Below are 136,722 nucleotides of genomic sequence, written 5' to 3'. Positions count from 1 at the left end.
GAGCCATGGAAGATCCCTCTGGTAGAAAACTCACTTTACATGGCAACCCACTTCACATACCCAGCAAGTTTTGTGTGATAATGTGCTCTGATATTTTCTATTAAGTTCATTTCTGTTTGTTTGTTTGTTTGTTTGTTTATTTATAGAGACAGGGTCTCACTTTCTCACCCAGGCTGGAGTGCAGTGGTGCAATTGTAGTTCACTCTAACCTTGAACTCCTGGGCTCAAGCAATCCTCTTGCCTCAGCCTTCTGAGTAGCTAGGACTACAGGCAGGTACCAGCATGCCTGGCTAATTAAAAAGCTCATTCTGGAAATGAGTTCTCGCCATGTTGCCCAGGCTGGTCTTGAACTCCTGGCCTCAAGCAGTCCTCTCACTTTGGCCTCCCTAAGTGCTGGGATTATGGGCTTGAGCCAAGTCACTCAGCCCATTTCTGTTTCTTTAGAAAGAAAAACACTGAATTGATTGCATTATGGAGAAATAGGTCTCCATCACAATTTGTCTGTGAGTCACTCTGGGACAGGGAGAGTGCCTGCCACATCTCTGGGTCTACATGGCATGGCTGGGCCAATGCTTTGGATGCCAGCAGTGAGCGGGGAGGCTGCTGGGGAGACTTGGGGTCCCACATAATCATCTTTCCACTTATCAGTGCCGGACAGTTGAGGACAACTGACTTCATCCTTCTGAATCAGGTTCCTCATCTGCAAGCAGGTTGAGAAGGACCTGCAGGATTGGTTGAGGATTGAATAAGATAACATGTGCAGTTTGGTAAGCTCTTAATAAATGGTAGCCAGTTACTGTGAATTCTTGAGAATGATTATTGGTGTCTGATGAAGGTCATCCTGATCTGAGAGAGTGAAGGACAGAGCCAGGCCTCAGTATGGTGTTAACCTGCGGTGGTGGAAGTGGTTCAATCTCTTCTCAAATCCTAAGACTGTGATGTGTTGCTACCAGCCCTTTGAGCATATCCGTGCTTTACAGTTTGCAGAGCGCTTTCCAGTCAGAGCTTATGCAGTCCACCATTTGAATCGGCGCAATTCATCCCATTTCACAAACGAAGCAACAAACTCTAGGAACTTACCAAGATTTTCTAGCTTCCAATCTAATGTTTTCCCTCAACTCCCCCCCTCAAGGTTGTTGCAGTTATTTTCATTTGCTTTCTTTTTATATATATATATATTTTTTTTTATTATACTTTAAGTTCTAGGGTACATGTGCACAACGTGCAGGTTTGTTACGTATGTATACATGTGCCATGTTGGTGTGCTGCACCCATTAACTTGTCATTTACATTAGGTATATCTCCTAATGCTATCCCTCCCCCCTCCCCCCACCCCACAACAGGCCTTGGTGTGTGATGTTCCCCTTCTTGTGTCCAAGTGTTCTCATTGTTCGATTCCCACCTATGAGTGAGAACATGCGGTGTTTGGTTTTTTTGTCCTTGTGATAGTTTGCTGAGAATGATGGTTTCCAGCTTCATCCATGTTGCTTTCTAATTCGGTCATTCGTGCATTTACCCATTTTAGCCCTACAGTGCCCTGCTAACTCTTTAGAGGCAGGCACATAACGGAGTTGATTCTTTTCTGAGGCCCCTGCAGGGTTTTGCAAATAGTGAGTGTTCAAGAAATGTTTTGGAGTTACGCAGCAAGTCAGAAAGGTGGAGCTTATCCTGCTTGAGTCCTAATGTGCTCATTCACTTGGGCAGGGGGCGTGGGGACACAGAAGGGTGGAGACCTGGGTCCTGCTATGTGGCTGTGGGCAAGCCTGTGTCTTGAATAACGCCCGGGTACTGAGCATTGCTGAACTCATGCCTGAACTCCCACGGCACTTTCCCCGGGCATCCTATGTTAGGCTCTGTAGTCTGGTCTCTGGTCTGAGGCAGTCACCTTGGTGGGAAGATGGAAGCGTGGAGGTGGCAGTCAGAGTGCGCTGAGCAAGGGCTCTGTTTGGCCCTGGGAAAAGCAGAGCTAAAATTAGGTCTTCCAGCTGTGTGCAGGTGTGAAGCCCCACCCCCTTACCTACCCCCAACCAGGATCTCAGAATTATTCCCGTCGTCTCCCTCCTCCAGCCCCAGTTACTCCACAGGCACAGGATGAAATGTCCTACCTCTGGTGATGCCCGGATAGAAAGATCTACCCAAATGTCTTTCAAGGCTGCAGGGGTGGGGGCAGTGACAGGCAGTGACCTTAAGTTTGCTGAGCCTCCCTAGCACCTTTGAGGTCTCGGAGCCCAACTGGCTCCTTCTTATACCACCAGACAGGATGATGTTTTGGTTCCCTCCCTGCATCCATGAAGGGACCCTGGCTTCTCCCACTAGCCTCTTGGTTGATGTTCTCTGTGCCCCTACTCTGCCCACCACTTCAGAGAGAGCCTTTGACCCCTCGCCACCCATCACCATTCAGACACAGATGGAAGAGAGCTAGTCTGGGGGCAGAGATGGAAGAGCCCTGCCCTGGGGGGTCTTATCCAAGGCAGGTGGAGACCAGGATGATATAATTTGATTGTGCTCTCTCTCCCTGCATGAGGCTAAAATATGAACAGACTGGCCCTCCTTAGGGATAAATGTGCCCCTCACTCCTCCTTCACTATGGCCCTTGGAACCCTGCTCTCAGGGGTTCCCCAGCTGAGGCTCAGACTCTTTCATGTTCTGGTCTGGGGTGAGAACCTGCCTTCTACTTCTGGCTCCTCGGTGTACTTGCGATAGGATCTTAGTTAAGTAGCCGCTCCTCACTCTTCAGTTCCTTTATCTGTAAAGTGAGGGGTTGGGGCTAGACAGTGTCCGGCATCCCTCCTCCTTGGTGTCTCTTAATTGTCCAGGGCAGAGCAATCCTTGGAGCAAGGCAGCCTGCTGGGGTGGTTTGCAGAAGAGGCACAGTGGGGCGGGCTGGAGGCCGCAGGGGCAAAGTGGGCCGAGGGCCTCTGAGGAGGTGTGAATGAGGGAGGCAGAGCAGGCTGGTGTGGACAGCCCTGTCCCAGCCCTATCTCCCGTCTGCGACACCCTCTCCACACCCCAGCGCTGATAAGCGGGTGTGAGCCACGGCCGCCTTGTGACAGGCCCTTCGGCAGGGAGGGTGATGGTGGGGGTCCACTCCACTTCTGAATTCAGACGTCAGCATCTTTTTCCCCCAACCCCCATTGCCCTGTCAGACTAGACAGGCCCTAGCAACCAGGCCCCCTCCCTGACAGCCCCTGGCTTGGAGATTTGTTTCTGCTCCATGTGGCCTCAGCCTTCTCAGAGATGGTAGGAGACAGACCTCCCTCAGTCCTTCCTGGCAAAGTGCCAAGGAGGATGACCACCTCCCTCCCCCATCAGACCTGTTCCTGCAGTGACTGCTGATGCTGGGGCCTGGCACACACAGTGCTTCTTATTACTGGGCAAACTTCAGTGGCTGGTCCTCTTGTCTCCTCTCCTCACCCCATCTCCTCTATCACTGTGACCATCAGCTTCCAGTCTTGCCCCTCCAACTGCCTGGCTTTTGGGCCATTTTTCTGTCTGGGCCCACCTCTTTCCTCTAAGGCCACTGTTCACCAGAAGGCCCCGCCAGAAACCTCTTATTTCTGGATTCACTGGGATGGGGTGGAGGGAACAGAAAAGTCTTGGAGAAAGAGAGACAGAAACTTGGAGCTCTAGGGAAGGGGAAGGAGAAGACAAATAGGACCAAGCCAGAGGCCATAGGAAACCCTTCAGGGTGGAGGGTCTTAGCCCAGGTGTCCAGCCCCTAGGCTCTATGGCACTGAACTCTGAACTTCCTTCCACGCTCTAAAAGGCTTTCTTCTGTGTTCAGATCTGAAGACTATTTTGACTAGCAGGCTGCATCCACACTGCTCCAGGCAGCCCCACTGTGTGTGTGTCTGTGGGGAAGGGTGTGCCTGTCCTCCTGTGTGCATTCCTGTCTGTGGGTTCCATTCTCAGCCTCTGATGCCTTAGGAGGCATCAGAGCATCCTGAGAGCACAGACTTGAGCCAGGCTTACTAGCCTGGGGTCTCATCTCCGCCATCTTAACCAGGTGGGGGATCTACAGCAAGTAGCGTAACTGCCTTGTGCCTTGGTTTCCCCATCTGTAAAATGAAGACGACAACATGGATGATAGATAATACCATATACCTTGTAGAACTGTTGTAAGTACCAAATGGGCTGAAATAAGTAAAGTGTTTTAAACCGTATCGGGTACAATGTAATTATTGGCCATTAGTAATATTTTTTGTAAGTTTTATTTTAATATAATTTCAAACTTAGATACAGAAAAGTTGCAAGAAATTCCCATATGCCCTTTATGCAGATTCAGCAATTGTTTATATCTTGCACATTTATTTTATCATTCTCTTTCCTCATATATGTGTGTGCTTATGAGGTACTCTGTATTACGTATCTACTATATATAGTATATATACACATACGCACATGCACACACATATTTTTCTCAGAGTCACGTGAGAACAAGTTGAATACATCATGCCTTTTTTGTCCTAAATACTTGTGTGTATTGGTAAGGACAGGGATATTCTCTTACAAAACCATAGTATAGTTATCAAAATCAGAAAATCTAACATTGGTCTAATACTGTTACTGAATCCACGGTCCATATGTACATTTCATTAGTTGTCTCATCATATCTTATTTCTTTCTATTTCTTTCTTTCTGTCTTTTTTTTTTTTTTGAGACGGAGTCTCACTCTGTTGCCCAGGCTGGAGTGCGGTGGTGTGATCCTGGCTTACTGCAACCTCTGCCTCCTGGGTTCAAGTGGTTCTTCTGCCTCAGCCGCCCAAGTAGCTGGGATTACAGGCATGCACCACCACAACCAGGTAATTTTTATATTTTTAAGTAGAGATGGGGTTTTACCATGTTGGCCAGGCTGGTCTCGAACTCCTGGCCTCAGATGATTCACCCACCTTGGCCTCCCAAAGTGCTGGGATTACAGGCGTGAGCCACCGAGCCTGGCCTATTTCTATTTCTTTTTCTTGTTCCAGGGCCACTCATTGTATTCAGTTTCCGTGTCTCTTTCACCTCCTTTAATCTAGGAGAGTTCCTCAGCCTTTCTTTGTGTTTCTTGAATTTAACAATTTTGAAGCCTGCAGGCCAGTTATTTGAAGAAGAATGTTGCTCGAATCCTGTTGGATGTGTCCTCATTATGACTTTCAGGTGATGTGTTTTGGGGATGATTACTGAAGGTGACTCTTTCTCAGAGTCTTATATCAGGAGGCACACTATGTCAACTTTTCCACTTGTTAGTGATATTATCTTTGATCACTTAGTTTAAGTGGTGTCTGTTCCCCCTCCTGTAGAATTACTATTTTCTCTTTCTAATTAATAAGTAATTGTGGGGAGATACTTTGAGACTATATTCCTCATCAAACTTCTACCCACTAGTTTTTGCCCACTAATAATTTTTTACACCATCATTACTTCTAAACTTACTAGTTGGCCCATTCATACTGGCTCCTGTGTCTTTTGACATTTCATCCATCTTTAAGCACTTTTCTGCTTTCTGGCACAATAAGATGTTCCAGGTTTTCTGGTGTTTTCCTGGCTCTAGCCCTGAATCAGCCATTTCGCCAAGGAGCCCTGGTTCCTTTTAATGGGGAATGATATTTAGAAACCAAGATTTGGGTGCTGTGGGTGCTCATTCACATGGTGTGTTATTGCTTCCAGTTGGCCCTTTTTATTATCCATTCACTTGGATACGATGGTGAGGGCACCACTGAAGAAAGAGTGGCTTAGGGATGGAAAGGGGGAAAGGAGCCAGATGACCTAGGTAGAGACTCCCCTCTCCTCTAGCTCTCCAGGTCTTCCCCACTTTCTCTTTCCTCCCTTTCCCTCTTTGTCATGACCTCATTTCCCTTTTCTTGATTGAAATTCCTCTGGAGATTCCAGCTGTGGGAACCTCTGAAACCACTTCTCCAGCTACACGTGTGATACCAGAGGCAGACAACTATGTGACCTTTGTGTGTGAAAAGCCAAAGGCAAAGATAATTTATGAGAAAGTTTTTGCTGAGAACAATCCGGTGACAGGGTGATTGGGGAAGACACATTTGGAAGATTTCCACCTGGACTTGTTCCTTTTCCCTGCCTGAAAAGCACTCAGAGCAGAGCCTGTGTGGAGGCTGGGATAGGGTGCTGTGGGAGGTCTGTTCTCCAGATAAGCCTCTTCAAAGCTCTGGGGACCAACGAGGAGGATTTAAGTGCCTGGTGAAGTCCACTCTCTGTGTCCACAAGTCACAGGGACAGTTTAAAGTGAAATAACTGGAGTTCAGTGAAAGCCACTTAAATAGCTTTCTTAGTTATGTAAATGTAGGGTGAAGAATGAGTGGCCTTGGTCCCCCACCTGGAGTTAGTTTATTGTTTTGAGACTAGATCCAAAGCCTCCTCTCCCTGAGATCTCTGGTATGCAAAGCTGGTCCCTGGAGGAAGCACATCCGTTGACAGAGGGAGCCCAGAATCTCTGTGAGGGAAGAAAACACTATCCAACTGCTGCTCCTGGGATTTGAAGTGAAGAGAATTTGTTGGGATGGAGTGAGGTGGCCACAATAAAGGCACTGGGCCATGGGGCTTCTGAAATGAGATTAATATGAGGAACACATGAGTCTAGGGTGGTGACCGGGGCTTACAACAGGACCCACCTGTGTTTCCTGGGGTAAGGCTGTCCTTAGCACGGTGTGAGGCTAACTGCTGGGAGCTCTGGAGACTCAGCCATGCTGACATTGTGCCTGTGCTCCTGGCCAGGGACTGCCACCTAGATATGAGTCACAGTGGGGGGCCCCTGGGCTCCAGTTGACTTTGAGGAGTGATACTGTCCCTGTGAGGATGCTATGAGTGTCCTCAATAGTGATGTGGTAGTGCTGGTCAGACCCACAATCCCTATTTTGCTTCTTGTTTTTTTTTTAAAAAAAAAAAAAAAACACAAAAAAACAAAAACAAAAAAATCTCAGAAAGTGAAAATCCCTAAAGGGAGGGACTGGACGTGTCATGTAAATTCTTGATTGGTTAACAGAAAAAATTAAAAGTGGATTGAGGCCACCTTTGTGTTCTGTGCCCAAGGGACTGTTCAAACGGCTGCATTGACAGATACCAGAGACGCCAGTGTCTTCACCATCACCAGCGATGTGTCGGCGCTGCCTCAGCAGGTATTGGGAACTTGCTCTTGTTTACAGCTTGGCTCCCCATGGTGGCTGTAGGAGGTAGGATCTGGGTGGATGGGACCTGGGATTCATTCTTAAAATAGGTCCCCAAATGGTCATCCATTCTGCTTGCCAAGGGCTCTGTGGGGCAGACGTAGGAGGCCTGAGGGGCTGCCTGGGAGGTGATCTGAGGAAGCCTCCTATGGCACTTTCATGGCTGTCCTAGCCAGAGACCAGAGACACCTCCTCTCCCACTTCTGAGCGCTCTGTCTACCAATTTTGCATCCGAAATAGCTCCCTAGCTTCTCATTCTCTACTAGCCCCATCCTGGTCCAAGCCACCCTCATCTCTCCCTGTAGAGATCACCTGACTGGTTATTCTCCCTCATTGCACTTTGTACTCCCCTACCCCGCCATATAGTTTTGTAACTATAAACAGCCTTGTTGGTGGATTTGGAGGTGAATACCTGTTTTCCTAACTTGACTGTGAGCTACGTGAGGACAGGGACCTTGTCTGGTTTTATCTATAAGATGCTCAATATGTGGTTGCTAAACAAAGAGTGGACAGATGCCTCAGTTTCCCCAGCTGGTCCCTATGTAGGCTGATCTCACTTGGTGGGAGTGAGTGAGTGAGGAAGGGGACCCTCTGGTTCTGGAGCCTCTCGTCTGGCCCTGCTGCTCGGTAGTCATTGATCCTTCAAATGTCAGAGTGTCCACAGGAGAGAGAGGGTGGCAGGTAGGGCTGGCAGAAGGCAGATGCGTGGCTTTATAGTGATCCTATGCTTGGGGCTGGGTGGGTTTCAGCTGGGGTGTGGGAGCAGAGAAATTGGCTTTGGGGGGCTCTGTGATGGGGGCCTTGCAGCAGGTGGGTGGTGAGGGCAGCATGGAGGTGGTAGCTGGCCTGGAAGGGAGGAGGACACTGGGTGGCTGGGGTGCCAAGAGAGTCCTGGCGGGGGCTGGTAGCTGGGAAGGCTGGGCAGGGCTGCCCACAATCAAGAGGGTGACAATGAGTATGAAGAGTATGCTTAGTGGAAGTGAAGTCCTGGGAGGCTGGGAGGACCAGAGGTTCGTTTCCCCCAACCACGCCCTTGCTCCTTGCCTCATCTTCCTCACCCCTCCTGTACCCTGGCCGCTTGGGACCTCCTCTTCTCCCTGATCTGGTCTTTCAGAAATCTCTGGCCTCTAACCTCTATAACCCCTTGCTCTCCCAGCCTCCCAGCCCCGTCCGCTCACCGAGTCACATCCCCACCACCCCTCCTGCCCTGCCTGCAGCCTGGGCCCTGCTGAGCTGCCGTGCCCTTCTCTCATCACCTCCTCCTCGCTCCCTGTGGCACCCTGGCACCAGCCCCAGATCTGTGTGCACTGATTTCCCAACATTCCTGTCCTCCTTCCCACCCCACTGCCCCAAAGGGAGGGACTCAAGGACTTGAGACACTTCCCTTGGGGGGCCCAGCTTTCCCCCAGAGTCAAGGAGGGATGAAGGCAGGGCTGCTGGAGGGCTGGGCCCGCAGACCTGTGGAGCTGCCTAGTGGGAGGTAGAGGGCTGGAGTGGGAGAGCATGTGGAGCCACCGTGGGGGCAGGAGATGCAGCCCTGCAAGGCCACACTGCTCTCCCCAGCTTCCCACTGTCTTGGCCTTGCCTGGTGTCACCTACCCTTCCCAGCTCTGCCTCTGACTTCTGCATCTCCCCTGATCCTTTCAGTTTCTCATGGTCCTTCTTATGGGTGATTAAGGAGCTGGGCCCTAGTCCATTTCTGGAGGGCAGGAGTTGGAGGTGAGCTTCCTGTTGCCTTGTGTGTGTAACTCTAGAGTCCCGTGGGTGGGTGGCTGCTGGACATGCCCTGGGAGGGGAAAGGGACCTGTAAGGGTGTGTCCATAAACAGAGCGATTCTAGAACTCAGGGATGCTACTGTGGACAGGACTTAGAGATTGTTCAGCCCCCACCCTCTCCCACAACCATTTATAGATGAAAACATTGGACTTTAACAGGGAAATAGGATTGACATGAACGAGTCACATAGGACTTAATAATCATCATCACTGTCATCATACTGGACATTTATTAAGCGCTTACTATATTTGAGGGATCATTGTAAATTCTTTACAAATCTTAATTTTCATAGTCCTCACACTACCCTGGGAGGCAGCTGTTGTTATTTTCCCCATTTTACAGACAAGGGAACAGAAACTGGACCAGTGAGGTCAGTTTCCCCAGATCACACAGAAAGCCTGTGTCAGAGCAGTGGAAGTTTATCATACACAGGGAGGCTTGCTCCTTCCGGTGATGATGTAAGCATATAAGCATTGTTGAGAGCTCTTTAAAACAGTGGCAGACATTTCACCAAAGAAGATAGAGGAATAGCCAATAAGCACATGGAAAGATGCTCACATTATGGGCACGGTGGCGCATGCCTGTAATCCTAGCACTTTGGGAGGCCGAGGCAGGAGGACTACTTGAGCCCAGGAGTTTGAGATGAGCTTGGGCAACACAGCAACACCCCCATCTCTACAACATTTTTTTTTTTTTTAAATAGCTCATGCCTGTAGTCCCAGCTACTCAGGAGCCTCAGGTGGGAGGATCACTTGAGTCTGGGAGTTCAAGGTTACAGTGAGCTATGATTGTGCCACTGCATTCCAGCCTGGGTGACAGAGTGAGACCCCATCTCTTAAAGAAGAAAAAGACATGCTCAACATCATTAGTCATCAGGGAAATCCAAATTAAAATTACAAGATACACCTACTCAAATGGCTAAAGTTAAAGGAAAAATAAGGCTGGCAATACTAAATGCTGGCATGGATATACAGCAACTGGAACTCTCATTGCTGATTGAAAAGCAAACAAATGCTTTGGAAAACATTTTGACAATTTCATATAAAGTTAAACATACACTATTAATATAACTCTGAAATTCAATTCCTAGGTATTTACCCAAGAGATAAAAACATAGCCAGGTGTGGGGGCTCATGCCTGTAATCCCAGCATGCCTGGGAGGCTGAGGCAGGCAGATCACTTGAGCTCAGGATTTTGAGACCAACCTGCGCAACATGGTAAAACCCTGTCTCTACCAGAAATACAAAAAAAATTATTTGGTATGTTGGTGCATGTCTGTAGTCCCAGCTACTTGGGAGACTGAGGAGGGAGGATTGCTTGAGCCTGGGAAGATGAAGTTGCAGTGAGTGGAGGTCATGCCAATGCACTCTAGTCTGAGTGACAGAGTGAGACTCCATCTCAAAAAAACAAACAAAAAAAGTCCAAAACACATAAGCCCACACAAACATCTATATACAAATGTTCATGGCAGCTTTATTCACAATAGCAAAAAATGGTAAACAACTCAAATGTCCATCAGCTATTGAATGGAAAACAAACTGTGGTATGCTCATATAATGGAATACTGTTCAACAATAAAAAGGAACAACTGATACAGACAATGACATGGATGGATCTCTAATGCATTATGCTAAGTGAAAGCAGCCAGGCACACAAGGCTGCATACAAAAATTCCTCCACTTATATGGACTCTCCAGAAAAGGCAAATCTATAGGAACAGAAAATCGATCAGTGATTGCCAGGAACAGCGGACTGACCATGAAGGAGATGAGACAACTTCTTGATGTGATGGAAATATTCCATATCTTAATTATGGTGGTGGCTGTACTGCTTAAACATTTGTCAAAACTCATCAAACTGTGCATTTAAGAAGGGTGCCTTTTATTGTATATAAGTTATACTTTCCTAAAACTGATTAAAAAATAAAAACAATGGGATGGGAAAGGGAAGAAAATAGGATGGTCATGGTCGGCCTTATTGCAAAAGTGACCTCTAAGACTTGGAAGAGGAAGCAGAGGAGCTAGGGCTGATCCTGGGGGAAGAGCATTCCAGGTGGGAGGGAACAGCCAGTGCTCCAGTGCCAGGCCAAGACATGCTTGGCCTGCTCAGGAACCTGTAAGGAGTCGGTGTCGCTGAAGTGGAGCAAGAGGCTGGCCGTAGCGAGGCTTAGACAGGCAAATGGGCAAGGAATGGATCAGGGCTGGGTAAGGGCTGGGTAAAGGCTTTTCCTCTGGGTGAGATGAGGCTGCTGGAGGGCTTTCGATGAGTGTGATCTGACTTGATTTTAATAGGACCACGCTGGCTGCTGTGTTGAGAGCAGCTAGGGACAAGGACTGGTGAGGAGGCCACTGCAAGAATCCAGGAGAGAGATGATGGCAGCTCAGACCAGCGCAGTGGCAGTGGAGATGTTGAGAAGTGGTTGAACTTAGGATATATTTCGAAGGCAGAGCCAACAGGATTTCCGGCCGGATTGGATGTAGGGTGTGAGAAAAAGAGAGGAGGCAAGGATGACGTCAAGGGTTTTGGCCTGAGCAGCTGGAAATCCAGCCGGGCACCCCCGTGGGGGCTGTTGAGTGGTTTTAACTGTCTCCTGGGGCCTGTGGGTGAAGCTGAGACAGAGACCAAAGGGAGGGGCTGAGCCCTGCCCCTGGCTCTGTGGCTCAGGGAATAGGCTGCACATACTGATTATTCCATTACCCTTTATTTATTGGCCTTATTGGCTTTTGTCATTTCCTTGTCTCCTGTCTGGAGTGACAGCTATAAATGTGATAGATTGATACAGGATACAGGAGCCCCAATTATCTCTCTTAAACTGGCTTCTCTTAAACAGGGAGGGCTCTTGGGCAAGCCGTCCCTGCCCTCTGCCTTCCTTGCCACAAGTCCTACAGTCTTCCGTACAGAAGTGGCCTGGTTCTGCCAGGGAGGGAGCGATGCCTGGGAGGATGAGTGGCAGACATGGGCCCCAAGGGGAGATGGCTCCCAGGACAAATACTGGAGGCAAGCTCGGCCCCCTGGCCAGTCACACTGAGGATCCCAGTGCACACTCCCTGATGCTCTGCCTCACACAGAGGCCAGCACGGAGTGGGGCAGGCAGGAGGACAGGACATACTGCTGGCTGCTCAGCCCACATCCGGGGAAGGGGGCTTCACTCTGACCTTGCATGCCTTTCTGGAATCCGAGCCGGCCTGTCTGTCCACAAAGGCTGGGATGATGGGGCTTTTCTCTCCAGCAGCAGGTGCCTGGCAGCTGCCCGGGGATGCCAGCTCTGTGAGCTGGCATGGGAGGAAGTGCTTGTCAGGATGGTCATTACACGTGCTGGGCTCAGGCTGGCCTGGTCCCGACCCCTGCCACTCAGGCTGGCTTGGGATACCCACATGAGGATGGCGCTACCCGAAGGGACCCTGGGGTCCCTCTGGGATGCCCTCAGATGGAGCTTGGCAACTGCCAGCCTTTAAGTATCATTTCTGAACTAAGTTCCTCACCCATCCTCTCTGCTTGACTCTTCTCTGGCCTGTCTGCCTACCTGTGTCCCTGAGAAAGTCCTGAGGGCCCTGGCCCAAGAAGGTTTGGGACAGGAAGCCTGACATTCATTCCTGGGATTTGAGGCATCTCCCTGTGTGCCCCTCCTCATCCTTGACAGACTGACTACAGCCTCTGTGCCTTGCGTGTGCACAAGTGCATGGTGAATCCACACGTTTCTCCATCTGGCAAGAATTTCAAATGGTCCTGTGTCTGACCTCCTTCCAGAAAAACAAAGAGTGGAAGGTGGGACTGCTGGTGAAAAAAGGGGCCGGAAACTTGAGGGGACAAGAAGGGTTCAAACGGAGGAGCAGGTCCAGGGGAACTCAGCAGAGAGTGAATTGGCTGATCAATCAGTTTGTTTCTTCTGCAAACATTCCCAGCTCCTTATCTGTGCCAGGTGCTGGGGCAGGGGCTGAAGACTGTGTTATGAACAAACAGGTCTGGCCTGGCCTTGCACAGCCCTTAGACTCACAGGTGGGCTGCACAGTAACAGTGTGCTTAGAGCAATGGTGGGGTGCAAAGGCACCGTGCCAGCACACACAGACTCTCAGAAGCAGCCAGGGTCAGGAGACGCTATTCCCTGCTGTTTCTCTGAGCCCATCAGTGGCTGCCCTTTGGCATCTTTGCTATGACACCCTTGCCTCACTCTCAGTTGCTGTCCCTAGTTGCTGTCTCTGCCTGTAGGAGTGCCTGGGCTTCTGTCTCCCTGGCCCCTCCCAACCTCCTGGGCTTTTAGTCTCGTGGCCATCGGGGCTGATGTTGGAGGAGCTCCTGGCACGGGGGTAGGGAAGCTGCCAACACTGCCGTGGCCCCCAGGGTGAGAGCTGACGTCTGTCCAGGAGCATCTCTCTCCCTGCCAAGGGCTGAGATCTCTGGGCTGCATGCTTTCCCGCTGACACAGGAGCCGGCATCTGTCACTCACAGGGCCACCCGCTGCCTGGACCCCAGCCTCACCCCAGAGTGACCCAGCGACAGCTGCAGCCTTGCTGCAAGCACAGGCCTCCTCTCCTGGCGTCAGCCACTTCCCAGCCTCACTCACTCTTTCCAGGTGAACCTGCCCACATCCCAGGCCAGGTGAGGGCCCACCTCAGGCAGCCAGGGAGGACCCCACCCAAGGGGCTGAGAAGCATGGGCTCCAAGCCTTGGTTTCAAGAACAATGCGGGAAGCTGCCCGCTGGCCCAGACAAAGGCGGTAGTTAGAATCCCTGGAGCTTGTGAAAAAGACCTGACTCCCCTCACAGCCCCATGGTGGGGTCGCAGCCTCCAGCTTCCCTCCTTTCCTCACACACACAATAGTCATTGAGTTACCACCATGTGCCAGCCACTGAGCTGTGTTCTTGTGCTGCTTTTAAGTTTTTTTCACTGAGATTCCTAGTAAGAAGTTTATTTTCTATCACTCACCAGGATACACACATGGGCACTCACCCAAGTTTTATATAGAGCTGAATCAACAGTTTCTCCAAACAACACTCACTCTTACCACATGGGATATACTGTTATTTTAAGTTCTGATATTCTTTAAAAAAAAAAAAAATACTGGACATGGTCTGCCGTTTGAAAAACTCTCGTGTGGCTGGGGAAAGATGATTAGCCCAGTGGTGAATGGACTATCCCTGCCCCAGTTTGGACCAAGGAACCAATATCACAGGTTTCAGGGCACTGAACCATATGCCTCTCCTATGAAGTTGGTTTACAAGGGAAATAAATGGCACTACCCACTTGGGCCCCTAGTCATATCAAGGATATAAAAAGGGGTCTTAGAGAGTGGAGGGCTGCGGGACCCTGGGAGCCAGTTTCTTCGGAGAAAGCTGCTGCCGTGCTGTTTCCAGGACCCCAGCCTTCCCTTGCAGGAGGTTCTGGCAAGGCTTGTGGCAGGCACACACCACCTTCTAACTCTGGGCAGGCCAAGGGGGCTTCCAGAGCTTCTCAGAGAGCTTTAAGATGTTGGAGACACAGAGAACTGGGCCTCCAGGATCCAAGAAAGCTCAAGTGGATGAGCGAGTGTGGTCTGACTCCCGCCCTGGGAACCCAGAGGAAGGGTTGCGGGCCAGCTGTGCGGGGGGTGGCTGCAGAGGGCACTGCTGTCAGGGCATGACCCCACCCAGAGTAGGTGGGGCAAGTGCTCCAAGTGTTTCTTGTGGGCCATAGGTGTGCAGGTGGAGAGAGAGCCAGTGTGCACCACTATGACAGGGCCACCTGGAGGGACAAGAGGCCTTGCCAGGAAGGGCTAGGCTCATGGTTCCCATGGGCAAAGGAAGAGATCATAAGGGGGTACCCAGAAGAGAGATCCCACAAAAATGCCTTGTGTGAGAGCATCCCTAACCATCTGCCTGGCCTGGGGAGGAGAACCCACCAGCCACCTTGTCTCTGACAAGTCATGGGATCGAATGCTCTCCTGGCCTGGCTGAGTCTGTGTTTATAACACAAACTGACTGATTAGGTAAAATAACCTAAGACTGAGCTGCAAAGCTACAGGCTCTGCCCGGGTTTTCTCCAGGGCCAGGGAAGATGATTGCCCCTGAATAAAGCTAAAGAGACAGGAAGGGACAGAGACCAAGGCTGGGTTCTATTACATCAGGGATCGTGTTTGGTCACATAATGGCTTTGCAGGTATTTGCAAGGAGTGTGGAGGGCTATGGCAGGGAAGCATCAAGAGTGGGGCACATGGTGGGGAGGGGACCGGGCTGTGTCAGGGGAGGTTCCCAGAGGAAGGGGCATTCAGGGAGGTCTGAAGGCTGAGTGGAAAGGAGAAGAGTGTTCTGGCAAGGCTGGGAGGGGGAAGAGCCTAGAGCCTTTGAGGGGTTGGAAGAGATGCTGTTACAGAGGTTGGCAGGGCTGGGGGGACCTCCGAGGGGTTTGCCTTAATCCTGAGGCAATAGAAAGCCACTGTGCAGTCTTATGGGGGTAATTATCTTGGATGAAAATATCACTCTGGTAGCTGAGTGGAGAAGAGTTTGGAATGGATGAGGTTAGAGGAAGGAGCTTCCCTGGTGGCCTCCATGAGGTGATATGCTGGCCTCACGCAAGGAAGGGACAATAAGATGGAGCCAAAAGGTGGGATTTGAAACACACGAAGGAGGTAGAGCCAACGGGGCTTGGACCAGGTGAGGGGTGAGAGGTGAGGGCTGCATGCGGCTGAGGATGGATTTGTGGGAGCACCTTCACAGATAGGCTCAGGGTGAGGCAGAGGAGCTCAGAGTTGGCTGGGCTGGGCCTGAAAGCTCTGGAGATGTCCAAAGTAAGCAGCTGAATCTGCTGGCCTGGGGGTCCAAGGAGAGACCTGGCCTCAGGAAAAGATCAAGACTCTTCAAAGCCATGGGAGGGGAAAAGAATGTGTTTTCCACTCTTTCTGGGAGAGAGCACAGGGCCTGAAGAACTTGAACATTAGTCAGACACCAGAGGATGTTCTGCCAAGGGAGGCTGAAAAGGCACAGTCAATAAGATGGGAGGAGACACAGGCAACAAAATAAAAAATAGACAATGGAATTAGTGAAAATTAAAAAGTTTTGTGCATCCCAAGACAGTATCAACAGAGTAAAAAGGCAACCCGCAGAATGGGGAAAAATATGTGCAAATCATATATCTGATAAAGAATTAATATCCAGAATATATAGAGAACTTCTAAAAGTCAACAATGACAAAGAAAATAACCAAATTCAAAGGACCTGAGTAGACATTTCTCCAAAGAAGAAATACAAATGACGAATAAGCACATGAAAAGATATTCAGCGTAACTGATGATTAGGAAAATGCAGATCAAAACTACAATGAGGCCAGGCACAGTGGCTCATGCCTGTAATCCCAGCACTTTGGGAGGCCAAGATGGGCAGATCACCTGAGGTCAGGAGTTCGAGACCAGCCTGGCCAACATGGTGAAACTCCATCTCTACTAAAAACAGTAGAGAAATTAGCTGGTGGTGGCTGGTGCCTGTAGTTCCAGCTACTCGGGAAGCTGAGGCAGGAGAATCACTTGAACCTGGGAGGCGGAGGTTGCAGTGAGCTGAGATGGTGCCATTGCACTCTAGCCTGGGTGACAGAGCGGGACTCCATCTCAAAAAACAAAAAGCAAACAAACAAACAAAAAAACTACAATGAGATACCATCTCAGACAGATTAGGATGACTTGCTTTTGAAAAAACCAGAAAATAACAAGAGTTGATGAGGATGTAGATAAACTGGAACCCTTGTGCTGTGGGAGACAGTATGGCAGTTCCTAAAAAAATTAAAAATAAAATTGCCATATGAAACAGCAATTCCACTTCTGGATACCTACCCAAAATAATTCAAGGCAAGGTCTCAGATATTTGTGCACTCATGTTCACAACAGCATTATTTACAATAGCTAAAATGTGGAAGCAACGCAAGTGTCCCTCAGTGGGTGAGAGGATAAGCAAAATATATACAATGGAATATTATTCAGCCTTAAAAAGGATGTAAATTCTGAAAATTTATGAAAAAAACTAAGAAAAAATTCTGAAAATCCTGAAAAAAAAATTCCTAAAAAGGAAGGAAATATGTTGTGACCTGGATGAACCTTGAGGACATGATGGTAAGTGAAATAAGCCAGTCACAAGAGGACAAATATTGTATGATTCCACTTATATAAGGCACTTAGGGTAGTCAAATTTGTCAAATATTATATGATTCCACTTATATAAGGCATTTAGGGTGGTCGAATTTGTCAAATATTGTATGATTCCACTTATATAAGGCATTTAGAGTAGTCAAATTTGTAGGGATGAAAAGCAGAATGGCAGCTCCCCGGGGCTGGGGGAAGGGAGGTGTGGGGAGTTAGTGTTTAATGGGTGCAGGGTGGTAATTTGGGCTGACAAAAAAGTTCCTGACATGGACAGTGGTGATGGTGGTACCACAGTGTGCATGTGCTTACTGTCACAGAATTGTACGCTTAAACCATGGTTATGATGGTCAGTTATGGTCTCTCAGCAAGTTCCCCAGACTTGCTCAGGAGGAGGCCATCTCCCAGGCCCTCGGGCCTCTGCTACCACTCTTGTCAAATCTCAGCACAAGGACAGAGCCTAGATCAGGTCATGTAAGCCATTTATTGGTTTGTTTTAAAAATATGTATTTTATTTATACATGAAGTTTGGTGAGAAGTGCTCGATTAGTTCAGACAACATCTGGCACTTGATGTCTGTCCTTCCTTCCTTTTTCCTACTCTCTTCTCTCCTCCTGCTGGTCATTGTGCAGTTCTGGAAATTAAAAAGGTGACAGCCAGGCTAAAAGCTAAGGGTTGGGTCTAGCTCACCTCCCGCCCCCAACCACACCGTCTGCAGCCAGCCCCAGGCACCTGTCTCAAAGCTCCCGGGCTGTCCACACACACAAAACCACAGTCTCCTTCCGGCCAGCTGGGCTGGCAGCCCGGCCTGCCTCCCAACCGCATTCCTGCCTGTGCAGCGGGCGGTGAGCACCCAGGAGGGGCACATACCTCTCCAAGCCTTGAGAGCAAAGCACAGAGATCTACAAAAATAGGATTTCCACTTGGAGAAATGTCGCTGGGACAGTTAAACCATGTCCCACACTGGACTCAAAGGGAACACAGAAGAGAACTAGATCTGTCAGGGGCATGGGTTGGGTCTGGGGTTGCCACCAAGGGAACTGGGGTGACAAGAAGAAACATAATACTTTACTCTCCGGCAATGCCCCCTTCAGCACTGCCACAAATATCCAGCCCTCCAACAGCTCGGCGAGGTAGGTTAGGAGCAGCCAGCCCAGAGCGGGCAGGTGAGACTGAGGTGGCCTGGGAGGCATGTGCCCAGTGGGGCTCTGTGGGAGAGCTGGACTGGGGCAGCCAAGCCCCTGTCTGCTCAGGCTCTGCCAGTTGACCCTGTTACCTCAGGGTGACAGTTCTCTATGTTAAAAGATTTGCATATGCTAAATAGGATTGTCAGCAGCTGAAGAGGTCCTGGGGGTGATTGGACTAGTAAAATATTTTTCCCTGAAAAAGCCTTTTCACAAGACCTACAGGACCACCTGGATCTTGCCCCAAAGAGGTCCTGTGTGTGGGTGCCATCAGGATCCCAGGCTGAGCCAGAGGCTGGGCCTGACCACAGTGCCCCCTCTCTCAAAGGAGCCATGGTTCATTCCCCTCTAAGGGCATGAGAACTGGGCCTGACCATCCCTTTCCCTGCACAGGGCGCAGGGCCAAGCTCCTCTCCCCACTCCCATGTCTCTGTCTGGAGAGGAGCTGGGGACCACACAGAAAACTCCTCCGCGTATGGTCCAGAGAGCCCTGGGAGATGGCCAGTTTCCTCTCTTCAGGCAGGCTGAGGGGCCACCATGGCGCAGGGCTGGTGAACTTCTTAGCCCCAAACCCACATGGCTCAGCCTTCTCTTCCCTTGGCCGGCTGGGCAGGGCCTGCCAGGTTCCAGGAGCAAGGACAAGCTGTATGCCAGGCCATGAGTGGGGCTGGCACCCTTGTGTCCTTTGGTTTTAAGGTTAATACTCTTACAGGAGGGGAAGAAAAGGCAACTATCAGTGACTAGGGCCAGCCCTGGGACCCAGGCCACTCTCCTCTGGAAGCCTTTTATTTTTGTAGGACTGACAATATGACCTGCGTGAAAACACAGGGGGAAAATGGGACCTTGGAGACAATAGAAGGCCAGAGTGAGCCCCGTGGACAAGAACCCCATCCTTGGGGGGCCGGCAGGGAAAGGCCTGTCTCCCTTAGGCTGGGAGCCTGGGTCCCATGGCCTGTGTCTGGCCTCTGTGTGTGAGGACTATGTGTGTGTGCTTGTGTGAGTGGGGGGTTCAGCCCTCCCAGCATCTCAGGTCAAGTGGGAGGGGGACCCCATTCGATCCCTGGGCAGTGAAGACCTGTGGGAGCCACACTGGATTCCACTTCTGCTTTGAGAACAGAGTTCCGGCTGCTCCATAGACACTCGTTTAGGGTTAAGAAGAGACAGCGTGAATTGCTGCCCATGTCCATGGAAAAATCCTTAGTTCTTTGCTCAAGTAAAAAAATATCAAATATAATAAATTTATGAAAGCCCATTCACAACATATACAGTCTCAGTTTTATATTTCGCCTCAGCAGCTGGGATGAAGTTGCTTTCCAGAGCCCCAGGGCATTGCCTGACCAGACCAGGTCACAGGTCTGTCTGAGGCCTCCAAGCACAAGCCAACTGCTCCATCTGTCCACACGGTGCCACAGAACTCTGCCTGGTTGATCCACAGGGCCGAGGCCCATTTCTTACTCCCAAAGCCAGGAAGGCCCCAGGCTGGTTTGTGACTGACTGCATTTAGGTTTGCCACGGTGAAAAAGGCTGCTTTTCAGTGTGTCCTGGCCAGCCAGGCCAAGGCTCACACGATGGACTCACGGTCCCTGTCTGGAGACGGGGGGAAGTCGGCGAGATCTTCGCTGTGGCTGTAGTCCGACCCTCGCACCTGGAGGTTATCGCTGGTGGCTCTAGTGACACTGTCATAGGAGGGTGGGAAGGAAGTGGAGGAGATGGAGGAGCTGGAGGGTGGGCCAAGGGGTCGAGAGAAGTTCTCACTCATCATGTAGGCGATGAGGCCCTCTCGCTCAGGGGCATCCTCTTCAGAGAGGCCGCTGCCTGCCTGCTGACGGAAGAGGAAGGAGGCATGCTTCAAAGAGCGTTGCAGCAGGTGCCTGCGGAAGGCCCTCTGGATAACCGTGGCTGACACCTCTTCGTGCTTGCGCCGGAGTGTGGTGGTGATGGGCTCGTAGGAGATCTTGGATGGGTTGGCTGCCATGAACTTCTCCTCCATCTGGATCTTCAGGGCGTCCATCTCCCCAGACTCCCCCAGGACCCTTTTGGTGAAGGCAAAGAGGATGTCCATGCAATGGATGCGGTCCCCACTCACCATGGGCAGGTCCATGTTGATGAGGCTTATCTGGTTGGGCTTGGCGATACGGAGTGGCTCAGACAGGGCATCGGCAAAGTCAGACAGGACCGAATACTCAATAAACTGAGTGGCCTCTGGGTCAAACTTCTCCCAGATCTCATAGAACATGTCAAAGTCATCCTCACTCAGGGGCTCGGTGCTCTCCTCTGTGGCCACGCTGAAGTTCTCCAGGATGATGGCAATGTACATGTTGACCACGATGAGGAAGGAGATGATGATATAGGTGGTGAAGAAGAGGATGCCCACAGCTGGGCTCCCACAGTCCCCCCGAGAGCCATTGCTGTTGGGCAGAGTGGGGTCGCAGTAGGGTGGCCCAGTGTTGAGGATGGGGCTGAGGAGGCCATCCCAGCCGGCCGATGTGGTGATCTGGAAGAGGCACAGCATGCTGTTGGCGAAGGTCTGGAAGTTGAACATGTCGTCAATGCCAGCCTCCCACTTGACATAAGCGAAGTTGGCCATGCCAAAGATGGAGTAGATGAACATGACGAGGAAGAGCAGCAACCCGATGTTGAAGAGGGCAGGCAGGGACATCATGAGGGCAAAGAGCAGCGTGCGGATCCCCTTGGCCCCTCGGATCAGTCTGAGGATGCGGCCGATTCGGGCCAGGCGGATGACTCGGAAGAGCGTCGGGGAGAAGAAGTACTTCTGGATGATGTCTGAGAGCACAGTGCCTGTGGGAAACAACAGAGACTGTGGCTACTGGTGGCACCTCTGTCTTCCAGCCAGCATCCCTGTGCAGGGGGTGGGGGTGGGGGTCTCTGTATGGCAAGGAGCCAAGGAGAGGCGGCCTTTCCAGGATTGCGTCCACTGGGCATGCTAGGACTCTGCCTGCTCCTGTCTGTCTGAGTCTCCATGTCTGCATCTGTGACCCAGAAAAATGGGCCCTTTTCAGGGTTCCTTCTCAGCCCCCTCATTCCTTAATCTTCAGTGTGTACCTGCACAATAGAGCTGTTCTAGGCCCATCTTCTACATCTTGGGTTCTCAGGCCAGAGGGGATCTGCTTAGCATCCTGCCCACCCAGCTTGGATCAGAACTCAGGTCTTTTAGCTCCTTGCTATTCAAAGTGTGGTTTGAGGACCAGCAGCCTTGGGATCTCCTGGGTGCTTATTAGAAATGCAGAATCTCAGCTCCACCCCAGCCCATTGCATCTTAAGAAGCCCAGATGATTTGTGTGCCCATCGACGGGCATGAAACACTGGCGCAGAAATCAGTGCTCCCTGATGCCACGCCATGGCCAGTGTCTTCTCTCAGCTTCTCTGTGATGGTTCTTATCACTCTCCTAACTCTGCCTCCTTTGAGGGCGTCACCACCCCTGGGTCTCCTGTGACTACCTGGGTTTGGGAGTTTTAAGGGGCATGGATCTAAATCATGGAATAAAGAGTGAAATAAACTTGTCTTATATGGCCCAAGTTCCCTTTCCAGACTCCTCCTTATATAATAATGTCACTGACTGACATGGGTCCAGTGTTTACGATCACTGGGGCAATGGGCTGAGCACTTTATAGCCATCATTTCATTTAGTCCTTCCCATTGTCCTAGGAAGTGAGCAGATGCCATCATCCTCATCTTCTAGAAGAGGAAACAGAGGTGAGGTAACTTACCCAAGTTGCCACCTAGTGAGTGAGAAGCTGGGATTTGACTGAGACATTCGGGCTCCAAGTTGATCTCTTAACCACTCCTCCTCTCTGGTACCGCCCAAACAGCGGGCCAGGAGATGATCCCAAAGTACATGCTGAACCTTCCAAAGCCTCTGAGACTGTCCCTCAATGGTTCCATTCCTGCTGCTGACATCCTGCATTCTCTGAAGCTCCTCTCCAGTCCCATAAGGCACGCTCTCACCTTCATCCTGCTTGAGACCCCCCAGAGATTCCTGACCCTACTTTGTGCTTCCATCTGCCTGTCACTATAGCCACAGCAGTGCCTGCCTTAGCCCCTGCATTATCCTTTACATTTACCAGAGGCAGAGGTTATATATGGCAGAAAGATGAAAGTCACAGTCACCGCAAGGCAGAGCCCCATGGGGTTAGAGTTAGAGTTTGGGCTCTGAGCACAAGTGACAAAAGAAAAAATATAAGTAAACCGGAACTTCATTAACATGTAAAACTTTTGTGCTTTAATAGACACCACTAGAAAATGAAAAAACGCAGACTAGGAGAAAATATTTGTAAGTCATATATCTGATAAGAGACTATGATCCAGAATATGTAAAGAACTCTTACAACTCAACAATAAAAAGAAAAATAACCAAATTAAAAAATGAGCTAAGGATCTGAATAGAGATTTCTCCAAGGAAGATATATAAATGACCAACACGCACATGGAAAGATGTCCTGCATCGTTAGTCATCAGTCATTTGCTTTTGCAGACCAAAACCTCAGTGAGATATCACTTCATACCCACTAGGAGGGCTCCTATAAAAAGAATGCAGGCAATAACAAGTGTTGGTAAGGGCGAAATAATTGGAATCCTCATACATTGACAGCGAGAATGTAAAAAGGTGCAGCCATATTGAAAAACAGTTTGGTGGTCCCTCAAAATTTTAGATAAGTGGTTTTCAGGGGTGAGGGAGAGGGGAAATGAATGGGGATTGACTATTAAATGGGTAGAGTTTCCTTTGGGGAAAGGAATATATTCTAAAATTAGATAGTGGTGATGGTTGCAAAGCACTGTGCATATACTAAAAAACACTGAATTGTATACTTTAAAGTGACTTTAAAGTTAATCGTGAATTTTATGGTATATGAATTATGTCTCAGTAAAGTTGTTATATAAAAAAAAGATCTGGGCTCCGAGGTCAAACAGACATGGGTCAGGATTGGGTCTCTGCTTCTCCCTAGCTGTACAATCTCCCTCCTTTGGTGCTGAATTGACTGGGTGAATTGCATGAGGCAGGTGATGTCTGAAGGAGTCTGGCATACACCTTGGCAGTTAGCTCCAGAATTTTCCATCTTCAGGGATAATTTCTACTCTGGAGGGCCACCTATCCCCCATCCCTGGGGACCCACCTCATCCTGAGTGAGCTTCCTTCTCCTTCAACCTAAGTGCAGGCAGAATTAGCCTTCACAGCACCCACTCCCATTCCCAGACTCATCCTTGAAGCTCTCTAAGCAGTTAGAGAACTGTGTTCCCAGGTCCTCTGGAGGGTGGGGCCAGGAGCGAGTTGCTGGGTCCTCTGCCAGGTTGGTCTCCTTGGCCCAAGTGGGCCCTTCCAGATAAGTTCTCTCTGGAGAGGTGTGTGTGCGCGTATGTGTGAGGGGAGAAGGGGGGTGAGAAATGCACTGAAAAAATAATGAAAGAAGCTAGGGTTGTACGTGGCATTCGGCAGAGACCCAGGGGCTAGAGGAGAGGCCTGGCTGGGGAGGGTTTCTCTGTCCAGGTGACTTGTATACCTACCCACGATGGAGAGGATGACAACCACGAAGTCGAAGATATTCCAGCTGTTGGTGAAGTAATAGTGGCGCAGGGCAGCCAGCTTGACAATACACTCGCCTGTGAAGATGGCCACAAAGAGCAGGTTGATCTTGGACAAGATGTTGATTTTCTCGGGACTTTGGTCATCTGTCTCCACCATCATGGTCACCATATTCAAGCAGATCAGAAACATGATGGTGACGTCAAAGGCCTGCTTGGTCACAATGTCGAATATGAAGCCCTGGTACTTGTTCTGAAAGGAGAGGCAAATGGAAAGTGCTCAGCAGGGTCCTTGGGGAGGCTGGCAAATGCCTGTTGCTGCCTCTCATCCCAGACCACCCACCCTCCCACTCTACCCTCTAGTGAGCCCAAAGCCCCTGCCACACTGCCACAGATAGTGCAGAGGAAAAAGTCCTGGAGGCTAAAGCCACTGGCTATCCTGCTGAAATGCTTCCTGGGCTTCAAGACCCATCCCCAGAGCTCCATCTTCCATGAGGCCTTCCATGATGGATCTTCATGGAGAGATTGTTCCTGCCCTGAGCATCCTTAACACACTGTTCATTGTGCTTCCCTTTTAGTTCCCACAGTCTGAAGGCTCAAGGGCAAATTTAAACTTCAACCTTAGTAATTATGTCAGTGCTTAGATTAATATATTTGCTCCACTTTTTTATGGAATTTTATTTATTCTACTAACCATATTTGTATGTGTCTTTAATTGTAAATCAGCCCAGATTATTTGGGGGAAGAAATAAGATTATATATATATTTCTTCTGTTCTCCCACTTGGAAAAGATTATAAATAACACACACACACACACACACACACACACACACACACACAACTTTTTGGATAATGGCTTGATTGGGCCAAGGGAGTCAGTCTTGGAGAGGACCCCACTCTCCAGAGCTCTTGGCTCTCCCCACCAGGTGACTCAGGAATCCGGCTCCCTGACTGTTTTGGGGGTCCAAGGATGAGGCTCTGAGTGGGGTGGGGTGGGGCTGTGAAGGCTGCACTGCTTTTCCTGGGGAAAGCCTGCATCCTTGAGGGGAAGGAGGAGATTCGCTCAGATACAGAGGGTTCCTGTGGATGGGGAGTGTCCTGGGATGCTACATCCTTATCATACCTTCCTCCCTATCTGTATGAGGCTGGGACCTCTCTTCATGATCAGACATCTGATAGCGCCCCTCAGGCTGGGCTGAAAGACTGTGAAGCAGCCTTGATGGCTGGCTGTGTGGCACGAAAGCTTCCCAGGGACCCCAGAAGATCCTCCCCACTCCCACAAAACCAGGAGCCTGGCTCACCAGGGGCCGCGGGATGGGCTTCTGGGGCTTCTTGGAGCCCAGCTTCTTCATGGCATTGTAGTACTTCTTCTGCTCCTCTGTCATGAAGATGTCCTGGCCCCCTAAGTGCAGAGAGAAGGCACCAACCTCATTCTGGGGTTCTCAGAGGCCCCAGCATGGAGGGCACCAGGATCTTGCCTTCTGCGCCACAGATTCTTCCCCAAATCTATTTATCCAGGAACCCTGTCCCCTTTCACCTTGAGATCTCTCTGGCTTTATGACCTGCAAATCCAGTATCCACCCTCCACCCTTTCCCTCCCAGCTCAACCAGCCTTCAGGTTCTCTCTTTTCACTTGGTTTGCCTACAACCCAGTCATAGCCTCTCTGACGAAGCTCTGGGAAGACCCAGGGCCTCTGCACAGGCCTTTCCCATGACCTCTAGTCATGGACCAGGTGAACAGTTGCAGCTCTCACCCCAGCTTCTCCCAGGAGTCTCATCTCTCAAGTGGATTAGGGCAGGCATGGGGCCTCCCACCAAAGCCCCTTCTTACGTTCTTACAGGCCTAGGTGTGTTACATCCCTGGACACACCCTTCTCCCCACCTCATTCTAGCAGGAGCAAGAAGAGGACCATCCCCAACAGGGAAGGTGAGATGGGACCTGGAGCCTGAATGGCCCCTCAATCCCCTGGCACCCGGCCCCGCCCTGCCCAGCCCAGTGGGGAGCTGGTGCTCTACGTATCTTTTTCTTCTGTTGGTTGAAGTTGTCAATGATGACACCGATAAAGAGGTTCAGGGTGAAGAAAGACCCGAAGATGATGAAAATGACAAAATAGATGTACATGTAGAGGTTGTATTCCCACTGAGGCTGCTCTTCATACTGCGAGGGAGAAATTACACAGGGAGATCAGACAGGCTGGGGTCTCGGGGGGTCACATGGGGAGGGGTGGGGGGCAGAGGCAGAGGGCTGGCTAGGGGTGTCCATTCTGTGGGAGAGAGGGTGTATCTAGAGGAAGGTCACTGGCCCAGTTATGTGAGTCTGTGAGCCAGAGGTGGGTAGGGATAGAGGTGAGAGGAATGGATGGTGGCAGGTAAGGACAGCAGACATGCTGAGCTCAGGGCTGGCAGAGTATCAGTGCCTGGCTCCGGCCCTGGGCCAATGGGAAGCTGGAGTACATGGGGACCTCTCAGTATTCACTGAGCTGTCAGTGTGACCGGGTGGGGTGCTGGACAAAGAAGCAGCTTGATTTGCGTCTCTGTTGCTTCCACCCCATCTCCTGGGGTAAAAGTAAACTACAGTGAGTTTAATTTGAAAAACATTTGAGAATTCTGGGACTTCTTAGGAGACCAAGTAACCTTGCCCCAGAGCCAGGCTTGGGCATTCCAGAGAGGCTGAACTCCAGAGTGACACGAGATCTTGCCCTTGTGGGCTGGGCTTTCAGATGCAGACACTGATTCCCTGGTGGCCAAGCAACCAGGAGCCTCAGGTGCCTGACTTGGTGGAAGAAGCCACTGTGGCAACCTACCCCCCTGGAGTCCACAGCTGCATACATAATGTCCATCCAGCCTTTAAATGTTGCCTGGGAGGAAAAGACAAGATTAAGACAATCATTTAATTCTGCACCTCGCTTGAGCTACTTAGGGCTCTGGTCTGGACAGATGAAGCCAGAAGCAAGCTTCTTATGAAAAGCAAGCCACCCCCCCTCACCCCTTCAGCAGCATCTAAATGCCTGGGTGGTCAGAGAAAGACCTTGTTTAGCACTAGGGGTGGGGAGGGGAAGCAGCTGAGCAGATGCCCCAAGAAGGCCATGCAGCAGGGAATAAGCTTCTTGATTGAGGCCAAGAGTCTGAGGGGGCTTGCAGGAGGTCTTCCCTTCAGATCCACCCTCATTTCCATTTCTAACACATCACAGAATCCTGACAGTGCTTCTGTCAGGGAGACAGAGGTGGAACTTAGACTGTGTGTTCTAGAACTCCAGGGCTGACTTGGTCCCCTTTGTCCTACATCTCAGAGAACCATGTGGCTTCTGCTCCATGGACGAGCAGAAGGGAAGTTCCCGAAGAATCTTAACCTTCCCTTGTACTTAAGGGGGTTCTTTTGTCAATGTTGTGTTGGTAAATGGTTAACAGCTGACGTCCCAGAAGAAAAGAAAAAAACCCTGATTGTTGGTTTGCCAATTTCTCTTGTGTAAATATTCTCACCATGGTCGATTTCAGGTTACCAATGTGAAGTTACTCAATGGAGTTGAGAAGAGATGCATAAGAGCTTAGCATTATGGTACTCCCACTGTACAGACATAATAGATGTAAAAAGCCTCAAGAGCATAGATGATAATACTAAAATGTAATGATGAATCTTGAGTATTTATTACCTTTGTTTTAATATCATTTAGTTAATTTTATAAGTTTATAGAATTCAATTTTTTATAATGGCTGTATTTAATAAACAGCTTGCAAAATTTCTGATAATGTAACAATGAGCTTTTGTGAGCTGGCACAAGCTGGCTCCAGCATACTACACCAAGGGAGTAAAGAGGGAGGCTGAACCAGAGAGGGCCCTAGTGCTGGTGGCATTGTCTGCCCTAGTCTGGGCTGCTATGCAGAAAGAGCCCAAGAGACACGCTTGGTGTGAGACTGACTGCCCAGTGAAGTCTCATTTGTGTTTTTGGCCAAATCCAGTCCTGCCCCGAGCCTCTTTTTTTTTTTTTTTTTTTTTTTTTGAGACAGAGTCTCTCTCTGTTGCCCGGGCTGGAGTGCAATGGTGTGATCTCAGCTCACTGCAACCTCTGCCTCCCAGGTTCAAGTGATTCTCCTGCCTCAGCCTCCTGCGTAGCTGGGATTACAGGCGCGCACCACCACGACCAGCTAATTTTTATATTTTTAGTAGAGATGGGGTTTCACCACATTGGCCAGGCTGGTCTCGAACTCCTGACCTCAAATGATCCACCTACCCCAGGCTCCCAAAGTGCTGGGATTACAAGTATGAGCTACCATGCCTGGCCTCCAAGCTTCCTTTCTAAGCACAAGCTCAGGTACACAAACTTCCTGTGTCTAAGAATTCTTATGAGGCAGGTAGGGCAGAAGGGGAAGCTGAGGCTGCTCATAGTAGGCAAGCTACTCCAGCTCCCTGTACCAAGAGGCCCTTGCCTATAAAGATAGGCCCAGAAATACTTTGGAAACTGCTGGGGACCACCCAAGGGTATGAGATATTTATGACTGAATTCTTCCCAAACACCGAGTGGCTTTGTCTGGAAAGGTGAGCAGTTCTTTGTCTACAAAAGGAGGTCTTTTCTTCCAAAGTTCTGACATTCTGAGGGACAGTTGCAGGAATAGACAGCTCCTTGGGTTTGGTGCTAATCTACCGTTCTCCACTAGGCAGTGCGGGGGAGTCTCTGTGGGACTACCACTGGGACTTAAGGGATGGGTGGAGGTGTGAGTGGATGTATAAAGTTTCCAGGTGAGAGTCTGCTGAGTTTTCCTCTGCTTTGGGGACCACAGACAGGTGTCTGGGCTTAAGATTGGAACAGCAAGACAAGCCAAGTTGCAGCTTTATGCATTGTGGTTCTGTTGCATTGGTCAAGGCTAATGGTAGGTTAATTTTATGGAATGTGTTATAATCTCTGAAGCCACCATATTCACAAAATCAGTGGAAACCCTAGAAGGATTGTGTGTGCTTAAACATTGCACATCAAAGATGGAAATATTTTTTTTTTTTTTTTTGATGGAGTCTGGCTTTGTCGCCCAGGCTGGAGTGCAGTGGTGAGATCTCAGCTCACTGCAAGCTCCGCCTCCTGGGTTCATGCCATTCTCCTGCCTCAGCCTCCTGAGTAGCTGGGACTACAGGTGCCCACCACCACGCCCGGCTAATTTTTTTTGTATTTTTAGTAGAGACAGGTTTTCACCATGTTAGCCAGGATGGTCTCGATCTCCTGAACTCGTGATCCGCCCGTCTCGGCCTCCCAAAGTGCTGGGATTACAGGTGTGAGCCACTGCATCTGGCCAGAAATATGTTCTTTTAAACAGCACAAGAGCTAACACTATCTTTTATAACAGAGGGTGGCCACAGTCACAACTTTGCTAATAGTTCAGTTCCTGAGTAGTCTATGGTCTTTCATTTTTTAATCTGTGCCATCATACTGCCTTACTGATAACCTGAAGAGATCAACTTGACTACTGGCTGGGAGTCGGTTCTACAGCACCACAGACCATCCCCATACTCTGCAATTTGGAGTATGTGGTATCGGTTCTAGAACTAAAAGTCTGGGGATTTCCCAAGAAGCCAAATCCCTGGAGAGTCCTGAGCCTCCTTTGGGCACTGTGATCCTCCTGTGAAGATCCAGCATGGCCCCACTGCCCCCCCTCCTGCCCACATCATGGATGATGGCCATGCTGCTCAACAGCCATTGGGAGGAAGAAGTCCCTTCTCTCCAGGACTTACCACCTGCAGAAGGGCCAGGTACCCGGCCCCCACGTTGTCAAAGTTGACTTTCACCTTGGTCCAGTACAATTCTCCGGTCATGTTCAAGGACTCACACTGGCTCTTGTTGTTCACAATGGTGTAGTTCAAAGGCAAGTCTCCCTCTGTCTGGTTGATGCACCTCCCAAACTTCCCCGCGAAGAGGTTCACGCCCATGATGCTGAAGATGAGCCAGAAGATGAGGCAGACGAGGAGGACGTTCATGATGGATGGGATGGCGCCCACCAGGGCATTGACCACCACCTCAAGTGGACAGAGAAGTGGCTCAGTTCCTGGGGGTGCCCAGAGCACATGCCCTTTTCAAGACCCCCTGCCACCCCATGAAAGAATGAACTCCCTGGCTGCAGGGGGCTGTGCAGGTGGGTGTGCAGATCCCACACTCATGGGAGAGGCCAGCTCCATGGCCAGAAGGCCTGGTGGGGAGTGAGCGGAGTGCACCCCAGAGTCTGCTGTGGCTTCAGAACATCTGCTTTCCCTTCTTGGCCCCGCCCTGAATCTGTGATCTTTAAAATCTGATTTTCACCAAGGTGTGTGCTGGTTGAGGATACCAGCAACTTGATGGGAAAGGACCTCTCAAAACATGTCCCCAAGACTGGGTTTCCTAACAATCCCACGAGTCCTTACATTTTTGGAGCTAAATTCTGGTTTATTTTAGGTTGTTGCTATTGGGATGGATGGGACCTCAGTGCAGTGTCTAGAGGGTGTTGTGGCAGTTCTCCAGTGCTCCCATAAGAGCAGAGCCAGAGAGCAGGTGGCATGGGTACTCCCCATGATACCCGCTCCCCAGTGAGGGGCTCTCAGATCCCATGGAGCCACAGCCTCATGCTCTGCATCTAAACTCACAATACCCTGTAGAAGATTCCCTAATAGAGGCATTTGGGGCCCTCCACCCCACTCATAGATCAAGTCCCCAGCTATCCATGCACCAGGAACACATGTGCCACACAGACTGGAGGTGAAGCTGGTGTGGACTGTGTGGTGTGGGCCAGATGCCAGGTTGGGGGCTGCTGTTCCTCAGCAGGCACGCTGAACCCTGGAACAGGGTGGAAAACCCAGCTCTTAGGACACCAAACATCTGGGTGTAGAGTGAGATGGGGAAGCCCTGGGAGTTTGCCCTTGGCTGGCTCTGTGGCCAATGGCCACTGCAGAGGCATTCCTGGCACCTAGTGTCTCATTGCATCCCTCTGGAATCAAATGTCCTTGCTCCCAAAGAGACATTTAACTCTGAATATTATCTTGTGGATGGTTTCCCACCAGGAATAAGCTATGTGTGTCTCCATGGATTGGGGGTGTGGGCAAGGTTCAAAGCCATCAACCAACTGGTAGGCTGAGCTGTGTGATGGTGCCTGCTGGGTCAGTGAGAGACAAACAAACATGTCTTCTGAAGCCACACAGAACTGGTGTGTTTTGTTAAAAAAACACCTCACACAAGTACACACAAACACACACATGTGTATTTGTTTTCTTGCTATATATCTTGGCTGATGTTTTTCTTGGTGTGCTTTCAAATCTGCCTTATCTGCTCTCATTCTTTGGTAAAATGTGGTGACTTGAAAAATGCATAGGGATCTGCACTAGGAAAATGGTACACAGGAGATCACTAAGCACGTGGTCATTTCCTCTACAGCCTCTGTCTGATGCTGGGAATGCAGCTTGCTCTATGCCTCTTCCCTCACCCTCCCGACCACAGCCCCACTGCCCATCACAGACAGAGGGCTGGCAGCCTGTGTCTGCCAGGAGGCAGGGCATGCAGAGGGGCACACAGAGTGGGCACACACAGATGCAGCCCTGCAGGATAGCAGAAGCACAGGGGCCCTGGTGCCAGTGGCCTGGGGTGTAGCTGAGACCCCTGTGCCCAGCAAGTCTTGCTTCCTCTCCTTTGTCTGGTGCTGTCCCAGCCCTCACGGGAGCTCACAGGGCTGGAGGGTGAGCCCTGGAGGTGGGTTCTCACAGCTGCCTACCTTCAGGGTGCCTCCATGCCCAGCAGTGCCTCTCCTGGAGGTACTGGGCCATGCTTCTACCAAGTCAGCCTTGGCCACAGTCTCCATGGCCATAGGATATCAGAAGCACAGGGAGGGGCCCGGGATGGCAGTGGGCTGGGCCTGTGGGTCAGCAAGCTGAGGCTGGGGGTCCCTCCGTGGGACCGCCTCCCACTCCCTGGTGGGAAGGCAGCTGCCTCTCTTACCCTCATGCCCTCAAATCGTGACAGAGCTCTCAGGGGGCGGAGTGCACGCAGCGTCCGCAGTGACTTGATGGGGCCCATCTCGGCAAAGCCCAGGGTGTTGGCCACCAGGCTGACCAGAGAGACCTGCGGGAGGCAAAGTAGAAATGGGGAGGATGGGAACAGCTCCCCACTGTTGGGGACAGACAGTAGGGCTCCTGGCCCCCTAAGATGGTGCTGGGTGCGAGAGAGCCACAGGCCTCCCGTGTCCACTCTTTATTAGTCCTGCGGTGGACTGTCATCACAGGCCAGCTCTGCACTGGGCCAGACTTCCCGGAGCCCAAGCTGGGGCGAACCCAAGAGTGACCTGGCTTCTGGGCCTTTACTGAGAGGCTGCTATGTGTACTTCACATACATGCTCTGTAATAACCCTACTAACCCTGCGATGTTGCGATGCATCACCTCTATTCTACAGATGGGAAAACTGAATTCCAAAGCCACTCTGCTGGTGTGGCAGAGCAGGGACACAAAGCCTGGGCTTTTGGTCTCCACATTCTTTCCTTCAATTCCAATTCTTGGACCTGTCTCCTTCCCCAAAGAAGCCTTTTTTGGGGAAGGAGAGGCAGTCCTGGGTTAAGTAGGAGCAAATAGACAATCGTGGGGCATTTCCCCAAGGCCAGACTGTGCAGCATTTCAACGTCTTCAAAGAAGGAAAGCAAAGGTGGGGACTCGGTGGCACCAGGAGCCTTAGCTCTCTGTTCCCTCTGCCCCACCCCTCCCAGGGCACTTCCACTCTGTGGATTTTATCCTTCTAAAGCTCCGTGGGCATGCACTCCCTTCTTACTTCACCACTGGCCTGTGATCACAGGCCAAAAATGGCCTCCTGCCTGACCTCCCCTGCAGTCACCATTAACACCATCCTGGTGCTCAGGCCAGCCTGGGGTTCGGAGAGGCTTGGGGCAGAGGCCTGACTCCCACAGCCCAGTCTTGGCAGCACCAGGGGAGGGAGCTGAGCAAAGAGGCCAGGGGAAGGAAGACACGCCAGACTGATTTCTGTGTTGCCCCCACTCACCCCTCAAGGATGCTGGGCTATTGGCCCCCAATCCTGGAGAGTCGGGGGGCATCTCTCAGGGACCCCTCCTTGAGGGCAGGACCTCCAGAGTGCCAGGTCCAGCTGGTCTGCCTGCCCAGTTCCTAACAGGCTGTCTTGCGGTCTCTGTTCTTTCCAAAGCTTGCCCCGTCTGCCTCGGTGATGGCCTCCCGTCTCAGGTGACGGCAACTCCATCCCTCCAGCTGTGCAGGCCACAATCCTTGGCGTCCTCCCTGCCTCCTCTCTGTCTCTGACACCCTGTGTCTAACCCATCAGGATTTCCTGTTGGCTCTGCCTTCAAAATATGTCTGAAGTCCAAATATTTCTCACCACTTCTACTGCCACCGTCCTGGCCTGGCCACCATTGTCTCTCCCTGGATCATGGCCTGAGCCTCCTAACTCTTCTCCCTGCTTCTACTCATTCCTCTCTACCCCTGCCTCCATGACCGAGTGACCCCTAAAGAAAATCAGTCAGTTCACGGCACTCTTCTGTTCAGAGCCTTCCAATTCCGCCCCCCTACCCCCATTTCATTCTAAAAGCCCATATTTTTTCAAAGGCAGCAATCTGGCTGCATCCCCTGCAATCTGGCTGCATCCCCTGCAATCTGGCTTCATCTCCTGCACTTCCTTCTGCTCAGTGGCTCTAGCCTCCCTGCATTTCCCCCAGTATGCCAGGCGTGCCCCTGACACACGGTCCTTGCACTGCTCTTCCAACCTCTGCCTGGAATGTCTGCCAGACATTGGCCTGGCTAACCCCAACTTCAAACCCGCTCAAATGTCACCAAAGTGGGCCTACTCTGATCATCCTATTTAAAAGTGGTAATCTGCACCTTTCCCTCAACCCACCCTTCCCAAGTTCTCTTTGCTCCATGGCAGATACCACTTTTTCACATAATGTAAAAGTGGCTTATTGATTATGCTGATTGTTTGTAGCCACCTTCCTCCATGTGGGGAAGAGTTTTTATTTTGTTCCCTAAGATCCCCAGCACCATAACAGTGCTTGCACACAGTAGAGACCCAATAGCATTTATTGAAAAATAATGCAGAATTCATCTTGGAAACATCCTTCCCTAGACTCTGAGGCCTGAGACAAACTTTCCCATGAAGCATGCAGATGGGGTAGGGGCACAGCAGCGTGGCCAGTGTCAAGAAAGCTGGATTCCACACCCACTTCCTTCTGCTTAGCCTTGGGCAAGGCCCCTCCCTGCTGTGAGCCTTGGTTGCCTTCTCCACAGGCTCCTTCTCCTCTCTTGGGCCTGAGCAGGGAAGCACTGCTGGTTCCCTTTCCCCTGCCTTGGCTCTGGCTCCCCAAGGTGGCCAGCGGCTGGTGGGTGCTTCCCCAGAAGTCTGTGCAGAGTCCTGCTGGCCTGCCTTGCAGGAGACCCTCAGCAGGCCCAACTGCCCAAGATGCTGCAGGAACAGCGTGTCAGGGAGCCTCAGGGCTTAGCTGCCAGGATCCCAGGCCCTCCCACAGTCCCTCAACGGGGAGACCTCAGGGGCCTCTCCATCTCAGGGAGGCTCTGAGGGCTGGGCCGGGCAGTCCAGTGTGTCTAGAGCTCTCCTTGCCCCCCTTCCACCCCAGCAGCCCCTCACCCCAGCATTAGCATCCTCTTGGCCACCTGGGAAAGAGGCCTGGACTACAGGTCCAAGGACCTGGATCTGTGTCTCTGTGCATCCCCTCTAGCCCAAGGCGCTCTGCCACCATGGCCACCCACAGTTTGACCTCCCACCCAGCCTTGGTAGCCTCAACCTGGACTCTGGCCAGGCTTACTGGGGGCTGAGCCTCTGAGTGGGGTATGGAGACTGCACAGGCCTGAGCCTGTTCTCTAACCACAGGAAGGATAGCTGCTGCTGGTTTGCAGAGCCCGATGTCAAGGCCAGAAGCCATCAGCAAACCCGGCGCCTTCTGGAAAGCCCTTTTCAGTCTGCAGATCCTGACCCCCACTCTGCTTTGTTCGATCCCCCAGAGAGGTCCCTCCATCTGCACCCTTTGCCTTCACTTCCTTTGTCCTCAGTGAGTGCAAACCCAGGCCTGCCCTGCACTGACCCGTTTCTCTCTGCTTGGCTACTCTCCCTCTTGACCGATGTCAGGCCCCCTCTCAGACCCTGCATTCATGCTGCCTGGCATCCAGCTGTGTCTTGGGGCCTGGGTAGCTGTGGCGCAGGGGCTTCACACTCCATCTGCCAACTGGGTGTTCAGAAGCCACGCTGACCTCCTGCCCCAGGCCCTCCTTGGACACAGCCTGGGCAGGCAGCCCTCACAGCTACCCGATCATCTAGGGCAGCAACCCAGAGCCCCTGAGCCAGTGTTCATGGCTTCCTCCTCCTCTGGGGTGACTCCACCCCTCTCTCATCCTCCCCAGCCAGTACCTTCTCCCTGAGCTGGAGGCTCTCCCCTGCCTGCCCAGCATCCTTTCAGCAGCCTTCTACACCTGGCATGTGTGCATGGAGGCTCTGAACTGTCCTCCTCGTGTGTGCATGGAGGCTCTGAACTGGCCATCTGTCTAGTGGGCCTGATGGACACTTACAGTCTGCTGTGGTGTGTGCTAGAGCACAAGCTTGTCTGCTCACTTCCCTTTCTGGACCCTGAGTCCCCAGCCCCTGCCCTGGCTCACGCCCCTACCTTGACTACTCTTGAACGATCTCCCCTAGAAGCAGGGGCCTCGGTCTTCACCTGGTGTGGCTCCAAACTGGGGGCTCTAGAGGCAGGACCCTGTCTCCTATTTCTTCTCTTCCTCTGAGCCTGGGAACCTGAGGACAAGGCCTGGGTCTCTCAGACTCACGTCCTCCTTCCTCTCTGCCTGCCCCACAGCACTGCTGCGCGCCTCCCCTTCAGCCTGCTGGCTCCCACTGGGCCCTCTGCCTCAGCCCCTTCTCCCGCACCGGCAATGGGTTCCCCCTTCCTGTTCCCTTAGGGTGCCCACACTCACATCCACGATGAGGAAGTCGAGCCAGCACCAGGCATTGGTGAAGTACTTCTTGAAGCCGTAGGCCACCCACTTGAGCAGCATCTCTAGCACGAAGACATAGGTGAACATCTTGTCGGCATACTCAAGCACAACCTTGATGGTCTTCCGCTCCTCCAGGTAGATGTCCTCAAAGGCCTGCAGACAAGGCCGGACAAGGCAGACATGAAGGCTGGACCACTGCCGATTCCACCCTGCACCAGGCACTGTTTCTTTTCTTTTTTTTTTTTTTTTTGAGACGGAGTCTTGCTCTGTTGCCCCCAGGCTGGTGCAGTGGTGCAATCTTGGCTCACTGCAACCTCCGCCTCCCGGTTCAAGTGATTCTCCTGCTTCAGCCTCCTGAGTAGCTGGGATTACAGATGCCAGCCACCATAACTGGCTAATTTTTTGTATTTTTAGTAGGGATGGGGTTTCACCATGTTGGTCAGGCTGGTTTTGAGCTCCTGACCTCGTGATCTGCCCACCTCAGCCTCCCAAAGTGTTGGGATTACAGGCATGAGCCACTGCGCCTGGCCTAGGCACCGTTTCTGACACCTCCTGCTGCCTGGGAGAGTGGGGAAGGGGTGAGGAATGCCGTGGATGGGGTTCCTCCCTGGCAGTGTTGGACTAGATGAGAATGCCCTCCAAGCGGGGCCTGTGCCACTGGCAGGCCATGAGATGGCCTTATGTGGTAGATGGATGATAAGGCAGAGTGAATGGTGTGACCCCTTCTCCCTTCGCAATGAAGATGAAGTCTGAGTTTTGGGCTAGGCCTTTCTAAAACTTGCCATTTTAACAAGGAGAGAGGGTATGCAGGCTCAGCTCACAGCTTCCTGATGGAAACAACAACATAAAATATTTTCGTTTTCACTCCATTTTGCTTTAGCTTTGTTTACTTTATACGGTTACTTACTTTTCATGGGAAAAATATTGGTTTCCAATTAATAATAATGATTAAGTTTCACTTTACACAACATTTATTTAAATAAGCAAAAACCAATGAGAGTTGATGTAAAGCTGAATTTTAAAGAAACTATATTAAAAGTCGTTTGTAGATTTGATGTTTAGGAACCACACAGGTGTAGACAAAGTCAAATCTCCTGCAATTCTCAGGCTCTAGGAGTCAAAGTTTCCAAAATCCTAGGAGTTGTAAGTCTTTCTCCACCTCCTCATTTCTGCCTCAACTCAAATTCCTGAGCTAACAGAGAAACTCCAGTGGCTCTCAGATGGCTTCTACCTCCAGCCTACTGGTTTGTTCCTGTTTCTCTCTCTGTCCAGAGTGTGCTATGAGGCTCCTGTCTAGGCAACTGAACACGTCACTAGGGCTCTGCGGGAGCTGCCTCCACCTGCCACTCCTGGGCCTTCCTGTCCGACTTCAGGGCCTCTGTGAGCGACAGTGACCCAAGAGACCAGTGCTGTTGGCACTGCTGAGGCATACATATGGCTCACTGAGGCACTGTAGATGGCACAACAGGATAATTCAGGTCCCAAAATGGATTTTGGGAGTTGTTCAAGATAAAAAAAACTAGGTGTATTGTATTTTTTTCTGAGTATAAAAATGGGTGCATCTTATAAAAATTAAATAATATGGAAATTATAAAAAAGAAAGTAAAAGGCATCTCTAATTTAATGACACCAAAGTAACCACTGCTAACATTTAGGTGAGTATTATTTTTGACAGTGCGTATGTGTGTGCACATACACACAATCACCACAATTTTATGAGACACACTAAATATTTGCCTTGAAATTACTTTCTCCATTAAACAATATGTTGTGAACAGTTATCCACTCAATAATATGAATACATGCAATAATATATATCACTATTTTAAAAGGCTGCATATTTCATTATTTGCATATGCTGCTATTTATTTAGCCAATAACCTTATTAATAATGCACATTTCGGTTCTTTACAGTTTATCCCTAGTAGAAATAAAGTTGCAGTGGACAGGGGATTGTTGAGGATAAATGGGGTTGCCAGGCCAAAGGTGTGCTTTTGGTACAGCCTGGGAATGGACCCCTCCGAAGGCAACACCAATTGACACTCCATCTCTGGGGCAGGAAGGGGGCTCTTCTCCACCACCCCACTGACATTGCTGTCATTTCTCCTTTTTCACTTTTCCCAGCCTAATGAAAGAAACTTGTATTTTGTTACATTTTCATTTATGTTATTAGGAGCGATGCTGACATCTTTTCTTTGGATATTTGCCGTGTTCCTTTTGGGAATTACCTGTTCATATCCTTTGCCTATTTTTGTACTTGAGTGTCTGGTTTATTTGGGGACATTAACTCTTTGTTTGGTAACACCAACCTGGTTTGTGATACCACCCTGCCTTTAAATCTCACTCGCTTTTGTTTACCGTACTGAAGTTCTATGTACTTCATTTTCAATTATTATATCATTTTATATGATTGTGTCATTTATTATAATTTTCATTTAGTAAAATTTTTGGTGTTGCATTAAGAAAGCCCTTATCTATTCCGAGGCTAGGAAAAATGACCTTCTTAAAACAATTTTTGTGGTTTCATTGTTTTACATTACAATTTTAAAAATTACATATAGTTTGGTAAGGAGTAAATATCCATTTTAATACTTTTTTTCAGGATGTGGCTCATCAAATGCCCCAACACTTTATTAAATAATCCACTTAAAATCCACTGATTAAAAGTCAACTTTATCATATAGTACATTTCTTTATTTACTTAAATCTACTTCAGATCTGTTTATGTGGTTCTACTGTTCTCTGTCTATTCCTGAATTAGTATCACATGAATTTCCCTGGACATTTAAATAATTTTCAACTTTATTTAAACTTTACCAATGTTTTGTCATATTTCCTCAGAAATGTTGAAAGCTTGTTATTGCATTGAATCTATTAATTACTTTAGGAACTAATATGAAGTCTTCCTACCCAAGATGAAGGTATGTTTATCTATTTGTTCTGTTTTATACTGCTTGGCAAAGTTTTACAGTTTTCTTCATGCATCGCTTATACATTCATTATTATATTTATTCCCAGTTATTTTATGCTTGCAGTGCTTGGCATGTAACAAATATTTGAAAGATGTTACTTGTGACTAAATGGTTTCTCTTAGGATAAAACAACAACAATAGCAACAATTCTTTGCATATTTATTTCATAACTGGCCATATAATGTTTTTAAAATAGGTTTAAATTCTTTTCTAGGCAATCATATTATCTATAAATAATGATATATTTCTATCATTTTTAACTCTTGCTTTTATACTTGACTGGATTAACTTCAATTATTTTATTTCCCAACTTTTGTATCATGTGTTCAATTTTCTTAATTACACTGGCTAGTAATTCAAGACTATTATTAAATAATGAGCAATAGCTAAAAAGGTAAATCATCCTTTTCTTATTCTTCACTTTAATGAAAACGTTTCAAGTGGTTTTACTACTAATGATGATATAAGTTAATTTGAGAGTCAGTTTTTTACTAAATTAAGAAAAATATTTTATTTCTTTTTTTTGTCGTTTGGATTCAGTAGAAGAAAATATATTTTATTTCTGTTCTTACTAGAGTTTTGAAAATCAGGCATTCATTGAAATAATTATATGGTTTTTTATCTTTGTCCTATTAATATAGTTTTACTAATATGGTACTATTTTCACATTTTAGGATATGACACATTTGTCATATGACGTACTCAATCTTTTAAATATATTTCTAGATCCTATCTGCATGTATTTTGTTTAAGATTTGTACATCACTATTCAGAAGTATGGAGTATGAAGCATAAAAACTGGCCAAGGTTTTCCTTTTGGTATACTTGAGGTTTTAAAAATCAGCATTATTTAGCTTTTAAAAAAACAATTTATAGGCCAGGTGCGGTGGCTCACATCTGTAATCCCAGCACTTTGGGAGGCCGAGGCAGGCAGATCACCTGAGGTCGGGAGTTCGAGACCAGCCTGACAAACATGGAGAAACCCCATCTCTACTAAAAATACAAAATTAGCCAGGCATGGTGGCACATGCCTGTAATCCCAGCTACTCAGGAGGCTGAGGCAGGACAATCCTTGAACCCGGACTGCAGTCCAGCCTGGGCAACAACAAGAGCAAAACTCTGTCTCAAAAACGAACAAACAAACACACAAACACACACAAAAAACAATTTCTAGACTTTCTGTCTTTTTTCATGCACTAGAGTACTTTAAATAGCATTGGAATTATTTTCTTCCTTGAGAATGTGAAAGAATCTGTTTCTGGAGATGTGAGAAATTAGATTACCTAGTGGTTATCAATTTGGTTGCTTTAAATTTTCAAGGAATCAGCTTTGGAATTTTGTGTCAATTTTACTATTTATTTTCTAATTCATTATGTTTTTATTACTGCAGATCATATGGGGCAAAGAAAAAAAGGTTTTTATCTTATTAATTACTTGCCTAGGTTTCTTTAAGATTATTTTGTTATATTTTTAATTTCTTGAGTTAAATAATTTATGTTCTTTCTATTTAATAATGAGAATATTTAAGTAATGAATTTTCCTTTTATTACAGCTTTGGCTGTATTCCACATGCAGTATTTTCAATACTGTTATTTTCTAGTTTTTTTCTACCAGTCACAGCTTTTTCTCTACCTCTACACTTTTCTTATTTTTCCAGATCTCACGTGGACAGAATTAATGGAATCACAATCTTTGATTTATAGCACACTATCATCACCTTTGGTGCATGAGTGGCCTTCTTTTGTTAATTAGTTAATTAATCAATTGAAACCCCCTAAACTACCACCAAACTATTTTTTGTTTGATCCAAGGTTTACTTAAGAATGACTTTTACATTTTAGGTATTTTTTTTGTTTTTGTTTTTGTTTTTGAGATGGAGTCTCACTGTCGCCCAGGCTGGAGTGCAGTGGCATGATCTCGGCTCACTGCAAGCTCTGCCTCCCTGGTTCACGCCATTCTCCTGCCTCAGCCTCCGGAGTAGCTGGGACTACAGGCGCCCGCCACCACGCCCAGCTAATTCTTTGTATTTTTAGTAGAGACAGGGTTTCACCCTGTTAGCAAGGATGGTCTAGATCTCCTGACCTCGTGATCCGCCTGTCTCAGCCTCCCAAAGTGCTGGGATTCCAAGCGTGAGCCACTGCGCCCGGCCAGGTGTTTGCTTTTATCCTCCTATTTTTTCCATTTCTAGCACTTTCCATATCTGTAAAATAGGATTAATACTAATACCTATCTCATAGGGTTATTGTGAGAATTAAATGAATTAATGCTTATAAAATGCTTAAAACAGTATCTGGAATATAGCTAGTGCTATTTAAGAGTTAGCTATTGTCTTTATTATTATTATGTTAGGTCAAATTTATTTTATATATATATCTGTATTTAGATCTCTCATTGTCTTATTCTTTCCACTTGAATGTCAAGAACTAATAGAAATATAGCAAAGTTTCCCAGTACTAGTGCACTGTTGTCACTTTTTCCTGTTTTTTTCTCCAGTGGTTTTGGTTTTATATATTGAAGTGCTATGCAATCCCAAGCAAATGTATACATAATATTTATACATATAATAATACATAAATATGCACTTATATAGGTGTATATAATTATATCTTATATACTTATATATAGGTTTACATAATTGTATATAATTATATAAATGTATGTATATATAATTATATAAATATATATTTTATAAAGATATATTCATATATTATATGAATATATTTATATGGATTATATTTATATATTTAATATACAAATATATTTTTTATATTTATATATTTGTACATATATATTTATATACTTCGTATAATCTATATTTATATATTTTGTATACATCTATATTCTTTTATAGATTTTATATATTATATTTATGTGTATGAATATATATGTATTTTATACACACACGAATACACACACATTTTTTTTTTTCTTTTTTTGAGACAGGGTTTTGCTCTGTCACCCAGGCTGGAATGCAGTGGCATGTTCGTGGCTCACTGCAGCTTTCACCTCCTGGGCTCAATCAATCCTCCCACCTCAGCCTCCTGAGAAACTGGGACTACAGACATATGCCATCATGTTCAGCTAATTTTTCTTTTTTGTAGAGACGGGGGTCTCACTATGTTGCCTAGGCTGGTCTTGAATTCCTGGCCTCAAGCGGTCCTCCTGTCTCAGCCTCCCAAAGTGTTAGGATTATAGGCATGAGCCACTGCACCCAGCCAATAGTTATATTTTTATTATAGGTTGCACCTTCTTTGTCTTGTCTCAAGCTTTTAACTTTGAATTCAACAAACAAAAAGCACCCTGAATTTGTTGTCATTATTTGCATTTGCCTGATCTACTTTATTAGTTCACTATATATATAATATATAATATATATACACATATATAATATATAATATATACACATATATTTTATATATATATATATTTGTGTGTGTGTATATATACATATATATATGTATATATATATATATTTTAGACAAGGTCTTGCTTGGTCACTCAGGTTGGAAGGCATTGGTGTGAACAGGGCTCACTGCAGCCTTGACCTCCCAGGCTCAAGTGATCCTCTCCCCTCAGCCTCCTGAGTAGCTGGGACCACAGGCATATGCCACCATGCCCAGCTAATTTTTAAAAATCTTTTTGTAGAGGTGGGGTCTTACTATGTTGCTTAGGCTGGTCTTGAACTCCTGGGCTCAAGCCACCCTCCTGCCTTAGCCTCCCAAAGTGCTGAAATTACAGGTGCGAGCCACCATGCCTGGTGGCTTTTAATATTTCTGAGTCGCATTGTTTTAGGTTTGTCATTTGAAAGCACATGGCTGAAGGGTTTTTTTTAATCTATCCTGAGTCCTTTCCTTTTAAAAGATGAATTTTATCCAGTTACATTTATTATTAAAACACGTGTTTGATCTTGCCTCTATTATATTATTTTGTTTTCTGATTTTATGTTTTCTTGTTGCTTCTTTTTTCTTCTACCTTTTGCTGTGAGATCTCTGTTTTTTCTTTTTTTAAAAAAAAAAATTTCCCTCAGCAATTTGGAAAGGATATAGTTTGCTTTCTGTTAAACAAGTTTACAACTTTAAATAACACACTCAGATTTCTCTTTTTCTCAATGTATCATTGACGTGGTTTTTTAACAACAGAGCTTGGCTGTCTACCCTGATTAGATTCGCCAGATGCTTGCCAAAACTCCTCCTCACTTATGCCAAGCTGAGCTTTCCCTCCACAGCCCAGACGAAATGGCTCTGGCTGCCCTTGTTTGTGGCTGTTTAAAAACAAAACTCGTTAACATATTGTCAAACCATCTTTCTCTGAAGCCTACAGAGATTTGGCTCTAGCTGCCAATGGTAAAACAGCAGGCGGGCTGCAAGTTATGGCTCCAGGCCCATTCTGGAACAGGGGTGAGGCAGCATCGGGTAGGGTGGGAGGCCTAGAGGTTTCGAAGTGACAGCCGCAGTGCCTCCCCCTGTGGGCTAACCCCACAGGAGGAGGCAGCATGGAATGGAGGCACATAGCCTTGGATCAAAGTGCCCTTTCTCTCACTCTGCAGTCTAAAGCATTCTCTGTTAGTTGCTCATCTATGGGGTTCTCACCTCCCCAGCAATACAGGCTCTTACTTTCCCTGGTCCAGCAGAGTTTCCACAGGGCTCTTACTTCCCCTGGTCCAGTAAAGTTTCCATGTCTTTTTTTTTTTTAGATGGAGTCTCACTGTATCCCCCAGGCTGGAGTACAGTGGCGTGACCTCAGCTCACTGCAACCTCTGCCTCCCGAGTTCAAGTGATTCTCATGCCTCAACCTCCCAAGTAGCTTGGATTACAGGTGAGTGCCACCACACTCAGCTAACTGTTGTATTTTTAGTAGAGATGGGGTTTTGCCATGTTGGCCAGGCTGGTCTCGAACTCCTGACCTCAGGTGATCCACCTGCCTCGGCCTCCCAAAGTGCTGGGATTACAGGTGTGAGCCACCGTGCCCATCCATCTTCTGCCTTCTTAATCACCCCTCTCCCTGCTTCACCAGCACCTTCCAGAACCCCCTCCAGGGCTGTTCCATCTCTTCCTAGAAGTGCTTGGAAAGATTAGAGCAGCATGCCTGGGAGCCAGATGGGGCAACCCTGGAGGGCCTCACTGCTCCTCCTGGCTTCAACACCTCCCTGTTCTCCACAGTCCAGCTCTATCTGCTTCCTCCAGGGAGACTACCCTGATTGCTCCACCCCTTCTGGCCTCCCATCACCCTGATTGGGTGTTCCTGAGGCCAGGGCTGGGGCCTCCTCCTGTAGCTCCCACATGGCTGAATACACAGAGCTAGATACAAGGAGGGCTTAGAAGACTGATCGAACAAGTAAGTCAAGGCAAAGGACTCTGGAATCTGACTGCTTGGGTTCAAATGCCAGATCTGTGGTTCCTGAGTGGTGGGACCTTGAGCAAGTTACTTAATGTTTCTACAAAGAGTTGTCATAGGGATTAAGCATCATCATGTGTGAACTACAGGGCGCAGCCTCCAGCCTGAAGACATGGACTCAGTGGAGCCAGCACTGTACTATAAGCCAGCATGGTTAACTGCACTGTGACAGCCTGACAGAACACTGATGCTGTGTGCAGGTGGGTGTGTCACCAGAGCTCTGGTGTAGGAGGCTGGTGATCTGGGGCAAATCATTTCCCTTTTGTGGAACAAAGACGAAGGCCTGGACACATGCCCTCCACGAGCCCTTCCTGCTCTCCCTCCATACGTGCCGCGGGTGTTGAGAGTTTGTGAGCTGTTCTCTGCTCTGGGGGTCTGGGGAGCACATTTTCAGCAGAGGCTCTGCCCCAGTTTCTGACCTGACTTTCCAGCTGGAGACCTCCTTTCCCTGCCCTCCCCTCCTCCTCCAGCCGTCCCTGCCACAACCCTGCATCCCCAGGAGGGTACCAGCGCTCCACTGCTGAGTAGGATCATGAAGATGATGAATGTCTCGAACCAGCTGTGCTCCACGATGTGGTAGCAGGTCTTGCGCAACCGCCACCAGACCTTCCCTGGGGCCTGCGTGGTGTCCACCGCACAGCAGGGACAGCGCCGGACACAGCCTGTGGGAGACAGTGAGGGTCAGGCCCAGCTCAGGGCCTGTGAATGCCCACGTCTAATGGCAGAAGGTTGGATGGTTGAAGAGATGACTGAGAGAAAGAGCTATGATGATGTGGGTGGCGAACAGGGCAATATGGTGAGCAGGCCCGTGTGAGCGAGGGCCGTGGGCACCGCCCGTGGGGGCCGCACGCTCTGCAGGCACTCTGTGAGGAGGATGGATGGACTGAGCACCCAGCGAGTGGGTGAACAGCCTGGCGGGTCTGGGCAGGGACAAGGCTGGGCTGGGATAGGTTCCAGCTTGTCCGCTGCTCATCTGGGAAACTGTCCCCCTGGGAAAATGGTAGGAACTCCTGGGCATTCCCTGGGTCTTCTCCATGTTTGTAGTTTCTGAGCCTTGGGAAGGGCAGATCCCTCAATGAGAGCCCCCATGGATGTGTCACATGGAGGGCAAGCTCTCATTTTGTTTTTCTTTTTGAGATGTTTCACTCTTCCTGCCCAGTCTGGAGTGCAATGGTGCAATCTTGGCTCACTGCAACCTCCGCCTCCGGGGTTCAAGAGATTCTCCTGCCTCAGCCTCCTGAGTAGCTGGGATTACAGGTTCCCGCCAGTGCACCCAACTAATTTTTTGTGTTTTTAGTAGAGATGGGGTTTCACCACGTTGGCCAGGCTTGTTTCGAACTCCTGACCTCTGGTGATCCACCCGCCTTGGCCTCACAAAGTGGGAATTACAGGCGTGAGCCACCGCGCCCGGCCAAGTTCTCATTTGATCCCCAGCTATCCTCCATATAGACCGCCAATCCATAAAAGCTATAGATGCCAATCAACATGGCCACGTGTCATCCCTGCCTCAAGGATTTACAGAGGGCCTACTATGTGTCAGGCACCGTGCCAGGGCCTGGTGGTACAGGAGCGAATTAGACCCAGACCCTACTGCTGTTGGGCATACAGTGGTGCTAACACACCACAAACACAGTGTCTCCAGTTCTTGGTGCAGCTGTCCAGCCCAGCACTCCACGGGCAGACACGTCAGGCAGATGGAGGAACCCCCCAGGGTCGCAGAGGAATGGAGGAGGTGGGCAGATATCTAAGGCAGGGTGTTGGTGCCACGTGGCCCTGGGCTCCAAGGAGCTGCTGGTCCTCCTGTCCCCTCTGGGTGGAACTGAGGCTAGGGCAGAGGGCTGCCCGGGCCATTACCTTCGGTGAAGCAGTCCTCTGGTTCCTTGACATCCTGGCCGAGGTCGGGGATCTGCTCCAGGAGCTCAGCGGTGTTGGTCATGTCTGCTGTGCTGCCCTCAGAGCAACTGTCCTCTGGGGTCTATGGACAGGGGTGTGGGACAGGGTGGGAAAGGGTGTGAGTGTGGGCTGAGTAGCAGCCTTTGGCCTCGAGCCCAGAGTCTGCAGGAGCTTGGGGCTCCCTGAAGGGAGGCAGCATCTTCATGATGCACCCTGGCACCTGCACAGAGCCACCTGTTGCCGGTCAGGGCTGGGCCAAGGCTGGACCTTGGGGCTCCCGGGTCTGTGATTCTGGTCTGCTAGAGTCTAAGGCTGGGGTGTGGGGGCTGTGAAAGGGCTCTGGGAAGCCACTGGGGATGGGGACTGCATCTAGCTGGGAGCAAAATAGACATGGGGTAGCAACATGGACACACAGTGGGAAATGGACGCATCGTGGTGGTGTGGCACACACAGTGGAAACAGGCATGTCACATCCAGAACAGAGTCAGAACCAGGATCCCGGGCAACACACAGGCAGCAAGGTCAGACCGCAGAGAACAGGCCAGCAACCCCACCCACACATTTTGCGCAGTTCCCGTGGGTTCTGGTGTGCTGGACAGAGCCCAGAGACTGAGAAGGTGATGGAGCCCTCCACTTCCTGTCCTTGCAAGTCTGCTGCCCTGACCTCAATAACTTGATTATAGGGAGGCTACAGAGAGGCATGTGCATGCAGGTGTGCTCTTGTGAGTGTCTGTGTGTGTCACTTGTGGGTGTGGGTGTAAAGGGGTGTTACAGGGGCCACTGTGGGTACCCTGCCCAATTCCACTGCCTAAGACCAGTGCACCCATTCCCAGCCACTGTGAATGCTAGCTGCTTAGCTGGCCCTCCTCCAGAAAATCATCTGCAGCTGGGGGACTGCTGTCCCGTCCCGAGGGGCGGCCGATGCCCAGCAGCCACTGATACACGAATACAGAAGGCCAGCCCCTAGCCTTGAGTTGGGACAATGCTGTGGTGCAATTCATGCCCCAGAGCTCTACTTGGGACAGGATGAGGCTGACTGCAGCTGGAAAGCCTTTCCGTAGCTTCCTTCCTTGTTTCATCCTGTTTCTCTTTCTCATGGGTTTCTCCTGAGAACACCGCTCAACAAGTCATTTGCACAGGAATCCCTCTGCTTCTAGGGAACGGGACGTAAAGATGGGTACGTCAGGGGAGGAGTGTCAGTGAAGGAAGAAAATCCATCGTTTGCGTCAGGTCAGGTCCAAAGCCCCCATCTCGGCTGCCCCCACCTCACATCATCTCAGGCTCAGGCTCCATTTAGAGAGGGGCTTGTCTGAATTCTTGGGCATGGCAATGCTCCTACGGCTGCCTTCTTTCTTTTCTTTTCCTTTGATGAATCAATCTGTTGATGTCTCAGGGGCTTCTTTTCCGTTTTGAGATCTGTGATGGGAAAGGGGTGCATTCTGGAGCGAAAACAGAGCCTACTGCTCGGAGAAGGTAGATCCTTGGCCAGAGAGGTGAGGCTCAGTCTTTCGTGGTCCCCTGTGGCTTCGAGGGTTCCTTCCCCTCTCCTCCCAGCTCAGTTGGGGGACGAAAGGAGTTGGGTGATGAAGGGGGCAGGCCAGAGGAGAGCAGCATGCTTATTTTTTCTTTAGAAACACTGGAGCTGTCTGAAGTCCATGGGGCTGTCATGTGAGAGGACACGTTCTCAGGTCCTACTGCAGGTGAGACGAGGGAGTCCCTTTCCCGGGAAAACCCCAGCCTGTGTCTCCCTTATATGGGCTCCCCCATGAACTGATTTGAAGAAAGGAAGACTTATAAAATTCATTCAAAGGTTAACATCCGTGTGAGAGAGCCGCTTCTCTCACATGGCATTCTGCCTCTCTCCTGTGTCTTCCTGTCCCCACATGCCTTCACAGCTCAGACCATCAAGGGGAGAACCGTGATCTTCACAGTCAGGAAGATGACTCCAGTAGTGCTCCAAAAACTGACCATGCTTGCAAAGCTCACAAGGGCCTACCTCACAAAAGAGGAAAAGGCACATGTGCTGGATGGAGTGAGGTCAGGCTGCAGGACAGTGGCCACCACGCACTCTGAACACGTGCCCTCCACCTTCCGTGGGCTAGATGTGAGTGAGGCTGGGCGGCTTAGTCAGCAATGCCACAGGCCTTTTGCTCAGGGGTTGCGAACTCCAGTGCTTACAGAATCAGGCGGGTAACCTGTTCACCATGGTGGCCAGGCTGATCTCGAACTCCTGACCTCAAGTGATCCACCTGCCTCGGCCTCCCAAAGTATTAAAATTACAGGCGTGAGCCACCATGCCCAGCCTCCTGAAGTCTTTTTTGGATGGGGAGATTCACAGGACAAACATTTGCCAAACAGGACCAAAACACAGGGATGGAGTATGTGGAGAGGGTGAACATGTGGAGGTAGTGGGTTAGTCCTGCATCAGAGTTTGGGACCAGAATTTCCAAAATTTCCCGTTGGCCCTGGGCCCTGTACCATCTCTCCCCTGTCACGACAGGGATGCCCACCCTCCCCTCTGCAGACTGGCCTTCCACGCTGCCTATGACAGTGGCTGTGGCTCCCAACAGCAAATGCAGGCGTGCACCTCTCACAGCCTGGCTCTGACCCAAGCAGCGGCGCCCAGCTGGCTTCAGGGACAAAGGCGTGCATTACCTCACCGCACCCTGGGGCCTGGGGTTCCGCTTTCCGCTGCTGCCGCCAGTTGGCCTGAGATGCACTGGCCTCAGCCTCAGAGGAGGCAGTCGCTGACACCTGGCTCCAGGTCCTGGAATCCGGAGGGGCCTCTGGGCCACCGGACACAGGCTGGGATTCCTGCTGAAAAGACCCCAGCCTATGAGCTGAGTCCACACACCCAGCCAGAGGGTCTCCAGGGCCCTGACCCTGGGGGTTTCAGACTCTGCCCATGCATCTGGGGCACTGCCTCCAGCTGTCTTCATGGGGCCTCCATTTCACTGAAGACCCCTCCCTCAGGGGGCCTGAGCAGGCAGGTGGGAGGCTTCTGGCAGATCCAGGCAAAGGGCCTAGAGACAGAGGAAGCCCCTGGCCAGCCTGGCATAACTCCCCCTCCCCAGACTCCCTGGAAGGGTGCAGCTGGGCCAGGATGTCCAGCTCACAAATGCTGGCCACTGTACTTAGGAAGGTCACACTGACTTCCCTCATGAATCCCCGTGGCACTCCCAGCTTGTACACACACACACACACACACACACACACACACACACACACACCCCAGGGAGCCAGAGTCGATGGGCTCAAGAGAACGAACAGAGAAGGGAAAGGAGAGACAGCTGGAATTCCCCTCCTGTGTTGGAGATCACTGGAAACTGTGGTCCTGGCAACACCAACACTCCCTCTCCCTGAGCAGCCATTGCCACTGCCCCGAAACCTGACTTGAAAGGGTGGCCTCTGGGACCACAGGGAGGCAGGAGGATGTGAAACCAAGCCCAGAGCCTTAGATCAAGTTCCACACATGGGGAGCGGCTGGCTGCTCTCCACAGCCAGGCCCACCCAGTGCAGGCCCAGAGGAAGCAGCCAAGATGGGCCTGACTCAACAGGGAGAACACTCCTGGGGGCTTGACCTAAAGCCCTGAGGAGAAGCCATCTGAGCCTGGCTCAGGCCAGGGGAAAACAGAGGGGAGGGGAGGGGAGGGGAGGGGAGGGGAGGGCCCTGCCTGCTTTGTGCAGACTCTGGTCCCAAGTGTTAAAAATAACAGGTTGGGAGATAAGATAGTGCTGTCCCTGACACCTCAGTCTTAGGGATGCTTATTTTTAAATCTCAGAATGAGCCCTGGGTGTGGGAGGAGGGGAAGGGGCAGTCTGGAGGTCAGAAAACCATACTTCTCTTTCGCCAAGACACTCTACCTTGCCAGTCCTGGAGGGGGGACAATGGTCAGTGTGGGAACTGGGGCCTAGAGGCTCTGTTCTAAACTCATGAGGAACACCCAGCAAGTCTCTCTTGCCATGCCTCAGTTTTCCTGTCTGTACAATGAATTCCCCATGCCCAGCCAGGGCATGAGTGGTGGATAGCAGCCCCTCCCCAGGTCAGCTTCTGGACTGAGTTAGGAAGAGAGGGTTGAGGGTTGGTCTCAGCACCCCTCTGAGAGGCTGGCTGTTGGGGGGAGGGCCTGCCTTCTACCCCTACCCACTCCCAAGGTAGTCTGGCAGGGGAAGCTGCTTTGAGTGAGGCTGGGTGGCCCGGACAGCAGAGCTCTGGGCCCTGTATGTGTAGGTGCCTCATACATGCAGGGGTGACGGCCCACCTGCTTGCTGGACTCCTCCTCCGTGCCCAGGCTGTTCTCCTCATCCTCTTCTTGGTCATCTGTGTCTGACTCGGCCACAGCGATGGGTACACACACGGGCTCTGGATCCCTGGGGGTGCCCTGGCCTGGTTGCTCGCCTTCCTCAAACCGTGTTTCCTTGCGGGTGGGAGGCGCCTTCTCCGTCTCTGGGGGTGGCGGGGAGTAGGGGGTGGCAATGCAGCTGGGCAGCTGGCCCTGGGCGGCAAGGGCTGCGGGCTTCTGAGGCCGCTGCCGCAGGAGACCACAGCAGAAATCCCAGGTGGTCCGCTTGACAAAGCGCAGGCCCCTCTGGATGCGGGCCAGGGCCAGCTGGAGGTTGTTCATCTCTCTGTCCTCATCAGGGGCTGTGAGGTTGTCTGCACTGAAGGAGCTGAGCAGCAAGGCCAGGAAGAGATTCAGGACCTGTCGAGATAATGGGTCAGGCTCACCAAGGCACTGTGCCATGCCAAGCCATCCAGTCCCAGTTCTATGATGGGGAAACTGAGGCCCAGAGACCTTTAAGACTACCTGTGACAAACAGCTCCGAGGCTCAAATCCAGGGCCCTGAGCCCTCATCCTAACCCCTCATTTTGTTGAATATGGAAGGTTTGGCTATAAAAGAAAATACAAATTCGAATCCCTCTGTCCAAGGGCCCAGACGCAGTCTGAATTGAGGATGTCGTGTCCTGGCTCAGGTTCAGTGGGAGAACTATGCGTGCATTCAGTGTCAAAGCGAGGGGCTAGCCCAAAGTCACACACATTGAGCTCTGTCTTGGCACCAGTGGCTTCTACATACAAGGCTTCTTCTCCCTTTACCTCTTCCTGCTGCCTTAGGAGTAGTGAGGGGCAGTGGGGTCAGGATGGGCACAGGTCTCCTTCCTGGGAAGTGTGAGTCCAGGGACGAGACAGAATCCCACCGAGAAGCTACACAGAGCTTTTGGGACTTTGTTGGAAAAAGGAGGAACAGTGACCTGCCTCTGAGTTCCCCACTGAAGCCAGCTTGGTGCTCAGAGGCCTGGGGCTGCTGCTGTAGGGCACATACTACCTGAGGCCCAAGTCTGCCACACTTTCCAGGTGAGGGACGCTGGGACTGGGCAGAGAAAGGTGCAATAGCTGGAAAAGAGGTCAGGAAGGCACAGGCAGCCCTCAGGCACTTGGACTAACCAGGGGGTCAGGCCATGGAGAGCTGACCGTGTCTAGGCTGCGAGGGGTGCTAGGAAGGGTGCTGTGTGAAGGTCAAGGCCTTGCTATGCTGCAGGGAGCCAGGGGAGGGTGCAGTGTCGGAGGTTCCACAGGGCGCAGTATTTTATTGAGGTCTATCGTCAGGGCTTAGGGACTTGAGACTTCTTAAGGGGGTTTGCATAACCCTCTGCCTTTGGATGGTTCTGGAGAATTGCTTGTCGTTAAGCCCTCCTACAAGTGTGAAGCTTTAGCTTTTGTTTAAAAAGAAGGCCTTTGCTGTGTGACAAGCGGCTGGGCTTGTGTCCATTTCCCAGTCTCTTGGAGGGTCAGTTAAGATGGCTGTGGGCTGATTCCCACATGCATGGGTCAGACCGGCCCATGGCTCACCAGGCCGCCAGGCTGCCATGGGCTTGGTGTCTCCTCCCTCCCAGCGCCTTTACGGCAGGGTGGTGTGTGAGGGTGGGTGCACAGTTCTTTTTGGAAATCCACTCTGAGACTCTGTTCCGGTTTCTCAAGAGCCTCTAAAACACACCTCTACCAGGGACCCCATACCTATCAGCAAGGTGGGAATGAGAATTCTGATAAAAGTGGCCTCAGAAACATGCCTTTGGCTTAAAAGTAATACATATTCATGTGGACAGTACAGAAGGTGAAGAGGTAGGCTCTCCCATACTATCTCTACAGAGAGATGATCACTTTTGACACTTGGCAGCTTTCTTTGTCATCACTAGGGGGTAGGGCATGTGATACCATTCTGAGCTGCCATCTACACCGACCTCTGGCCTGGCCCCTGGCCTTTGTCCACAAGGACCCAGGCATGGCCACCTCCATTCCCAGGAAGGATGCCCACTGGATCCTTCCCCCACAGCCTCACTCACACCAAGCCCTGCATCCCCCAACCTCCAGGAGTCCTGGGTCTAGGCTGGGAGTAGGGCAGGGGGTGTGGGTACCTGGGCAGCCATGCCCACCCACACAGGAGTCTAGGGTCTTCCCTGTCGCTGGCTTCAGAAGTTCAGCTTCTTCCAGTGCTTTCCCCATCAATCGTGCTGCTGCTGCTCCCAGCCCTGCCTGATCATCACTTCCCATTTCAATGGCAATCTTGCTTCCTCCCACGCCCGGCAGCGGCCCAGTTCCTTAGGCGGCCGGGGAGGGGGCTGCGTGGGCTGGCATTAGCTCCCTCCTCCAGCAGCCTCTAATTTTCTCATCCACAGGCAGATCTGCTGGGAAATCGCAGGGCTCTGTGTGTGAGGGGTGGCTCAGCCTGGACCTGGGCTGAGTGCTTGACAATTCTCATTCTCCCCAGAACAGACAGTCTGGCAGGCCCTGGGGTTGGGATGGGCTGAGCAACCCTCCACCCCAAGGGATAGCTAGTTTGGGGGGACATAAGGGGGAGTTGGGGGCCAGCCAAGGAGCAGGGTTCTAGTGGCACTGTGCACTGATGCCCTGGCTCCTCTCTCTCTGGGCTCTGCACTCCTCTGGCCTCTGAGCTCATGGGCTGGTGGCAGACTGCTGCCAAATTGGCCTGTCCTGTCCTGGCCTGGATAAGGCACATGGGAGAAGAGAGCAGACAGGTTCGGGGAAAGGCTCTGGAATCTATGGCCCATAGTACTTGCCCCACAGCAGCCTGAAAAGTGAATGTAAAACCTCTCTGTGAGCTGATGTGACTGCACTGCCCATGACAGCAGAGACATACAGCTACAGGTGGGAGCCAGACAATGCAGGCAGGCTTCTTGAGCATGTGTGGGCCAACTGTGTACCCAAGAAGGTGGCTTCATGTCCACAGTGGACACGGATTGCTGCCTGAACCACTGACTGACCCCAACTTTGCCTCTTCCTAAGGCACCTTCTCTGGTATTTAAATTTTGGCTTTTCTCAGTTCCAGAATTCCCCACATTGTAAAGACACAAGACAAGATACACCTGCCCAAGGACAGACAGGTACCCACAGGAGCAAAGGTGTGGGCCCCTCATGATGGGACAGCAGAGACTCCTACCACGCTACTCAGGGTGACATATAAAGCTCCTATGGGCCCCACCTTACCTGGACCACCACCTGTCTGCACCTGTGCTTTGCTCATCCTGCTCCTTCCCTCTTCAGCATTGCCTGTTTATCAGGTCAGCTCCAAAATGTCTTCCAGGAAGATTTCCTTGATTTTCCTAGCTGAATGGGAACAGTACCATGGTCTCCTCCTTAATGGTTCTGATCACTCTGACTAGTCTGAGAGTTATTTCAGGCCTGTTTGAACTCTCCACCTCCCCAATAATCTCTTAAGCTGGTGAGTGATGTCAGGGCTGGCACTAGACCTCATTTGCCTCTGTATGCCCAACAGCATGTGGCACAATGTTTTCCATGCAACAAGGGCTTAGAAAGTGTTTAAGATACATTGAAATACCATGTGATAATTCATTGATAGTGTATGACAGTAAAATAATGGGTAGATGAACAGATAATGAATGAAAACAAAATGAGTAAATAATGAATAAATAGGTAAGTAAGTGGGTAAATGAATGAATGAGCAAAATGCAGTGAAGAGGCCAGGCACAGTGGCTCACACCTGTAATCCCAGCACTTTGGGAGGCCAAGGTTGGCAGATCATCTGAGGTCAGGAGTTTGAGACCAGACCAGCCAACGTGGTGAAACCTCGTCTCTACTAAAAATACAAAAAATTAGTCAGGCGTGGTGCACACCTGTGATCCCAGCTACTCGGGAGGGTGAGGCAGGAGAATCACCTGAACCTGTGAGGCAGAGGTTGCAGTGGGTCGAGATGGCGCCATTGCACTCCAGCCTGGGTGACAAGAGTGAAACTCAGTCTCAAAAAAAAAAAAAAAAATGCGGTGAAGAGTGAGTGAATGGATGGATAGGTCAATGAGTAAGTAGACAACTGGATAGATAGATGAGTAGATAGATGGAATTGGTGAATGAGTGAATGGTGAGTTGATAGATGGGAGGTGGGTGAATGAGTAGAGGAGTGAATGGTTGGGTGAGTGGACAGACGGGTGATGGATGAAGGGAGGGATGGATGGTTGTGTAAGTGAATGGGTGGGTGCATAGATGAATGGGCATATGGATGCATAAGTGTGTGAATAGAGGTTGATGAATAGGTGACTGATAAGCAGATTAATGAATGGATGAGTGAATGAGTAAAAGGGAGTTGGATGAATGACAAGGTGAATGAGTGGATAAATGGATGGGTGGCTTGGTAACTGGGGAAGGATCTACTGATCCTTCCGGTTGCTGGAGTGGTGAACAGATGGATGGGTGCGTTGATTGGTGGGTGGGTGATTGATAAGTGATGATCAATAGACAGATGGCTGTATGAGCATATAGGTGCAAGAATAAATGCATACATCGAATACATGGTTTGTTGATAAGTACATAGATGGATGTAAGTGAGTGCATGGGGGGGTGGATGAAATAAATGAGTGAGTAGTTAGATGGAAATGTGGGCAAATGAATAGACGGATGGATGGATGGGTAGATGGACTGATAGAAGGGTAGGTAAATGGATAATTGGATGGGTGGGTAGCTGGGTAGATGAGTGGATGGTGTGTGTGCGTGTATGTGTGTGAGGCCCTTGGCCAACTTACCACAAGGTTGCCAATGACCATAACAAGCAAGAAGACCAGCAGGCATAATGACTGCCCAGACACCTCCATGCAGTCCCACATGGTCTCGATCCACTCTCCACAGAGGATGCGGAAGATGATGAGGAAGGCATGGAAGAAGTCCATCATGTGCCAGCGAGGCAGCAGGCCTGAGTCGCTGTCCCTCAGCTCCGAGTAATTCTTGCCAAAGAGCTGCATGCCCACCACAGCAAAGATGAACACGATGATGGCTAGCACCAGCGTCAGGTTCCCCAGTGCCCCCACTGAGTTCCCGATGATCTTGATGAGTGTGTTCAGGGTGGGCCACGATTTGGCCAGCTTGAAGACCCGCAGCTGGGGAAGGAGGAAGAGGAGGGGACCTTGTGAGAGGCTCTGGCTCCTGCTGCACATGGGCACCCTCACTCTCTCTAGCTCCTGCCTGAAAGCCCAGGGAGCCCTTGGAGGGCACTGACACCCATTTTTCCCCCCATTTCTCCCAAAGCACCCACTACTGTTTCTCTCCAAAGCCTGAGGGCAGCTTCACTGGGCACTGCTCTGGGAGTCAGGTCAACAGCTCCAGCTTCACCTCCCCAACTCAGCCCTTCTCTTTGTCCCCACACCAGCCTCCTCTCTGCCTTGGCCTCACTTCCAGGAACTGCCCACTAGATTCTCCCAACAGGGAGTGTCCTTGCTCTTTCACACCTGTCCTCATCAGGTATCCTTTGGGACAGCTCAAACCATCTCTGACTCGTCACCTCTGCCTCTCAGTCATCACAGAGAAAGGGGGGAAGGTGCTTAACACTGAATGTTTACGTGCCAGGCCTTGGGCTTAGAATGGATGAACTCAATCAGAACTCCCAATAACCACGAGGTTGGCACCAGTATTATCTCATTTGACAGAAGAAGCTGCCAACCCTCACAGGTGGAGTAACTTGTCTAAGTCCCTTGGTTCACAGCAGTTGAGTCAGGATTAGAACCCACAGCCTTGGCTTTCCCTCCTGCCCCCGCCATCCTGCCTTCCTACACACTCCCCCCGCTCCACTCCCATCCACTGTATGTGCAACAACCCACGGTGCTCAGGACCTCCTCCAGGAAGCCTTCCCTGACTATACCTCGCGCCCCATGTCTGGACATCTCAAGCATTTCAACCTCCAAGTGTGGTCCACAGACCAGCAGCTTTGACATCACCTCAGACCGACTGAATCAGCATCTACATTTTAATAGGATCCCCAGGTGATTTGTGTGTGCATTAATATTTTAAAGATGCTGATTCAGAAACCAGCAGGCAGAACCTCAGATGAGCAGTTAGCAGCCCAGCTCCCTCTGTTATCTGCCATGTGGCTGTGGGAAATTCGTCTCATCTCTCTGAGTCTCTTCATGTGTGAAATGGAAATGTAGTAATACCAGCCCCACTTCTGGATCCTGTGAGGGCTAAAGGGGTCACTGTGGACCACAAAGGGCTTTGCAAATCATCAGGATGGCCACCACAATTGCTCCTCTGGAGGAATGTCTCCTGCCTTGCCTGCCTCTGTACCCCCCACATCACCAGCACTAGGCCAGGCATCCAGGGGTACCTAGCAAATGGCTGTTGGGTGAAGGCATGACAGATCAAAGTAGGGATGACCAAGTGATGACCTCAGATTGGGTTGTGCCGAGCCCTCCACCCCCACCACCATCCCCCATGCGGTGGGTCCAGCCAGGTACCAGGCGGAAGGAGCGCAGCACCGACAAGTTGCTCATGCGGGACAGGCCCAGCTCCATGAGGCTAAGGATGACGATGATGCTGTCGAAGATGTTCCAGCCCTGTTGGAAGTAGTAGTAGGGGTCGAGGGCAATGATCTTGAAGGTCATCTCTGCTGTGAAAATCCCTGTGAAGACCTGAGGAGGGAGCGGGAATTGTTTGGGATGGAAAGAACCCCTGGCCAGCAGGGGCACCTGCCTCCTGACTCTTGCTGTGGTAGGGGCTCCCCCAGAGCTGCCAGCTCTGATTGGGCCCAGGCTCCCAGTAGGGGTTTGCTTGGCCATGGCCCAGCCCCTTGGGGACAGCTCTCTTCTCCAGCCTGCTCTCCCAGCCCTTGCAGCTGCTCACCAAGCATACCAGGCACACCAGCTTGGCCTTTGGGAATGGCCTGGGCCCTTCGCAGGCTCCGCAGAGACTCACAGCTCTAGGGGGCACCTGCGATGGACAGTGACATGACCTAGCACTAGACTTCTGATCCGTGTGTCCACAGGAAAGGCTTTCACCCGTCACATGCCAAATCCACGCATCAACACGATGCTCATGGCTCCCCTCACCCAGGGCCTCTGTCCTTGCTGTTCCAGCTCCTCAGGAGCCCCTTCCTCCTCATCTGCCTGCTGGACTCTGCCCACTGTGATAATCAGCAGCCACTGCTTCCCGAGGGCTACGTGTCAAGTGCTGGTCACAACACTTTGCACATGTTGTTTCTTTTGATTCATCCAACAACCCCATGAGGAAGTATCATTGCCTGCAGTTTATAGGTAAGGAAACTGAGGCACTGAGAGGTTAAGTAACTTGTCTGGGATCGTGTAGCTATTAAGTTTGAGAATGAGGAGAGGAACCTAGTGCTGCTCTTCAGAATTTAGGGAAACTTCCTTTCTCTTCTGGAAACATTCCTGAGTGGGCAGAGGCTGAGCTCTGCCTGGTTCATTGACTTACGAGTCCTGAGCTGCCCAGCCTTGGCTGGCAGAACCCTGTGGTCAAGAATCCCATGGTGCAGTGGACCAGAGAGCCGTGCCAGCTGCCCTGCAGTGTGCCAATTGATGGGAGCCTGGTTCCCAGAGGAGAGAATGTTCTGTGATGGTGTGGATGGCAGAAGTCAGGGTCCTGTATGCAAGGCCTCTTGACCATGCTGAGGAGTTGGGGGGCTGTCCTGAGGGCAGTGAGGAGGCACTCAGGGTCTTTTGGAGGGGAGGGCTAAAGCCAGAGGGCCAGAGTACCCCTGAGAACAGTGTCAGACCTGCAGCAGTTGTGAGGAGGTGGGGGTCAAAGACGGGCATGGCTGAGTCACCTCACTGGGGTTGGCAATCAGGTGGGGAGGCCACTCTGGTCTGGGCACCCGCCCTGACGGGGCTCTGTGCTAGAAGGAGAGGCATTTGCTGGTCACCCCAGTGCCATCTTGTCACCATCAGCTCAGAAGAGGCCCTGTGGAGGTGGTCTGGAGGGCAGCGGGATGCTGTTGGCTCAGAGAGAGGCACCGGGAGGGCAGGTGGGTGGGCTCCTCAGCACTGCCACACAGGGCACCACCCACCAGCCCAGCCCTCCTGACTTCAGGGGTCCCTTTAGTGCTTGTGCCCAGAGGGAACTGCTCCTCCATCAGCCGGGTCTTGGGAAAGGGAGGGACCCTGAAATCCTCCAGCCTCAGTTTGCATTCCTCACACATAGAGAGACAGCCTTGAGACCTGCTTCTCTCCCCAGCACCCAAACCTGCTTTCGTGACTTTTCCAACCCCCAGCCCCATTGCCTGTTGCTCTCCTGTTCCAGCCACGCCTGTTCCTTGCTGTTTCCTCCTCGGCGCCTTTGCACTTGCTGCTCCCTTTCCCTGGGTCATGCCTTTCCCCAGCCGCATAACTCACTCCCTTCAGAGCCACCTGATCCATGGGCGTCCTGGTAACTTTAAATGTGCCTCCCTCCCACCACATTCCTTATCCCCCATCCTTGCTTCGTTTTCCTCTGCTTCACACCACCATCTAACAGCTATTTGTTTATCGAGCCTCTTCTGTTTAGAAGATAAGTTGTGTGATGGCAGGGACCTTTCCCTACTGTACCTGGAATGGTGCCCAGCCCATAGGTGGTCCTCTAGTATCTGTTGAATAGATGTACAAACGTTTGAGCCTTTGGCTTTCTGTGCGCCATGTCTTGCCTGTTCCGTGCTGCTCTGCTTGACTTCCAGGAGCCTTCCCTACCCAGCCTGAGACACACACAGCTGTGCTTAGAGCCCTCACTCAGCAGCACAGCCTGCACCACTTTGCTGAGAGCTCCTACAGCTGGGGCCCGGGTAACGCCTCCCTTGGACCCCCACTTTTGGTCTTCTCCAGCACTGCCGGGGTGCACCAGGGTGGGTCTGACACCCATGAGTGCCGACACTCATTTCTAGAGAATGGAGCTCAGGAAAAGCCCTGCACCTCACTTTGTGCAGGCTCCCAGCTGTTTTGGTGGTGAGATGGCAGTGACCAGGTGGAGCTAGGACTCAGGAAAAAAGAGACAGGAGAGGCTCTTGGGAAATGCCCTTCGGGGAAATGATGAAAGAATTTTCAAGGATCAACAGCATCACCTGGAAGCTCTTTGAAAATGCAGAATCTTGCAAGGCCCCAGACCTGCTGAATTAGAATCTACATTTTGACCAGATTCCTGGGATTCGAAGTTCAAGTGCTGTTTTTGACCACGAGCTCTCAAACTTGGTGCACTCTGTAATCACCTAGGGAGCTTTAAAAATACGGATGCCTGGGTCGCATCCAAGAGTTTCTAGTTACATTGGACTGGAGTGGAGCCCAGGTATGGGGATTTAAAAAAAAAAAAAAAAAAACAACTTCCCAGGTGATTCTAATGTGCAGCTAAGCTTGAGAAGTACATACATTTTGGTAACAGACCTCTTCCTTCCACAGGCTCATACCAGGCTTTCTAAGGCCATGTGATCAAAGCTTGATGGTTTAAGATATGCAGAGAATGGTGGCCAGGCCCGGGTTCCAGAGCAGGGGCCGCCTCTGTGTGATCTTGGGCCAGTTTCTTCATCTCTTTGAGCCTTGAGTGTCCTCATATATAAAATGGGGATAATAATAACTCCATAGGAGGTTTCTAGGAGTTACAGCTAATGGCTGTAAAGTGGATACTCCATATGAGAGGGCAATTATTGTTACTGTCAGCAGCATTTATTATGATTGCTAAGAGTGGCCAAGAGCTCCAGACCCAGGCAGGGGCTGCCTTCAGATATAAACAACTCTGCATGTTTTATAGGCTCACTAAGATCTGGCAGATAGAGGTTCTGAGCATGGTGACCCACTTCCCCTAACTCCTGGCAGGAGGTTCACTGAGCAATGAGTGCAAATGGCCGCTTTCCAGGAATTGGGGGAACTTATGGGGAACCCCAAATTCTCTTTGACCTTGGCATATGACTTTAATGGGACCATACTCCATGCACTGTAAACCCGTATTTAAAACATAATACCTTGTGAACATCCTTCCATGCCAAGTAAACACAATCTACAGTATCATTTTCTTTTTCTTCTTTTTTTTTTTTTTTACATTTGTGGCACATTCCACTGTACAGATGTGCTATAACTGGTTTAGCCATTTCCCTGTGATAGTCATTCCTTTTTCCCTATTAAAAACATTGCCACAATAAATATCCTTTTACGTGCTTGTTTTAAAACAATTTGTCTAATTCTTTTCTTAGGAAAGATTTCTGGAGATGAAATTGTGTAGTCAATGAACGTTTTTAGATTCTGACACATAGTGCTAAATGATCCTCGGAGAAAGGTTTTAACCAATTCCACGAGCTGCATGTGAGTAACTGCTTCCCTTTAACTATGCTAATACTGGGTATTCCATTCCCATGACCTTTTCTCATCCAACAGGATGCTCTTGTTTTATTGGACATTTCTTTTTATTTTGTACTTCTTATTTGGTGAAATTTCCAGTTCATATCCTTTGCTCTTAATTGTTCTATTAAGGTGTTTGCTTTTTTATATGGTTTATAAACATACTTTATATATTAAGGATATTACCCTTTTGTCTATTAGTACTATTTGTATTGTCACAATTTTCCTGATTTGTCATTTACCTTTATTGTATTTGTTTACATTTTAAAATATTTCAGGATATACACTTTAAGTATAGGATAATAAAATGATTACCTGTGCACCCACCACCAAACTCTAATGAATATTAACATTATGCCATATTTGTTTCAAATCTTCTTTTCTTTTTCCTTACCAAAAAAAAAAAAAAAAAGCAAATACTTAAATAGCATTTGATGTATGCCAGGCACTGTTCTAGTGTTTTACATATATTAAATCATTTAACCCTCACAATAACCCTAAGTGATATGTAATGTTTATTATCCCCATTTTACAGATAGGGAAACTGAGATACAAAGGAGTTAAACCAGTAATTCAAATGATGGCTTCTACTATGAATTCTTACCCATCATGTGCCATCACAGATAAACCAGGAGCCACCTATAGTACTATATTCATTCCAAGGTAATCACTATCCCAAATTTGATGTTTATCATTTCTACACATTTTTACATTTTTAATGTATATAACAACAACACATAGTATTTTTGTATTCTTTTAACTTTATGTAAATAGGCTATACTTTATATATTCTCTTTTATTCTTAACATCGTGTTTTTTATTCTTTGTTCCTTTTATTCTTAACATCATGTTTGAGATTTATTGACACATTTATATGTATTCATTCTAATCGTGTACAGTATTTCATTGTGTGAGTACACCACAATTTATCCACTTTATAAAATTAATGGACATTTATGTTGATTCCAATTTCCCCTATGACTAAAAGTACTGTAAAGAACTTTCTTATACATGTTTCCTTGTACAGATGTGTGAGACTTTCTTAAGAATATATATATATATCTGGAATTGTTGAGTTGTAGGGTGCACAGTTTATATCTGTGATTTACCAGATATTGTTCAATTGCTCCCCAAAATGATTGTACCAAATCCACACTCTTACAAGCTGTGAGTTCCCACTGTTCCACAACCCTGTCAGCACATGGAAGTCTATTTTTTATTCTGTTAGGGTAAAAAATAGTATTTCAATGTTGCTTTAATTTCCATTCCTCTGTTTCTCTTCATTTGTTTATAACCATCTGAATTACCTCTTGTGATTTGCTTCTCATTTCCTTTGTCCATTGTTGTGGTTGTATTTTTATCATTTTATCACTATCCCTCTTTTCCTATTGATGTGTAAATCTTCAATATTGCCTGGATTCCATGTATTTCTGGTTAAATACTAATCATAATATCAATTTCCAGTTTGTGGTAGTGAGTTCACTTAGTTTGTAACATCCCTTGTTGTACAGAGATTATAAATTTTAACAATTTATAATTTAGCAGTATTTTCTTTCATGATATAAGCTTTTTGGATGGTTGAAGGCCTTCCCAACCCCAAGATCTTAAAGCTTTTTTGCTTGTTTTTATTCTAAAAACTTTAAAGTTTTGCTTTATCACATTTAGGTGTTAAGTCCAATTCCCCTGCATCTAATTTATGAATATGATGTGATGTAGGGATCTAAATTGATTTTCTTCCACGCAGATAACCATTCTCCCAGCATCATTTATTAAACAGTCCAATCCTTTTCCTACTGATTATTTTATTTTATTTTATTTTTTGAGACAGGGTCCCACTGTATCGCCCAGTCTGGAGTATGGTGGCGCGATCTCGGTTCACTGCAACCTCCACCTCCCAAGTTCAAGCGATTCTCCTGCTTCAGCCTCCTGAGTAGCCGGGACTACAGGTGCATGCCACCAAATCCAGCTAATTTTTGTATTTTTAGTAGAGACAGGCTTTCACCATGTCAGCCAGGCTGGTCTCGAATTCCTGACCTCAGGTGATCTGCCCACCTTGGCTAGCCTCCCAAAGTGCTGAGATTACAGGCATGAGCCACCACATCCAGCCTTTTCCTACTGATTTATAATGCCATCTCTGTTATTTATCAAGTCACCAAATATGGATTGTTCTATTTCTGTGGTCTCAATTCTGTAGCACAATCTGTTTTTCCATCCCTGCACCAATACTATAATATTTTTAGCTTTATAAGATATCTTAACATACTATGGTAAATTCTCTACCTTAGTCCTTAATTTATCTTGATCTGCTTTACTTTTCCATATGAGTCTTAGGATTATCTTGTCAAGTTCCATTAAAAAAAAGTATTGAGATTTTGACTGGAATTATATTGAACTTATAGGTTAATTTGGGAAGAATTTGTATCTCTACAATATTCATACTTTCATTCATGAAAATGGTACATCTCTCCACTTTTATGTCTTCTTTTATGTTTTTTGGCAGTTTCATAATTTTTTCATATGAAATTTGCATATCTTTTGTTCTATTTATAGCTAAATTTCTCATAGTTCTTATTGTGATCATAAGTGATAACTTTAAAAATTTATTTTCTCCAATTGATTGTTGATGGTGACTAGGAACACTATTTGGAATACTGAGGCTGTACCCACTAATATTGTTGAACTCTCGTATTAGTTCTAACAGCCTCTCTGTAGATTTCCTAAAATGATCTAAATAGACAACAACATAATCTGGAAAATAATGTCAGATATGTCTTTCTTCTTTCTTCTATGTCTTCTCTTCATCTCTCTATATTACGTTCTGGGCAACTTTATTAGATCTAAATTTACAATCATTTAATTATCTTCCCAACTGTATTAATATGCTATTTGATGTGTACATTGAAATTTTAATCTCAATGTCGATATTTTTCATTTCTGGAGATTTTATTTGGTTCTTTTTCAAAGTTGTATTATTTTCTTATGTTTTTAATCCCTTATTTTATGTCTTTAGTTATTATGAACTTTTTTTTTTTTTTTGAGCAGAGTCTGGTCCTGTCACCTGGGCTGGAGTGCAGTGATATGATCTCGGCTCACTGCAATCTCGGTCCTGCTGGGGATCCAAGTGATCCTCCCACCTCAGCCTCCCAAGTAGCTAGGACCACAGGTACGTACTACCATACCCGGCTATTTTTGTGTATTTTTAATAGAGACAGGGTCTTGCCATGTTGTCCCGGCTGGTCTCGAATTCCTGAGTTCAAGCAATCTGCCTGCCTCAGCTTCCCAAAGTGCTGGAGTTACAGGTGTGAGATACTGCGCCTGGCCAATTATGAACATTTTAATCATCTCTATCAAGCAATTCTACTATGTGACATTTTTAAGGGGATAGCCTGATTGTGTCTGCGCGTGTGTATGTCTGCTGACTCTTCCTCATGGTAGAATATTTCCTTCTGTGCTTTATAATTTGGGAAATCCAGCTTGACCTGGGCTAAAGGTGTGTCCTTCCAGAGAAGTTTTGTTCCCTTTTAGGGGCCCCAAGACATCATTCTAGGATCACTTTCTATGTTAATTTTTTAGATGTAGGTTCCAGGACTACTCAGGTGTAAATTTGAACCCCAAATCTGTATAAGGCCAAATCCATAGTCACAAGCCTTTCAGGGGTTACTTTTTTCCTTTCCAGCCCTGGCTAAGACAGGGATTCTTTATCATTTCCCAGGGCCTGTGTGTAGGTTTTTTCTGATTCACCATTTTTCTAAATGTATGGTCATATTCTTATGGGGCTACTCAGTTTCGACCCCTACTCACACTGTCCCAAGGTTGAATGTCTTGTCTCTACATGCTCATTAAAATCCAAGCCTCCAGATTATGCAAATCAACACCTCCCCACCCCACCCAGGGCAACTACAGAGCCATTTCACATGTTTACTGCTATGGTTTTTAAGCTTCTTTTTGCTTTTGGCACTTGGGGTTTCTGTTAAAGTAGCCCCCTCTTATCTATGGGGAATACATTCCCACAAGGCTGCTAGTGAGTACGTGAAACCATGGATATTACTGAACCCTATATATACTATGCCTTTTCCTAAATCTACATACCTCTGATAAAGTTTGATTTATAAATTGGGCACAGTAAGAGATTAACAACTTCTCTTTGTCATATATTTGGCTTCTCTTTGGCACATCCGTATTGCCAGCATCATTACTCTTCTGCTTTGGGGAATAATGATTAAGTAAAGTAAGGGTTACTTGAACACAAATACTGTGATACCACAACAGTCTATCTGATAACAGAGATAGCTAGTAAGTGACTAATGGGTAGGTTGCATATAGAGCATGGATATGCTGAACAAAGGGACAATTCATGTCCCCGAGCAGAATAGAGCAGGACAGCGTGAGATTTCATCATAATACTCAAAACGGCGTGCCATTTAAAACTAGTGAATTGTTTATTTCTGGAATTTTCTATTTAATATTTTCACATCATGGGTGACCATGGGTAACTGAAACCATGGAAAGCAAAATTATGGATAAGAGGAACCACTGTACTTTCTCATGCACTTAGCTATGTAATTCAAAGGATGCTTCCTGTATTTCAAATTGTTTATTAATAGGAGACTTTTCAGATTTTCTTGTCCATAATGTTGCTGGAAACAGAAGTTTCATTTGCCTTTTACCTTTATTTGTGTGATGGGCTAAAAAGTTAGTTAAATCTATCAGTCTTCTCCTTTATGGAATTTGTCTTCAGAGACATGCTTAGAAAGGCTTTTCCCATGCTGATTATTTACTCATGCTTATTTTTATGGTTTTGTTTCTTAACACTTAATATTTAAACTACCTAGAATATATTAAATGCAATAAAATCAAAATCTTACATATTAGTAATAAAGCTATTCAAACAGAACAAAATATAGCTATAACACAACTACATTGCCTGTTATCAATATTTTAACGACAAGTTTAATACAATGCAGTTCAGCCACAACTTGCTGACCCAGTGAAGCCACCAGTGCTCTTCATCACACCTAACTTGCTGCTCAGTCCAACCCAATGGTCACAACCTGATAAAAATACACTCAACTGAAACCCTGCATAACTACCATCTGAAGACCACCCAACATTTCCAACAGTGCCATGAGACTTCTACCCGCTGAGATGTAGCTTTGCCTTCTGTTTGCACATAGAAGGAAAGAAAAGTAAAATTACAGCAAGTGGACTCAAATTGGTGAAAAAATCTGAATAGGCCCCGCAGAGAACTACCTAGAGTCTTGGGTTTGGAAAGTAAGAAGAAAAGAAAATCCTCATACCCCACAGTGTGAGAGACCTACCTGCCTATGGGGGTCACTTGAACAGCTGGGCCTGAGACAGGCTGGGTCTGCAGTAAGAGCAAGCTTAGATCAAATGGGGCCAGAAGTCCCCCTACCACCCCCACACCAACCTCGATGATGATCTCAGAAGCTCCTTTTTGAGGCCAGTGGGCTCATGGCAACTCAGCCCTGGGATCCTCTAAAGACGGGCTGACTCTGTTTACCTGGACTGATCCAATATGGCCCTGTCCTGGGAGTTGAGAGATGCCCAACTCTGCCACTGCCATGTCATCCCTCCTGTCTCTGGGCCTCGGTTTCCCTATCTGTATAATAAAGAGGCAGAACTTGATTTGGTATCAAGAAAAAAAAATCGGAATTAGAACCCAGACATTCTGACTTCCAGGAGCAGTCTAACAACAACAACAATAGCACAGCTATCATTTGTTTTGAGTGCTTACTGTTTATCAATCTATGAGCCAAGCATGTTATACACATTATCTTATTCAGTCCTCATTACCTTCCTATGAGGTTGATATTGTCATACTAATTTCACATTTATTGAATTCAACAAATATTTATTGGGCCAATTACTGAGTAAATTGCTTGAGATCAGCTAGTTAGTAAGAGCTGAGTCAGAATTCAAATCTGGCTCTGCCTGATTTACTTACTACACCCAGCTATCCATCCATCCATCCATCGATCCATCCATCCATCCATCCATCCATCCATCCATCCATCCATCCCTCCATACTTCCCTCCTTCTATCCAACCACCCATCCACGATTTCCCCCATCCAACAACAGCGATGCAAGCTCCATCCATAAGAGAACTACCTCCTTCTGCACGCACTCTCCTCCACCTACAAATTACAAAATCTCAAGTCTCCACACATTTCAGGTTTACCCCCAGCTCACTTTTGTTTTCTAGACTCTGGGCATCTGCATACACTTCTTTTCACTCCACCCTCCCACTCCAAATCTACATTTTTCAGCTCCTTAGAAGCCGACCCTTTGATTCCCTCCTTCCTCCAAGACGTCCTCTATGACGATTCCCACCCTCAAAAGATCCTTCTGTGTGCAGGATCCCTTCTTCCTTACCCATGAAGGCTGTGCCAGCTGCCCGAGGTCCCCTCCTGCCAGGATGCCCATTTGAGAGCCAGCTGCAGGCAGCCCTTACCAGGTTTCCGACCTGCAGCATCTCCTCGAATTCACTTGTCATGTTGTAGTGCTCCAGTGCCATGAAGAGTGTGTTGAGCACGATGCACATAGTGATGGTGAGGTCAGCAAACGGGTCCATGACCACCAACCTCACTCCCTGCTTGATGGACGTCCACAGTGGGCAGCACTCCCAGATCAGGTAGCGCTGGGCGAGGCGGTTCCAGCATGGTGGACACTTGCGGCGAGACTCCTCTAACTCTGAGGGGACAGCCAATGAGTTAGTTTGATTCTGTTGACTGAGTCATATGTATCTGGAATACCTTCCAGGAAAGATTTATGACTTGCTCTGGGAGATGACAGGGCTGCTAGGTGACAGCGGGACAGTGGGAGCAGGGAAGGCCGAGGGAATGGGTGGCTTGTGTCCTGGCTCCTTAGTCTGGAAATATGAGAGAAGAGGGCCATAGGGACAGGAAACAAAGATGGAGGCGGGGAAAATGGGGGCAGGAGAGATTATCAGGACAAACGTACAACTGCTTAAGACAACAGTCCCACATAGACCTGGGGACACTCAGGGGAGGACAGGCTGAAAATGATGAGACAGTAATGGGGACATGCAAGTTCGGACACGACACCTGGGACAGAATGGGCAGAGACAGATGTGGACATCTGGGATGTGTCAGGACAAATGGGAGAGGGGATTCCAAAGACAGGCTGGAAAAGATGAGAATACATCTGAGATAGGAGGGAATAAGAACAGGATGGGGGGTGCCCAATTCAGACTGGAAGGGATGTGGAGTTGCCTAGGGCAGGAATGGCTGGGAAAGATGTGGGATGCCTGGAATAGTCTGAAGTAGATATGGGAATAGCTAGAACAGGCATGGGTGTGCTCAGGACAGGATGGTCCTAGACAGACATGGTTATGGTTGGGAGACGATGGAATGAGACTGACAAGCATCTGGGACAGGCCAGATGTGGGAGTGTTTGGGAGAAACACAGGCATGGTGATACCCAGGAGAGAACAAGCTGAAACATGAAAAGACACAGAAGGACAGGCAAGGCTACACAGAACAGAGAAGGCTGGGACAGTGTGGGGATATCCAAAGCAGGCCAAGACAAATGGGGGATGCCTGGGTCAGGCTGGGATAAAGGTGAGGGTGCCTACAGCAGAAGTAGGGGGTGCTTAAATGACCTGGGGCTGCTGACCTTCCAGTGCACTGGTGAGGACACTGACTGCGCTGAGGGCCCGCTGCCGTGCTCCTGGCTCCTCGAAGCCGTCTACACACGGAGCCTGGGAGGTCACCATCTGGGGCCCGCCTGGCTCCTCCGATGGCGTGGTCTGAGTGCAATCAGGAGATTTGCGTCAGCCTGGGGAAAAGGGTCCTGCCCCCAGCTCTAGTCCTGCTGGACCTGGGGTGGCCAGTCCAGACTCAGGCTGGGGATGCCACAGGGATAGGATGAAGGTCTTGATGGGACACCGGATGCTGGGCTTCTCTGTTCCCAACTCCCTCCCAGTTAAGAACTCCCTCCACCCCTCCTCCCAATCACTGTCTCCTTCATTCTCCTTTCTTCTTCACTGCCTCTCATCAGCAGTGATTCCTGAGTGTGGTCAGGAAGCTACACATATCACAGGTCCTCCCTGAGCCTGATGCTGCCATACACATTAGTACATGCAAAAATGATCTGGGAGTCTTAATTGACCACAAGCTTCCTGGCGTCAAGAGCATAAAGAAACTGAAAAGAAAAAATCCAACATGCTCTAAGATAATGCTAATAGAAGGATAAAGTACAATGCTTACACATGGCTGGTGGGGGCTGTGTCTTTTGTGGAGGCATTTAGGCTGGATTTACCAAGAAAATGTTAAATTGGCCCTCAAGTCCTCATCTAGTAATCTAACTTCATAAATAATTACACATGTGCATCAAAAATACACATAAATGATGTTCACTGCAGCAGTGTTCCTAATACCATAAGAACAAAACAACCAATCAATAGCAACCATATTCAAATCAATTATAGACACAATCCAACTCTGGGCTCTGATAGACAACAAAGAGAACGATGCAGTTCTTTGTATGCTCCCATGGGGACATCTCCAAGACAAACAGTGTGATGAAAAAACAAGAAAGAGATCTGGAAAATGCATACCAAATAATTAAAGTGGACATATCTGGGGAATGGGATTGTGGGGGAGGGGAAAGAGAGGGAGAAGTTCCCTTTTCACTTCATGTACTTCTGCACTGTGGGGTTTGTTTTCACCATGCATGTACCATTTTTATCAGTAAAAAACCCAGGCCTGGAAACAGCCCTGGTGAAGGGAGGTGGCAGGCAGGCATTCTCTAGGCTTACCCAGAGCCTCCCGCAGAACCAAGGAGGGCCAATAAAACCTTCACTTCAGCAGGGCCCTGCATGACCACGGCCCAGGTGCTGAGCTGTTCAGCATGCAATAGCAAGACTCTGTAATCTTCGTAGGGCAGAGGGAAGATGGGCCGAGATTACCCAGGGTAGAAGAAGCAGGGCATAGGGTGGGTACCAAATAGATCTGGGCTCAAGTTAAGCACATCCCGGCCATTGGCAGGACTGCTCTGAAATGTTGCCTAGGGAGGTAGTGAGCTCCCAGTCATGGAAGTATTCAAGTGGAGGCACCTGAGAGGGCTGAGGTGGCTGGTGCAACGGTACTACCCTAGGTCCAACGCAACCATGAATTTGGCCAGCTTAACTCACAAGCAAGTTTTACATTTTCCCAACTTCTCCCCTCCTTCTTTGCCATCTATGATAGTTTGGTTATCACTTGGCACATATGCACTCTCTTTCCCCTCCCACCGAGGGTGAATTAAACTTCCCTGCCCTGGGCATGAATGACTTGCTTTGGACAACAGAATGTTAGTGGACATGCTGTGAACAGAAACCTCAACTGGGCTAGTGCTGTTTATCTTGCTCTTGTGCTCCAGGAATTCTCCATGAAAAGAGCTTCCCCAGGTAGCTGTCACCCTTTCAGCCTGAGCCTCAGAACAAAGATGTAGAGCAGCCCTGAGCCTAACCCACAGCATGGAGCCCAGCCCAGCCAGCATGCAGTCTGGAGCAGGGCTTCCCAGCTAAGCCTAACCTACATGGGCCACGTTGTAGTCAACCTGCAGATAAGTGAGCATGAGAATAAAGGCTTGTTGCTGGAGATTGACTTCTGGGGTAGTTTGTTACACAGCATTATTATTACAATAGCTGACTAATACACCATCCTAGTCCAGGCGGTCATCATCTCTTTCTCAAAACCACTGCAACAGCCTCCTAACTGGCTTCTTTTCTTTTTCTCATCCCTGTATTCTCTGCATAGTAGAAAGGGATTCCTTTAAAAAGTAAATCAGATAATGTCACTCCTCTGTTCAACAACTCCTCCCACCCTACTCCTCCCCATCTTACTCACACAGTATATCCAAACTTATCTATGGTCTAGAAGGCCCTGCACAGTCCAAATCCTAACTCATGAAACTCATTTTAATGTTTCACCACACCTGGCCCTGTTAGTCCCTCTCATCCCTTGGATGTCTCCTCCTCAGGGGCTTTGCACTTGCTATTCCCTCTGCCTGAATGCTATTCCTCTGCATCTTTAGGGCTGGCTCCCTAAAATCATTTGCCTGTCGATTTTAATGTTACCTTCTTGGGAAGGCCTTTCCTGAGTATTCTAATAGCCCTCATCCTCATCCCTCCCCTTAGCAGCTTTCTATCACATGACTTATTGCTACCTGAAAATATTGATCAGTTTACTGTCTTCCTAACTATGGTATAAAATCCAAGAGACAGTGATCTTGCCTTCTTTGTTCGCTGCGATAACCCTGGAGTCTCAACACTGCCTGGCACGCCACATGGCAGGCTGGCACTAGATAAATATTATTTGAATGGATAAATTCTTGGGAATCAATCAGAAGGCTTGGGTTAGAGTTCCAGCTCTGTTCCTAACTTGCTAGGTGGCCACAGGAAATGAGGATGAAGATTTAACATGTAGGGGGAGAAAAGGAATGGATATTCAGTGTGCTTCTCCCACCTCCATCTGGACTTTTGGAACCAGGCAGTCTCATACAAGCAGGGGGCAAAGTAAGTCTTCAGCCCCTACCTCCCAACCTGGATAAACTGAACGTGAGCTGTCTGCTGGGCTGGCCCTTCCTCCCCATCCTTGTTGATTAGGCACCCACAGTGTGCCCAACCCTGTGCTTTGTTTTCAGACTAGAACTGGACAGAAATGTCTCACTGGGGACCCAGTGGAAGCACAGAAGGCATTCCCAGGGGCCTGCAGCCTGCTAATCTCTTTGACTCTTCAAATGTCTCCATCTTGGTTCGCTAATTCCTTTAACTTTGCAAATGACCCTGTCTTGGCCTGCTAATCCCTTTAAGGTTACAAATGGGCCCCACAGAAGTGAGAATGGGTGAAGTCAGAATTCCTGGTAATGAAGTGCTTGAACTTGGATTCCTCCCGACATGTGCAGTACAATGAGATGATTTTCTCCTTAACGAGATTAGGAAATTCTATTAGCGCTCCCAGCTGCTGACCCGATTCCATGAGGCTGAGGCTCCAGGGCTGAACCTGCCTGGTTTAATGTTCCTGGAAACTAGACACCCCACCCTTCAGATGGGCCAGGGCCTCCCCAGCTCTACCTAAAGCTGTGGTCTGCCCCCAGGGGTGCCCAGTTTCCTCCCTTCACCCTGTGCTCCAGAGGAGTGTGGGGCCCTGGGCATTCTGCAGTGTACCCCAGGAACCTCACTCCTTCCTGCTCACTAATACCAATAACAGATAATACCAATGGCTCTAACACCAGGCAAGTATGAGTCTCAACACTGGACCTAGTTGCACTCTTTCAATCGTCACCACAACTTGCTGGCGTATAATTCTCACTTTACAGATGAGGAAATTGAGGCACAAAGAGATTAATTAACCTGTACCAAGTCCCACAGACTGAGCAAGAGTCTGAGTGGCACAAAATAAGCCATGTGGCTGGGAGCCCTGCATCTTCAGGCCATCCTCCACCTTCCTGGTCAAGCCTCCCATCCGTTCTACCTTCCTCTCCAAGTGCGCCCTGCAGGCCTTGGGGGCTGAGCCAGATGTTCAGCTTTTTCCTGGGTGGGCTGCTCTGGTCACTGTGTTGGGGGCCCGGGGTCAGCAAGGACACCTGATGGCTGATTGGGCAGCCATCAGTCTGTCATAGGACTAAGTGACCAAAGCTCTGATTGGCCTTTCACAATCTGGCCAGTCCCTTCCTATCACCTTTGTAACAGTCACTGCAACTTCTCTCCCCGTCGCTCACACTGACCTCATGGCAACTCCTCCAACAGGCTAGACAGACTTCTGCCTCAGGGCCTTCACATTTGCTGTTCCTTGTGCCTGGAACAGGCTTCCCCAGATGATGGTAATGACGGTTTTACTAGTTGTGACATATTTAACTATCATCCCTCTTTATCACCATTACACACAATATAGACATTTTTTCTTTCTTTTTTTTTGAGATGGAGTCTCACTCTGTTGCCCAGGCTGAAATGCAATGGCGTGATCTCAGCTCACTGCAACCTCCGCCTCCTGAGTTCAAGTGATTCTCCTGTCTCAGCCTCCCAAGTGGCTGGGATTACAGGCACATGCCTCCATGCCTGGCTAATTTTTGTATTTTTAGTAGAGATGGGGTTTCACCATGTTGGCCAGGCTGGACTTGAACTCCTGACCTCAGGTGATCTCCCCACCTCGGCCTCCCAAAGTGCTGGGATTACAGGCATGAGCCATCGCACCCAGCTTTCTTTTGACTTTTGTCTGTCTGTTCCCATTAGCATGGATGCTCTATGAGGGCAGGGTTTTTTTTGTAAGTTTATGCACCTAGAGCCCAGCACACAGTAGGTGCTCAACAAATATTTGGCGTGTATTTTTGGACTTGGCACTGGTGATCAGTTCTGGGAGACCAGACCTGCCCTGGTGCCTGCATCTCGGGGCTGGCTCACCGTGTCTGGCGGGTGCTCTAGCATCACAGGGCGGAGGAGGTGGCTTCCTGGGGATGTGGCCTCTGGGTTGCCTGCCCCCAGTAATGAGACCACCCCATTGCAGTCCACAGTGCTGTTCTTTTTGCCATTGAGGGCGTGGCCAGGAGCCGAGGTTCCGGGACTGGGCTGTCCCTGGGCACTGGTCCGGCGCAGGGGCCAGGGCACCAGCAGTGATGTGCGGTGGCTCTCGCTCTCCCCCGCTGTGCTGTTTTCATCATCTGCAAAATCTGCTTCGGAACCCAGGTCTCGCCGGCGAAAGGTGAAAATGCTCCCACGGCTGGAACGTGGCTTCATAGAAGTCCTGCTGAGGCTGTGGGTGAGGCTGAGATGATTCTAAGGGCACGAGGAGAGGGGACACGACCATGACATGTGCTCTTCATGTGCTCCCAGCCTGTCTTTTGTGCCATTGGCCTCAGCTAAACTTCTCAGAGCATTGAGGGCTTTTTTGGCCACACAGGAACTGAGTGGGTTGGGCCGGGGGTGTTTGGAAGAGGGGATGTGGGGTTAGAGATAATCCTGTATCCTCTGGGATGTCTACTCCCCTCAAATCTATGTCTCTGGAGCTGGGAGCCTGAAACTTAACTGGGCTTGGAGTTAGAGCTCAGGCTGGGCAAGGGAGAAGGAGGCAGGAAGGCTCCTGGTGTTGCAGACAGGCCCGGCCTGAGGAGGACCTGGGGCACTCAGAATGGCCCCTCACTCTTATGGGCATGTCCTTGAACTCCTACCAACCCATACCATGGGGCCTCATCCCCCAGCCCCGGCTCCAGTGCTGGGATACTGGCCTCAGGTTGGGGATATCACAACACCCAAAACTACCCTGTCCCTCTGCCCAGAGCTCCCCAACTCTAAGGAAGGCCATGGGAAACAGGAAGGGCAGACAGGAGCAACCATGGGGGCTGTGACTATACAGGGGCCTAGCATGATGGGCTTTTCATGCCAGACCCACCCTGGAAAAGTTAGAACCACAGCTGGGATTACCATTGCTCTGGGACCATCTTCTGAGTCAGACTTGGGGAGCCTGTCTTCCCCACACTCCTCAGTTCCTGAAGACATCCGTTTTCTCCTCTTGCTTCTTCTCTCATGGCTGTTTACTGAGGCCAAAGGGGACATCTCCAGGGAGCTATGGGACATGGTATCCACACCCCTGATGGTGAGGGCCTGGAAAAGAGTGGAGGAAGGGATATTTCCATCATTGAGACTTTGTGCAGCCTCAGGCTCAGGCAGGCCAGGCAACTCTCAGTGACTTGGTTTTCCCTATCAGTAAGTGGACTTGCACACCTACCCCAAAATGAGGACATGATGGAGATAAAGTCAGACAGACCCAGAATGTTTTGGGAAAGATCAAGATCCAGGAAGGAAGGTAGGAGTGGCTAAAGTGGGCTGCCTTTGAAGACGGGAGTGTGTAGAACAGGTGGGAGGTGGGTGCAGATGAACAGAGAAGTGGCAGAACCAGAGGGCAGAGGCTCTTCTAGAAGGTTTAGCTGGCCAAAAGTGTACTGGAAGATGTGGCATGGGGTAGTCAGAAGAACAGGTGGATGCCCACAGCCTGGCTTCTAATAGCTCACTCTATAGCCAGCCTCCAGGCTCCACCATGTGGGGGACTGGGGATGGCTAGGGCAGCATTGTCAGTGCTTATTTTCTGAGACAGCTCTGTTCTCTGACATTGGACCTTCTTCACTACCCCACCAGAAGGCATCGCTTGACCAGAATAAACTATGTGCATGTACACGTGGATCTCTTATCCAGCATGCACTATGCTCACAGGGACCATCTTTACCCAGGAGCTACCACCCAGCAGGCACCATTTTTACCCACCTGGCGCCACCTTCACCTGGAAGACATGATGACCATAGGGAACAAGTTTACTCAGCCCAAGCCACACTCATAGGACCCACCTTACCCAGCAGATGTCACTTTTACTTAGTAGGCTCCTCACTAACAGGCACATCTTAACCCAGCAGGTTCCAAATTTTTACTCAGCAGATACCACATTCACAGAAAATACCTTTACCCAGCAGGCACTGCACCATGCCCACAGGCACCAGCTTTAACCAGCATATACCCCACCTATAGGCACCTACAGTCAGGTGAGGGCTTAGAGGCTCCTTGGTGGCACTGCTCACCCACCTCGTGTTCTTTCTTGAGCATTTCCATGGCCTCCTGGAAGCGCTTTTCCTTCTCCTGGGTCTCAGCGATGGTGGCTTGGTTTTGCTCCTCATAGGCCATGGCGACCACAGCCAGGATCAGGTTCACCAGGTAGAAGGACCCCAGGAAGATGACAAGCATGAAGAAGATCATGTAGATCTTCCCTGCGGACCTGAGGGTCTGGGGGAGCAAGGGGACAGAGGTCACCCTCACTGGGGCCCTTTCTGGGTTATGGCATTTCCAAGTCACCTAGTCTAGTTGTGCCAGGGGTTCAAATAGCCATAGCCTAGGGAGGAGGGTAGAGATGTCCCACCTATAGAGAGGGACATATGCTGACCTGCAGAGGAAAATGACCGGCACACAGCGGGACTGTGTCCCACCCAAGGAGGGAGGCAAGGCACAGGGCATGCTGTGCCCACAGGGAGAATATTCCATCCTACAGGGAGAAAGAGTGTCCCATTCACAGAGCAGAGAGCATCCTATACAAAGGGACTGGTACTTCATCACCAGCAAAAAGAAAGTTTCTTTGCTTGCTGATCCCTTCTCCCTCAGAAGCAAGGGTCCTTGTCCCCTGTCCCCTCCAAAGCTCTCACCAGTGGGGAGGCTGCTGGGGCCACTTCTGGCTGGTCACTTGTGTAGCCTGGACCCTGAGCCCACACTTGCTGTCCCTCTGTGGGCACACACGCACCTGCTGATAGAGGCGCTCCCAGCAGTCCTGCGTCATCAGGCGGAAGAGTGCAAGAAAGGCCCAGGCAAAGGAATCGAAGCTGGTGTAGCCGTGGTCAGGGTTCTCGCCTGCCTTTAGGCACCGGTAGCCCTCGGGACATGTCCTGCAGCCACACACAGAGACTTTGTTCCATGCTGTCAGGGGTCTGCTGCCCTTGAGACCCTTGCTGGGCCGGACTTGTCTCCCTGGGCAACCCAGTTTATGCCCCACTGCTCGGTGAAGCTGAGCTTCACAAACCTAGTGCCACGCTGCTGGAGCCTGCCTCTGTGACTTTGTTCGTGCTGTGCCTCCCACTGGGACACTATCTTCCTCTTTACTCTACCTATGTGTACTCTGCTAGGCCTAAATCAAGCTCCCTTCTGCCCATACGACACACCATCCCCAGTTACTATCAAGTTGCCTCTCCTCACAGAGAGCAAGCACTCAAGCCTGGCTCATGTCTCTTCTTCTGCCCGTCTACCCCAGGAGAAGTTGAGTACAGTATGGGCATGGGAGAGAGCAGGGTTGGGGACAGCAGTGAGCCTCGGCTGAGCTGAACAGGATGAGCCCAGGGCAAAGGCAGGGCCATGGGGTAGAGAAATGATTCTGGAGGGGATGGGCTGGGGCTTGGCCATGTCAGGAGCCCATTTGCACAACTGTGCACACAGCCACTGGTTCAGTGAGGCAGATCCACCGTTCACAGAGCTGGAGGTGATAGCCTCTCTCCAAAGAGGAAATGCTGGTCTGGAGTCATGTGTGCATGTATGTGTGTGAGACACACACACACACACACACACACCCGAGGGACTTAGCAAGTGGATAGATGTATCCAGGGACCTCTGTGTCTTGCTAATGCCCCAAGACCCTCCAGACAATCTCTTTGGTGATGGGAAGGAGGCAACAAACTTGGTACTTCTCCTTTGAGGTGGCCCTCTGTGACCCCCTTCTCTAACACTCCATGGCACTGTCACACTGATCCAGACCCTGGTGTGCACAGGGCCCTGGAAGCTGCACGTGGCTACTGGGCATCTCAAGGAAAGTCCAGGCTGCTGGGGAAACCACATTCACTCCAAGGGACAGATCAGCAGCGAGGGAGGGAAGACTGGAGCTGGACGGAGCAGTTCTGGGGAGCTCCTGGAAGGGAATAGAGCTGGGGGTGGGCTGGTTGGGGGGCTGTAGAAGGCATCCTAAGCTATCCCTCAGTCCAAGCCCACCTTCACGGCTCCGTTAGCTCTCCCTGCAGCTGTGTCCCTGACCTTTCTCCAGCAGCTGTCTCCTCTGTGCTGGGGGCAAGGTGGGGAAGCTGGGGAAGGGTCCTGGCAGGGAAGGGAGACAAAAGAAGGCCTCGCTGTCCCTGGGGTCAGGGCATAAATAGAAAATACCGTCAGTTGAGAAAACTCCAGGAGACTCCCCTGGCAGGACAAGGAGACCCGGGGTGGTGGGTGCCACATACCCAGCGTCAGAACTGTTCCCACACAGTAACACGTCGGAGGTGCCATTCTTGAGCAGGTAATTTTCTGTAAGAGAAACATCATGCTGTTGAGGGGCACTCTGGCCCAAAAGTTTCTGCCTTGCATCCAGGGCTCTGGGGAGGTGGAGACCTCACTATCACTAGTGTCACTAGTGGTCTTCCTTCCTCTCTGCCCCTTCCCTGCCCCTGCCCTCTGCCTGGCCAGGCTTTGGGCAACTCTGGCTGCGTCTCTGGCCTTCCTCCTGCTCCTCTGCAGACATCCTGCTGCCAGTGCCCCCATGCTCTCAGAAGACACGGGTAGCCCTGGGCAGGGCCTCAGCTGTCCCCACAGGAAGCTTCTGCACCCTACCCAAAACCACTCAGGGGGCCCACCAAGGCCAGGAGGCAAGGGTCTGGGCAGAGTTACAGCTTGGCTGCCGAGTCACTGTGGGGCCTTGGCCGGCTACTGCCCAGCTCTGTACTCACTTCCATCACATAAAATGGTGGAGGTGATGCCTGCCATAGTCACCATGCTAACGCTGTGGTCTGTCCGGATGGGGCTGCACCAGACAGGACCACCCGTCTTGTCCTCTCCTCTCTGTGGCAGTCATCAGTCCCCAACACTCACCATTACCTGGCTTTGTCTTAGGCGACAGTTGTCAAAGCATGGTCCTTGAACCAGCATCATCAGCATCAAGTGGAAACTGCTTAGAAATGCAACTTCCCGACTGCCACCCAGACCTACTGACTCAGAAACTCTAGGGGTGGGGCCCAGACGTCTGTTTTCCAGAGGCTTCTGGGTGACTTGGGTGCACATGGAAGTTTTAGAAGCGCTGTTATGAGGCCACTGCTGAACTACTCATTGAGTGTCTATGTTTCGTTTTCCAAAGTGGACTGCTGGTGTATGTAAGAGGCCCTAACTTCAGAATGGCCCTCAGGGTCATTCTGGCCCAGGGTCCTGTGGCCTGGAATCTGGCCTTGCAGCGGCATGTACCTCTGAAACAGACCAATGGCTCTAATCAAGAGTGGTGCTGGCCATCAGCCTGGAGAATGGAAGTGTGAGCCACGGGGCAGTGAAACAACGGAGGGGCTCACACAACTTGGCACAATCACTGGGCTTGTTCCAACCCTCTTGCAGGGTTCTGGGGTGCACGTATATGGAATGAGCATCCTGGCAAGGAACACTGATGTCAACTGGGAAATCTCCATGCCAGCTAGGTGGGGCTTCACCCTGAAGCTTCATCAACTACTCTGGCTCCGTGTCCACCCCTTTCCTAAGCTGACACTCTGTGGGCAGGCTGGTCACCTTGCCATTGCAACACTCTAGGGTCAGTCCCATCTCCAAATGCTGCAGCTGCTGTTCCCCTAACTGGCCCTCCATCTAACTCCGTACTTCCCACTCCTCAAGCACTGCCTCCCCATCTAGCCTGGGAAGTCACAAGGCAGGCCCTAAGTCTGCTCCCCGTCTGTCCTCTGTCTGGGTCTCTGGAGGATCAGGCAGGGCTTGAACAGCCCTGGAGGCCTGCCCTCTGGTGACACCTGTGTGGGAGGTGACCCCGCTCTGCTGGTCTCGCAAAGCCTTCCCCAGCTGCAGAGCGAGTTCGCACCTGGATCACTGAGGTAAAGGTCCAGGGATTCCCAGACCAAGCCATCGGCCTCCACAGAGCCATTGGTGCCATTGAGTGCCGTGAAGTTGCGCACGCACTTGTGCCTTAGGTTGCCCATGAAGAGCTGCAGGCCGATGAGGGCAAAGACGCTGAGGCAGAAGACCGTGAGGACCATCACATCAGCCAGCTTCTTCACAGACTGGATCAGGGCCCCCACGATGGTCTTCAGCCCTGGGGAAGGCAAGAACAAGCACGGGGTCACCCAGGGACACTGAGCTCTGTGCTCCACTGGTGGGGGCTGGGCCTGAGTTGAGCTGGGGTGGGGCCAGAGTAGGCAACCAGAGGTGGGGACAGAATAAGGGAGGCTTCTCCTGAGCTTTGAGACCCAAGCCCCATTTTCCTCAGCAGCTGAGATTCTGTCCTGATTTCCCTGGGCAGGAGTCTAGGCTGGCTTTGTAGTTTCAGAGGGAGACTGCTCCTCTTTGCTCTCCATCAGCCAAATATATGGCATGGGTGTGGAAAGTGCTATTTTCTTGAGAAAACACATACTCAGACCATGACCTCCATTGGCTGCTCTGAAGGTATGTCAGGCCTACCCCTTTTAATGTAGTCCATGGAAAAGGAGATGGAGGCAATGGAGGGGCCTCAGCCTTGATCTGGAGATGGGGAGAAATAGAGCCATTCCTGCTGGGGGTCCCCCTGCCCCACTGCTGGGGCCGGCTCTATTTGAGGTACAGGGAGTGTGGATTGTTTGGAGGAAACTAGGGGCCCAAGGTCTGGTCGGGTAGGGGATGGGGGCTGTGGTCGGGTGTTTGCTGGGGGCTGTGGGTGAGGGTCTGGCAGGGTCCTGGTGGGTGATGTCTAAGGGGCCTTCGCTGGCTCAGACCCACCTTTAGGGAAGGTTCAGGAAACTGCATTGCATCTTCTCACTTGCCCTGTCCCTCTAGGACCTCCTCACACCCCCATCCACCCCATTCCCCACAGCTGAGAGGCTGTGTTCTGTTAGTTGCACAGCCTACCTCCCTGCAGAAGCCAGCACCACACAGCGGAATGACAGAAAAGCATGTACAGACACCAGTCTGGCCCTTAGCAACTGTCCTAGGACAAGTGCAAGCAGAGCATGGGGAATGAGGAGGCTCCTCTGCCAGCAGCAGGGCCCTGCCCCTCATGTCCCTGTCCCAAGCAGCCAGATCTCAGATTAAGCTCCATCCATCCACTGTCCAGCCGGTTAATGTGTTAGGAGCACCTGTGGCTTCTGTGCCTGCTGCTGCTGGGCCTGTGACCCACAGGCAGGGAGGCTATGGTGAGCAAACACAAGATGGGGAGAGGATGACTTCCCCATGGTGCCACTGACATTGCTGCCCGCCCAGGGCTCGGAGGCACTCAGCCTTCCTTGTGGAAATCGTCCTGGCAGATGTTGGCAACTGCCTGGGCAGTGGGTGGACCTCACAGGTCTGGGCCCAGAGTAGTGGTGGTGGTGAGATTCACAAGCTCTTCATGGTCCAGAGCTCCTCATGTGTAACAGAGCTGCCTGTACCCTTTGGTGGGTTTACTGGGCTGGAGACCTGCATGTCTCAAGGGGAACAAAGTGAAGACTGATGGACAGCAGCTTGAATACCCAAACTGGTCTCTGCCTCAATTGTTAGGCTAAAGTCTCTTTGGCCTGAAGTATCCCATTCAAGGCCAGCAGAGCACCCCCTGACCTGGTCTGTGGAGATAATGGCCGAGGGTAACTCACCCCTTTGAACATTTCTCATACTGATGATAGATTTCACTTCCGGCAAGAATGGTTGCAATGAAACTGCAGGATTCTCTCTGAAAAGACCCAGGAAGGGATTGGCCCCAGGAGATCAACTGGGAAATCCTCCTGCCACTGAATTAACAGGCTGGGTGGAAGAGCCCTTGGAAACCACCAATTCTGATTTCACTCTCATTTTACGGAAAAGCGACTGAGTCTAGAGAGGACTAGGGCTATTTCAGACTCAGCTCAGAGGAACCTCCTCCCGAGGGCCTTCCATAATGCCGACCATGGCATTTTTCTATTAGCCGCTTTCAGAGCCTGCTGGCTCACTAGGTTGCTGGCAGCTGTGAAGAGGTCCCATGGAGCTAGGCTGAGTTTGGTGGGCTTCCTCCATTTCCCCAGGACCGAGAAATATTTCCCTTTGTAAATCTTTCTTATAAAACACACCAGGAATATGCGTTAAGTCCTGTGGTTAGTGTGTTTGTCTACTTTGGTGGGGTGCGTGCCTGTGAGGCTTTCCCCAGGGCCCTAGAGGACAGATTATGTGGTTTCGGAGTCTATGTGTGCCAAGGCCCATGATGTCTGTATCAATGCAGTTGGCTCCATGCCACTGAGTGGGAGCAGACTGCCTCCTTGCTACTGGCCCTTGGCAGGGGTCTGGGCCACTTGTGGGAGCTCTGGGGGAGATGCGGCCCTTATGAACACACTATAGTGGGTTTAGAGGCCAGAAAGCTCAGTGTGAACATAGCATAACTGGGGGCTGCTCTGGCAAGATAACTAGCCCTACCAGGGGGAGTCCAGATTCCTTATTGGAGCTTAGAGCAGGGCTTCTGACTCCTTGGGGGCGACAATAGCTCAATGCAGGCCATAGGCCTGGGAGCCACCAGGTTCCACATCAGGAGTGGATGTAGCCATCTGGTTCAACCGATCCTCCCGTCAACTCTCACACCTCCCTAGAATGATGGCATGCAACCTATCTCCAGCCACCTTATTTTTTTTTATTTTGAGACAGAGTCTCACTCGGTTGCCCACGCTGGAGTGCAGCGTGATCTCGGCTCACTGCAACCTCCACCTCCCGGGCTGAAGCGATTCTCCTGCCTCAGCCTCCCAAATAGCTGGGATTACATGCATGCACCACCACGCCCAATTAATTTTTACATTTTTAGTAGAGATGGGGTTTCACCATGTTGGCCAGGCTGGTCTTGAACTCCTGACCTCAAGTGATCCACCCGCCTCGGCCTCCCAAAGTGCTGGGATTACAGATGTAAGCCACCGTGCCCGGCTGAGCTGTCTTTTTAAAAGAGGTGCCTTACCCAGTTCTAAGTGTGGCTGCTTTCGGAAAAGACTTCTGGAAGGAACCTCTGGGCACTGCCCCTCCAGAGCAAGTTCCTCCAAACAGGAGGAGCTTTGAGTCTGGGGAGAGGGAATACAAACTTAGGACAGGAATGTCTCCTGGGTGGAACTCAGCTTCAGCACTGGCTCACCGCACAACCAGGCTCAGAAATCACAAGTCTTTTCAGAGTTTTCCTGGACGGATGGATAGAATGGTTTCTAGAGAGGTTATCTGGGCCTAGGAGATTTCCCAGGTGCAATTGCCAACATCTGTCAAGGAGAATTTCTTCCTGAGGCTACCATGCGTGGTTTGCTAAACCTCTACCGCACCATGCAGCGAGGGCTGTTAGACACCAAGGCCCGATGATGCCTGTCCACAGATTACGCTTTGTTTCACAAAATGGGGCTGGGGCTCTGGCCCTACTTCTATCACCAGATGGGGCACAAGGTGGGCCGAGGCACTCAGTCATGAAAGACCGTGCTGGAGTTTTCCTCTTTCATTCCGGGTATGTGTGGGTGTTCCCGCAAACACACTTCTTTTGGTTTCCTCATCAGAAGCTGCCATTTCAGGCTGAAGCAATTCATGTACAACTTTTAGCTATTCAAATAGCTGAGTGTGGTTTGGAAAAGCAGTCCACTATCTTGGGAAAAATTTAGGTTCAATGTAGGCCCCACCGTGGGGTGCTCTCTGCCCCCTCGTGTCTATGAGAGTGGGCTTTGCTGGGGTGGGCAGCCTGAAGTCCATTCTGAGGCTCCAGGGGGACAGACATGTCCACTGCCAATAGCCCCTGGCACCTGAGCCCTGGGAAAGGTATTCTGGTGACAGGCACATTCGAAGGGCCTTCTGGAGGGTTGCCTTGGCTCCCAGGTGGCTGGAAACGCCCAGGCGTATCCCTCCAGCCTTGGCGTTTAACCTGATTTTCACCTGAAATGACTGATATAGTTTTCAGGGCCCGGAGGACTCGGAAGGTGCGTAAGGCTGAGACATTGCCCAGGTCCACAAATTCAGTTGTGTATCTGTAACAAGGGAAATTCACACACGAGACAATGACAACACGCCAATAGGAGACACACAGTCAGAGGAGGAAAGGGGGTGGGGAAGACAGAGAGAGAGTCACTTGTAGCTGAGATCTGAGAGGCAAACCTGGGCATCTTACCTGGGATAACTGAAATAGTTTTTAGAGCTCTCAGGACTCTGAAAGTTCGAAGAGCCGACAAATTGCCTAGTTTTATATTTTCTGATACATACCTGCAGAATCAAACCACAGTTATTGGGAATTACAAAGCAGAACCTCCGCCTGCCCTCCCGACCAGCCCTCTCCCTTGGCCCCCTCCCACGGGGGTGGGGGTAGTGCTGTGGATAGCCCAGGGCTTCCCTCAGGTTTTCTTCTGGATTTCAACCCTCCTAACACAGGACTTCAGCTTGAGTGCCGTAAGGATGTCCACACGGCAAGCTTCCCGGTGGCTCTCTTGGTGACAGTGCTAAGGATAACCGGTGCTAGGAGGCAACCACTCTGCCACTTTCTCCATATCATTGGGACCCATGACATGAAGCCACATGTGGGGTCTGGGGCTGGGGACACATCAGAGTGAAGAGGGAAGCCTATTTTCCAGGAGGCTCAGGTCAGGTGATACAGGAAGCAAGTGCGTTTCTGGTCCTAGTTTTGGTTCACATCTTCTGTGGTCTGTTGATCAGCTTGTGCCTGGCTCAGAAGTCCTTGAAGTCACGAGGTAGAGGTGGCCTGAATACTCATTGGAAAAAACAAGAGTTTCCGAGACAGAGGTACTGGAAGGTGGGAAGAGAAGTTGCCTGAATATCTGTTCTTCAACTACTCACAGGCAAGGAATAACCCAAGAAGAGAAAAGGGCAGGATGAGGGGCCCCAAGGCAGTGGAGCACCTCCCCAAGTCTACCAGTCCCACCCCCAGACCCTTGGTATCTTCCAGGGATGGCCCTGGGTCTCCACTGGAGCAGTGGCCTCCAGACGCGAGTTGCCCTTCCTGGGGTCTGTCCTGCTTGGGTCCGAGTGAGGATCAGCAGGGCGAGTGGCTGTGGGCCCTCTCCTGGAACTTGGACAGTTGCCCATCCGTAGCCTCCACAGGGACAGGAGTAAGAAGGTGGTCTCCGGGGGGCAGGGACCAAGCAGAGCATGAGGACATGCAGTATATGGGCCACATGACCACGAGGACCACAGACAGTGTGTGACCAAGGCCATCGGGACGGTGGCAAGTGACTTGTGACATTTAATCAAAGGCTTTGCATCCAGGGTGTGTGACATTTAACCGAAGGTGTCTGGTGTTTAACAAAGGACATTGGACTCGGGATGTCTGATGTTTAACCAAGTGCATCTGACGCAGGTGCCTGAGAGATGTCAGACACAGGACGTCAGCCCTGTGGCTCTGGGTGAGTGCAAGGGTGGGCTGGCACTGTTGCCAGACTCACTCTGCTGGGTGGTCTGGACCTCCAGGCCCTTCCAGTCTGCTCCCAGCTTCCCAATTCCCCTTCAGGCTTTGAATATCTACAGGAAAGAACTTGGCCAGCTGAGTCAAGGGACTTAATGCCCTGGGGTCCACAGGTCCGGTTCTAATTGACGCTGGGCTGACACCAGCTTTCTCTATGTCCACTGGAGAAGCCCCTCCATCTTCACATGGCCCTATGCACCATGCTGATCTCTCCTTACTCACAAAGCCCTACACAGACGGGACAATCAGCAGACACACTGCCAGAGCTTGCTTTCCTCTGGCGACACCAGACCCTTTCTGTGGTGTGGTTTCCATTCCATCTCCTGTATTCACTTCAGCATGTACATCTTTCTCCAGTGTGGCAGTCAGATGCAGTCCCATCATCTGCTGGGGAGCAGAGGTCACCGTGCTTGTTCTGGCCCATATACACCTGTTAATTTGATCCAAGGTCCCTCTCAACTTCTGAGAGCTATTCCATTCTCCACGACGGCTCAGACCCTCAGGGCTCTGTCCCACGTTCTTCTCTTGGTCTCTCTCCAGACATGGTGCTGCCATAGGACTTTCTGGCTGAGCCTGGGATATTGCTGACATTGCCATCCCATGGAAACCATGGCTTTGGCCTGCTGGAGGCTCTGGGCCCCTTTTCCAGCTGCTGTTCTACCAGGTGTGGCTGGGGACAGCAGCTCCCCTTGCCTAGGATACTGGTTTCAAGTCTGTCTCTTCTAGTTACAGGGAGTGAGTGGAATACTGTGCAGGTCAGAGAGGGAACCAACCGTCCTTGCTTCAACCGTCCTTGCTTCCCTCCTCTCCCTTACAGACCCAGTCTGTCCCCTGGTGTCTCCATTGAAAACTCTGCCTATCTCTAGCTTAGATTCTGCCTGTCTTTGCCTGTCCCAGGGTGGAACCTGCCCCCAGCACAGTGTCCCCAGCACAGACAGTGCTTGGCCTCCATTCATTGTCTGCCTTCTAGGCAGCTGGTGTCCCAAGGTGACAAGGACAGCTTAGTGACAGAATAAGGGAGGACCATATCTGTGCTCCTGGCAAGCTTGCAAAGCCAGCTGAGTGGCTGGAAATAGGAGTGCAGCTGGTGGCCGTGTGTCTGTCTGGGAGAGCAATCATGAGTTAGAGGAAGTCTTAAAAGAGGACTTACAGGGTAAGGGTGTGGAATGTCTGGGACCATGTTGGTGACATGGTGGGCTACTGCCTCTTTTATTCTACCCAGATCCCCACCAAGGCCTCTTTTGGGTCCTCTGAGTGTGGCAGGACAGGAGGAATGCTTGGTATGACACAGGGCCGGTTGCAGAGGTGGCAAGTGTGGGGTCGCATGAGGGGACAGAGCTTTGCCCCTCTCAGGCTGGCAAAATCCTCCTCCAAGCCAGTCTGCTCCTTCAGTGATGGCTAAGCTGCTGGCCAGGGGCAGACAGCTGGACAGCAGACAGGGGCAGAAAGAGCAAAGGGTGGTGGGTGAGAATCCTATCCCATCACCAGCCCCAGCACAGGGAAGCCTTCTTCCTGCCCCGCCCTTATCTTGAGATGGTGAAGCCCACGCTGTTAGTGACTGCAGGAATTGCCACCCTTCTCTCTGCCCTCCCTCCCTTCCCCTCCAGGTTTGGTTTCCATAACAACCCCAGAAGGTGGGAGGCTATGCTAACTAGCAGGTAATGCCCTTCTGTGAGTGGGGCCACAGGAAGAGCTCTGGCTGGAGGGCTGCAAGCTGAGCCTGGCAGGCTTCCCAGCACCCTGCCCCAGACCCTCCCACAGCCTCTAAATCAGTGGGGTGGAGGATCACCCCAGCAGAAACATCAGACTCGGGGTGCCTCTCCCATCCATCCCATGGTTAGGAGTTGGGAGACTTGGTTTTAGTCTCAGCATTCCTTCTGATTCAGTCTCTAACTTTGGGCAAGTGCTAGGTTCTCTGTGAGCCTCACTTTCCCCATCTGTGTAATGGAGGTCAGATGGAGGATTTCACTGAATGGAATGTTTCCCTTCACTCAAGTCTCCTTAGATCATCCTAGAGTCCCTTGTTACTGAACCATTGCATCTCTAAGAGAATGCATTTCAAAGCCAGAATTCCAGTCAATCAAAGCTGCCAGGCCAGGCCAGCCAAGGGCCCACAGCTGATGTGCTAATAGGTCACACAGCCCTACGGGAAGTGGATTTGCCATTTCTGTGAGATGCTTGGAAACGTGGAGAGTGTCTGAGCTTCTGAGGCCGGGTTCTGCCTTGTCAGCCCTGGCCCTGGCACACAGCGAAGGCAAGCAGGTTTTGGTGAGGAAGGCACACCTGCTTTGTGACTCCCAGTGAAAGAAGCGGTTTGGGAATGAAACCAGGATTCTCCCAGGAGACAGGGCAGGAGGACTTGTTAAGGGTCTGAGGTCACTCAGAGCATCTCCCAGAGACACAGCCTGAGCCAAAGCTTGGCCCAGGGCAATGACTTTTCCTTGGATCTGGGGCTGCCTCTGTGGTGATACTGTCTTGCCCAGGCTCCAGGTTGGGGAGCTAGGAAAGGCTCAGGTAGACGGCGTATCCTCTCCTGCCCGAAGCCACCTTCCTTTCTGTGACACCCAGCCTCAGGACACCGTGGATTACTGCTTCCCACCCACAGGGCACCCCAGGGCCCAGCCTGGCAACCCTACTCCATTCCCAAGTCAGTGCAACCTCCTCGGCTCTGACATGAAAAGTTCTCCCTCACTCTGAAACCTCAGAAGTGCCTCCCCACTCTGTTCTCAGCTTATGATCAAGCTTCTTATTTCACTGAGAAAATAGAAGCAATCAGAAGAGAAATTCCTTTCCTTTCATCATCAACTCTATCAATCTACCTCCATCTCCACCTGAAATTCTGCCTTCCCCACTCTTCAGGTCGATGCTCCCCCTTGGCACTGGATTCCCACCCTCTTGGGCCAGCTCAAGGGCTTTGCTCCTGCAATCCCCTTGCTCATCTACATCATCTAGCATTCTCTCTCTACTGGATCATTTCCACCAGCCTGCAAAGATACCCCCCTTCTTTAAAAGCCCTCCCTTGATTGACCCACATTCCGCGCTGACCACCACACCATTTTCAGTCCCATTTTATAGCAAGCCCCACAAAATAGATGCCTCTACTTGCCACACCTCCTCTCCTCCCACTCTCTCTTGAACCCTCCTTAACCAGGTGCATGTCCTTTTCCTCCACTGAAACCTCTCTTGTCAAGGGCACCAGTGACCTTCCCTCTGTCAAATCCAATAGTCCATTGTTAGTCATCACCTTCCCCAACCTCCCGGTGGCGGGTTTCCAGTGGAATCACATTCCTTCCCGGACACTACTCTCTCCTGATTTGCCTCTGCCCTCCAGCCTTCTCTCTTGGCCTCCAGATGAGATGTTGGGGCGTCCCACAGTACATTCAGGCTATAGGCTACACTCATGCCTAGGTGATCTCATCTGGTCTCCTGGCTTTAAATACCATCTGTATCCCCATGGCTTCTAAACTTATACTTCCACCTTGGACCTCTTTCTTGAACCCTAGACTGGAATATCCAGTTGCCTACTCAATATCTCACCCTGGGTGCTTTCAAATGTTATACATCCCAAACTGGACTTTTGATTTTCTTCCTACTTCAGCCAGTGTCGCTCTCTCCAATTTTCCATTTCAATCAATGGGAACACCATCCACCCAGCAGCTGCTCAAATCAAAAACCACCTTGGGGGCCTCCCGTCAGCCCTACCTGCAAAGTATATCCAGAATCTGACCAGGTGCTCCCCTTCTCCACTTGGTCCTTGGTTCCAGTCACTATCTTCTCTCTCCTGGCTGCCAAGATATAGCCTCCTAACTACTCCGTCTGTCTCTACCTTCTGCAGTCTGTGGTCCACACCATAGCCAGGGGAGTCTCTACAGAATGTAAAGCGGGTCACAGCTGTGCCTGTTCTTACAACCCGGTGGCTCCCATCACACCTGGCTTTTACCACGATCTGTCCTCCATCCCACTACTCTGCAACTCATCTCCCACCACTCTTTCCTTGCTCGCTCAACTCCACCCAGGCCTAAATCCATACTGGGTTTGGGGCAAGTAAGTGGTATTGTCTCTCGGAGCCTGTTTTCCCACTTGTAAAATGGAGGGCTAGAGTTGGCTTACAAATAGTGTACCTAGAAACAGAGATTCTGATGCATTTTCCCACTACCAGCTTCTCCGTCTAGTTTGAAAGCGCCCCATTCACCAGGGTATAGTTTCCCTCTTTGTCCTCTCTCCCTGACAGCATGGCTGAGCTCAGGGCCGCTCATGTCTGGGGTTAAAGCCTGTCTTCAATAGGTAGATTCAGGGATTCCAAGCATCCTAGAAAGTGAGAGCTGAGTTGAGCTTCTGTTACCATAGCACCCAACACTATTCTTTCACATGTCGGGAAACTGAGGGTTTGCAAGGGCAGGGGGTATGAGCCTCACCAGCTCTGCCCCTTGCTGAGATGCAGTGCTCGGCCCTGCACACACTAGGTCCTCTGCTTCAGAAAGGCCTTTTTCTTTTTTCTTTTTTTTGAGGCAGTCTTGCTCTGTTGCCCAGGCTGGAATGCAGTGATGTGATAATAGCTCACTGCAGCCTTGACTTCAGGGGTTCAAGCGATCCTCCCAAGTAGCTGAGACTGCAGGTGTGTGCCACCACGCCCAGCTAATTCTTGTGTTTTTCATAAATGGGGTCTCGCTATGTTGCCCAGGCTAGTCTTGAACTCTTGAGCTCAAGCAATCTGCTCACCTCGGCCTCCCAAAGTGTTGGAATTACAGGCGTGAGCCACCACACTCAGCCTTCAAAACGCCTTTGATGGTTGAGCCTCTGATCACGACTTCTGCAGATGTCCCATCAGAACCCAGCATCTGTTCCCTGATACTTCCAGGGTGGGGTGCAGCCTCAACACTGACCCCTCAGCAAGGGTTTCTCCTATAGGCAAAGAGGCGGGGCCTCAGCCTGGGCTGCAGCAGGCCTGGGGTCATGTTCACTTTCTGGCAGGCTCCCTGTGTGTCCTTGGCATCAGGGTTCTCACCCATAAAATGGGCTAAGCCATCCCCATATAGCCTACTTCTCTGGCTGGTGTGAGGATCCACTGTATTGTGTCAGTGGCCGGGTGCTTTAAATGTGCCAAACATTGAGTCTCTGGATGGAGCAAGCTGATGTGCTGGTGCGCCTGGTGTGAGTTCCTGGGGATGCTTAGTCACCTCTCCAGGCTCCTTCTCTTGGCTGCAATTTCATCCTTAATCATGTTGGAATCCAGGTCACCATTTGCAGTGGGCCAGGGGTTGAAATATTGGTTTCTCTTGGTGGAAAAGGCAGAGGATACTAAACCAGAACCTTAATGACGTCCCTGGAGCCCAGGGCTGCCATGGAGCCCCAGGTGAGCCAGTAGGCCTGACCACCAAGGCCTGCCTGAGCTGTCTCTCCCCACCAGGGTGAGCTCAGGGCCTCCACCCTACCTTCCTCCAGCCTGTGTGCAGACCTGCATGTGGACTGCAGGGAGGAAGCCAGAAAGAGAGGGGTGGTCTGGGGCCTGGGGTGGTGCACACCCGGCCCCAGTTGGCCTGCAAGGCATAGCACAGCATAGCAAATGAGATACTTACGCCATGATTATCACACTGAAGTCCAGCCAGTTCCATGGGTCCCGAAGGAACGTGAACGCATGCAGGCAGAAGCCTCGAGCCAGAATCTTGACCAGAGACTCAAAGGTGTAAATGGCGGTGAAGGTGTACCTGGGCAGGAGAGGCCAGTGGGGTTTCTCAGGGAGGCCTGAGCAGGCCAGGTTCTCCAGGTTCCCTACATGGTGTGAGCCCCACACAGCTCCCTTCAACAGGGGCCATCAAATGGGGCTCTCTGCAATGCCCCCATGGCAGAGCTGGAGTTGGGGATGGAACTTTGCTCTAAACATCTGGCTAATGAATCCATCAGCCAATCTGTTTATTCCATATTACCGTGTAACTGCCATGTGTCCATCTGAACTCTGTGTATTCTCTCTCAGTTGTCTTGGTGGAAGACCTCCTCCCAATCTCCTCACCCCAGCCCTGGGGGGCTGTGTATGCAACAGGCATACAGTGGCCACAGGGTCTGTGCTATAGGACAGTATACATGGACCCTTACCCCTGTTTGTGGGTCCTCAGCAGCTAGCAATGGGCCCAGCCAATCCTCAACTGCTCACAGGGTAAGTGGGTCCAGCTGTCCACCTTGGGCTTGAAGGGGTGTTGATGTTATAATGCATGGGGCTGATGGGAGTCGGGGTGCTGTTCTGTCTGCCTAGGGGAGCCTGAGGAATCCAAAATGCCTGGATGCTGGGACTGGGGCCCCCAGGGCTGGAGCGGGAGAGGACCGCATCCCAGGATTCAGAGCAGCTGCACGTACCAGCTGAGAGCACTGCTAGGTTCTGTGTGAACGTGGAGAACTAGGCAGACCGCTTTGGGAAGAGAGGCTGCCCCAACATTCTGCTGGTCTCCTGAGAGCTGCAGCCAAATGCAGTAAGGGCCTATCAAGTCTGCTTAGAACCTCCAGGTAAGGTACTTTTGTTTGGGAAGAAAAGACCAGAAGCAGTTCTGGAACTGTGCAAATGGTTATAGGAGGCCGGACTTGGGAAAAAAAGGCAGCAGAGTGTGTTACTGAAGTGAGGATAGCCCTGGGGCACCTCCTAGCTGCCCACCTCCTAGCTGCATGACATCAGGCCAGCTATTTCTCTAATTCTTAGTCTCATCTGTGGAATGGGGAAGGTGGCTGCACCCACGCTACTGGGTGGCCATGAGGGTTAAAAGAGATGATGCTTATTGTTCTTATGACAGTGCCTGGTGTGTACAAAATGCTCAATAAATTATTATTATTTCAGAGCTTTCTCCAATGTCATCATTCCTGTTTAGGCGGGACAGGGAGAAACGTCTTACTTTGCCAATCTGGAGAGCTTCCTCCCCAGAAGGCACAACTCAAATTAATGCCAGAAGTTGGCAGGACTGGGAAAGGCAAAAGAGGGCAGAAGCTGAGCCAAGGGCCGCCCCACCACCGTGGGTAAGTTCCTGGGCTTGGACACAGCCCCCTTCTGGGGCAGCTTCAGGAGCTATGGCATGGAATGGAAAGGAAGGGAGGGGGCCACGTGGAGGAAAGGCCCTGAAGATACTCACTCGACATACTTGGTCCAGGGTGGAGGGTCGTGCTGGGCCATGAACACGCAGTTGGTGAGGATGGTACACATGATGAGCATGCTGAAGAGCGTGCGTGGGGTCAAGGAAAGCTAAGCAGCGTGGGCTGGCCACGCCACCACCGCTGGGGCGTCCTGCCCCTAGGGGTCATCACTGCCAGGCCAGTGCTACCAGAAAATAAGCAGGGTCTCCAAGGAGACACATTGGGGCTGTGACCAGTCCATGCCAACCCCCCTCCACCCAGGCTGGTCTCTGTCCCTTCCCCAGCACTTGCAGCTGGCCCCCTGCCCTGCTCCATGACACTTAATAGGCACCAGCGACCTGAAACCACACTGCTGGTAGGGTCTCGTGTGGAGGGAAGGCAGGAGAGGTGGGCCCCAGACCTCAAAGGCTTTTAACCGCAGTCAGGTGACGGGCCCTGTCCTCAGTCACATGGGAGAGAAATGGGCATTTATAAATTGCTCCTCAGGGGAGGGCAAGGCCAGAGTGGCACGGCTCTGAGTTCCCTCCCCGACTTTTAGGGGAGTAGCCCAGGCCAGGCTTTGTCTAGAAGTTCTCTGCAGAATGCTCTGCTGCCAAACAACTGCACACCTGGCCAGGGCCTGCTACCCCTGGGGAGGTAGGGGACCACTCCTCCAGCTGCTTCCTGCCTGTGCACCTAGTCTTCAAGCTAGCCCTCTGCTCCACCTGAGAATCTCCGTCTCACCCTGCAGGAGCCCCTCAGCAGGACCCCACCCAACTCCCCAGCAGCCTGTCCTGCCTTTCTGGTAACACGGTGCTGCCTCAGTGCCCTGCGGGCTTCAGGTACCCCTCTTTTAGCCCTGGCGTTTCACTGAACGGCAACGTCCATCTGTCTCCTATCACAAGGCAGCGCTTCAAATGCCAGAGCTGTGCTTCAGGTCTACTTATGGGCTCTTGGCCTTGAACTGAACTGCCCAGGACTTCTCTGAGCTTGACTCTGGCTACAATTCCTAGCTGCTGCTTCAGGCTAGACAAAGCTCCGACCGCCCTCCTCCACCTCTGCAAGGCCTGCCGAGGAACAAGGGGGCAGACTCTGGGCCTCCTGTAGGCTGGGGCACCCCTGGGGGCCTGGCCTAGAGCAGGGACACTGTGCTTCTCTCACAAATCCCTACCCAGCCCCAGAGGAGAGGCTGGGCCTTCCACTCCCTATGGCTGCCCCCAAGTGCTCAACACCATGCCCGGCCTCAGCCCCGTATGCACAGCCGCCAAACTGGTGATTCCCACAGGCCGCCCAGGAGCTGCGGTAATTGAGCTCCAGGGGCTGCCTCTTTCCTCCCTAGCATAGCTCCATCTCGCCCGACCGGGAGGCCAGTGCAGTCAGAGCACAGACCAGGCCTGGCTGCGGTGCCGACTGCCCCAGCTGGGGACAGTGGGGATGCCTCTCAGGAATCTAACCAGGTAGATGCCCTCCGTGCCACCAGTCCTCTTCTAGGGAGTCAGGCAATCAGGAAATCAGCATCTTCTCAAACCAGCCTCCAGTTTATAATTATCTAGTTTCTCATCTGGGACGAGAGGGAATTAGGCTTTGGGAATCTCCCTTAGTCAAACAAGGACTGAGCCAACAGGACTGCTCGGCTCTGATGCCATGGCTCCAGGAAGCCTTGATTTCTCCCTGACCAGAAGGCATCACTTCAGGCCCTGGGGTCCCTCCGTCAGTTTGCTATCTGCCCAGCCCTCTGCCTGTGTGAGGGTCTCCAGGGCCAGGCTTATATCCCTCTCCAGCTTTCAAGGCAGGATCAGATAATCATCTCAATATCAGTACCCCTTCTCCCTTACACACACACACACACACACACACACTGCCCACACGCGGGGTATGTGCCAAGGCTTTCCTCACTAGGTAGATGGTTAACAAGCCCTCCAACCAGTCTTTATTCATCCCCAGGGATCTACTGCTAAGCATCTACTGAGGAGCCCAGGTGACTCCTAAAATATGCAAGCAATGATGCTAAGAGTGAATATTTATTGAGCCCTTCCTAGGTACCAGAATTTGCTCTCCGTGTCCATCAGCGAATTCAGTTTTCCCAACAACCATATGTGATGCGGACTTTGTTTCCATTTTAGGTGATAAGAAGACTGAGGCACAAAGAGGTTAAGTTGAAGGTCACTGCGGTAGGCAGAATAATCCCCCCAGCACCCCGAAGGTGGCCATGGAGGAATCCCCGGAAACTGTGAATATGCTAATTTGTATGACAAAATGAGACCGTGCAGATGTGATTAAATTAAGGATCTCCCCTGGCCTCTGCGAGACAGGGTCTAGCTCTGTCACTGAGGCTGGAGTGCAATGGTATTACCATAGCTTACTGCAGTCTTGAACTCTTTGGCTCAAGAGATCCTCCCACCTCAGCCTCCTGAGTAACTAGGACTACAGATGCACACTACCATAGCCAGATAATTTTTAATTTTTTTTTTGTAGACACAACGTCTTACCATGTTGCTTAGGCTGGTCTTGAACTCCTGGGCTCAAGCAATCCTCCCACCTCGGCCACCCAAAGTGCTGAGATTACAAGTATCAGCCACTGCTCCTGGCCCTAAATTAAGGATCTTGAGGTGGGGAGATCATTCTAGATTATCCAGGTAGACTCAGTGTAATCACAGGGGTCCTTTTAAGCAAAAGAGGGAGAGGCAGAGTGTTGTGACATGAAATTCAACTGGCCATTCCTGGCTTGATGATGAAAGGGGACCACAGACTAAGAATCCAGTGCAGCCTGCAGAAGCTGGAAACGCCTCGGAAACACATTCTCCCCTAGAGCCTCCAAAAGGAGTGCAGCCCTACTGACACTGAGTTTAGTCCAGCAAGAACCATTTTGGACCTCTGACCTCCAAAGCTGTAAGGTGATAATCTGCGTTGCTTTAAGCCACTGCATTGGTGGTAATTTGTTACAGCATTCCTGGGAAAGTACTCCCGGTACCAAGCTGATCAATGGCTGAGCCAGCCTGCACCCTGGTTCTCCTGATCTGGGCCCCACTCTGAGGCCCCAGGCTGCACCACCTCTGCAAGATGACATTCAAGGCCACCCAGTCCACTTTCCTGCCTCCAGACTGGAGGGTCTGCATGAGTCATGCTGCTTCTGGCTCTCACATGCCAAGCAGGTAAGCTATTCCACGCCTGGCCTCTGCCACCCATGGGGCGGTGTGAAAACCAAACGAGGTAAAGAGCACCGTCGAATGTGGGGAGACTACCGTACAGGAGGGAGGAAATTATTTGTCATTTGTAAGAGGAAATCCCACTTGAGCATGTGTGTCTGGCCCTGAGTGGGAGCTAGGGGGGCAATGGAGCCATGTCCCCAAAACGCACTGACATGGGATGTTATGAAAAAACCAAACGTGCCTCTGGCTGGGCTGGGCAGGAAGGCTTCCTGGAAGAGGCATTTAGATAAGCACCAAGGCTGGCCAGGGTTGCTCCAGCAACCAGTCAGCCCAGCTGGTCATGGTGAAGCAGCGTGGGCTGAAGGCTGGGCGGTGGACTCCTCTCGGTGGAGCCAAGTCCCTTCCAGCTCTAGGGGGACCACTCACAGCTCTCCTTAGAGTGGGGAACAGGCCCCACTGCAGGGAGCAGTAGTGTGAACAGGCTGCCTTGTACTACAGGACTTGGCTGGACCCAGACAGACATGAGTGAGACTTGAACACTCAGACTCAGGGAAGAGCCAGGGCACACAGCCCCCTGAATCCCACCAGTCAGGGCCTGGGTCCCATGGTGGGCAATGACAGGAGCTATTTATCTGGGTTTTATCTTTTCCAGACACAGCAATGGCTTAGGGTGACATGTAGCAAGCTCTTGTCTCTCTGCCACTTCACTGCTCAAAATCCTTGCCTGGTTCCCATGGCCTTGAGGACAGTGCTTGCACAATTGCCAATCCTTCTTCTGCATGTATGAGATCTCTTCCTTCCTAGACTGAGCCCCCAGTCCATATGACTCTGCCTAAAGCATACCCAGGTCCCCCATGGCGCCCAGCACGTAGCCAACACGAAAGAAATGAGTCAACTGAACTCCTGGCCAGGGCACACCTGTTTGCACTGCCTCATAATTTCAGGCTGATGATTGAGCTGGTCCCTTGTGTGGGCTGAGGTAAAGGCCAGCTCTCCAGGTCTATGCTCAGCTGAACACCTTCAATCTTGTCATGTCATTGTCCCTAAACACCCACTCCTAGCCTCGTGATTAAAATGCCAGCAAGGAGTGCCTGAGTTGTGGGGAATGCCTGACACTTGGGCTGCCTAAATCTTCAGATCCCAGGGAGTTTAAAAAAAAAACAAAACTCCCAATGAAAAGGTAATTAACTGTGGAGGGGTATTTCCATGTGTTTGTGCTATTAAATCAACATGCACACACACATACACCACAGACATGTGGTTTGATTGCCCATTTGAATCTGGTAGAGGAACGTGGGAGGATTTTATGCACAGATCCTGTACAACCACGAAGGCAAAATGATTCTCAGTGTGTGTGTGAGGCCTCTCTGAATGTGACTGCGATAGGATATGGAGTTCAGTTGCTTTCTTTTATTTAATCCCGGCAGGAACACATTCTGCAGGATTATAACAAAAAATACATATAAAAACATCATTCTACATGCCCATATTTACTTTTTGGTAACTTCCCAGAGATATACTGCAAGCATGGAGCCAAGAACAAGGCCAAGCGGAATCACCGCGCACTTGCTACGGTCTGTGAGCTCCTGGATTGTCACGAGTGAGCAGGTTTTCTAACCAGGCTGCATTCCTGCCCACTTTTAAGTTTGTCTTTGCCCCACTTACCATTCCCAAAGGGCGTAGCACAGAATTTTGCACATGTGGAACTTAGATGTTTCAATGAGTATAAAAATTTAAGCAGAGCAAAAGTTCACCCTTCAAAACATGAGATCTGATGTTCTTTAGCAATGCATAGTGACTGATAATGGGCACAGGATTTCTTTTGGGGTGATGCAAATGTTCTGGAAATAGATAGTGGTGATGGTTGCATAACCTTATGAATATACTAAAAACCACTGAACTGTGCACTTAAAAATGGTAAATTTTGGCTGGGTGCGGTGGCTCATGCCTGTAATCCCAGCACTTTGGGAGGCCGAGGCGGGTAGATCATGAGGTCAGGAGTTCATGACCAGCATGGCGAAGATGGTGAAACCCCATCTTTACTAAAAATACAAAAATTAGCCGGGCGTCATGGCAGGCGCCTGTAATCCCAGCTACTCGGGAGGCTGAGGCAGGGAATCACTTGAACCCAGGAGGCAGAGGTTGCAGCGAGCCGAGATCGCACCACTGCACTCCAGCCTGGGCGGCAGAGAGAGACTCTGTCTCAAAAAAAAAAAAAAAAAAGAAAAAAAAAAGAAAAAAAGATAAATTTTATGGTATATGAAGTAGTATACCTCAAGTTAAAAAAAATTCATGGAGCACTTATAGATTTCTAGGACTCACACTGGTGATTCTGGTCTGGAAAGAGCTAAGAATTTGCATTTTTACAAACTTCCTAGGTGAGACCGAGGTGGCCCTCAGACTAGCATTTGGAAGCAACTGCCCTAGGGTGGCATGCACATGGGACCTTGCTAAAACACAGGTTCTGGGGTAAGGCCCAAGATTCGGCCACTCCTACAACATCCTGGTGAAGCTGATGCTACTGGTCCACACACCACACTCAATGTCAAGGCTCAACAGTGAGTGTTGCAGAGGGGCTGCTCCCAAACCCCACAAATCTACGACTGTTCTTCCCCCCAGTGCCCACTGAGCCCACTAAGTGGCGCTGTCGAGGTCCAGCAATGTGCTCCCACCCCCAGGCAGCAGCAGTGTCAAGGCAGCCACTGGGAACCCAGTACAGGTCCTCACTAATGCTCGACACTTCCCTGAGGCAGCTGTCCTGGGGGATGGAGGCTGGCTCGAGCCCTCAGGGCCAGTTTTTCCAGGTGGAAGCAGCACCTCACAGCCTCAGAGCCATTGCTCAATGGACACTCTGGCCAGGCTGGGCACTCGAGGGCCCCCCACTGCCTCCCTTGCCCACCTGCCTCCCTTACCTTTCATTTGCCCCACGACCCAGCTCAGCACCTTGCAGGAGCTCTGAAGCTTCTGCTACATCCCCGAGGGCTTCTGTGGCTGCCAAACAGTGCTGGGTTGGTTAGACACCTGGAGGAGAAGCCCCAGGTGAGAGCTGGAGGATGCTGTTAAAGAGGCCACACCCCCGGAGCGAGGCCGGAGACAGGCTCAGAGCAAAAGCTGGCTTTTCCTCCTCCTGCTGCTCTGTTCTTCTTACCAGGCTGTGACCACACTCTGGCAGAAAGGATAACTATTTGCGAAGCTGCCTTATCACTTTTAGGGGACTATAAAATTCCCAAGGGGCCCAGATGGGGTCTTATTCGGCTGGATACCCCAGCATGCCTAGCAAAGACCCTGACACCTACAGGGAACTCAGGATGGCTCAAGATGAAATCTAGACCCACACTTGCTCCACAAAATAAGATGCAGCTGTGAATAGCAGTCTGCTCGCTACATATGGTTCCTCTCCACACTGTCTGCCTCCCACCTTGCTCATGCCACATCCATGGTTTGCATGTGGGGTTGTCTCATGAACCCCACCAGAAAGGCAGGGGTAGGCTGGAGGAGAGCAGACACGTGGTTGGAAGCATGCATTTTACTGCACATCTGCATGCAGACATGACTTGCTGTGCATGGCCCTCCAATTAACCCCTGGGGTCAGGATCAGGCACTGGGCACAGGTGGGAAGAAAGTGGAGCCATAGGAGGAGCATCCCCCATCCCTGCCCCGACAGGAAAAGCTCCTGACCTGCCAGCCTCAGTCCTGGTTACTTAGTCCCTCACTCGGTATCTGTAATCCTGATGCCTCCTGCCTTGGCCAGAGGTTATTGAGTGAAGTCTTTGTCTTGGCCTCAAAAAAGTCCATTCAGAGAAGGGGCTGAAGGGGACCTTGGGGAGCTCTGTGGGGCCAGCCCACTAGACCCACAATCAGTCGCACTGCTGAGCCTAGCAGCATCGCTTAGATGAACAGCAGAGCCACCTGCATGTGTGCACTCACCCTGGTTGCCACTGGCCAAAGGGAGGTCTGCCCAAGCCCTCGCAGTGAAATACTCATGCCTCTGACTCTGCAGCTGGCACCACCCTCCCGGAAGGCTCCATCTATGGGGCCCCTTCTCTGAAGTCCAGAGAACAGAGTGATTAGGTGCTGGTGCCCCATGCTGTGTGCTGCCCAAATGATGCCCCTCTCAGGCCCAAGCCCGATAAATCCCTCATTACGCTGCATCACTCCAATGGCTCTCCTCTGCAGGCTGGAGCTTTTTTCAGCTGTGGTTTATATAATTTAATGCTAACCAGAGTTCTTTGAGATACTCTGAAACTGCAGACATTTTGTCAACGCCTAATCAAAAAGCAAGTGCTGCCTCCCTCAAAAGATGCCCACATGTGAATAAACTGGAGGCCTCTTTATTGGGAAATGGTTTTTCCTCGGCTGAGTTCTGGTGACCTGCTTGAAGGTCCCTGCAAGTGGGTGGGGAGGAGGACGGATCAAGGGGGTGTGGTGGGAAGGGACATTTGGAGCCAATATCAGAGCCTGACAGATGTCATTTCTTCTAGGATCCTCAGTAGCTTAGCTTCTAGAATGTTCTCCTGAAGAATCAGAAGAGAGTTTCTCAAACTTTCATGTGCCCAAGAATCCCCTGGGGATCAAATGAAAATGCAGATGCTGACTTAGCAGGTCTGGAGGAGGGTCAGAGGTTCTTCATTTCCAACCAGCTTGCAGGTCATGACCATGCGTTTTTCTTAGGACCAGCAGGGAATCAGCACCACTCTCACTCCTAAACTAGAATGGAGGTGGGGTGGGGGCAGCACCCTGTGCACATCCCCAGTGTGGGCCCCCAGGGGGTACTCAGCAGGTATTAACTGCAAAGGATATGAGTGAACCAGAATCTTCACAGCCGCTCTCCGGATGGGGTGGAAGGGACTGAGGACATACAAGGCGTTGGTGGCACTGAACCGGAAGATGGTCTTGCCTTTATTCAGTACGATGAAAGTCTGGGGACAGACAGTAGCATTAGGCCCTTGTGTAGAAAGGCTTTTAGGGGCAGCTTTTGGATCAGAGCCCTTGGACTGTGGCTGAGGGGTGGGGTGGGAAGAGGAGGAGAGGGGCTGAGGGAGGAGAGGGGGAAGGGAGGCTGCCAGCACATTTGGCAGGTCAGTGGACTCACTGCCTTGCCCATGGGTGGAGGTGAGGGAGGTCTCAGGGGAATGTCAGGTTGGTTGAGATTTAGTTTCAAAATTATAGTCACAAAAAGAAGGGAGCTTTTACAGTCCTTTTCCAGCTGTTGTCACAGCAGAGGCTCAGCAGACCTGGGAATGCCTCCTCCCTCCCCTTCTCCCTTAGCTGACCCCTCCTCACCCTGCATGGGGTCCCTGCCATGCCCACTGGGAGGGAGGGCGCGATAAGGAAGCTGGGTCAGCAGGGAGGACTTACGAGTGAGAAGGGAAAACGAAAATGCAGAAGCAGTATCCCGAGAGAGCTTTTCTTGGGACCCTGTCTCCTGGAGTCCAGGACAAATGTCAGCCCCATCCCACAGGACACAGCCCACAGCCTCCCTCCAGAGGATCACGAACAGTGCAGTGCAACCCCTCCCTGAACTTCTGGAAGATCCTTTCTACACAGCACAATGGGGCACAGGGGCAGACAACGAGAGCTGAATGCCAAGACACATGCACATCAGGTGCCCAAGCAGCCCTTGAGGACAGCAGTGCCTCCCCACCTGCCCCGGTGTCACAACCTGACATTCCCCTGAGACCTCCCTCACCTCCACCCATGGGCGAGGCAGTGAGTCCACTGGTCTGCTGAATGAGCTGGTGGGACAAGGTTCTACCCAATCTGGTCTGGGGAGACAAGCTGACCGGATAGATTAGGACCAAAAGTTCTGTTGTGGTGCCTCCATTGCCTTGTGGGGCTGCAGGCAGCGTGGCCAGGGACCAACAAGTGGAAACAGAAAGTGAGAGGCCGGAATCATCCCTGGAGCTGCTGTTCAAGCATTCCCAGACCCAAGGACAGAAGAGATGGTGTCCCTGACCTCTCACAGGCTCAGCTGCCACCAGCCCCCAAGAGCCCAGTCCAGTCTTGACCTCAACCTCAGTCGGGTCCACCTGCCGTGGAGCCTGCCTGTCCCAGCTAACTTCAGCCTAATCGCCACTCATCCTCTCCCCATAAGCTTGACTCACTACCAGCTGTGGCCTTAACCCCAACCCCAATTCCTACTTCCATCTCTGACCAACCATGACCTAGGCCGGCCCACCTTGACTAAGCCCACCTTCCAGCCTCATTCTGTCTCCAGCTGTGGCCCCAACCTGGCCTGGACTCCACTGGAGTCACTTGAACCAAGGGAAAGTTCAGCTGGGGGCTTGGGAGTAGGACCAAGTTCGAGGCCTCCTCCCCCACCTGTTTATGTGGACTGGGTGGGCTTTTACTTCATATGCACAACCACTCACACATCCAATGCATGCATGCACACCCAAAGACACGCCCCAGGCTCATCCCCAGGCTCTTGGTCTTAAACCACAGTCACACACCCTTGTAGTCACATTCTTGCATTGGCCACACCAGCCCTGTCTGACCCCTATGAGCTTCCTCAGCCTGGTGCTGACTGCAGTACTGTGCCTGGCCACTGTCTTCCTCATACTCAGCCTTCTGGGAAAAAGACCTTCCCCAAATTCAATCCACCTTCCTGTGGAAGTAAGGCCCAGAAGTGTGGGTAGCTTGGAGACCAAGCCTCTGCGAGAGCTCTGTGTGTAGTGGGGTGCAGGGATGGGGCACAAATGGGCCTGAGATCCGGAGGAGGGAGGCCAGGGCAGGGGACTCTGACAGGGGCAGTTACCTCTTGGGTCGGAGCCATGCTAGGAGGAAGCCTGAGTCTCCTTGCCCTAGTGGACAAAAGCCACTTCCCTTCCCTATGATCAGAAGGGACAATGGCAGAACATCACGCGCCACCCTCCCCCAAAAATCCCCCAGTGATCACTGCCCTCTCCATCCCTCTCAGACTTTCCACTGGCCTTCTTGGTCCCATTGCCAGCCCTCAAAGCTCAGGGAACTGCTGCAGTGGCCATGGCCTGAGCTAGCCAGCATAGCCATGCATAGTTCGTGGGTGTGGGGACTATATGCTGTCCCCATTAAGGAGAAAGGACCACATGCTATGCTCTGTGGCCCAAACTCAGGCAGGGCCCAAACGGAGGCCAGAACTCAGGGCTTGACTCCAATTCACACACACACCACACAACGGGGAGGAGTCCTTCAGGGGTGAAAATCTAACCACACGTAATTCCCAAAGAAGGTAGTCATAGGAGGCATGTTTTCCCTGAGGCTACCCTCTCTTCTTCCTTACACCAAACCAGCATCTCAGGCTGCATAATTCCTGTTTTTATTCCAGAATTCCAAAATCAAGGTGATTGGAATATAGATCACCAGTGACTCATTCCCCCAAAGCCTGATGAGCCACCCTAAACAGAGCCCCATATGGAGGCCAGGCCCTCTTCCCCCTCTGCTCCATTGACAAGGGAGTTGCACAGAAGGGTAGGCAGGGCTGGAGGTGGGTGGTAGTCACCTTTTGGGTGCTATAGAAGGGGTCCAGGTCCTCCAGGGGCTCTCCGATGAGCTCTCGGGGTGGATTGCCATAGAGATCTGGCAGCTTTTTGGAGGCCTGCAGGTCCAGCTGGGGCCGGGGAGCCTCCTCCTCGGGCAGCCCCTCTCGGCTCTCCTGCAAGGTGGTTGAGCCGCGGGCTTGCTTCTCCGCCATGCGCTTCTCGATGGCTGCCAGGGACTCCCGTGTGAACCTGCGGAAGCTGCTGGTGCCCCGAGGTAATAGGAAGTTTGCCATCTTCTCATCCTGCTTCTGGGCACAGGCTTTCCTCACGTTGCCTGTGGGGAAGCTGGAAGACACAGACAATGGGCCTGATGCTATGCCCAGGGACAGAGGGCAGGGTGGGCAGACCTCCTGGGGGTGCCTGTGCTGGTGGAGGGAGGGACACCATTTGCAGACAGGCTCCAGACCCCAGGATGCCAACAACTCCACAGGCACACCTGGGCAACACTGGCCTGGGTAAACCCAAAGCCCCCCAGGCTACGGGACACGCATGTAGACAGGCAGCAGGGTCACCTCCCCTTTCCCCTCCTAACAAGCATGTCTGAATTCAAGCAGGCAAGGGTGACTGTGTCATCCAAGCACCTTCTTTTTGCCCCATTCCACACACAACAGGAAACACTTGCATCTTTTGGTTTCTTAACTGTCATCACTTGAGACATTTCTCAGCTTGGAGTTGTCATCCAGATGTTGGCACCCTAGTGTACACAGCTGTGGTGGAGCCCCTGCAGAGAGGCTCCCAAGGAAATCCCCAGGGTGCAGAAACCTTCTGAAACAATCTGGCTCAAAAAGTGGGCAATGCCTCCCTTGCCCATCTGAGCTATTTCCCTTCCTTGGAAAGGTCAAAATTAGCCTGGCACTTTAGGTAACCCGAAGATAACTCTGCCTTCCATCTCCCCCATCCCCTTTAAAAATACATACATGCTTACAGATTTTGTAATAACCAAATAAAATTCTAGCAATAAATTGAATCATACTGCAAAAAGAAAAATGGGAAGAGCTGATGGAGTATCTCTGGCTCCTCACACTGCTCCTTGCTCCCCTCCTCCCAAATGTGAACAAATGAATGCTGATCCCAAGTGACAGCAGAACCGGAAAACGGCCACCACTCATCAGCGAGGACATCCAGCCAGCACAGGCATGTGACGCCAAACCGGGAGAATGTGGCCCCTGGTGGCCTCAAACAGTCCAGAACCTGATGTGAACACACTCTGCCTATGACACCGAGGCAGAAGAATGCGTCCCAACTGCCCCACCAAAACAGGATGTGGTCGGAGCAGCTCCTGACTGTGACACCAAGCCGGGAGGCTGCATCGCTAATGACCACATCAAACCAGGGAATGGTGGGCACCCGTTCAAGAGGGCACGGTGGACACCTGTTGGACATCTCTGCCAGAACAGAATCCTTTTCCCTCACGAGGGTCAGCTTTGCCTTGATCTTACTTCTGCAAAACACGTCACTGATGACCCCAACGAGCTGCTGCCGTACCAACCCCTGCACATGGCCGGCAAACGGCCTGGACTTTGGGGCCACAGCCCTGAACCCTGGATTGCTGTGAAGCAGGCACCTGGCCAAAAGACAGGTAAATAGTGAGCAAACACAACACATTCAGGACTCAGAAGGGCACCTCTCGTCCCTGGGGAAGCATGGATTGAAATTTGTGAAGGGAGGCAGGACAGAGGTCCCAGGACCCGCACGTTAAGAGCCACTCTGTGTCTTTTTCTTGTTTCATTCAAGTAAAGTTAAAGGAACATCTTTGTTAAAAATAGCAGGTGAGGGAGTAGGTTTCCACTCTACAAAAGCATTTCCCTGTCTCCCTTCCATCTTTGAGTGAACAGACAGACATCTGTAACACTCATCAATGCATGTGAGTGAGGACTTCTTTTTCTTAGCTCTTGGAAATTTGGGTAATTTTAAACCATTTTCTTTATACTTATCTTCATTGCTTGAATTCTTTAAAATGAGCTTGCATTATTTTTACAGAAACAATAAGACTCATTTGTCTTTTTATTTTAAAAATTAAAAAAAAAAACAGTCTGGATGACAGCAGCTTCTTACAGGGCAACCCTCTCCACTGTGAGCAATCAGTTCCATAAATTGGGAAGCCACCTCTTTTGCTTGGACTTACTTCCTAAAAATAGTGTTCTCTGTCTCACTGTATCCATCTGTGTCCATATGCCTGCAAGGGTTGTGGGGACACATGCACGCCCATGGATCTGCAGAGGCTCACTGGTACACACTGGCAAGGGTGTGTGTGTGTGTGAGAGAGACAGAGTGTGCGTGTGCGGGTGCAAACTTACACCTGCACATACGTCTGTTCTAGTAAAGGTGTGTTTTTAATTTGTATTAAATAAAGGATTCATACAGTTACATGCACATAAGTGTACAGATGGAAGAATTTCCACAAACAGAACACATCTGGTAACGAGCACCCAGACAGAGAGATAAAATGCTCCCAGTCTCTCAGACTTAGGCTGCCCTCCAGTCACAAGGAGTATTTAACCCTCCTTTGCCCAGGGAACCACTCTCCTCGCTGCTAATGGCATAGACTAGTTTTGCCTGTCTATGTATGAATAGTTCAGGGGCCCTTCTTAACAGACTCCGTGAAGGGGTGGTGGAGAGATTTAGGGGAGAAATCGCATCTCCTTCTCATTAACCTCTAATTCAAATTTAGCAGTTCCTTCAATTGTGAATGTAGGCAACAAAGCAGAAATTGTGACCAAAAGAAACTGCAGATATTTGCCTGTCGTGTTACAGTTGCTGCTGGCCTCTTAAATAACATTAATACTCATCACGACTTTAAAATTATAGCACTTAGATTTGCTGCTAGATCTTAATATTTAAAACATGAATAAAGACATATACTACTCTATCAAAAATTGGTTTCTGTGTTCCGATAGCTGTATTTCAATATAGCTGGTTTCCTTTTTAATCCTATGTGTTTTATTTTGTCTCAAAATATGTGCTTCTGAGATGGGCTTCGCTCAACTGGTAGAGAAAGGTTAAAACCCTGGCTTGGTCCTTGCTCAGGTGCTGACCCTGGGGTCCCCTCCTCTGCACCTCAGCTCCTCATCTGTAAAGAAGGATGAGGCGAGCCTCCAAGTACTTTCTGGGATTCTATAATGCTCTTACCGTGAGTGGTTTCAGCCACTCCCCTGGCCTCTGGCTCTGACTTACCTGGACTTTGTGTAATTTCTGGGTGTGGACTGGGACCCCAGTCTGCCCCAACCTTGGACCTGAGAAATTCCATTTTGAGTCTTGCAGTGGCCCTGTGGGATGGACAAAGACCAGAGAGGCAGATGTCCTATGTCCAAGTACTCCCATACCCTCTCCAATCTGCTCCATCCAAGGCCTGGTGAAGAAGCCCTAGGTCCTAAGAAGTATCCTATCCCAGCTGGCCTCCAGTAGAGCATCCCTTCGCTCAGGGCCCTGGCCTGGGAGGGGTATTGTCTGCCCAGGGGAGCTGCTGAAACCAGATTCCAGATGAAGCTCTCTGCTGCAGCAGCCGGGCAGCCTCATGTTCCAAAGTAAACCTACCAAGAGTGTCCTTTGTCTCTGGGGCCCCCAGGCGGCTCCTGGTGGGCGGGTGGGATCCGCTTTCTCCCTTGTTCTCCCACCACCTGCACCTGGCTCTGGCCCTGCCCTTCCTTTAGCAGCTCAGGGCCCACGCCCTGCTGTGGCCAAGCCTGGCTGAGTCCCGGCTGCAGGGTTTCTGGTGCTGCCAGGGTGAGGAGGGCTCAGGAGTGGTCTGAGGATGCTCTGGGCTCAGGTTCAGCCACACCCCTCAGGCCTAGGATGTCAGGTCTGCAGATTTCAGAACCCATCCCCTGGCTGTGGAAGGTTGTAGGGGAAGATAGGTAAGCAGGGGCCCCTGGTCTTGGTCTCACATAGCCCCAGAGTTTGGGGAGGCTGGACCTGGCTTGACTGTAAGACCACAGTCGCTCATACCCTAGCTGCCGGCACCTCATGATTCTCCACCCCCCCAGGACAGCTGCTCCATCTGCATCAGCTTGGCCATCTGCACCAGTCCTACCGCAGCTTATCAGGCTGGGACCACTCCATCCGGCTATGCACTCTTCTGGGGCCAGGCTTCCCTGTCCTTTGGGCTTCACTCTAGAGCCCCCAACTCCATCCTGCCCCAGGTTCATCAGCTTCTGGAACTGGATGCATCCCTCCCTGCATCCAGAAGGCTCCTGAGAGCTCATGATGGGAGCAGACTGTGAATCTTCCTTTCCAGACTGGCTCCTCCTGACACCCTTTCTTCTGGCACTGGCCACAAGTTCCCAACCCTCACCCAACATCACTGCCCTGGGACAGGCCTCCTTGCCCCTGCTTGGACCATGGCAGTGCCTCCCTCTTTCCTTCTATCCCACACATGCAGCCCCCTGCTCCTAGATTTAGACATTCTCCAACATTCTGTGTTCCCTGAGTGATGCCAGAGTCACCTCCTGCTCTCCTCCCCACTCTACCTCCTCTAGGACACCTCTTCTGACTGCCCACCCACCCACCCACATTGACTCCTTCCTCTGTGCCCCGTCACCCAGCTCTGGCTCCTTCCTGGCCTCTGCTGGTTACTGACAGGCCCCGTAGTATGTGTATTCACATCAAGGTAGAGATGTTGCACAAGGAGAACACTAACTTTTGACACCAGAAACTAGATCCCCCTGCACTGTTTTCTCAACTGGCTTTCCTGAAGGAGGGTTTTCTGAATGCAAAGGCACACAGCTGGTGCTCAATCAGCAATGGTGACACTGCTATGACAGGCCACAATAGCTAGGCAGGTAGAGTGCAGCTGTAGGCACTGTCTGAGGCGGGAGATGGATGTGGGGGGAACTCCTCTGTCCCGGTTTACATGGGACTTTCCTCATTTTGGCAGTAAAATTTTTGCACCTTGGGATACCCCCTAGTCCTGGACAAATCAGGTCACCCTGGGGAGCCTCCCCTCTCCTTGTAGCCCCTCCCTACTCACTCCCCTCCCTGATCGCAAAGGAAGGCACACTTCAACCTCCTGAGTCACGTCTGGCATTTTGGTCTCCTTGGAATCGGAGCCTCTGGAACACCGCATGCAAAGAATATGCTTTGCCATGTAAATTTATGCAAAGCATTGTGTGGAAGTGGTTCCCAGGCTTCCTAGAAAATCTCTGTGGGCTTCCTCCACTCTGTGCTCCTCTCTCCTTCCCTGCAGTTGGGGTGACCTCGGGCTGGAGCACCCAGCACCTAGGGTTTGCAGTCTCACCAACCTCAGAATACAGTGCAGCTTTGCCCGGCCACAGGGCACTCCCCTTCTGCCTGCCCCTCAGTGCTAAAGAAGAGGCTCAGGAAAAGGGTGTGGGTGCCCTCAAAACAGGAGCTCACTCCCCACAGGTGGAGGTCAGGACTCCCTGATCACACTCTGATCATACTCCACAGATGAGCACAGGGCCCCTGCTCTCTACCCTGGCTGACGGGACTCCCTCCAAAGACGAGTCTGGGTGCTCCTGGCCTGGCAACACCACGGACAGGAGAATGGGACTAGATGTAGCTTGACAAGCTGTAACTTCACCCCAGTCATCCACAGGCCCCCAAATGTGGAGATAACAGCTAGGAACCTCGCTCACTCCAGGTTTCCTTGCCTGGAGTCGCCCATCAGAACTTCTAGCCCTGCTTGTAAGGCAACTGCATTTTTTCCTTGAGAACATGTCAACCCATCAACACCTCACAGACTCATTTTATTAATTGAATGATTCAGTGAACATTTAATCAGCACCCATTGTGTACATGGTCCTAAAAATGACTACACAGAATACTTTTCTTCCCAAAGTGATGGATCCCAAATCAACAACAGATAATGAGGGAGATGAGGAAGAGTCATCAGTAAAGAGAGTCTGTGGTGGCTGGCAAGGAAATTCACCCAGACTTGCCGACATTGGCAATGAGGAAATGCCCTGAGCCAGAGAACCAGGCCTTGCATCCACCTCTGCCTCCCCCTCTGGCCTCCCACCTCGCGCTCTTGAAGATTTCCTGTTCCTAGGGATAAGGAAGTGGTTAGGGCTGTGCTTGGAAGCCAGCTCACCTGAGTGAATCTGGGCCCTGGCCACGCATTTGTCTTGTGTCTTTGGGCAGATTAATTGATTGATGTTTCCCTACCTCAGTTTTCCCATTCATAAAATGGGGTTAATAATAATATCTATTTCACAGGGCTGCTGTGAAACATAAATGTATTGATATTTGTACATGCTTGGCACACAGAAAGTGCCAAATGAATTTAGTTGCTCTTGTGGTTATTGTTATTATTATTCTTATGAGAGATCAAGCTCAGAAGGCCTCCTTGTTGCCCACACCAGCCCTCTTTGCCTGGGCTGGCTCTTTCCCTCCTCTCTGTATTCCTGGCACACTTGAATTCCCATCCTTACTTCAGCACAGGATGGACTAGTTTACTTGCATCCCTGCCTCTCCCCTGGATTTTTGTCCTGGTCTCCCAAAGCAGGGACTGGTGAATGAAGGAATGAAAGAATGAGGGAGTGTGAGATTAACCTTCCTATTGCCTGGATACACACTCACACTGTGACTTAGTCCCTTTTCTAGACCTCAGTTTTTCCAACCCCAGGCACTGGACCAAGGGCCACCCCAGCAGCATCACATGCTCATTCTGTGCCCTGCACTGCACTTAGTGCTGTTCGTGGATCACCTTACTTCATCCTTGCAACAATCCTAGGAAGACGGGGCTTATTAGCCTCGCTTTACAGATGGGAAATCTGACTCTAGGAGAGATGAAGTGAGCCCCAGTCTGTCTGAAGCCAGGCCTGTGAGCCTACCCATTGCACCACATTGCCTCCTACCTCTACGTGCAGAGAGTGGGATAAAGGCTCATGGCTTGCCTATGGCCCATCTGTCTGGACTGTGTCTGTGACCCCCACTTCAAGGCTAAGAGTCAGCCCTGTCAGCCTCATCTGAGCCTGGTTCTCCCTCTATGCAGCCCAGATGCTCCCAGGGAGACCTAGCCTATTTCTGCCCATGCCCGAAGAGTCAGCAGTTTTCCTGGCAGAACCGATTCCCCAGCAGTTTTTCTCTCCAGCTCAAGCACTGTCCAACAACAGAGTGGTCACTCATTCACCGCATGTGGCGACCAAGTGCTTGGAATGTGGCTACTGTGGACTGAGTTGTGCTATTGTAAAGTCACATTCATTTTGCAGGCTTAGTACAATAAGGAAGGTTGACTATTTCGTTAATAACTTTTAATACTGATTACAAGTTAAAAATAATATTTGATAGTGTTATACTGGATTAAATGTGTTCAAGTTAATTTCACTTTTTTTTAGTTTAAAAAATATGGCTGCTAGAAAATTTAAAATTGCATATGTGACTTGCATTTGTGACTCATATTATATTTCTGTTGGATGGCACTGACATCAAGTTCCAGCCACCAGGCCCTAAGCCCTTAAAAAATTCTACCTGAGGCCGGGCGCAGTGGCTCATGCCTGTAATCCCAGCACTTTGGGAGGCCGGGGCAGGTGGATCACCTGAGGTCAGGAGTTCGAGACCAGCCTGGCCAACATGGTGAAACCCCATCTCTACTAAAAATACAAAAAATTAGCTGGGCGTGGTGGCGGGCACCTGTAATCCCAGCTACCAGGAGGCTGAGGCAGGAGAATTGCTTGAACTCGGGAGGCGGAGGTTGCAGTGAGTGGAGATTGCACCACTGCACTGCACTCCAGCTTGGGTGACAGAGCGACACTCTGTCTCGGGCGGGGGCAGGGGGTGGGGAAGACTTCTACCTGCTTTAGGGGTGGGGCTGGGGGCTGGGGTCGCAGGGAAGGATTGAAAGAGCATTGTCCCCCACAGACCAGAAAGTGGCCATCCTGGTTTCTGGCAGTGGCTGTGGGTGGTTGTGGAGGCTTAAGCCACAGGTTGGGATGGTGGGGGATGTAAGTGGGAGGGATCGACAGTAAGTTTCAGACCATCCCTCCCGCCCAGGCAATTGTCTGCACAGTCTCGGCTCTCCCGGGCTAACAGCTTGGACAAAGGCTCAGTGGGGGTGCCAGCTGGTGCTGGTGGCCTGTGCTTTCAGGTCCTTGCTCCCAGATCAAAGGCACATTGGTCCGTCCTTGCACGGGGCCTCAGCTAACCAGCTCCCCACAGGCTCCGCTCCTTTGAGGCTGCATAGGCATTAACCCTGTCCAGTCTGGAGCCCAGTTCTGGGGGAGATGGGAGAGTCTGAGGAGCCTGTCCTTCTCTACTCTTAATCTCCACCTCCAGCGATCTTGCTAAGTCCTGCAGAATCATCCCCATCCCTCTCGGAGGTGGAGGAGAACACACCCACCCTGAAGCTGGGGAATGCCCTCATTTACATGTATTTGCATCTCATTTATTCCAACACCCAGGCTGAAGCCGAGGCTAATTCAGCTGACAGGAAAACCCCACCCGCTTTAGCTCTGCTGCTCTGCTGAAGTGATTCCCCAGGCAGGGATGAAATGAAATGGGGGTCCTTGAGACCGGGTCCCCCTCCAGAGGTGGGAGCTGAGGAAGAGTGGGCTCTTTGGCCTGAGCCCTGAATTTCGCCCACCTCCCAAGGACAAACTGGCCTGGGGGTAGCCACTCTCTTCCCTGAAAGGCGGGTGGCCCCGCTTTTTTCTTCAGAGCCCTTGCCCACAGTAAGGATGGGGGCTGGGGGCTTGGCAGCAGCTTATTCAACCCATCGACTGTTCATCAGTGTCTGGGTGCCAGGCCAGGGGAACTGCAAAAGGCTCAGGTCGTTCAGGTACCCCCTCCACAGGGTACAGGGCACCCCCCCCTCCCCCAGGCCCAAGTCTTCTTTGTCAGCCCCTTTACACATGCCCAGGTCCATCCACAGGGGATCTAGAATATGCTGAGTGGCACTTTGCTGTCAGCCAAGGCAGCACTGCCCCTGGCCATGGGTCTCCAGGGCGGGGACCTGGATGGTCTAATACCCTGAAACCACAGAGACCCAGAGTTGGAGAGCCAGCTCGGTCGCCCAGGGGCATTCCACTCCAGGCCCCAGACCATCTCTGTGTAAACCCACATGGTACACATAATCAGGCCAGAAAGGTGCCCACATGTGGCCCAGGAAACACCCTCATGGCACACAGGTGCCTGAGACAGCAATCAGCGTTCTAAGTCTCTTTCTAGCTCAATTCCTTCCAACTCATTTTTCTCAATACTTGAGCTGAGAAAAAGCTTCACAGAGGAACTGTGCACTGATGCCATGGCAACTGAGGCATTTATGGGGCACCTACTGTGTGCACCAAGAGAGATGGAAACCTGGGAGGCCCACCTCTAGGGTCTCTTAGTGTCCAGAGGGAAATAAGCCAATCAACCAGCCTAAATTTATGCCACAAAAGTGTCCATGATGTATTATAGCCAAATGTGCAACCTTTTTTTCTTAATATTCTTTCATACTGAGGTATTCTTTAAACACAAGAAAATGCTTTAGGTATACAGTTGGATGAGTTTTGATAAATGCATACACCTGTGTAAATGCCACTCCAATAAGACAGTAAACATCCCCTCACCCCAGAAAGTCCCACTATTCCTTTCAGTCAACTGCTCTGATTTCTATCACCTAGGTTGGTTTCGCCTATTCTAGAACTTCATGCATATGGAATTCTACCTTATGGGCTCTTTTGTGTCAGGCTGTTTTTGCTCAACACGATGTTTGAGATTTTTACCTTTTATTTGTTGGCGAGTGTGATCTAAGCTCCCTGTGTAATGCACTGTGAATACAAGTCACCCATCTGGGGACACATCCTTAATTTGATCATAAAAGGAGAGGACTGGAAGGGACCTGAAGTCCAGCTATCTCTGGGGACTATAGGCCCCAAGGGATCCTTAGGGAGTTTTTTTCTCTCCTTCCCTCAGACTTCCTGAAACAGAAGCTCAGCAATTAGACATCTAATAGGCACCTCGGCTCAGCAAACAAGTGGGGGCTTTCCTTGGGTTTCCAGTTTTGTTGGCAACTAGCTGTCGCTTTATTTAACTGGCAGTCTGTGCTGCATCTGACCCAGCACAGTGGTGAGGCTGTCACTGCAAATGGCTGACTGAGCTCCCGTGTCTTCTTCCGACCACGTCTATGAGCAGAACATGAGGAACAGAGGCTGGGGTGGGTGGCCTCTGGCCCTTAGCCTCCTTGTACCCCACATCAGCTGGTGTCCCTTGAGTGGAGCCCTGGGCTCAGTACAGAATGAATGCGGGGCTGGGGTTCTTCCTAGGAGCATGCCCAGAGGCAGCAGAGCTGCGCAGCCAAGGGCGGGCACCTTGGCTCTGAGGGGCTTGTCTGGGCCACTTTCCTGCACTTGGCCCAGGTCAGTGAGACTGGGGCTTTGATGGCCAGGCAGGGTGCACTGATTGGGCTGGGCTGGTCCCACCCATGGTCTGATTTTTTCTCCCATCTTAGACCATTTGGGGTACCTCCCAGCCTAGCCTGAGTGTAGGGGGATGGCTAATGTAGCTTGAGTACCCTGAGAACCGATGTGGTGCCTGAAGCCAGATTACCTCTCTCTGCTCTGCCATCTCTTTGAAAGCGGCCTCTTGCCTCGCACAGGCCTTCGAGGAATCAATACCCACCAGAACGGCATTTACCATTCTCCTGGTGCCAGGAGAAGCCTCTCTCCTGTTCAAAATCCATTCCCAGAAACCACGGGGGCTCCCTGGGCAAGGGCAAGGGTGAAGTCCTGTCTGAGCTCTGCTCACTTCCCCGTGTGACCTGGAGCCTATGGGGCAGCCAGCACCAGCCTCGGCCACCCAGGGCTGTTAGGGGGCCAGGGAAAGCCCTTGGTGATGATGACAGGGGTTTCTGAGTGGACAAGGGACCCTCCTGGGTGCACACAGATGCTGTGAGAGCAGCTCCATCCCTCCACTCTGCTAATACCTCTGTGGGGACATGACTTTCCACTGCCTCCCTAGGAGATTTAAACAGAAGAAGAAACTGAAGAGGAGAGAAAGAACTGAAGCCTCAGCGCATAGACATTCTCTCCCAACAACAGGCCCAGCCACAGGATCTGAGCACTCACCTCTCCAAATTCTGTGCATCCTCTGTGGAGGGGTACCAGTCCCACCTCTTCCAGGCGGTCTCCCCTGGCTGCTCTGGGCCACACTGACCTCCCACCAGGGAAGCTCAGCCCCTAAGTTCAACCTTGCATTCTTCCTGTCCTGGGCGGATCTCTCCCTGGCCCTCTGAGGCGAACCTAGGAGGTCCTAAGAATTTTCACTGTCCTTTTCTGCCCCTCCAGAATAGTAAACAAGAGTGAGGAATGGACAAGAGAGGTTGAGAAACTGTTCTATCAGACTCTGGCTTCGCAAATCACAACTAAATTTTATGTTGGGCTTGGGGCACACCAGGTACCCCTTGGGGAAATGAAGTTGCAGGGGGAGGCTGTGGGTACCAAGCTCCCCAGCCCATGGCTGTGGCTCTTCAGGAAAGACAAGTGACGGCAGGCAGGGTGGAGAAGGTAAGATAAGTGTTAAAGAATTGATGTCAGATGGCTCCAGTGTTGTGCCAGGGGTGGTGCCTACCTCCACAAAGCCTGGTCCTGGGACTTCCCCCACACTGGGGGTCCCAGGCTCCGAGAATTGACGTGGGGTCTCTATAAATAGCGTCATTCCATATTGATCATCTTAAAAAGACACGGTATGTTCTAGGCCCACGGAGAGGAGAGTTGTGTCTAAAAATAGTCTCATCCCCAGGAACCGCTGCCAGCCTGAGGCGAGTGGTGTAAGCTGTGCATAGCCGAATGGGCAGTCTGAAGGGGTGGGTCAGAAACAGAGGCACAGAACCTCTCCATCCCCACTCCATTCCCTCTGCTCCAACCCACAGAGTTTGCCCCTGCCTCAGGGCCTTTGCACTTGCAGTTCCCTCTGTAACATTCTTTCCCTAGATCTCCTCGGGCTTGGTTGTTTCATGTTATTCAGGTCTCAGTTCAGTCTCCTCCTTCAAGGGGCTTTCCCTGCCCAGCCAGTCTAGAGTCACCCCCATGTCTCTCCATCACATTGTCCTGTTGTATTTCCTTCATAGCACTAGCCCTTATCTCAAATTATCTTCTGTATGGATTGGTTTAACGGTATCTCCCTACTTTTATGTAAACTTCATAAGAACAATTGTTATAGCTTGTACACCTTCTAGAACCTTCCATGGCCCAAAGGCATGAACTCTGCCTCAGACCCTTGCATCAGGGCAGCCTAGGCTGGCAGCAGGCTGTGGGGCTCTCCCGTCCCAGGCTTCCCCTGCAGCCCTGGCCAGCCCTGTAGTGGGTCTGCTCCCCACGGGGCCCAGCCTCTGTCCACAGGCTACCCACTGGCCCTGCTTTTTCCTCTCTCTGCCTTCTTCACGTATTTAGCCACAGGGCTTTTACTCCAGCTCCCTTCTCCCAATCCTATCACCCTGGATACCTGCCCTAGACAACTTCATCTTGTCCCTAAATACGGCTTTCTGGGACACCCTTCTCTCTGCAGAGCAAGGGCTTTCTTCCCTTTCTGCCTGCCACCCTCAGCACGAATCACATTTCCTGCCATCAAAATCTCCCTCCCAGAGATTCACAGAAAGAGTTATTCCCTCTACCCAGGCCTTCCCGACTGCCCCCTGAACAAATAGTAACCACTACACACTTCACTGGTACGATCTTAACTCACAGACCTGCAGCCCTCACTGAGGGAAAGGCTTTCCCCCAGGCTCCTGCACGGCGATGTGCTGCACGGACACGCATGCCCACAGTGTCCACTCCAGGCTCTCCCGACAGCCCTCCCTGACCCCACCCCTCGCCAGCTCCCTTCTATCTCTCTCCTCCCTCTTCAACCATCAAACTCTTTGAAAGAGCTGTCTACACATACTGTCTCCACGTCCTCACCTCCAGCTCGCTTCTCAACCCACTCCAAACTGGCTTCCATTCCCACCAAGTCACTCACTCATTCATTCAACAAGAACCTGTCTGTGCTGGGCACTACATTCTGCGGGCGCTGAGTGGAGTTTCTCCTACCAAGGTCACCAGCACCCTCACCATGGCTCGATCTAATGGACACTTCTTTTTAAATTATTCATTCTTTTTCTATCTATCCATGAACTTCTGAGAATGTACCTTAAGTCTCTCAGCAGAAAGAAACAGGGCACTTACCCTCCCCCCTGAGCGGGGCACTCTCCTTGCCTTCTGCAGCGCCTCCTACTCCTGGCTTTCCTCCTACCTCTCTGGCTGCTCCTTCTCAGCCTTCTCTGCAGACTTCTGCTTTGATGGTTGGAGTGTTTCTGGGCTCCTGGCTCAACCCCCTTCCTTCTTACCCTCTACACCACGTTAGAATCACCTGGGTGCTTTCAAAACTCCTGATGCCCAGGCCCCATCCCAGGGTCAAATGAATTAGCATGTCTAGGGCTGGAGCCTGAGCATAAGTATTTTTACTTAAAGCTTTCCAAGTGATGCTAATGTCACCAGGATTGAGAACCCCAGGTCTGCACTCTCGCTGGGCAATCTAACTCAGTGCCACATCTCCAATGACCAACCTCTGCCGAAGACTCCAAGTTTCCATTTCTAGCCCAGATCTCCATCCTGAACATACTTCCTTCCTGGGCCCTTCCCTCCAACTACCTTCTGGATGTCAGCATCTGTCCCTGGAAGTACAACAGGTTCAAATCAGAACCATGAAACATCTGTCACTTTTCCTTTGCTCTTCATCAAGCTTGCCAACCCAAATTTAACTTGCCCATTCTTCTTCTCATGGTGCGCCAGGGGGCAGCACACCTCACTTAGTGAGACATTGGAGGTGGGGAATGGGAGAGCAGCATGTCACTTGCCAGAGAAGGAAGATGGGACACCATAAGTTCTATTACCTGTGGTAAGCTGCCAGTCACCTCTCCTTCAATGGAAAGACTTTGGATGGCACCTGTGGTCTGAGCTGGGGAGGTGGTATAGTACACAGCAGATATTGACACTTGGGCTCAAACCCAAGTTCTGCTAGTTAGAAAATGTGATGGTGTGCAACTATTTAACCTTTCTAGACCACCAGTTTCACCACCTGCAAAATGGCCATTATGATGGTCCCTACCTCTAGGGTTGATGCAAGGATTCAGTGAGATTAACCGTATAAAGCGCTTAGTGCCATGCCTGGCCTGCAGAAAGCACTCAGTGAATGTTAGCTATTTTTAGTAACATTACTGAGGATAAATTCCCAATTCCTGAGCAGAGCTCACAAGGGCCCCCGTGACTGTGACCTTGGCTTTAACTCCGCTCTTCTCTTCCTCACACCATGGGACCCAATGAATCACTCAACTAATAATTGCGCTGTTTCACTTTTCTGTGCTTTTGTACATACTGGTCCTGACAGCTAGACTGCACTGTCGTTGCCTGGAAAACTCCTATTCACCCGTCAAAACCCAGTGTGGAAGGTTATTTTTGTTAGAATAAGATTCTTGACTATTCTGGCCAAAGGTAACCACCTCTCCTGTGAGTGGGCTCTGGGGACACACTTCTATCACTGCACACCCTTCCAATAACCTTCCCAAGAGTGAGCATAAGCCAGCCTCCTCTGAACAGAACACAAACTGCAATTTGCCACTGTCCCTGGCTGCCCTCAGGACTCCCTTCTCTTTGGATTGCCTGGGCACCAGCCTCCGCTGTTCCCCCATCCCCAGCTGTCTCTGGTGCTTCCCACCAGTCCTCCAAGCCCAATCTTCATGCTGAGTGAGTCAATCCCAGAATTTTTCCAGAGGAGCTTTGATCAACACACAGAGAGGGGGCCGAGCACCTTGGAGCACAGCAGCTGCCCATGCCACGTTGGGCTGAATGCTGGCTCTTGGCACCCCAGGGCTGGTTCCCCTTCTGCTCAGATCCTCCTGGCTCAGTTCTAGGCTTATTTGCCCCACAGAAAGTAGATCTCAAGGTGTCTTCACACTGAGTGGTGCCCCCAATCCACTGATTCTCTAGATGACATTGAATAAGTCCTTGAGCTCCTCTGGGCCTCAGTTTCCCCACTTGTACAATATGGTGGTGATGACATGATTAAAAGTTTAATGAGGCTCTTTTCAGCACAGAGCTGGACACTGTAACATAGAATCTGTGTTCCACACCCTGGCTGTCACCTGACCTCACCCTCTCCATGCTCCTGCGACAGCAGCCTGACCACCCTCATTCCACCTTTCACTCATTACCACCGATTCATATGCACCTGCCCAATTCTAACTGAGTGGAGATGAGGTCAAAGAGATGGAGTTGAGGGCAGTGGCAAGGGCCTGGGCCCCCAGTAGCTGGGGCCTCTGCTGCTCAGGGTCCCACTAGATCCTGAAGGATGGTGGGAACCTGGGAGAGGGCTTGGGATGCCATGGCATGGTGGGGGTCATTTGGTTTGCCTGTCTGGATGATACTGCCTAGGCTCACTGGGAGACACACCTGGGGTCTCAGCAGGAGGTGAGCAGATGCCTGGGAATGGAACATAGGCCCAGGACCTTAAGAGGAGATAGATCCCATGGCCTGGGGCTGGGCTGAAGGCACTGAGGAGCACAAGAGTGAGTCTTGCACTATCTTAGCCACGGTGTCCTGATCTGGCTGTGCGCTGCTCTCCAACAGGTGTTTGCAAGGCAGGCCTACAGCCAGGGACTTGTCCCCAGCATCATTTCCCCCCATCCTCATCACCACCACTAACAGTCCCCACACATCTGGCCCCCACCAGCCCTTGGCCTCTCGGACAAAGCTTGGCACCTCCACTTTCTTCCAGAGCACCACCAAAGACGATCAAATAACACAGAGGTCGAGAGCCACCTCCCATCAGCGTGCGTGGATCTGTCTGGCTCAGAGAGAGGAGGGCAGAGAACTCTCTCCAATCTCAGCGCACAGAGATCTCCACCCCTTCGAGAAGCACAGAGATCAGATAGAGGAGATGCGGCCCCTTTAGGGCGTCAAAGGGCACCGAGATCTCTACATGGTCTAAACGCGCAGAGATCTCGTCCCACAGAGAGGACAGCCCCAGAGGACGGTTCCCCCTAGGCCCAGAGAAAGGGGGTGCGTGGCTTCCTCCCCCATGTCCAGCCCTGCTCAGTCAGCCCCCGCAATCCCCGCTCTCTGGAACCACATTCACTGCGCGCCTAGTCGCCGCTCTGACCTTGGGGTCTGCGGCCTCCGGTATCCGGGTCCCAATCCCAGACCCTCCCCGAGCCTGCGCCAGGGATGGCCGGGAAGCTGGGGCCGCAGCTCCCCCTCCCCCGGCCCTCGACAGCGCACCGGGAAACCCGGAAGGAAAGGGAAGGGAAGGGGGGCGCACGGTGATTACAGACGTCTCCCCCGGGGACACCCTCCAGCCGGGCGGATCTGCGCCCCTTCTCCCCCTCCGGCTCTCTGGGGCACTGATCGGGGAGGGAGCGGCTGGGCGGACTCGGGGCAGGGGAGGAGCACGCAGGGGCTGGAGGCTTCGGCCCTCGAGGAGGAAAGTTGGGCGGCGGCAGGCGGAGGGGGCTCCGGCCGGGCCAGGGCTGCCGGGCGCGGGGGCGCTCGCTCACCTGCTGGTCCCCCGGCCCGGCCCCGGGGTGGGCGGCTGCTGCTCGGCGCGGACTCGGCTCGGCGCGGGGCTCGGGGCACTGAGAGCAGGCTCAGCGGCCCCGGGGGAGCGATCCCTGCATCCTACGGGCGCCGCCGCCGTCTCGGCTCCGCGGCTCCGTTCGGGCTCCCGGGCTGGGCAGGCGGCGCGGGCTCGGGCTGGGGGCGGGGTCGGGGGCGGGGTCGGGGCGGGCCCCGCCTGGGCTCGGCCTGGGGCTTGGGGCCCCGGGGCTGGCTCCGCCCCAGAGCGACGCGCCCGGGGCTCCGCACGTGGCGCTCCGCCCGCTCGGAGGGGGGACACACCGGCGCCCGCCGGGGCGCACACTCCCACACTGACCCGGGAGCTCACAGCCACAGACAGCCGCCCACGCGGCCGCGGACAGACAGACACAGGCAGGGGTACACACACGGCAACCCGGGGACGCTTCGCCACAGATGGCCACCCACGCGGACGCGGACAGGCACATTGACAAACACTGGCATACACACCAGCACACGCCGGAGTATACACACACACACACACACACACACACGCAACCTTGCTGACTTGGGAAGGCTACTAGACACCCACCCACCCAAGTGGACACGGGCATACACTGACACTCATGCCGAGACAGACACATGCTTCCATAGGCATCCCTGCACTGACACAGACACACACATGCACCCTGAGACAGATACACACCTCCACACACCCACACAGACACAGACACAGACAGACACATCATTGACACACACTGACACTGAGGAAGACACTCTGACAAACTTAGACACCCACATGACTTAGACACACATCCACTGACACACTGACACAGAGACACACACACTCACTCGAACCACACTTTCCTGGAGACACACTTAGTGATGCCACAGAAATCTGCACAATGGTACACATCTACCTGAACACACTGACGCACATGCTGACAGAACCAAACACACACCCAGACCCAGAAGCTAGCAGGCAACCAACACAGAGACACCCACACGTGCGCGCGCACACACACACACACACACACACATACATATATATACATATATATACCTCTTTATATATATACCTCCACCCTCTTGAGCCACATACAACCTTCACCTTGACATACGCAGAGCCTGGAGTCACATACCTACACACCCACTGTTTCTCACTCAGAGACATGGTCACAGGTACACACACACACGGAGACATACGCTGACAAACAGTTGCTCCCATGCCCATGCCCAGGGCCTATGGGGACACACTTCTTGTTCAAACAAAACAGGCCATCCGGGCAACCTGCTTGGGTCCCCTTCCATGCTGTGGAAGCTTTGTTTTTTCCCTCTTCACAATAAATCTTGCTGCTTCTAAAAAACAAAAATAAAAACAAAAAAACAAAACAAAAACAACAACCAAAAAAAAAAAAAAACAGGCCATCAGCTTTTGCCCACGAGAAAAGTACAGTCATTGGAAGGGATGGTACACTTTTCTGCCACATTTTCAGGGCTCCCAGAAGCAAGAACCACTCTTAGAGAGCCAAATGGGTGCCAGGGTCTCAGAGGGCACAGAGGTGCTGGGTTTGGGAGCCCAGAGGCTGGGACCTGCTCCTCCATGATGGGGATCTTGGAGCGGTGGTAGGGCAAAGAGGGGGGTGGGGGACAGCGTCCGTTTGCGACCTGGGTGTGGGGCTTCGTTGGACGCCTTAGGTACGTACGGAGGGGCTGCTCTGCTTGCAGGAGGGGATCAGTAAGAAAGTCAGTCTACAGGAAAGTTCAGGACATGGGCCTCTCCGGCCCCGAGTTGAGTGGGGTGTCTGGGGTACAGACGGATGGACCACAGGTCGGCTGCTAGCCTTTAGCGCCTGACGAGCCTCACGTTGGCTAGCAGCTCCCACTATCGGCCAGAAGGGGAAGTGCAGGCAGTGTCAACGTTTCAGCCCCCGTGCGGTACCGCCTTCCCAGAGTCACACCTACCAGGCAGGAGAGTACAGTAGCAGGAAGGTCCTACCTCCCCTAAGAACTTCCATCACGGGCTTCTCGGCCTCAGAGTGAAGCTTCTACTTGCAAACTGACATTGGGTCAAGCAGGAGACAAGGCTAGGATAGAAGCTGCTGGAGGTAGGGGTGGATACCTGCCTCCCTTCCTTCCATATGTAGCAGAAGTGGGGTTTTCACTCTCCTGTTTAGTATCGGGCAACTGGATGTTGCCAGCAGGAGAGGTGGGCTGAGCCTGGTAAGTCTACATGCACCCTGAATTTAAACAGGGGGACAGAAGCCCAGGGGATGGGGAACCAGAGCTCTGACCCTGTAGAAGTTCATCCATAAAAGCACACCTTGTGGTCCAAGAGAGGCCTCAGAGTGCAGAGAAAGGCAACAAGTGTCTGGAGACAGGCACTTCCTACAAAGAGCCCTTGCCAAGATCTTGGCTACTCCCTTCTCCTTGCCAGGCCCTATTTAAATTTTTTGTTTTGTTTTGTTTTGTTTGAGATGGAGTCTTGCATTGTCTCCAGGGCTGAAGTGCAGTGACGTGATCTCGGCTCACTGTAACCTCCGCCTCCCCAGTTCAAGCAATTCTCCTGCCTCAGCCTCCTGAGTCTCTGGGATTGCAGGCGCTCGTCACCATGCCCAGCTAATTTTTTGTATTTTTAGTAGAGACAGGGTTTCACCATGGTGGCCAGGCTGGTCTCGAACTCCTGACCTCGTGATTCACCCACCTCGGCCTCCCAAAGTGCTGGGATTACAGGCGTGAGCCACCACACCTGGCCAGCCCTATTTAATTAAAGCAATAAGAGGAACATGTTGTTGGCTGTCAGAGATAAATGTTTTTAAAAACTAGTATTTCCTTTATTCGCCCCTCAGTTTCGCCCAAGGTTTGCCTTTACTTTGCCTCAGGTTCAAAGCTGGGTTAACCATATCATTACTCCTCTCTTGTGTTTTGTTTTATTTCTTCCCCCATCATCACTCCATTGCCATCTCCTTCTCCACACAGGCACCTCTCTAAGTGCTAAAGTAGGTCTTTATGTGCACGTCCTTGTAAAACAGGTAGTATTGTTGTTTGTGCATATGCATTTTCTCTTCTACCAGCCCAAAGCTTTTCTTTTTATGTTTTACTTCTATTGAAACTACATAATGGAAAAGTGCACAAATCCTAAGTGTTCACTTGAAAGGGTTTTCTGTTGTTGAACACATCCGTGTGAGCAGCACAACACAGAAGCCAAATGTTATCAGTACCACCGAAGACCTCTTTGTGCCCTCTTTCTGTCACCACCGCTACACCCACCCAGAGTTAACTACTACAGTCACATCGAATTCCCCTTGCTAGTTTTACCTGGTTTTGATATTTATTTAAAGTGGAATTGTATAATAGGAGCTCTTTTGTGTCGGGCTTCTTTTGATCAGCTTTACGCTCATGAGAGTCACATGTTGCTGCTTGTTGCTGTAGTTCATTCATTCTTGTTGCTGTACAGCATCCTATTGTGTGCATATACCAGACTTTACCCATTCTACTGCTGATGGGTGTCTGGGTAGTTTCTAGTTTGGGGTTCATGAGTAGCACACCTATGAACATTCTAGTACATAAATTTTGATGAACATATGTACCCATTTCTGCCAGGTACATATCTGGGAGTGGAATTGCTGAGTCATAGGATAGTGTGTGTTCACTTTTAGCAGATGTTGCCAGACAGTTTTCCACAGTGGTTCCACCAGTATTCACTCCACCAGCAGTGAATGTATGCATCCTTTAACACTTAATACTTTTGTCATTTTCATTTTATCTCCTTCAGTGGGTGTGCAGAGGTTTCATATTCTGGTTTTAATTGGCATTTCCCTGATGACTAATGAAATTGAGCACATTTTTTATGATTAATGGCTGTCGGTGTGTATGTGCTTTTCATTTATATAAATGGGTATTGTTCTAGATTTCCTTCTTTTCCTTATGTTTCTCCCTCAACACCCTGCTTTTGAGCTGTATCTGTGTTGTGGTTTAGGCAGCTGGTTCTTTGTTTCTGATAACTGCAGAATGTTCTGTGTTCTGCATCCACGGCACTTTATTAATCCATTCCCCTTGAGGTGAGAGATTGAAGAAGGTAAGTGGATGGAAGAGTAGTAACTGTCTTGTGTTCCTGTTTTCTTCACTCTGCTAATTCCAGGGGTGGAGGTGGACAAAGAAGCAAGTGGGGTCTCAGACCCATAAACAGTCAGGACCAGGAGGCATCTTAGATGGTGGAGGTGCAGGTTGGGGCTGAGAACAGGAGGCCTGGGGAAAGGCCACACAAAGGCCAGCAGACCCAGAAATGCCTTGCCCAGCCCTCCCCAACAGAGGCTGGTCCTGCCTCATGCAGATGGCTATCTCTGAGCTCTAGATGGAGGGCATCTGTCACAGTGGAGGCAGGCTTGAGGAGCCTTACTGAAAGTAAGGAGATCTAGTGAGAACCCTGGTTTCCTCCTTCTGCTGGGCACTGGAACTCTGACTCTTATGTGCACTTCCCACTAGGCAGGGGGCTGGGGAATTTCACATTGAGACACTGACCAGCCCAAGAGAAAACATCTCTGATACTGGGCACTGACATTACCATCTATACTGCCCACTTGTCAAGAAACTCTGCCTGCTCCACATTCATCCCCACCCCTCTTTCTCCTTGCCTGCCTCTTCCATGAAGGCTGTAAGAGGCAAACAGTATTTGCCTTTCCAGTTTTTCCTATACCCAGTGGCAGCCGCGTAACTTGATGAGGGCCAAGGGTCAGAAGCAAACTTCTGCTAGGGAAGGGCAGTTTCTGAGAGAGCATTTGTTTTCCTGGTAAAAGAGGACAAGAGCTGCTGGCTCTACTGTCTTCCTCTTCTTGATTCTCCCTGCCTTGAATGAGGACATGATGCTTGGAGCTGACAAAATCTCTCTCAGCCTTGAAGGTAAGGCTGGGAGAGTTGCAGAAACATTGGCCTTGATGGCAGTGAACCATAGAACTAATACCTTTGTACTTCTCTTTCGCGCCTTTTTTTTTTTTTTTTTTTTTTTTTAAGATGGAGTCTTGCTCTGTCACACAGGCTGGTGTGCAGTGGCGCGATCTCCGCTCACTGCAACCTCTGCCTCCCGGGTTCAAGCAATTCTCCTGCCTCAGCCTCCTGAGTAGCTGGGATTACGGGCATGTGCCACCATGCCCAGCTAATTTTTGGATTTTTAGTAAAGACAGGGTTTTACCATGTTGGCCAGGCTGGTCTCTAATTCCTGACCTCGTGATCCACCTGCCTCAGGCTCCCAAAGTGCTGGGATTACAGGCGTGAGCCACCGCGCCTGGCCTTCTCTTTCACTCTTTGTTTAAACAAACAAGACAGGATTCTCTGCCATCCACAGTCAGATTGTGTTGGGTGAGGAGGGGCCTGGTAGCTCAGTTGCTCCGAATACAAACTGTTTACTAGCTCTGGTGTTTTTAACCTCTCTCTTCCTCCCCATTTTCGAAGGTACCCAATGCCTGGAGTCCTGAGAACTTTCCAGGGTTTTGAAGAGAGTGGCTACCCTTTGCTTTCTTTTGCCAGCTTTCCCTCTGCAGGCACACTCTGCTCTGGCAGTTATGGCTCAAACTTCCAGGAAGTTGTCATCATATCCGCTGTTGGCCCCTCTTCCGTACATTTTGTCCTTTTACAATTATTTCACTGTCAGCTGGGGACTGTGGCTCATGCCTATAATCCCAGCACTTTGGGAGGCCGATCAGGGCGGATCACCTGAGGTCAGGAGTTCGAGACCAGCCTGGCCAACATGATGAAACCCGTCTCTACTAAAAATACAAAAATTAGCCAGGCATGGTGGTAGGTGCCTGGAATCCCAGCTACTCGGGAAGCTGAGGCAGGACAATCACTTGAATCTGGGAGGCAGAAGTTGCAGTGAGCCGAGATTGTGCCACTGCACTCCAGCGTGGGTGACAGGATGAGACTCTGTCTCAAAACAAACAAACAACAAAAATTATTTCACTGTCACTTTAGTGACATTTCAATAGATGTCTTCCACTATATTTTGAAAGAAAGTCCTCCATTTCAGTTTCTACCCCAGGTAGTTTTAAGTAGTAATCAGATACTACCCTCATGGATTGTGAGCATTCTTGCTTTATTTTGAAGGCCTGAGCAATTGAGACCCTCTATCTTAGAAGGGGCAGAGAAAAAAATAAATATATTCATGGTCAAGGCCATGACCTGCTGCCAAAGGGCTGGTGACCCGATCCTGCCTTTATACCTAGACAATGGACAGGGTAATGCTCTTATCTGAGGGACCATTCCCATGTGGGAAGCATCTGCTGTCTCTTACATGTACCCTCAGCCCAAGTCAGACACACATGCCCTCACCTCTGCGGGTGGCCCCACTAGCTCAAATAATGCCTACCTGCAAATCTGCAAATGTGGATGAGCTGCCCCTTCCTCAAGACACTTGACTGCCATCTGCTGGAAAATTGAGAGAAAATAGAAATCTCTGATGAGTAGGAATGTGCATCGTACCCCAGGTTGTGTGAAGCATGACGGTGCATGGCATCGGCTCCTGCCTCCGCCTGTCTCATCTACTTGCTACAAAATGCAGTCCCTCACCCATCAGCTCTGGCCATTGTAGTGACTAGGGAGCAGGGCTTGGAGGGCCAGAAGTCTTGATAGGATTCTTCACTTATAGCCCATGTGACCTTGTATTAAACACATAACCCTTCTGGGCCTTACTTTACTGATATATAAAATGAGATAATTCTATACTTACCTAGCTGAGTTGTTAAGAGGAGCAAATGAAATAATATGGGAAGATGTTTTAAAAATAAATATTTTACAGATTGAATTTGACGGTCATACTATCTAAAGCCTATTCACCCTTTGCTTTTGATTGGGCTCCCTAAAAACCCCAAAAACAGACTCTAAAATGGAGATTTGCACGCAGGAAGTTTCTATGGAGTGCACTTGGAAACAATATTTGTAAGGATGTGAGGGAAGCAGGGTTGGGCAGAGGAAGTTGAACTCTAATGTGGTTGCAACCAACACCTCAGCCAAGCGTCCTGGAAGCTGGGATGACCAGGAGTTGGGATGACCCCTTGGAGTTGTCCCAATTTTAGGCCAGAGTGGTATGAGCAAGCTTGTCTACCTCCACTTCAACCAGTCATTGGCAGTGGCCTGCTTCTGATGAGAGGCCATAACCTTGGGTGAGCAGCTCCCATGAGGCAAGGGCAATGTCCAGACAGGGGCACATCTGAGAGCCATCAGCAGCCACACTCCTGGCAGCTGGAGGAGGAGCTAGATGGAGGAATTCCATCCTAAGAGGGGCTCTGGGCAACTCACTGCAGCATGCTCTCTTCCCTTGGTTGTATACGCGGAGTGAGGGGTGTTGTTGGTGCACGCAATATGGAAGCCATAAGAAAAAGAGCCAACCATTGATTGTATACATTACACAGCCTTGCCGGGTCTGAGCTTTGTAGGGTAAGAAGCACCAGAGTGCTGTGGGAGGGGGGTCTCCTGGGCATTATCCCTTTCACTCAGCTGGCCTTTCTGGCAGGTGAATCTGCTCAAAGCATATTCTATTCAAAACATATTCTCAAGTCCACATGGGGTGATCTGCTTCCCCATGTTCCATTGCATTTCATTGGGGACATGTGATCACCCTGAGTTCTGCCACCTTCATAAAGGTGCGATGGTTGTCCTGTGTTTTGTCATATTTCACATCAGTGCAGTGGTGTAGTTGTGTAAGAGGGTCAGAGTGAGAGATTTAGAGTCTGCAGATCCAGAATCCTGGTGCCTGAATTCATCCCACAGATGTATTTTTGGGGGCAGGGAGAGTGGTGTGCAGGTAAAGTGTGTCAAATAGTTTATAGCAATGTGAATATCTTTGTCTGAGACATGCACTCGCCAAGTCCCTTTGATCCCCACCATTCCGTGTTGTATTATGTTTATTAAATTACTTGCCTGGCTCTGCCGGCATTTGCGATTTTCTGTCTTGGATTAGGACCAAGCAGCACCAAGAGGATTGTGGAGCACCCAGTGTGGCCACAGGAACTAGGTTCAGAAGGAGGTGGGTAGGCTCTGGGCAGGCTGCATGCTGTAATGAGCAAGCAGGCAGGGACTGGAATGGGGCTGAAGGTGGAGGGGAGGGTGACGTTGGTTACAGAGGAGCTAGTGAGCTGTGTTCAGAGCTGGAGACTCTCATTGGATGGGAGCTGTGGTTGGGCATTGGGTTTCCACCAGAGTTTTATTTTTATACATCTGAGAAGCATTTTTATTGATACACACACACAACATGGATGAATCTTAAATTTGTTGTGTTAGGTGAAAGCAACCAGCCTCGAAAGGTTTTGTAGATGTTATGAATTCATTTATATGGCATTTTGGGGAAGGGAAAATAAAAGGAACAAGAAACATCAGTGGCCGTGGGGGCTGGGGGTGGAGGGAGGTGTGGGCTGACTACAGAGGGGCGGAGTGAGGGAGGGAGCATTTTAGGGTGATGGGCTGTTCTGTATGTTGGCCGTGATGGTGGTTCCATGACTCTGCATTTGTCAAAACTCACAGAACTGGACACCAAAAGGCATGAATTTCCCTGAATGTAAATTAAAATATAAATAAATAAATGGTTTAAAAAACAAGAAAGGAGGCATTTTTACCTTTGTGAGCGGAAGTGGTGCTTCCTTCAGGAATGTGTGAGTGTGTGGGTGTGTGTGGAGTGGAGGAGAGACAGGAGGTATCTCTGGCTGTTAGAGAGATGGTAGTCAGAGCTGCCGTTCTGGAACAGTCCTTGGATTTCAGGTATTTCATCTCTGCTGCTCTGTACATAAGCCTGGTCTAGGGGCTCTCGTTGCCCAGAAACAGGAGTTTGGACTTTGAAACAAAAGACTGTGTTTTGTTTTGTTGATCAGACGTTTTCTCCCTAACGCACTCTTTGCTCTCTCTTTGGTGGTAGAGAAGAGGGAGGGAGCCGGTAAGTGAGGGAGCCAGTGATCCCACGCTGGGGGCACTCCTGAGCCTCCCCCTCAGTTCCGTTCCTTCCCCAGCATCCAGATTTCTAAAAATAAAAACATCAGGGATTTGGAAAGAGGACTGGAGTCCCAGTACTACATAGGTTAGCTGAGAGGCTGCCCCAGGCCTCAGTTTCCCCATCTCTAGGAGCAAAACTGTGGGATTCTGAAATCCTCCAGGTACCCCACCCCACTCAGCAAGAATGCGGTCATAATGAATGAAGGCGGCACACAAGGAGCAACTCAGCCTCTCCTGCTGCCGTTCCCCTGCCTGGGGCTACCTCCTTCACTTCTGCATCCAAATGCTAACAGGAGTCCTGGGTGTCCCAGCCTACCCCGTGCCGCCTGCACGCTCCTGAGATTAGTGAATGAACAAAGGTGTTAGACCTGACAAGAGGATTCAGAAGACTTTGGTTCTTTTTCTTTTTTTTACTGGAAGTCAATGCTTCGGGCCAGAAAATGCTTAAACCTGGCAGCGGCTGACAAAAGCTGCCTCTTGTCAGCAAGCGTATCAGCTTCTGAAAGAGATAAGAGGCAGGGGGCTGGAGTGCAGGCTTCTCAAGTGAATGCTGACAGGAGAACAGAAGAGCTGCCTCCCACTCTCACCAGCACGGAGATCCGGGCTGCCAGGGCGGAGACATCAACCACTCCAGCCCCCACACTGCTCTGACGAGGGGAGACAGGTCTGGGCACCGGCAGTGACCTGCCCAGGGCCTGCAAGCAGCAGCGGCTGTTGCTGGGGTCCCTGGGGAGAGTCTGGGGACCTGTCCGCCTAAATGCGCACTGGGGAAGAGTGGAGCTGCTCTGGATTTAGCTGTGGAATGGAGGCAGCCTTGTAATTTCTGAGCGCTGTGGAGAACAGAATCCCTGTGGCTCCCATTCTGAGAAAGGAGTGTTGGGGGCCCAATCAGCCACAACTCCCAGGGAGGTTGGCTTCAGCCTGGGCCAACTTCGGGACCACTTCCTTATTGATGGACCTTTCCATGGGAACAGGGTGAACACGGGGCTTGACGTTTGCTCTTTTGGAAGATTCCGCTGAATAACTCTCATTCATTTCCAGGGTCCAGACCTTAGCTGTAATGCCTTTTAGGGCCCCTAGATGCCCCTGGGATGCCTCTAGATAAACATCCAATAGAAATGCCTTTTTCTATGGTTGTTGTCAAGCCTCTGCGGGTGGATAGCAGGGAGAGGCCCTCCGTTTGTCTCCTGGCTCATGTGCCTGGTCTATACCTGTTGGATCACACTGAGAAGCAAAATTGAACTGTTTAATGCTTCTGAGGCTGAGTGGATGGGACACTCAGCCGCAACTTCAACATCCTTCTAGTGCACCTTTCTGTACCCAAGCCAGAAGGCTAGCAAGTAGATTTCCCAGACTCCTTTGCAGATAGAGTTCTGGATTTAAATTTAGATTCCACCAATTAGATGTGCTGGCATGAGATTTGAATAGCAGTTTAAAGCAGAAATCATCTTCCTACTGTTTTGGCTGTTTCTCCTGGCAAGCATAGTAGAGATGTTGGGCTTTTCTATATCAGTATTCCAGTGACCTGTGACCAGATTTATGAGTATAAAAAAAAAATATGTAGCAGGTGTAATGGCTTTCTTACCATGGTGAATTCTCCTTTCATTTTTTGAAGCACTCTCTTGGAAGTCAAACATCATGTAGAAAGTCTGATCACCATGCTGTGAGGAAGCTCAGGACTGCCATAGGTAGAGAGATAGTCCATGTGAAAGAGCAATGAGATGCCAAGATGGGAGTAAAGCATTCTTGGATGTTCTAGCTCATCCTAACCAACAGCTCAATGCAGCTGAGTGAATGACCCTGGCTAATGCCACATGCAGCAAAAGAACCACTCAGCTGAGCCTGCCCAGGTTCCTAACACACAAACCTAGGAGCAAATTAGAAGGTGATTTTTTTTTTTTTTTTTTGAGAAAGAGTCTTGCTCGGCGACCCCAGCTGGAGTGCAATGGTGCTATCTCGGCTCACTGCAACCTCCGCCTCCTGGATTCAAGCAATTCTCCTGCCTCAGCCTCCCAAGTAGCTGAGATTACAGGCACCCGCCACCATGCCTGGCTAATTTTTTTTTTGTGTTTTTAGTAGAGATGGGGTTTCACTGTGTTGGCCAGGCTGGTCTCAAACTCCTGACCTCAGGTGATCCACCCGCCTCGGCCTCCTAAGGTGCTGGGATTACTGGTGTGAACCACTGTGCCTGCCTAGAAGGTAATTTTTTAAAGCCCATTCAATCTTGGGATAGATTGTTGCATCTCAATAGACAACTAAAACACTGATCCTTGGATTAAAGCTGTTGTAATTAGTACTTTTTAAATGGAGACATAATTTACATGGGGTAATGTTTAAAGTGTACAACTTGGTAAATTTTGACATATGTATACATCCATAAAATTGTTACCACAATCAAGATAGTGAACATATACAATACCTCCAGTAGTTTCTTGTGCCCCTTGCAATCCTTCCCTCTTGTCCCTTCCTGTACACCCATCTCCTCACCCCTGTCACCAGGGAACCACTGATCTACTGCCCTTGCTTTCTGATACTACAAATTAGTTTGTATTTGTCTGGAGTTTTCAATAATGGGATAATTATTATTATAATTTTTCATCTGGCTCTTTTAAGCATAATTATCTTGAAATTCATTCATGTCATTTTACGTATTGATAGTTCATTCTTTTTTATTGCTGAGTAGTATTTCATTGTATGGTTGTATCAAAATTTGTTTACTCATTCAACTGTTGATGGACATTTGGGTTGTTTCTAGTTTTAACTGTCATGAATAAAGCTTCCATGAACATTCATGTGCAAATCTTTGTATGAACATAGACTTTCATTTCTGTTGGGTAAATATCAAGGAGTGAAATGGCTGGATTGTACAGTAGAGGAATGTCTAATTTTTTGAGAAGTCATAAAACTATTTTCTAAAGTGGTTACACCATTCCCACTAGCCGTGGCAAGTTCCACTTCCTCCATTATCTCCCCAAAACTTGGTCTGGTCTGGTCAGTTTTTTAAAATTTTAGCTAAGTGTTTAATAGTATATCATTGTGATTTTAATTTGCATTTTCCTAATGACTAATGATGTTGAGCATCTTTTTGTGTGCCTGTTTACTATCCTGGTATCTACTTTTTGAAGTGTCTGTTCAAATCTTTTGCCTGTTTTAATATTAGATTGTTATTTGCTTATTATTGAGTTTTGAGAGTTCTTTATATATTCTGAATCATCTATCAAATTTGTGTTTTGCAATTTTTTTCCAGTATGTGGCTTATCTTTCCATTTTTTTCTTTGTTGTTGTTGTTGTTTTTGTTTTTTTTTTTTAACAATGTCATGGACTTCTGGTTTCAAAATGGCAGCATAAGTTCAAGCTAGCTTCACTGTCCTCCCCACAACAGAAAACCAAACCCAAATTATACAGTGCTAGGATTATCACCAGCAATATCCCAGAACTAAATGTGGGAATGAGTCAATTCCTGGGGCCACAAAGAAGTGAAAAAACTCCAAGCAGACTGTAGTAGAACCAGATTTTCATATCTGCAATGCCCCTTTCCTCAAGCTGCTGAGCAGCAAGCATGCAAAATTCCACCCCTTCCTAACTCATAATTATTATTTTTTTTTTTGAGAGAGTCTTACTCTGTCACCCAGGCTTGAGTGCAGTGGCACGATCTTGGCTTGTTGTAACCTCTGCCTCCTGGATTCAAGGGATTTTCATGCCTCAGCCTCCTGAGTAGCTGGGACTACAGGTGCAGACCTTGATAATTTTTGTATTTTTAGTAGAGACGGGGTTTAACCATGTTTGCCAGGCTGGTCTCAAACTCCTGACCTCAAGTGATCCACCCACCTTGGCCTCCCAAAGTGCTGAGATTACAGGTGCCAAATCAGTTTCTACATTGGGAAAAGTGATACTAAGGTGGATAACCAGCTTTCCCACTTTCTAGATTCTCTGGCAGGAGCTCTGTCCATGCCTCAACCCACAGGAAGTAGCGTGAGTGCCTAAAGGGGACATATTCCTGAGGACAGCAAGAGACAAAGTGGGGAGGCAGGATTATCACCCCTGGCTCTAGAAAATTTGCTTTGTAACTTAGCCGAAGGAGATGGCAAGTGGGAGTGGTTGTTCAGCAGCAACACACTGTAGGAGGTACATTCCACAGGCCCTCTGGGCACAAACCGCTTGTCAGCCTTTCCACATTGCTGCATATCCCCTTTGGGGCCTCTTCCTGACTGGCAGCTCTCTGATTACTTGCTAGAGCTGAGGCAATCCTGGGCTTAAGGTGCCATCTAGTGCCAAAAAGGAGGCAGTGACCTAGTAGAAAAAAAGAAATTCAACAGGTAGATTATGAAGAATGTCTAAGTAAATATACCCAATAAGAACGAAAGCAAGTCATACAGAGAATACTGGAGTAAGTTACTAATCCTTCAATGTGAAAACAGTTGTATACAGGCAAATATGACCTCTGCAAATGGACAAAGCAAAGAAACAGTGACTGACCCTAATGAGACAGTGATAGGTGAGCTCTCTGACCAAGAATTCAAAATAGTAGTTTTAAAGAAACATAGTAGTCATCAAGATAACACAGAAAAAGAATTCAGAAATTTATCAGAGAAATTTAGTTAAGGCATTGAAATAAATTTTTAAAAATCAAACAGAAATCTTGGAATAGAGAAATACACTTGATGAATTGAAAAATTCACTGGAGGTTCTCAACAGCAGAATGAATCAAGCAGAGGAAAGAATCAGTGAACCCACAAACAGGCTATTTGAAATGACATGGTCAAGGGAGAAAAAAGAAAAAAGAATAAAAAGGAATGAAGATTTCCTACAAGATATAGAGAATTACCTCAAAGGCCAAATCTAATAATTATTGGTGTTCAAGAGGGAGCTGAGCAAGGGCAAGGGGTGTAGAGCATATTCAAGCAAATAATAACGGATTATTTTCCAAAACTTGAGAAAGATATAAATATGTAGGTACAGAAAGGTCAGAGAGCACCGAACAGTTTCAACCCAAACAAGACTACCTCAACGCATATAATAAGCAAACTCTCAAAGGTCAAGGACAAACATAGGATTCTAAAGGCAGAAAAATAAAAGAAGCAAATTATATGTAAAGTAACTCCAATTCATCTGGCAACAAACTTCTCAATGGAGACCATACAGGCTAGGAGGGATGGAACGACATTTTCAAAGTGCTGAAAGAAAGCAACTGCCACCCAACAATACTCTATCCAGAAAAGTGATCCTTGAAATATGAAATAGAGATGAAGTCTTTCCCAGACAAATAAAAGCTAAGATAATTCACCATCACCAGACCCATCTTACAAGAAATGCCCGTGGAAACCAAAAAAAAAAAGCAGGAATAGCTATGCTTATATCAGATAAAACAGACTACAAAGGGATCAATACAGCAAGAGAATATAACAATTACGAATGTCTATGCACCCAGTACTGGAGTACCCAAATATGTAAAGCAAACATTAATAGATCTAAAGTGAGAGTTAGCAATACAATAATAACAGAGGACTTCAATGCCCCATTCTCGGTAATGGACAGATTATCTAGACAGGAAAACAACAAAGAAACACCAGAGTTAAGGTACATACTATACAAAATAGGCCTAATTGACAGTTACAGAACATTTCACCCAATTGCTGCAGAATACACATTCTTTTCATCAGTACATGGAACATACTCCAGGATAGGCCATATTTTAGGCCACAACTCAAGTCTCAACAAATTTAAAAAAGTAGAATTCATACCAAGGATAATTTCTGACCACAACTGAATAAAACTAGAAATCAATAACAAAAGGAACTTTGGAAATTACACAAACACATCAAAATTAAACAACATGCTCCTGAATTAAAATTAATTAACGTTAATTAATTTTAATTAACTAAAATTAATTAAAAGGGAATTAAAAAATTCCTGCAAACAAATGAAAATTGAAATACAACATACCAAAAAGATGAAATACAGCAAAGGCAGTACTAAGAGAGAAGTTTATAGCAATAAACGCCCGCATCAAAAAAGTTGAAGGACTTCAAATAAACAACCTAATGGTGCACCTCAAGGAACTGGAAAAGCAAGAACAAACAAAACTCAAAATTAGCAGAAGGGAAAATAAAAATCAGAGCAGAAATAAATAAAATTAAGACTAAAAAATTTATAAAAGATGAATGAAATAAAAAGTTGGTTGTTTGAGAAGATAAATAAAATCAACAAACCTCTTGTTAGATTAACAAAAAAAAGGAAACCCAAATAAATAAAATCAGAAAGGAAAAAAGGGACATAACAACTGAGACCATAGAAATACAATGAATCATTGAGGACCATTATGGAAAATTATTGCCAACAAATTGGAAAACCTAGAAGAAGTAGATATATTTCTGGACACATACAACTACCAAGATGGAACCACAAAGAAATAGAAACTTCAACAAGTCAATAATGAGTAACAAGATCGAAACTGTAATTACAAAGTCTCCCATCAAAGAAAAGCCCAGGACCTGATGGCTTCATTGCTGAACTCTACTAAACATTTAAAGAAGAACCAGTACCAATTCTACTCAAACTCTTTGAAAAAAATTGAAGAGACAGAATACTTTCAAACTCATTATATGAGGCCAGTATTAGCTTGATACCAAAACCAGACAACCAAAAAAACAAAACTACAGGTCAATACCCCTGATGAATATAGACGCAAAAATTATCAACAAAATACTAGCAAACTGGAGTCAACAACACATTAACAAGATCTTTTATTATGATCAAGTGGGGTTCATCCTAGGGATGCAAGTATGGTTTAACATGCACAAATCAATAAAGGTGACATATCACATTAAAGAATCAAGAACAACAACCATATAATTATTTCAGTACATGACAAATCCAATAAAATTCAGCTTTCCTTTAGGATAAAAACCCTCAACAAACCGGGCATAGAAGGAACATACTTGAAAAGAAGGTCATATATGACAAACCTACAGCCAACGTTATACTGAATGGGTGAAAAATGAGATCTTTCCTTTAAGATCTGGAGCAAGACAAGGATGCCCACTTTCACCACTTTTATTCAATACAATACTGGAAGTCCTGGTCAGAAAATTAGTCAAGAGAAAGAAATAGAAAAACCTGAAGAGCATACCAAAAAATTGTGAAAACTGATGCAGAAATTCAGTGAAGCTGCAGGATACAAAATAAACACAATAAATCAGTAGCATTTTTATATATTGATATGGTTTGGCTGTGTTCACACCCAAAATCTCATCTTGAATTGTAATCCTCTTAATCCCCATGTGTCAAGGGTGGGTCTAGGTGAAGGTAATTGGATCATGGGAGTGGTTCCCCCATGCTGTTCTCTCTCGAGATCTGATGGCTTTATAAGCACCTGGCATTTCCTCTGCTTGCACTCACTCCTTCCTGCTGCCCTGTGAAAAAGGTGCCTGCTGCTTCTTTGCCTTCTGCCAGGACTGTAAGTTTCCTGAGGCTTCCCAGCAATACTGGACTGTGAGTCAATTAAACCTCTTTCCTTTATAAATTACCCAGTCTTGGGTATTTCTTCATAGCAGTGTGAAAACAGACTGATACATATGTCAACAGCAAACAATCTGAAAAAAATTTCAAGAGAGCAATCCCATTAAAAATAGCCACAAAGAATATAGAATACCTAGAAACCAACTTAACCAATGACATGAAAGAGCTATACAAAAATACTCTATAAAACATTGATGAAATAAATAAAAAAGATGGTAGGATACTCCATGCTCATGGAATGGAAGAATTAATATTGTTAAAAATGACAGTACTACTCAAAGCAATGTACAGATTCAATGCAATTCTTATCAAAATACCAAGGACATTCTTCACGGATGTAGAAAAAAAAATCCTAAAATTTATATGGTGATATAGTTTGGACATTTGTTCCTGCCCAAATCTCATGTTGAAATATAATCCCCAGAGTTGAAGGTGGGGCTTGGTGGGAGGTCTTTGTATAATAAGGATGGATTCCTCATGAATGGCTTGAGTTTTCTCCTTGGTGATAAGTGAGTTCTCACTGTGAGTTCACTTGAGGTATGGTCATTTAAAAGTGTGTAGCACCTGCCCTCTCACTCACTTTATCTTTCTCTCTTGCTTCTGTTTTTCCATATGATGTGACTGCTCCCACTTCACTTTCTGCCATGATTTTAAGCTTCCTGAAGCCTCCCTGGAAGCAGATGCCGGTGTCATGCTTCCTGTACAGCCTACAGAACCATGAGTCAATTAAACCTTTTTTACTTATAAGTTACCCAGTCTCAGGTATTTCCTTATAGCAATGTAAGAATGGTCCAATACATATGGAACCACAAAAACCCTGAATAGCCAAAGCAATCTTGAGCAAAAAGAATGAAGCTGGAAGTATTACACTACCTGACTTCAAGATATACTCCAAAGCTATAATAACCAAATTTTAAAAATCTGATTTAAAAAAGTGCAAAATATCTGAATAGAAATTTCTCAGAAGAAGACATACAAATGGCCAACAGGTATATGAGAAAATGCCCAACATCACTAATCATCAGAGGAATACAAATCAAAACCACAGTGAGATACCATCTCACCCAAGTTAGAATGGCTTTTATTAAAAAGACATGGAATAACAGATGCTGGTGAAGATCTGGGGAAAAGGGAACCCTTGTTCCTACCCATGGCGGGAATGTAAATTAGTGCAGTCACTATGGAAAATAGTATAAAGGTTCCTCAAAGAACTAATAATGGAACTATGATATGATCATATGATCTAGCAATTCCACTACTGAGTATATATATATACACATATATATAATACATATATATGTATATATTCCATATATATGGAAGTAAATATATCAGAGATATCAGCCCTTCTATGTTTATTGCAGCACTATTCACAATAGCCCAAATATGGAATCACATGGATGAATGAATAAAGAGAATGTGGTATATATACACAAGGAAATATTATTCAGCCACCAAAAAGAATGAAATCCTGTCATTTTCAGTAACATGGTAGGAACTGGA

General features: G+C 49.9%; 1 protein-coding gene and 2 long non-coding RNA genes across 12 annotated transcripts; 2 read left to right on the top strand and 1 right to left on the bottom strand.

Moving 5' to 3' along the window:
* Window positions 1-17,513: 17,513 nt before the first annotated feature.
* On the bottom strand, window positions 17,514-118,862 carry SCN5A (sodium voltage-gated channel alpha subunit 5). Of its 10 annotated transcripts, none has more exons than XM_030812108.1 (28): window positions 118,713-118,862; window positions 102,211-102,535; window positions 99,531-99,649; window positions 91,602-91,691; window positions 90,069-90,197; window positions 83,188-83,279; window positions 78,958-79,188; window positions 77,354-77,417; window positions 75,883-76,024; window positions 75,177-75,374; window positions 74,028-74,207; window positions 73,011-73,382; window positions 68,243-68,375; window positions 67,059-67,297; window positions 56,734-56,907; window positions 55,033-55,383; window positions 50,246-50,686; window positions 48,639-48,797; window positions 45,945-46,065; window positions 44,598-44,752; window positions 35,704-35,877; window positions 31,708-31,830; window positions 29,484-29,765; window positions 26,572-26,625; window positions 25,788-25,925; window positions 25,069-25,173; window positions 23,845-24,019; window positions 17,514-21,026 (listed from the first exon to the last, which is right to left on the bottom strand). In XM_030812108.1, exons 2-28 carry the CDS (start codon window positions 102,481-102,483, stop codon window positions 19,789-19,791), a joined length of 5,952 nt encoding a protein of 1,983 aa, XP_030667968.1. In that variant the 5' UTR covers window positions 102,484-102,535; window positions 118,713-118,862; the 3' UTR covers window positions 17,514-19,788. The 10 variants fall into 10 exon arrangements, with proteins under 10 accessions (XP_030667968.1, XP_030667961.1, XP_030667960.1 ...); XM_030812101.1 differs by having other exon boundaries at window positions 23,749-24,019; window positions 48,639-48,800; window positions 118,713-118,848; XM_030812100.1 differs by lacking the exon at window positions 83,188-83,279 and adding an exon at window positions 82,956-83,047 and having other exon boundaries at window positions 23,749-24,019; window positions 48,639-48,800; window positions 118,713-118,848.
* LOC115834810 lies at window positions 43,473-62,450 on the top strand. The gene is made up of 5 exons (XR_004029790.1): window positions 43,473-43,511; window positions 44,180-44,290; window positions 60,441-60,549; window positions 61,121-61,248; window positions 62,414-62,450. It is a non-coding gene; the product is annotated as an uncharacterized LOC115834810 (long non-coding RNA).
* Window positions 63,707-70,209, top strand: LOC115834811. The gene is made up of 2 exons (XR_004029791.1): window positions 63,707-63,748; window positions 69,989-70,209. It is a non-coding gene; the product is annotated as an uncharacterized LOC115834811 (long non-coding RNA).
* Window positions 118,863-136,722: the final 17,860 nt, after the last annotated feature.

This window comes from Nomascus leucogenys, chromosome 4 (assembly GCF_006542625.1).
Source record: "Nomascus leucogenys isolate Asia chromosome 4, Asia_NLE_v1, whole genome shotgun sequence".
Lineage (NCBI taxonomy): Eukaryota > Metazoa > Chordata > Mammalia > Primates > Hylobatidae > Nomascus > Nomascus leucogenys.
This window is presented reverse-complemented; position numbering and strand designations above follow the sequence as displayed.

Coding starts and splice junctions, on each gene's coding strand:
- SCN5A (XM_030812101.1), bottom strand. CDS start 102,483: ATGGCAAACTTCCTATTACCTCGGGGCACCAGCAGCTTCCGCAGGTTC. Junction 74,208..75,176: donor TGCTCAAGAAAGAACACGAG/GTGGGTGAGCAG, acceptor ACTCTTTTCCAG/GCCCTCACCATCAGGGGTGT. Junction 48,801..50,245: donor AGGAGGAGTCCAGCAAGCAG/GTGGGCCGTCAC, acceptor GGGTCTTTTCAG/CAGGAATCCCAGCCTGTGTC.